The 115084-nt window shown below is 44.1% G+C and overlaps 1 protein-coding gene across 1 annotated transcript; it reads right to left on the reverse strand.

The window, feature by feature from the left end:
• Positions 1 to 35753: 35753 nt before the first annotated feature.
• BRD1 (bromodomain containing 1) lies at positions 35754 to 93614 on the reverse strand. The gene is given in 13 exon segments (XM_003770771.4): positions 35754 to 37631; positions 38039 to 38193; positions 38886 to 38995; positions 44014 to 44135; positions 44569 to 44704; positions 53835 to 54326; positions 60478 to 60738; positions 64607 to 64919; positions 65563 to 65691; positions 65936 to 66067; positions 77311 to 77467; positions 90726 to 91209; positions 91212 to 93614. Coding segments are annotated over 13 exon segments (3510 nt in total). The 5' UTR covers positions 92047 to 93614; the 3' UTR covers positions 35754 to 37447.
• Positions 93615 to 115084: the final 21470 nt, after the last annotated feature.

Genomic DNA, 115084 nt, shown 5'->3' on the forward strand with positions numbered 1-115084 from the left:
TTTGAGCTGGAAATTAAGTAGAGAAGGTGGGATTTATAATCATTTGCATGAAAGTGATAACTGAACCCATGAGAGCTGATGAAGTCACCAAGAAGGAAAAGGGGTTCAAACATTGTCTCACATTGACACCTTTTGCCTCAGTGCATTCAAGAGCTTCTTCCATGCCCCAATAGTTTCTCTTCTCCTTAACTCCACATGATGAACTTCTCTTCCTTCAAGGCCCAAGTCAAGTGCTTCTTCTTCCATGAAAACTTCCAGTCTTTTCACATCTCCTGGGCCTCTTTGGCTGCATTTCTCCTTTACCTCTACCACTCCCTAACTTGTCTTGTGTTTTTTTTAATCTACCCTCTATAGGTATAGGCAAAGACTTTGATTTTTTTCTTTGTAACTCCAATGCCAACCATGCTATCCACATATACATAGTAGATACATAATAGATGTTTGCTTAATTGAATAGCCATCTTCAAGGGGAAGCTAGATGACCACTTGTGGAAGATAGCATAGAGAATTTTGTTGTTCCTAGATGACTGGAACTTAATGTTAATAGATATATCATCTTAAAAAGAATATTGGATTGAAATCGGAAGATTTGGGTTCAAATTCTGACTTTTCTGCATATTTTCTAGGTGACTTTGCGCTCCTCCTCTCTTCCTAAAATCTGTTGTCCTGAGGTTTCTCATGTCTAAAAATAAAGGGGGTTGGACTAAGTGATATCAAAGGCCTCTCCCAGCTCCGGGATATAGAGAATTGAATTGAAACAAACTGAACTCCTCAGTGATTTGAGGATGACTAAGAACACCAATAGCCTGGAGAATGGTGTGATTATAGCTTGGAACTTGAGATTCTGAATTCTTACCCACAGAGGGAGAGGCTCTCCCTGGGGCCCAGAGGCAAATGAAATATGTACTTCATTAGCATGAGTAAGAAGACTGTAATGAAGTAAAGTAATATGGCTACATTAAAGTAATATGAGAAAATTAAAAACAAAAAAATCAGACTCTGTGACTTGATGAAGCATCTCCCACACCAAGAAAGCAGGAGTTCTAAGACTGCTTATTTTGTTGGTTTACTTATTAAATGGGTCACGTTCACATTGTCAGCAGCCTCAGGCTCCCTATGCAGATAAATCCTGGGGTAGAAGGCGATCGATACATGGAAATTAAGTCTTCTGAGGAAGAGCTGAGAGAAATGAAGAGGTTTTCTCTGGAGAAGATCAGAACAAGGAAGGACACAGACCTTGTACTATTAGAATGGTAAAAAGAACTTGCAGGCATGGGTGGAGAACCACAGTAGATAATCTTTGAGAAATAATGGAGGAAAAAAGTACCCGGAGATTGGAGATGAACAAATTTCCTCCTGACTTTGAAAACATGGAAGAAATCAAATTCTAGAATCTTCAGACAAGTAAATCTGGTGTCTCTGGCAAAAGTTCCAAATGGATTAGCAAGTATATGGTTTGTGAGCTCTTAAAAGAAGAAGGGGTGATTACTTTGAATCAAAATAGATTCACCAAGAGCTTGTGATGACAGACCAAGTCCATTTCTTTGAATTATAGGGTTGATAAACCAATCGTGAAGATGCTAGACACAGTATATTCATTCATTTAATAAACACATTTTAAAGTGCTTATTATGTTCAAATACTTTCCTAGAAACTAAGGTATAAGATATAAAGTTTAGAAAAGACATGGTCATTGCCCTCAGGACTTTATAATCTTATAGGAAGATGAGACAGAAAATGGATACCATAATGTTCCATACTGTAAAGTTGCCCTTCTTACCAAGGTCAACTTCTCTAAATGCACACCAGATATTATCCCCTCCCATCTTCTTTAGCAGATTGCACTCTCCATCATCTTCAGTCTTTCTGAACTTCAATCCCTTCCTATCTATTGACTCTTTTGCTTACATGTCTCTTGCTATCCATATCTCTCTTACTTTCAAAAGGTTTCTACGTGATCTAACCAGAAGCACCAGTATCATTTTACACCCCTCTTCCCTTTCATAACTAAACTCTTTGGAAAAGCCATCTACACTCAATGTCGGCACTTCTCTCTCACTTTTAAACCCTTTGCAGTCTGGCTCACCATTCAACTGAAACTACCTTCTCCAAAGTTATCAAAGATCTCTCAATTAACAAATATGATGGCCTTTTCTCAAGCCTTATGCTTTTTTAACCTCTCTGCATCATCTAACCCTGTTGACTTTCTATTTTTCCCCTTCCCCTCTCCTGAACTTCACTATTGTCAAGGGTCCCACCATCGTCCCAGCGTCCCAGATTTACAATCTCAATGTTAACACCTTACTGTCATTCAAACTCCAGTCTTTGGTGAAATTAAGCTATTTATACTTTCACAAAACCTCTGCTACCCATCCCTTCTGTCCACTCACCCAGCTACCAGTTTAGTTCAAACTTTCACTTTCTCCCTCCCAGGCTTTTGTGTTAGCATTCTATTTGGTTTCCTTGTATCAAATCTCTCCTTACTTCAAACAGTCTTTTATGAAAGTACAGATCTTCCCACATCCCCACTACCCTTGCTAGAAAAAAAGCTTCCATGGCTCCCTACTGCCTCCAGGATCAAATAAAAATTCCTCTATTTGAGATTTACAGCTCCTCCTCCTACCTTTCCATAATCACACTTTACTCCCTTTAAACAACTCATGGTCCAGCTACTTTGCTTCTCACACAGAACAAACCATCTTCTAACTCCATGCCTTTGCACTGGTTGTTCCTCATGCTTGGAATCCTGTCCCTCCCCATCTTTGCCTCCTGACATCCCTAACTTCTTCCCTTTCTGCTGGAGGTTTTCCCAGCCCTCCCCAACCACCAGAACCTTCACCTAGAAGACTGTTGTCCTTTTATTCTATATGTGATATGTGCATAGCTATTTATAGACATCTTCATCTTCCCCATCCCATGGAAACTCCTGGAGATCAAGGAACAGCAAGATTTTGCTGTTCCTTTTCATCCTCAGGCCCTATCAGCGTCTGGCAACCAGTAAGAACTTAATAAATGCTTGAGGATGAATGGGTTAATTAGAGTGAGTACATTAGAGAGGTGAAAACATGGTGTTATGGGCAGTATGAGTGAAAGAGTAAGGGAATAACTTTTTATCAAGTGCTACTATGTGCCAGAAAAGGCTTTACAAATTTAATTTACATTTTGACTTTCACAGTGACTCTAAAGGGACAGGTCTCTTTACCTATAAAGGGAGGAAGAGGTCAGAGAAGGCTTTTGGGAGCATATGGCAGCAGAATTGAGCTTTAGAATATGGAGGTGTTTTGGATACCACAAAGAAGGGGATAAAACACAGAAAAAAAAAGTTTCGTAAAAGGCACAGAACCAAGAAAATGAGAGGAATACACAGGAGTCAAAAAGTGGACCGTTAGCTGAAAACAGCACATGAAGACAGGAGTAACTAGAGATGAGACTGGGAAAACAGGGACAACTGCCTGCTCCCTGAAGGGCAGGCAAAGGAGTGGGAAGATACATTGTGTGGGCAGGATGCACTGGATTGGGGGCTTGCCTACATGGCTTGTAGCAAAAGTTACCCAAGGACGCAGAAAAACTCAGTATGAAAGTCACCTTAGAGTCTAGCTCTTCCAGTCCTTTCATCATACAGGCAGGGAAACTGAGGCCCAAAGAGAAGTGGTTTACTTAAGGTCATAGGACTAGAAGTATCAGTGCAAGATCCTGTCAGTTTGCTGGAAGAAAATTTTAAATAGGAGGAGTGGGAGAGGGGCAGGACAAAAAGCAGGGGGTACTAAGGCAGGAGAAAAAGGCATGGGGAGAACTTGTGGATTAAAGAAACAAAAAGCAAAAAAAAAAAAAAAAAAAAAAGATTCTTCTCCCAAACCACAAGAGTTGTACACAAATGGTAAGACTATTAGTCACAGATTTCATTTTTTCGACTTTTATAATTTCTGCCAAGAAATCATTAAATCACCAAAACAGAATTTATCAACACTGGCCATTTATTTAAGTCAAACAACAGAGCAAAGCTCAGTGGTCCTGTTGTCTCTCCTTCCCAAAATAATTAGTCTACTAAAATCGGAATTCTACTATAATGTGTTTCACTAGCATGATAGGCAGACAAACAGGTAAACAGGGCCATTATATTTGTCTCCAAAGGTTCTGTGACTGGTTGGACAGAGGGTTCCAAACAGGGCAGACCTCTAAGATCAGGATGAACAAAGTTCTCAGGGTCAGCATTTCTTCCTCCTCTTCCAGAGTTTCCAACTTTCATTACAAATGAGTAACATGACAAATGGAAAACCCATTCATTTTCCATCCTTTTCCTCCCTGCTCTCACCCTTCCAAGTGTGCTTTGCCTGACACAGCATACTTTTCAACTGATCTATCTCAGCACAGGGGAATAGGCTGCCCTTTTGGGGTGTTTATTTGATCATTCATTTTATATGTCTTGTTTCTGGGGGGAAAAAGAACGCAAGGGACTGCAATAAGGCGGGGAGTGCAGTATTTAATAAAGCCAGCCCGATGGGGGAGGAATCTTGCCTAATCATTAATTGATGGAGTCAGACAAGACAGTGGTGCTACCACAGAAGGTCGGTGGTTATTAATTATCCCCTCAGACTGTAAAACAATAGTCAGGACTCTCTCCTGATGCTGGAAGTGGAGCAGCAGGTACCAGTAGGAAACTAAGTCCCGGACCTCTGTAGAGGATAGAGCGTGTTGATAGTATTTTGGGTCAGTCCCAGAAGGGGAAAGAGCCAAGGGGAAAGGGAGGTCCCTGGATGGGGAGGGTTAAGGATGCTCAAAGTCAAAAAACCCACAGGGATAATTGACCTTCATCCCTGCTGGTAGCTAGGGAAATCGAGCTGATGCTGAGTCTGTCTCAGAAGTTGAAGAAGTTCCATGTCTGCAATTAGATCCCGGTCTGACTCCTGGAACTCTGTTCTGTTTCTGTATCACTTAATCAATTCTCATCAATAGACTAGAGCATCCCAAAGCAGACTAAATGGTTCTTAACCAAGATTCTTAGGGAAACAAATAAAAAGTCATGTCTCTCCAAGAGGCTACCTCCTCCTTGCAGATGCTTAGAGCCAGGTGATCCAGCAGGATGTGGGCTGAGAGAGCCTTTTCTCAACACTGGCACCCAGTTGCCATGAAAGTCCCTTCCCCTCTCTGGACCTCAATCTCCCTATCTGTAAAATGAGATCACTGAACTCATGAAATCATTGAACTCCAAGGGTATTATGAAATTATGTGATTGTCAAAGCCTGATCTGTGGGCTTTGTGGCTAGGGACCCAGGGACTCAAGACCATCAGGACTAAACCAGAAGGAATGGTTTCCCCAATGTCACAAGGTGGGATTTAAACCCAAATTATCTGACTCCTATAAATCCAGTACTTCCATCCATACAACTCAGTTCTGAAGGAATGATTCTAAAACCAGGAAATCCCATAAAGGAGAAGCCTTAGACCAGAAGACACTTAGACCAGTGTCCAAGTGGTCAGGGAGAGAAGACTGTGCCAAAATGGGCTGCGCCACCTCAGAGCCCCTTCCTGAAGGTCTCAGGAAGAGGCTGGAAGGCTCCTTGAAGGGAGACCTTTGAATGGATTCTTGGTCTACAAAATCTCTGAAAAGAAATCTTGGCCCCAGAAACCATTCCCTCCACAAAGTTAACTAAAATCCCAACTTCTTAGAATTTTCAGCAGCCCCCAACCTAATCTGAGCAAATTAAGACTTACCTAAGGAAGGCAGATGGCAGACCAGTTTCTTTATGATTAGATTAAGTGGCTGTTTCACCAGCTTCCTTGGCCAGTCTGCATAGAATGAAATTTGTATTCCTAAGTTAAATGCTGTATATATGTGGGTTCTTTGGGGGAAAGGAGAGCATTTAAGAAAGAATTAAGCCATATGTTGGAGAGAGTTTATCCCAGCTGTTGGCAGCCTCCCTTCCGAAGCTCCAGGGGTTTCAGGCTGAGTTTTCAGTTGATGAAGTCTCCACTGCACTGAGAAGAAAACATCTGAAACTTTTGTCCTCTTTGAAGCTCTCCCTTATCTACCCCCAAGAAGAAAGGTACCCCTTGCTCTCATCTCATAAACTAGAACTTCCCTGGGATACTTGCTAGAGAAAGGACCCATCCCCAAGGCTCCTGCTCTCAAGGGAGCCATAGTTTAGTTCTGGTTCCGGTGGATTGGAAAGACTATTCTATAAAGTAGGAATTAGCCATGCCCAAAGGGCATGACCATGAGGAGTAGGAAGAAAGCCACAGTAAAGTGGACTTGGGCTTGAGGACAGAAGAAACATCCTATAAGAATAGCCTTAAAGTGAAATGGGCTGCTTTAGAAAGCAGTGAGCTCTCCATCCCTGAAGAACTTCAAGCATAAACTGTATGATCATTAATCCAGGATTTTGGGAGGGGATTCCAATCAAACACTGGCCATAAAAATAGCATTTCTTCCTTCAGCACTTTCTAAACATTTCTAATTGCTTTCCTCAAAGCAGACCACTAAATCATATGGGTCATACTTCATTATTTCCATGTGACAGGCAAGGAAACTGAGTCTCAGAAAGAAGAGGGGGTTTTCCCAAATGAAATGCCTTTGAGGGACCACCTGCCTCTGAGTGCCTGTGAGTCGGTGACTCTGCAATTCAAACAACCAAACATGCAAGTTCTGTCTTTTTGCTTTGGGCAAATCACACTGGAAAAAAAATTGTTGAGTGCTCAACTTGGTTCCAGTTTCAAAGTCACTATTATCTCCACCCTCTAATTTATTCTTTATTAAAAGAGTATTTTCAAATATGCTGTTTTTGCAATAATGATACTTGGATCAGTACTAATTGCCTTAATTGAGTTGTTTATACCTCATCTTAGCCATTATTGGATGTGCACTTCGATCTCCTAATTGCCAAGTAATTACAAGGTTTTTATTCAGCTCTCCTATTGTTGAACTCAACTAATGTCCAATGGGCAACGTTCCCTTGCATCATCTTTGTGCTACTCAAAGTCATGTCTCAAGCCAAAGGTGTCCATCTTCCAGTTGCCTTTTTCATTAGAACTCAACTCTCCCATGGCAAGTGGAAGATCTTCTAAAAGATCTGAGACCCCACAAAATGCCCTCTCTTTCATAAGCACTCACCCCTGTGCCAAGAATGTTACTCTAATTCCTCCCCTCTTCTCATTTATGTCTCCTGAATTCCTGATCATTCTTTAAAGACCACTTCAAATGGCACCTCTTCCAAGAAGCTTTCCTAACTTCCTCTTGCCACAAATTATGCTGTATTCCTCCTATTTCCCATAACACCTTGCACCTTCCTTATTGCATGGATCTTATTCTGCTTTCCATTCAAGTTACTTGGATATCACAAAAAAATCGGAATCACGGAATCCCAGCACCAGTGCCTGGGGATATATTCTCTCCTCATACCACCTTTGTCCTTAGGGAAAGTGAACTCCAATTGAAAGCAGTTTCTACTCACTCCCGTCACTCCCCCAAGACACATCTGAATGTGGAAAAGCTGGAAGACTGGATGGACCCGAGTCTCTGGTACCTTCATGCTCCCTCCCATCCATGTTCCTTGAGACCATTATTGTTCACCTGGCTTCCAGGAAAAAACACACCCAGATTCCAGCTGCAGGACTTTTAGTGGCGCTCTCCTAGACTTTCAGCATGATCCAGGTCATAGCCATCTTCTCCTAAAAGCATGGAAGGAGAGATGTAACAGAGACCCCAAGGAAAAGGTCATGCTCATGTAGTTCAGGTGGAGAAATAAAGGACTAAGTTTTCAATCCCCACCAAGAGGTCTACAGCTTTCTTTACCTGCACAATCTAATACATCCAGACAGGAAAGAAAAAGAAGTCTCACTCTGGCCAATGAGTGATGTGCCTTTTGAGTGCACCCCAGTTCTGAGAAGCTCAGCAGCCAATCAGCAAACCAGAACCAATTACAGAATGACTACCCAATCTTTGAGGAAATCTCTTCCTTTGCATATTATCGATTTTCCCAGGCTCCTCCACATAGGGATGGCTTTCACAGATACATTGTGCATGTTGCCCAGCCCCCATTATATGTAACGGACAGTGACTGTGCTATAAGGAAGCAGACATGGAGGCAGGGGAAGAATTGTATGAACTGATGCAAAGTGAAGTGCCCAGACCCAGGGAAATAACATGAACAATGATTACAAGACAGGAGAAAAGACAAAAATGAAACTGAATCTTATAAAATTGTAATGAGTCCAACGGGAGATATAAGGAGGTACTTTTCTCCCTGATTCTCTGTAGGGAATGGAACGTCACAAAGAACATCTGACTTTTCAATATGTTGCCCATTTCTTGCCAAAAATTTCCCCCTTTTTTTTAGTCTTTATTATAAGGGTTGGCTCTCTGGGAGAAAGGATGTGGAGGGAGATGCTTTAGGAAATGTAGCTATATTTAAACAAAGATATTAATAAAGAAATTTAGAAGAGGAACCTAAAAAAGATAAGCCAAGGTAAGGAGTTTAAACCCATACTTCAATGCCCAGTCATAGGGCCAATAAAAAGCAATGGGTAAGCAGTAGGGAATCCCTTGACTTTCTCATCAAGGAAGGGGGGAGGAAGGGGTGAGGAAGGGGTGAGGAAGGGGAGAGGAAGAGGAGAGGAAGCAGGGAGGAGGGAATACCTGAGCAGGAATCCCTTTGAGAATTTTTGGCAAGGTGATTATCCAGCCTCTCCTTGAAGATTTCCACTAGTGGATAATTCCCATACCTCACAATATCTTGCTTGCATCCATTCTACTTTTGGATAGCTCTGATTTAAGATTTTTCTTTACTTTAAAATCAAACATTGGCTGCTTCCTTCCCACTCCTCCTAGTTTTGTCCTGTGGGGCCAAGGAGAACCAGCCTAATCCCCTTTCTAGATAAGAGCCTTTTCCAATATTGGAAAAGAACAGCCCTATCTTCTCTTCTCCAGGCTAAGCCTTCCCAGTTCCTCCCACTGATCCTTGTGGGCTTCTCTCTGGTTCTCATGTCCTCCTCAGTGTCTCAGGAGTGTCATGCCACTCCTAAATTGCCAAGTGTTCAGGTTTCTTGATTTCCAGGCCAGTACTCCCTCTACAATAGAACCCAGAGAGCCTTGGACATGGGATGGAATGGGTCTCACCCAAGAAGAAGGACAGTAGAGTAGGGCAGACAAGCTGATCATCCCCATCAGAGAGTTCTGATTGCAGACACTGGGACAGGTTCCCCTCCTTTCCTCAGAAGCCTTGCCAGCAAAGATAAAAACAGGTCTCTAGGTAGGAAACCATAAAAGGCACGTAGTGGACAAAACAAGGGCCCCAGCTTCTGAGACAAAGCTCTGAGGCCAGTTTAACCTTTGTTTACCAAATCAGGACAATAGTAATCTGGCCAGACCACAAGTCTGTCAGTTGTGTGCACCTTGATTTCAAGACAATGGTACATTGGAGAGTTCCCAGAGGGGGAAACCAGGATAGGGAAGGGTCTGGAGTCCATGTCATACAGAACTTCCAAAGGAACTCATAATGTTTTACTTGGAAAAAAGTCAGTTGAAGGCAGGAAGGCACATGAGAGCTGTGATAGCTATATTCAAGTTCTTGAAAGGTATCATGGGGAAGATAGACTGGATTTGTTCTGCTTGGCCCCAGGGGGCAGAACTAGGAGAATTGAGTGGGAAGAGCAGACACTGACTAAATATAAGGGGAAAACATGTTCCCTCTGTGCAAAATCTCTCCCTCCTTCACAGAGCAGTCAGGGACAAAACATGTGGGCAAAGCAAAATGTTCTTGTGCAGCCTTAGAAAGAAAAGCCCAAGTTCTGGGGGAAGAGATGAGGTCTCTACAAGAATTCTTCAAGGCTAGTCCTTCCTCTCCCCCCCCCCCCGCTCCAGTTTCACTAGCAGAGGTTCATGTCTGCAGTCTCTCTGTGGCCCCAAGAACACTTGCCTCTCCAGGGCTCCAGGAAGAAGGGGCAGAGGTGTCTGAAGGGCACATTTTACCTCCTCCCCAGTTTGTGCTACTAATGCATTCTGCCATTCATCAGGAACCAAACTTGAGATGGGACCGCTTATAGGTAGAATACAAAATTAGGGGTAAGTCCAGGGATGGGCGGGGGGGGAAATAAGGCATAAATATAGTAATAGATCCACAAATGGACTCAGAAATTACTTCAATCTCATGTCACCTCCTTCAAGATGCCTTCCCTGATCTCTCCAGCCCATGGGAACTTCTCAAATCTGAGAACCTCACTCCTTAAAATCACTCCCTAAATGTCAGTTTTAGTAATTTGTAAACCTTGTAACATAGTAACCCTTGGTTAATAATCCTTTTATGTATGTGAATCCTGCCTCCTGGACTTAGAAAATCATTCAATTTTGAGCTAAAAGGAACTGGAGAGATCCTTTAGGTCAGAAGTTATCCCCCTTTTTTGTGCCATGGCCCCCCTCTGACAGCTTAGTGCAGCCTATGGCCCCCTTCTCAGAACTATGTTTTTAAGTGCATAAAATAAAATGCAAAGGAATACTAAAGAAAGCAATTGTATTGAAATAGTTATCACAATATTTTTTTCTTCTTCAAGTTCAGGGACCAGCTGAGATCTTTACACAGAGCTCTTTGGGGAGACCTGTGAACCTCAGATGAAACTCAAAGTCGTGACTACTAACTCAGGAGTTCTTAGCTTTATAGTGTCCTGGACCCTCTGACAGTCTATGATTTAGTCTATGAACCTCTTCTCAGAAATACATTTTTCATTGCATAAAATCAAAGAGCATTGAAAGAGAAACCAAAAGTTAATTAAAATAAATGTCATTTTTCCTCTCCAAATTCACAGAGCCCCCTAAATCTATTTGGGAATCCCAAGGTAAGAACTTCTATTTTATAGTCCGATCCCTTCCTTCCTCCTAAATCCATTTGGGGATCCCAAGGTAAGAACCTCTGCTTTATAGTCCAACCCCTTCCTTCCTCATCGTTTTGGAGATCAAGGCTGTGAGATGAGAAGGAACTTGTCTAAGATCACACATCTATGAAGATTCAAGCCAAGCCTCCTCATTTAAGTCAAGAGCACTACTGGGCTGCTCTGGAGACATCATGGGGATGTCTTCAATCCTATGTTCCAGGATCCCTCCTATTTTGTAGCTACACCCTCAAACTAGGACAGGTGAACAGGCTGGGAGTCTCTGATGGACATTTTTACAGCACAGCTATCACACACACACACACACACACACACACAGTCCCTCCCCATGCACTCCTACCTTGGGAAGGTGAGGAGCAACCTGTTCTTAAAAGATAAAGGCATGGGAGGAAGGAGGAGGCAGGTCTGACAGGTATCCCTCCCCTGGTCCCCAGACCCCTCTCCTTTAAATTAAGCCTCCATCCCCAACCGCATCCCTAACCATGGAAACCGCCTGTATCTTGGCTGCAGGTGAGCAAACGGGCTGGACCGTGCCTGGTCCTGTCGCGCCTCCACGTGGCCAAGGCGGGAAGTGCCGTCAGCCTTTTATCGAGCTGGTCTTTCCCAATACTCGCAGAATCAGAGCTTGGGTGTCTATTGGTGTCAGGGACTGGGAAGAATGGGGAGGGGGACAAGGAAGGAGATAGCCGGACCTGGAAAGAGACCAGGTGGGCTTTGGACGGGAAGCGGGGTCTCTATCATCCTGTCATACATTCAACCTTTCACTCATTCCTTTATTCAACAAACATTTCTTAAATGCCTCCTGTGTGTAAAGCCTTGAGTTGACCTTGGAAGAGAGGAGGGGGAGAAGACTTAAAGGGGTGCCCCCTCTGCTGGAGTTCTCATCCCATTAGACCCAAAAGACACTCTGAGCTCTCCGATACTGTGGTAATTACAGGAAGATGTATTCCCTCAGGGAAGACTCCCTGGGAAAGACAGTGAGGAAGCTGGACTTGAAAGGGGAAGAAGGTTTTCCACCAGCTGAAGAAAATGAGAATACACAACGCAGGAACAGACATCAGTGAGCAGAGACATGAAGGATGGGAAACATTAGGGACATTGGAAAGGCAATAGAGAGCCACCAAAGATGTTTGAGGAGGGGAGTGGCAAAGCCAAAAATATCATTCTGTCTTTTCTGAGGGATGGAATAGGGAGAGAGAGAGAGAAACAGATTGAAGGCAATCAACTCAGTCAGTACTTATGAGGGTCCAGCCCAGGGTGATGATGAAGAAAAAAACAATGGGCAGGTAACAATGTAACCTTATGTCAGGATACATACACAAACCTCACCCCAACCCCTCAAAAAACCTGTTCTCTACCTGTTGGGTAGCTCTGAAATCTGATCTTTTTAAATTAAATTTAAAATTTAAAAATTAATTAATTTAATTTAATTCTGCTTAGATCCTTTTATTTCTTTTTCATCTCTTCCTCTCCCCCATCCTTATTTGAAATTAAGACTTTCCTTACCAGACAAATGATGGGCAATCACAAAGATTGCAGCCAGTCTGGACTCAGTCTCCCCACCCTAGAACCAGACCTGAAATGGAAGAAGTTATTGTGGATGGCCCCCTCCCCTTTCCAAACTTATTACACATATTCCCCTTCATTTACTCTCTGTTCCAGCCAATATACGAAATACACGGGAGCCACCGGACAGTGACTGCTGGAGATCCAACCCAGAATGGATCTCCTATTGTAAGAGGATGATACTAGGAGACTGATAGGCTGTTGCTGTTCCCTGACCTCTCTCCTCTTCCCTCTGCCTCCAGTGCGGCTCATTCCCAGTCTGCAACACCTGTGTCAGCAAAGGCTGCCCTGCAACTCCTTCAGATGCTGTGATCCACAGCTGTGGAGGCTCTCAGAGAACTGACCTGTCCCTTGACACTTATGCCTCTTACTGAGAGCTGAACATCCCATCAATCCCATCATGCCAAGGAGGTTCTCCCTCACCTCCGTCCTTCGGATCCTTAGCTTCTTTCAAGCCTCATGTTAGGGATCACTTCCTCCCTGAAGCCTTTCCTGATTCCCTCCACCTCCAAAGGTTAATCTTGTTTCCCTTCTGAAAATGACTTTGTATTGCATTTACTTCCCCAGGTACATGTTGCATCTCTCCAACATCACTGTTACAGATCCCCAGGACCTTGAGCACAAATTCAAAGTTTAATAAATAATTTGGGGGCCAAATTAAGTTAAATTCTGTATTATAAGACTTTAAGAGTAGGGCTCTTCTCAACCCACCTTCACTCCTTGTTCAAAAAGGACACCTGATGATATTTCATCATTCCTCCCTAATTCAGGGTCCTCATCGTAAGTCAGTTCTACTGACTATTTGACCAGCCACGGAGTAGACCAAGCCTTAGATCTGGAGTTAAAGAGCTTGGGTTCAAATTCAGATCTCCTATGTATCACCCATTTGACCATAGGAAAATCCCTTCCCCTTTTGGGACTTCTGTTCTTCATCTATAAATAAATTGAGGTAATTGAGTGACCTCAGTGGTTTCCAATCTCCGTAAACTGTGGACCTCAGAAGACTTTAGAGTTATTGCAAACAAGTTAATCAGCAATTCGGGAAGCACACCTTCTATAGGCTGAATAAATACAATACCTCTTACATCAACATATTGCTGTTTTTCAAATTTATGCAGCTGTGGGTGTTGTGAATCAAAGGTTCAATGAAAAGTGATGTTGAATACATAATGGGTTTTTGTTATCATGTATTTCTTTAATCAAGGGATGCTGATGGCACAATTGCTTTCTTCTGAGATCTGTGTAATTTCTAAATTTTTAAAAGGAGTTCTGTCACTTGAAAAGGTTAGGGACCAATAGTTGGAATGATCTTCAAGGTACTTTCGAATCAAATATTCTACTAAAGCTATATGATTAAATAGTACCCTCAGGGGCTACTGGAGCTCGGGGGCTGAGCGCCAATGCTTTCTCTGTTCTTGTGTCTGTTTTTTACAGTTTTTCTATCTTCTCCCCAAATTTCAGACTGCCAGCTATCACTCCTGACTGAAGTCATTGTCTCTGCCTCCGGCAGGACCCTTCTCCCCATCCTAATTTGCTGCTTTTCTGCTCTGGCTGTAGTAAGTCAAGACTTTATGAACTCATCTAGAAAACAAAAAAATCTGGAAAAAAAGAACCTCAAGAGATATATTAAAGCAGGGAATATAGGTGCAGAGAATGTAGGAAGGAAAGAAGTATCCATCTTACTGTGCCTCATAGTATCAGATCTCAAACTACACTACAAAGCTATAATCATCACAATGATTTGATACTAATTAAAAAATCAAGAGATCCATCAGTAGATCGGATTAGGTACACAATATACAAAAGCAAATAAACTCAGTAGCTTATTTGATAAAACCAAAGACTCTAGAGGTTGGAATAAAGACTCATTATTTGACAAAAACTATTAGGAAAACTGGACAGCAGTGTGGCAGAAATTGGGTTTAGACCAGCACCTCATACCATATACCAACATAAGCTACCAATGGATTATTTTCTTGTTCAGTCATGTTTGACTCTTCCTGACCTCATAGACTATGGCACACCAGGACCTTCTCTCTTTTTCCACTGTCTCTCAAACTCTGTTCAAGCTCATGCCCATTGCCTCAATGACACTATCTATTCATTTCATCATCTGCCATTCACTTCTCCTTTTGTCTTCAATCTTTTCCAGTGTCAGAGTCTTTTCTAACATGTTCCGTTTTCTCATTATGTAGCCACAGTAGTTAAATATATGGTACATAACAAATTGGAAAAGTCACAGCATAAATTAATCAGTGCAATAAAAAAAGTTAATAATAATTAAAAGAGGGAAGGCATTGGACTTAAGCGGAGTTGAGGAAGACTTCATATAGAGGTAATCTATATTTCAACATTTCCAAGACCTACAATTTCATAAATGTAAGAACTCTGCATCAATGCAAATTTAAAGTGGAGAAGTAAGTTCCCCAATTCTGGGAATGGATCATTTTTCAGAGATATTTATAGGAAGGATTGCTACTTCAGAGTGTTTGAACTAGATCAATATTTCCCAAACTCCATACCTTAATAAACAATTTTCATGAGCTTTTGTGCCTCCCCCAAAAAGGAAAATCTGCCATTTGCTATCTGTGTGATCTCATCACTCTCTCTCAGTCACAGTTTGCTCATCTGTAAAATGAGGTAGGTGGACTCACTGGCCTTAGAATGCCTCCCACAACTCCTTCCAGCTATAAATCTCTGCACCTTTGGTGGAAGGCACCTTAGTAGGGCCTTCCAGAATTTTCATTTGGGCAGGAGAGGTCAGTCACACTTTTGACATGTTCTTTTCCCTCTGAGATGTGAATGAGAAACTTCTGTAAATTTTCTGAAAGTGGACAAGCAATAACAGGAATGGTGCTGGTGCTTTGAGGTGCTGGACACAGACAAAAGAGGCCCAGTACCAACTCTAACTGGACCATTTTATCAGGGACCAGTCAGAGAACAATCTGAGCTTCTCTCCCAGGGCATGTCCTGGAACCAGTGCAGTAAGTGAAGCTGACTCTGAATGTCTCCTCGCCCCCTCTCTGCCCCCTCCCATGTGGGGGAACTGCCACTAATCACTAATAAGGACCCATCAGCCATGTTAAGCCCCTCTTCTACCGATCAATAGCCAAGAATGGAGAAGATTAAACGTGATCAATGAACTGCACTTCAGAATTAAATTCAGAGTCAAGTTGCTCGAAAACTTTCCAGGTGACATTTCTGCACTGCTCCTCCTTCATAATCACAGGGGAGAGTCTCCTTCACCCAGAAAGGAAAGAAGAGTCTCCTTCTCCCAGAGACAGATGAGGCTTCTTATAAATAGGGTACCAGGACAGGAATATACCTTTGATGCCCACTGTCTCCTGGACTCCCACCCAAGTGCAGGCAGGGAAGTTCTAGCCTGGCAGAGGGCAGTGATGGGGGGGCAATCCCAATGCTGTTACTGATTCACTTTGTAACATTTTGCTCTAATCTATAAAATGAGGAGGTTGGATGATAAAATTCTGTCATTCTTAAATCCAATATACTTGTCAATCAAGCTGATTGAAACGTTTGTCTCAAGGAAAGCTCTGCCAGAAAATGATTGTTTTATTGTCTTTCTCCATTCCAACTTTATTAGTTATAAGAAGTGCCTAATTCAGAGTTCAAGAAACTGAGTCTATTCCTCCTCTTGGCAGCCCTGTGCCTCAGTTTCCCCTTCTAAGAAATGAAGGAGTTAGACTAAAGATCCCTGAGCCCCTCCTGGCTCTGGATTTTATCATTCAACATCCAAATCCCTCTCATTTATGATTAATTGAGCACCTGTGCTTTTTGCAGAAAAGGAATTCAATAAATATTGGTTGATTTGATGAGGCACAACAGTTAGGTCACTGGCCTGGGAGTCTCTAGACATTAGGACATAAAAGCAACTATGCAGTGAGGGAGGTTTGATGCCATCCATCACATGGAAGAAAGCTAGTCTGGCTCTGTTTGGGTCCCAGAAAACAGAGCCAAGAATGATACGAGCACATGGCAGAGGGCAGATTTGGTCTGCCTATGAAGGAAAAGCTTATTCATGACTAGAGTTGTCCAAAAGTGAAATGAGCCACTTCACCTTGGAATGGAAGTGGCTTCCCCATCCACAGAGTTCTTTGGAGGAGCTGTAGTTTATTTTATGCATTTAAAATCATGCTTCTTAAAATGACTTCACCTTAGTGCGTGCCCAATGCCCAAGTGAATGTCACTCAGGGTATCTCCCCCAAAAGTTAAGAACTTCTGGCCTCTCAAGACTTCTAGGAGAAAAGTGTTTTATGGGAATGATTATTCTCATTTTTTCACATCTCAATGATCAACATCAAAGATAGCACTTTATCAAATACTTCAATGTTTGATAAAGTGCTTCACTAATATTATCTCATTTAATCCTCATCACAACCTTTAAAGGTAAGTGCTTTCTTATCTCCATTTTATAGATTACAAGACTGAGATGTTAAACCCTACATCACACAACTAGGTAGTGTCAGAGCGTCAGAGAAAAACTTGGGTTTTTCCAATTCCCAAGTCCAGTCCTTTCTCACAAATGGACAGAGAAAAAAATACAAGGATACTCTCAAGATCTCTATTAAGAACTTTAGAATTGATCGTATGACATGGGAGACACTGGCATAAGGCCACCCAGAATAGTATACTTTCATCAGAAAAGATGCTATGCTCAATAAGCAAAACAGAATTCAATTAGCTCAGAAAAATCTCAAAATGCACAAAATTAGAGAAATCATCCCAAAAGTTTGTAAAGATTATTTATATCCAACCCATGGCAGACCATTTCAAGCTCCTAGCATCATAAGCCGCAGTTAGATACACTAACTTCACTCTAACATAATGATGCCATTTTGGTCCTCTTCAAGAATGAAGGACAGCAACCAGTGCTTCTCATTATCTTCCAATACCTCATTTCAGTGGAAGTGACTCTGGGCTCTTGAAGGCTGTGCTTTAACCTCCACTACCCTAAACTCTGGCAGGTGGAAAAGCTTCAATGTGCCCCACAGTGATAGTCACCTGAGGACCAGCTTGCCTAACTATGGCAAAGCTCATTGCTAGAAGCTGACACAGCAGCAGACAAGTGTCTTTGGCCATGATCTATCTCAGAACTTGACCATCACAGAAAAAGGTTCCAGCTGCATTAACAAGAGGCAGAGACATATGGCTGCAGTCACAAATCCATAAAGCCTAGAAGTGGAGATTTCATCATCACCAATATCACCACCACCATCATCATCACCATCAACATCATCACCAGCACCATCAGCATCATCACCAGCACCACCATCAGCAGCAGCATCACCACCACCACCATCACCACCATCAACATCATCACCACCATCATCATCATCATCATCATCACCATCATCACCAGCACCAGCATCATCATCACCACCACCATCATCATCATCACTACCATTTTTATGGGCATTATGGAACTAGTAATAACTAAAAATTCACATGACAGTTATTGGCATTTCAATTGGTAGTTTGCATGTGTGTTGGGGTAATTTCCCCCGCATCTACATGAGAGATCACTAAGTCACCCTCTTTTGCAACAGGAACACTTTTCATGACAGAGTCCACAAGTCAAGTCTAAAGTTAGGTCATTACATTATAGAATTTAACTTCGCAGGTACATTATGACCAAGGCCCAAAGATCCTGGGATCATGGCCCTAGAGGCCTTGGGAAAACAGCAGACAAAATAAAAACTGGGGCAGCTGGGGACTCCCCACTTCTAACAACCCAGTGAATGTGTGCCCTTTAGAGAAATAGCTGAGCCTGGGTCCCCCATTGTGTGCAATTCAAACATATTTGCAGATATTTGAACTCTTTATTTACAGAGGTATAGTAAAGACACTAATGAAGACCAAACATGTATGAAATCATCAGCCATGGATGTAAGAGGGCAGATCAAGCTTTCTTTTATGAAGCAGTCAGGTCATCTTTCTTGCCACCACCTTCAGCCTATGTCTTATCTTCATGCAAGATACATTGAATAAAAATATGATCTAATTAACCTCCATTTTCCTAGATAAATATACAATGAAGTTAGAGGAGATGAAGAATGAGTAGGGATTCTGAGATGCAGAGAATAGAACACTGAGCCTGAAGGCAGAAAGACTTGAGTTCAAATGCAATCTCATATACTTCCTAATATCAAGTCAGTTCATGCTATTTGCCTCAGTTTCCTCCTTTGTAAAATGAGCTGGAAAGGGAAATAGCCAACCACTCCAAGTTTCACCCACTAACTGTGGGGGTTTCCAGGACTCTTTCCAGGCCCTTCTCTTTTCTCCCTTTATATTGCTTCACTTGCTGATTAAATGATCATTTCTATGCTGTAGATTCTCAAATCTACTCATCCACGCATCCCTCTCTGGTGACCTCCAGTTTCACATCTTCAATTGCCTTTTAGACAGCTTGAACCAAAAAACATATTAAATTGAACATGTCCAAAACTAAATTCATTCTTTTTCCCAAAAAACCTTCTTCTCTTCGGAATTTCCCATTACTGCCAAGGGGACCACCAGCCTCCCAGACATCAACCTGACCCCCTCCTACCTTTCCTTTCTTCTTTCACCTTCCTCATTCCACTCTCCCTACCCTCCAAGTAACAACAATCCAGAAGCCCACACTTCTTTGCTGACTCTTTCACATGCCGCTCATTTTCTAACCCTGTGTAGTTCCATTAGTTTTCCTCCATTCCTGGGATTCTTTTCATCCTCATCGCATCTCTGAGCTTCCCTCATGTCCCAGTTAAAATCCCATTTTGTATAAAAAGTCATTCTTGGTCCCCCTTAATTCCAGTGCCTTCCCTCTGTTGATTATACCATATTTATTCTGCCTATAACTTACTTTTATATAGTCGTTTGAGTGTGGGCTTTCTCATCAGACTGTGAGCTCCTTGAGAGCAGGCACCTTATTTGGCCTTACTTTATATTCTCAGTGTTTGGTACAGAACTTGGCACATAATAAGTTCTTAATAAATGCTTATAGACTGACACACAAATCAAATTCTAGACTCTCAGAGCTGTAAAGAAACTTAGAGACCCTACAGTCCAACCCCCACGATGTAAGAAGAATAAACAAAGGATCTAGAATTGGGAAGGGAACCTACTAGACCAAGGTCACACAGTAAATTAATGGCAGAACCCAGATTCAACTCTTAAGTCTGTTGATCCCAGATTTCCTAACATTTAGAGCAATCCAAAACTGGAATGGGCCACAGAGGACAATGGGTTTTTCCTTGCTGGAGATCTTCAGAGATTGAGAGGCTACTTAATAAGATAACATAAGCGGGGTTTCTCTGAAAGAGTCCCTAAGGTTCTTTCCAGCATGAAGATTCTGCAAGTCCATGATTGTGGATTTCTCATTCAGTGCTCTGAGCATCAAGATGGACTGCACATGAAAATTATGTGCATGAGACTAAGATTTTACTGAATGGGTGTATATTAGCTTAACATGGGGAATAGCCAACACCACATCACCAGGTTATCATTCCCTTAGGGGATAAATCTTCAATGGAGAGTCATACTTATACTTACTTTAACAAGTATTTCTTACTCCCCTTTCTTAACCCCTATACCCCCAAAAAAATTCACAAAAGTTGGAACTGATTAAAAATTTAGAATTATAATGGCATAATCCATCAGCTCCCAGTCATTTCCTTTAACAAGGGAGAACAGGAGAAGGCCTCTGGAAAGGAAAGGGATGCATTGATTATTCAACCTCAGAACTATTAATGCCGAAAGCAATGAATGAAGAAATTGACTTTAAGCCATTCTACCAATAAATGATGTTGTTTTCAAGCAAAGAAAAAATAATTAGGTTCTATTAAAAGAGGCATATGATTTCATTATTCTCAGAAATAGTTTGTCAGAGTCAAAGGAGGAGGAAAGGAAGAAATGAGTGAGTGAGTGAAGGCTGGAGTCTGACAGAAAGTGGGAGGAAGTAACCTAAGATGTCATGGACGCAAAATAGGCAATCAAAGAAATGCTCCTAAATGTACAGTGGCAAAATATATTCCCCACACCCATTCTGGATCCTCTGGTACATGAACTAGTTTCACTCAGTTTTCACTCAAACATTAGTAAATGTTTTCTAGGTATGTTAATAAAAGATGAGTGGATGGATGAATGGGTAGACGAATGATTACTGAACAAATTAGATGACTGGATGGATGCGCCAATGAATGACTGAGAGAATGAACAATGAAAGTCAACAAATGAACAAGTGATTAGATGAATAAATGGGTGGTGGATGTACAGATGGATGAGTAAGTGAATGAATTAACAAATAAATGAGTGAATAGAAAGATGGATGAAAAAATGAATGGTTGGGTGCATAAATGAATGGTTGAGTGAGCAAATGAAAGACAATGAACTAATTATCTAAATGACTAAGTAAGCAAATTGATAGATAAATAGAAGGATGGCTAGATGAACTCACAAAGAAAGAAAGGGAGGGGAAAGAAAGAAGAAGCGAAGATAGCAGCAAAGTGTTTGCTTGGGGTGGGAGAAGATGCAGAGCAGCACTATGAGAATCTCAGTCAGAGTTGATGCTCTTCTGAGCTAATCTGGTTAGATAAACAGGTTTGTTTAATTGAGGAAAATCATATCTTAGGAACCCTAAGTTTTCAACTTAGTGATGTGTCAAGATGTAAATCAAAGTGTTTCTCCTTCTTATGGGGATTATTCTTCTTCTGATGACTATCCCCATACTTGTGAGTCCCCAGACCTTCCTTAAGTGCTTTAGTCAGCCCAGACTCAATTACCCAACCCCCCAGGGCCCTGCTCTTTGGCATCTGGTTTGCTTAGCATAGCCTCCACTATATCTCAGAACAAGTCTAATTATAGGACTTTCCAAAGAGTGGCTCCCAAGGCATCCCAAAAGGCTCAAACTTTACTAAGGTTCAGCCGAGAGCCGTTCCCATGCATCTATTGGTCACACACCATAAAGAGCAAGCTGGAACTCACATGCCAGGACATACAGGTAATAATAATTCAGATATTCACATCTGGCACTGTCCAGCAAGGCTAGAGTGGAGCAGAACAAAGCCAGAGCAGATTTGTGATTGCTGTAGGATCTGAGCCTGGGAGGGATGCTCTCTAACTGCTAATCTCGGGCAAAAGTAATTTCCACTTTGGGAGCCTGTTTTTTGGTTTTTTTTATGTGAAAAACAGTGATAATAATACTTGTACCACCTGGACTATAGGGAGGAAAGAATTTTGTAAATCTTAAATTGCTTCAGAAATTTGAGTCATTAATCAATCAACAAGCACTAAATACAAGCACTGTGCTGGCGTGGAAGATAAATATACAAAGAAGGAAGGAGTCTCTGTAGCCACTGAAAAATCAGGTTCTCTTCCTGCCAAGTATCCCTTTATTGAAGAAGCCCTCTCAGGCTGGCCCCCATGCCTAGAATACTTCCTCCCTTCATCTCCCCCTGGCCTAGTGCTCTTCAAATTCCAGTTCAGATCCACCATCTGCAGGAAGACATTTTCCCCCCCTCTCCACTCCTCCCTCCCCAGTTCTAGTGCCTTTCTTTCAGTGATTAGCTACCATTTATCCTGATTCTATCTTGCCTGAATATAGTTTTTACATGGCTTCTCTCCCACTGGACTGTGAGCTCCTTGGGAACCTTTCTTTGTATCTCCAGGTGCTATCTTTTAGCACCACGCCTGGTATTCAGTAGGTGCTTAATAAATGCTTGTTGTCTGACTGACTGACCAAATGACTAGGTATTGTATTTATTTGAGTAACATGTCCCTAGCATTTGAATCCAGGTTAATGAGGGCTTCATTACAATCACAAAAATTGAGAGCTGGAAGCTAGGATTGTAGGGAAGAGCCAGTCTGCCCAACACTTGGGCAGAAGTGTAGTTTAGGATGTCTTCTGCATGTCATCAACTAGCCTCCATTTGACCAAGGGGAAACCACAGTCCTTAGGACAGCCCATTGCACTGCTGGACAGCTCCCATCAGGAGGGAGCTTTTCTTTCCATCAAGCCTCAATCCACCTCTGTACCACAGAATACCTCCCACAATGCCCCCAGTTCTGACTTTCAGATTCTTGAAAAAGGTCATCGACCGCTCATCTCTTCTCCATGTCCTTCAACCAATCCTCGGAGGACATGGTGGTCAGCCCTCTCACCAAGTCGCCCTCCCTTAGCTACACCTAGTTTGTCATTTCTCCATTGTTTTTATTTATTTTGCTAACCATTCCCAAATCCATCTGAATCTGGATGGAGATTACAGCCACAGGTCTGACCCCTCAAGCATAGCAAGACCTTCATAGCAGGTGGGAGCAGGCCTGGTTAGAATTGGAGTCATGGCTGGGCCATGTTCAAGAACCAGGCTTCCTCCTGCTGAATCTGATCTGCCCCACCCCCATCCCATCCCTCCCCTGTGAGTGAGCCGATGCTGTATTATAAAAACCAAGCTAACACAGTGATCAAATTCTGCTCAAGGTTAGACTTTCCCATTTAAATAAAATTTATTTTCCACTAAAATGTATAGTCACACCCGAGTATGATGTAAAATAAAAACAAAGCTATGAATAATGGCCGGCACTGGCCAGCTAACACTTCCTAAATCAGCTCTGGAGTTAAGGTGTCCCTTAGTGTCCGCTCCTGCCCGCCAAGTCCCTATCACATCCTCCATCTGTATTCCAGGCAGCCTCAGATTTCAGGCTCAGGTCATCCACACGGGGCCTCCTCGACAGCAGCCACCCCTTTGGGCTCCTTTCCAGTCCCTCCATTCACACCCACCAGTATTACCACATAGAGAGCCTTGGAGATGCTCTCACAAGGAAGCTGCATTTGAAATCTGGTCTTCCTGATTCCAAGCCCAGAACTCCATCCACTCCACATCTACTCTCCCTCGCTACCAACCTCAGAGTACTAATGTGACACTCCTGCAAGGTAACTGTACAAAAAGTCTTTGTAAAGATCGGCTCATCCCAGAGGTGGAAACCAAAGTCCAGGAGAGGGAAGAGAGATTTGCCTAGAGTCACATAGCAAGTGATTGTACTAGGACTAGGATTAGAACTTGGATTTCCTGACTCTTAGTCCTGTGATGCTTCTATCATGCTAAGCTACTTCTCCCCTGGAATGGACAATTTAGAATGGAGGAAGGTAAGACAAGGATTCACACTCATTCACACACACACACACACACACGTATACAGTAGATAGGGCATTGCATTTGAAATCAGGAAGATCCAAGTTCAAATCTTACCAATGTCACCATTGTTGTGACATGTGACAGCTGATCTGGTTGCTGGTGCCTCCATCAAAGAAAAGTTGACCCCATCCCAAACACATGTTTGAAAACAAGTAGGATCCAGATTCCTAGATTTGCATACATTTAATATTGAATCAGAAAACAAATTTTACTCTATACCTCGGTTTCCCCATATAAAATACAAATATAATCAGGCAAAATATTTTTTTTGAAAATTCAACTTAAACATGTTAAATAGGAATTCATTATTATCCTGATACCCAGGTAATTTTATAATTTCTGTGGGCTCAACAATATGAGTCCACAGGTATTTTATAGTCTCCTTAAAAACCTAATAAAAAATAAAATAATATGCATAGCTCTTATAAATACATTAGGGCACAGAAATGACATCCAGTTTATAGACAACATTATAACAGTATTTTCCTGTCCTGGTTTTATAAAACCAAATAGATATATCATTTTCTGTACTTGCTTATTTCTGAAATTGTCATCATAATGGATAAAAATGATCTTGTGTCATAAATATATATTTCATTGAGAGATAATGAGATCCAATGAGGCATTAATCCTGAGGTCAGGAAGACCTGGTGGGAGTCCCATCTCTGAAGTACACAAGATGTGTGACTCCGGCTAAATCACTGAATGTCTCAGTTCCCAGGCAGGTTTAAGACTCTAAGATCTAGGTAAAGGAGGAGAAAGAAGAAGAGGAAGAAGAGGAGGAGGAAGAGAAAGAGAAAAAATAAATATAGAGTAAATATTTATGTATCTACTTCTCAACAAGTCACTTATTCCCAATTACCTCCAAAAAAGAAAAGAAAAAGAAAGAAAAAAATTATCAAAAAAAAAAAAAACTGCCCTGATATTCTAGAACTAGAGCATAAAATGGAAATTGAACCAATCCACCAATCATGTACTTAAAGAGATCCAAAATGAAAACTCCTAGCAATATTATAGTCAAATTGCAGTTAAATATTTGTATATAATATATAAAGGCATATAGATGTCTATATCATATTACTTAGCTATTTATGTGTTATCTCCCCCATTGAACTGTAAGCACTTGAGAATGAAGATTACTTTTGCCTTTTTTGTATTTTTCCTGTATTGCCACACAATAATCATTCAAAAGCATCCTTAATGAATGAGAAGAAAATCAGCACCTAAATAGTTAAATAAGTGAAATAATTTGAAAAGGGAAAGAAGTCCAATACTAGCCCCCACACAGGTTTCAGCTCAAGCTCTGCAGATCATCTCCTAGGCTAGCCTTCTTATTATATGTAGAAGCCAGGACAGCGGGAGATCAAGCTAAAGACCTTCCACTCCAGGCTTCCTTCCTGGCACCTCAGACTTCCTCTGCCATACCACCAAAGGCCCCCACTCTGCAAGTTCTCTTCAGCCCTGGACTCCTCCCATAGTCCCTTCCTTTGATAGACTGCTTCCTCCCAGGATTTTCATTTTAAGGAGAGTGCCCAGTTCAGCCATATCTTTATTCCCATCCAAACTCCACTCCAGACCTTTCTCCCCCATGCCTCTGCATGGGTAACCTCTCCCTCCCCCCTACTCCCTCTTTTCCCCTTTCATCCTCCCTCCTTCCCCTTCCCCCTCACCACCTACCACTTTTCTTAGTTTTCTTTTCTATTCTATCTTCCCCAATTAGAATGTAAGCTCCTTGAGGACAAGTACCATCTTTCTACTTGTACTGGTAATCCAGCACTTAGACCCAAGAAACTATAGAATAAATGCTTGCTGACTTAATTTGAATTATTACAATATTCAGGTAGCTTCAAAGTGCTCACAACCTGGTGAGAAGATAAGTCTAGGATGCACAAGTATCCTCCTGAGGCTCTTTGAATATTCTCATTTCCACTATAAAGTACTCTGAGATGCAATAATACTCCATCACGGTCACTTATTTCTAATATACTGAAGTATTCTTGGATTGTAAAAATGATGAATATGAAAAACAAGATGACTTGTATAAACTCATACAGAGGGAAGGAAGCAGAACAAGAAAAACCATATTCAGAATGACTATAGCAATGTCAAGAAAAAGAACAAAAACTGGATATTGCATAATTATAATGACCTATATATATATATATAAATATATATATAAATAGAATGACTATGGGCAAGAAATGGTGCATACATTGACAGAATCTAAATGTTGGTTAGGTTTATTGAAATATTTTTTTCTCTTTCTTTTAAATATGGATTTTCCAAGCTAGCTTACTGGGAAAGGAAAAGGAATATATTAAAATAGAAATATATATGTTAACAAACATGCTATAAAAACAAGAGATATTAATAAAATTAAATTTTTTTCCTAAGCCTCTGCAGGACTTACACTAAGGAAGAGCTAATTTCTGCCCAGGAAAACCAAGGAAAGTGTCCTAGAAGTACCATCTAGAACAGGCCGATGCTGATCTGATCTAGATAGAATTGCAAGAGAGGGGGCTATCCTTATCTGTGTTTAATCATCCACTTGGTTTTCTTTATTTCTGCTCAGGAGAAGTGGCCATTGACCAGAGGCTGTTCTTACCACTGTCCACATACTCTGGGCTTACTCCCAAAAGCAAGTAGCATGATGAGCAGTGTTCCCATCTTTCTTACAGGTAAGACACCAAATTTGGGGGGAGGGGATGCATGGCAAGCAATGTAATAAAAGAATTTTAGTACTCTCAGGATTTACTTGAGACAAGTCATATCACTGTTGAGAGCCTGAAAATCAGGTAATTAATTGGTTCCTGAAAGAAGAATGTCTGGCTCAGTTTGATCACCCCTATTTACTGAGCCATCAAGAACATGGTGCTGGTGCTATCTGGTTAGTTCCTGCCCTGTTTATAAAATTCCAGCTTGAGACAGCAGCTTTAGATCATCTTTTCTGATCAGTTTGCTATTTTACCTAATGTAGATCTTCCCTCTTTTATTATCGATTCTTTGATATATCAATCTTTCCCTTTCCCCTCTGCAAAATTCCAGCAGTATCTATCCATCCTGCTGATGTAACTAAAGGCTATATAAATTGCTGAAACTGTAATTCAGAGACCATTGGTTTTTGTAGATGTGCTTCAAGAATATAATAAGCCAATTATGAAAATGTCCATGTGTTGATAACTATGATTGGCAATAGTACCTATCATTGAATCCTAGGACAATTTTTTATGTCAGCAGGAATGCTCTTTCTAGCTATTTAGAAGACTAAGAAGAGATAAATAGAAATTTTCACAAATGGAGTACGAATCCTTTTAAAAGGAAAATTTTAAATGAAGATTAACGATCTGTGAGTACAGACAAAATTTACTTGGGAAAAACCTTCTCTCTGAATATTTATATTCCTTCTCTAAAAGGGCTTCACTTGGGAGTCCAAATTCAGAAATAATGAAAATCTATGGATCCTTTCAAGGACAATGGATTGGGATAGCTGGAAACTGGAAAGGAGGAAACGAGGATTTTCAAAGAAGCTCTTTAGAAAGAGAAGCTCAGACTAACTCTAGTGCCAGGAAGAGACTGAGCCTAGACTTTGGACACAGGCTAGAATTAAGTAAAAATACATTAGAAAAGTTTGCATATATAGTATTTAATTTTTCATAACCCTCATTAAATAGTTATCCCAACTCACAAAGTAGTCTGGAGGGAGAGAGAAAAAAGGCACAGGCTGTCTCAAGGTTTCTTCATCTCCATAACAATATCATTTCCATTATATTGCCAAAGTTGACAAAAAAAGAAAATGACAAATACTAGAGAAGCTATGGGAAAATAGATACATTAAAATGTTGGTGGAGTTGTGAACTGATGCAACCATTCTGGAGAAAAATTAAAAGTTACTAAACTCTGTCCCATTGCTACTACCATGAGGCCTATAATGCCCAAAAATCAAAGAAAAAAGAAAAGGACTCATATATAAAAAGGTTGAGTGCATCTCTTTTGGCAGGAACTAGAAATCCAAGGGTGCCCATCAGCTGAGGAATGACTCAACAAGTTGTGGTGTATGAATGGAATGAATGCTATTGTGTTGAAAGAAGTGATTAAAGGGATGATTTCAAAGAAACCTGGGAAGATTTGTACAAAATGATGCAAAAGGAAGTGAACAAAACCAAAAAGATAATTTATATAATTAACAATAACATTGTAAAAAGAAATAACCCAATGAGATTTGAGAACTCTGATCAATGCTGTGACCAGCCACATTTTCAAAGGATTAATGTTGATGAGACGTGCAATCTAGACTTCAAATGATTATTGTGTGGCAATGCAGAAAAAATACAAAAAAAGGCCAAAGTAATCTTCATTCTCAAGTGCTTACAATGCAATGGGGGAAATACTGTTTTGGGATATGGATAATGTGAGAATTTGTTTTGTTTGATCATTCATTTTGGTTATAAGGGCTTTGTTTCTCTCCAAGTGGTAAAGAGAGAAAAATTAAATTTTGTTCAATGAAAATTCCAATTCAATGAAAATATTATTAATTTAGTATCAAAGTTTATACCTGATAGAATTGAATATTTTATAGTTTATACCTAACAGAGAATGGTGTCCCTTGACCTATCCCTTGCCCATCCCCCCAACTCCCAAAGATCATAAGGTCATGGGCTAATGGGGCAACTCCCTCTCTTAAGCCCGGATTCTCTTGGTTTTGAAATGTGGTCCTCAATGAGTCAAGAGGGATAGATTGAGGGAAGTGGTTTTTTTATGCTTGAAAATGGCCAGACCCTCTCTGATCCTAAATAGCACATTTTTAGAAATGTTGGTGATAGGAAATTGCATCACCCTTGGAGTTGAGCTGAAGAACAGCTGGAAAGAGGGGTGTTGAACTCAGGGGGGAATATCTCCAGAGAGAAAACCAGCCACTTACAATTTAGGATAAAAGTCAATAAAAAGCCTTATTCTAACCACAGTTATACACCAGGGCATGGAGAAGCATTGGCCAACCCAAAGAGGGGCTCATACAGAAATTTCCATGTTCATGTAGATGACCAATAGGTGGCTCCTGGCCAGTCTTTTGCATTTGGGGGAAAGATAGAGACTTCCTAGCTACTATTCTATCACTGACTTCAGGGTCAGAATGGAAGCAGACTTTGCAAAAGAACAGGGGGGAAAGCCACAAGAATATAGAAATCACTGCCCATTTAGAAAAGTAAGCTTATCTTAGCATTGCTCAATGCCCAGTGGCAGAGAGAGTTAAATCAAAGAAGAGAAAAGGCTTCTCTTCCTATGAGCTGACCCTAACCTTTATTGGCATCTCCCTAACAGAGTGTCTGATCCACAGTGAGAAATTAATGAATGCTTATTGACTGACTGAGAAAAGGAATGATCAAAAGCAATTCCCTCTCTCACTCTTTCTCTCTGTCTCTCCTTCTCTCTCCCCTGGAGCTGGGAAGTCCCAGTGGTTCCCCTTGTGCCTTAGACAGGCATTTACTACCTAGATATCTTCCATGTTTAGAGCAGATAAAGAATGTTATTTTCATCCCATGATACACAATCTTGGTGCTCACCAAAAAGCTTCATCTCCCCAATAGTCCATATGCTCAAACTTTCCTGCCCTGGTATCTTTCCCAGCAAATTGGGAAATTTCCCCCATCGTCCATGGGCTGAGAGCTCCCTTAAATTCCTCCCATTCTAGGGCAAAATTGTGTCTTGACTCTGGACTTCAGTATTACTGGCTATTGTCTCCAGTGCCTAGAAGCGTCTGAGGTGTTTTGTCCCCCAGCAGATTTGGCTAAAAATCCAATATTTCTTCTCCTCCAATGGGCATGCTCATTTAGACCTGCTCAGGGGGTGAGGGCAGGAGAAGATTCACAAAGGATAAATTAACTAAGTGGAGATAAGGGTCTGTCTGCAGGAGTTAAAAGAAGAGAGCCTTGGCTCTGGAGACAGAGGATTCAAGTGGGAATTCCAGCCCCATCTTAGAATCCACCTTGAGTTTTATCTCATCTAAGGGAAAAGACAGAAAAAGATAATGATAAACGTTGGAGGGGATGTGGAAAAATTGGGACACTAATACATTGTTGGTAGAGTTGTGAACTGATCCAACCAACCTGAAGATCAATATGGAACTATGTCCAAAGGGCTAAAAAATTGTGCATAGCCTTTGATTCGGCAGTGTCTCTACTAGACCTGTATCCCAAAGAGATCATTAAAAAGGGAAAAGGACTCACATGTGCAAAAATGTTCATAGCAGCTCTTTTTGTAGAGGCAAGGAACTGGACACTGAGTGGATGCTCATCAGCTGGGGAATGACTGAATAAGTTATGGTGTGTGAATGTTGTGGAATATGATTGTTCTATAAGAAACGACCAGCAGGATGATTTCAAAGAGGTCTGGGGAGACTTACAGGAACTGATGCTGAGTGAAATGAGTGGAACCAAGAGAATATTGTACATAGCAATGGTAGGATTATACAATGATCAATTCTGATGGATGTGGCTCTTTTCAACATCGAAGTGATTCAGGCCAGTTCCAATGGTCTTGTAATGGAAAGAGCCATCTGCAGCCAGAAAAAGGGCTGTTGTGACTGAGTATGGATCACAATGTGGTATTTTCACCTTTTTTGTTGTTTTTTTGTTTTCTTTCTCATTTTTTTCCCTTTTTGATCTGGTTTTTCTTGTGCAGCATGATAAGTGTATAGAAGAATTGCACATATTTAATATGTATTGGATTACTTACCATGTCTAAGTAAGTAAGGGAGTGGATAGAGGGAAGGGAAGGAGAAAAAATTTGGAACACAAGGTTTTGCAAGGGTGAAAGTTGAGAACTATGTCTGCAAATATTTTGAAAATTAACAGCTTTAATTAAAGAAAAAAAGAAAAATAGAGAAAGACTTGGACTTATAAAGGAAGATGTTATCCACCTTAAGAGAAACAGGGTAAAGACAAGCATAGTATAATCTTACATAGATGCTTATGAATGTATATGTGTGCATATATGTATAATTATAGAAATCTTTGTGTATATATGTATGTATATATGTTTGTCTTTGGATGTAGCTTGGGGAAATGTAGATGGGATGTAGAGGAGAAAGTGAATAAAGTAAAAAGTGCAGAGCAAAGAACAAAACAAAATCTACTAGGAAGCAAAGAAAAGATGAAAAGCTTTGAATACAATGTGTAATATTTGTTATATGGACTTTCTCGAAATGAAAATTTATTGGTTTATATTTTGAATCATCTCTTGCATTCTGCTGTGTACATGGCAATTTTTTTTCCTATTTTGTATTTAAATTTGAAAGAAAGAAAGAAAAAAGAAAAAAGCCCTTGGCAGGAAAACTGATTTTTATAGCTAAGGAAACTGAGGTCATTCCTCTCTGGGTCTCATCTTCCTCACCTGTAAAACAACCCCTTCCAGATCCAAAGTTGATAATCAATAAACATTTACTAAGCACCTACTAAGTCCCAAGAACCATGTTAAGTTTTGGAAACAAAAATACAAAAACACAAAAAAGACAGTACTTGTTCTCAAGAAGTTTCTAACCAAATGGGGGGAAGACATTATAGAAGTTGAAAATAGAGAGAAAGCAAGTGGAGGTCACAGCAGATAGAACCAGGTGAGAAATGAACATATGGCTGGCCTGACTTCACACACACACACACACACACACACACACACACACACACACACACACACCTTAAATGGCGTTCTGACTGATGCCCGAAAGAAAATAGCATCCAGGACTGTGAACTCCCATTCAGGGCACTGCCTACTGCACCATATAGTCTCCCCTGCCTGGCTTCCATTAGTTCCACTGACTGAGATGATGTTTGGGAAACAACTCACTTCTCAATAAGGGAAAAAACTTGATTGATCTTCAGGAATATTTTTAAATGAGCCTCAATGTATTTAACCTATATTGTATTACTTGCTATCTAGGGGAGGGAGATAGGAAAATTTGGAGCATGAGGTTTTGCAAGGGTGAATGCTGAAAACTATTTTGAAAATAAAAAGGTATTAAAATGAGTTTCAATATAAAGATCAGGTGGGATGAGTTCAATAGGGTAGAGAGATCCACTCACTCTTGATTAACCACTGGTGGAACCACCGTGCCCCTTTCTGAGATGCATGGGAAACTAGTAGGACGCTGTAGAAATTATCCAGAAAGGTCAGAGAGAAGGAGAGCAGCATCTACCCACCTCTGTCTGAAGTCCCAAGCACTGAAGGCTGCCTGGAAGGATGACATCCTTGTATGTGCCGTGCTTGAGTGATCGGTGACTGCAGTCAGCACCCCAGAACCTCTGAGGTGGAAGGAACCTCCGGAACAGCCCTGACAAATGGCCATCCAGCATCTACCTGAGCAGCTTTGGCGATGGGGACCTCACTCCTCATTGAAGCAACCCAATCCACCACTGAAGGATCTGCTGGTTGAAAAGTCCCAAAGTTGCCTTCCTGCAACCCCCCTGGTCTGAGGTCGAGCAAACAAGGCTCCTCCTCTCAATGGTTGAAGGCTGTGGTGCCTTTTAAAATACATCTCAATTCAGAAAACCTGCAAGCGGGAGTCAGGAAGTGGCAAGTTTGATTCCCCCTGGGGGAAAGACAGGAAATTAAACCAGTACAAAAGGAGCTTTTCTGTGGTTAAGACAAACCTGGGTCGAGTTTTGAAACCAGTGTCAGAAAAGGACTGAAATCAGGCTACTGAGGATTAGGCCGATTAGCTGGTCTTTTCCTCAGAGGAAGCACTCATCATCAACTTTAAGGGTCGGGACCATTAGCCCACAGTTGGCGATAGCCACACCATGCCCCTAAAACATCGGGTGCCAAGGTCCGATGTCAGCCGGATTGCCACGTTCCCTGATGCTCATGATGATGCTCTGGCGGGTGGACATCGAAGGACAAAAGAAAAAGCAACATGATGTGAATGGGGGCCAGGTGCTTGGAAACTCTCCCCCCGGGGAGCTGAGGATTCTAACCCACAAACCTAAGGTGTATGTGGGCACCCAGGTCTTCCAAATGCCCAACTCCTCCCCTTCCCCATAATCTCCCCCAGTCTGGCTTTGTCCCTTGTTTTTTTCCTTAGCTGCCATCTACCCACCCACCAAAGAACCCTCTCACTTTGCCTTTTGCTGATCCACTCGTCCTTCAAAGCCCAGTTCCTTTCATCTCCTGGATCCACCTCCAGCCTCCATGACTGATCTAACCTACCCTGATCTATATAAGTGTATATACCTGATCTCTCTGATCTGACCCTGATCACACCTGTCTTTGTTCTTGTTCTGTCCTTTTATAATTCTTAGCTTAATTTCCCCTAAGAACACTCTCCTGAGGGCAGCTCCGAGACCCGCCTCCATTCTCCTCAGGGCTGGAAGACAACTCTTAGTGGAGGGACCAGTCCATTGTTCCTTTGGTTCATCTGTTGGATGTCATTTCCACTGATCAATCAATGGGCAGAGTTAGAGGAAGCGAATCAGCATTTACTAAAGATCTACTCTCGTTATATCTCATTTGACCCTCACAACCACCCTAGGAAATAGGCGCTATTATTATCCCCATTTTACAGTTGAGGAAACTGAGGCAGGGGCTTGTGCAGGGCAACGTAGTTAGGAAATATTAGGCTGGATTTGAACTCGGACCTTTCTGACTCCCAGCCCACAGACAGTGGTGGTATGGCCAAATCACCATCTGTGCCCCAGACCAGAGGTAGCCAACACTACAGTCCAAGCCGGGGCAAGATGTCAATGGAAAACATTTAACAAAATCAATAAAAATACAATGAAAAATCATAGATGTTTGGTCCCACCCCCTTTTGCCCCATCTGAGGTGTTCCACAGCCAGACCCCAATCTGCAGCAAACAAGGCTGAAACTTGAGGAACGCACCCCAATCAATGGGACTTGGTTGTCTGGGTCCCGGCCACCACCTCCGTCCGCTTAGCAGGTGCCTGGCACGTAGTAGGCACTTAATGAATGCCCATGCTTGGGGGAGAAATCTGAGCGAGGGAGGGCAGGAAATGCGCGTCAGCACTGGACAGCTCCCGAAAGGGATTTATCCCTGAGACTGGAGATTCCACCCTCCCACATTTGATGGAGCAAAGGGAGTCAGGGGACCAGAGGGCCCTCTTGCTTGAGTCAAGGAGGGACTCAATGGACGCCCCCGGGATGGTCTGAGAGCCGAGAAACTTCAGTGACGAGAATGAGGTTCCCCCAGGCGGGATCAAGAAAAGCCAGAGCTTGGCGTTTCCTAGCCTGGTCAAGGTCTCCCTCTGGTGCCCAAACCAAGAAAATGCAAACCACGGTAAATGCTGAAAAATATACCTCAAAGTTAGCTATGAGGATGCTGTTGTTCAGATGAGAAACTGAGGCAGAGAGAGGAGGCCATAAGCCCTCCAGCCCCCAGACCCTCTGCCATCTAGCTGCCTTCTTAGGATTTTGCTAAAGACGTGAAAAAGGGGATCTTACAGTGTCCTGGGGACACGTGAATCACAAAAAAGGGAAGATGGGAGGGAGAGCCGCCAGGAAGATTCCACCCTTGAGCTTTTAAGAACAAATTAGTAATTATAATAGAAAGGGGTATCAGGAAGACCTGAATTCAAATTCAGTCTCCCTTATTTGCAAGTAACCCTGGGCAAGTCACAACTCTAAAATAATATAAATTAAATAATAAAAATATTATATGAATATTAAAATAACAATATATAAGCAAATAAAATAAAATAACTTAAAAAAACACTATTAAAGGAGCTTTGATTTCATGAGCATAGGGAACACCCAGGCAAGGAACTTCCTTTCACTAGAAGTTTCCTAGTGTATCTTTAAATCACCTTGCAAAATAAGAAAAAAATTGTCTACCACTATGGCAATGGTGCTTTTCTATGTTCACCCGGATCTTGGCAAGTAAATTGTTTGTACTTGTATTCCCAGGTCCTAGCAGGGGACCCCCCGATACCCCGACACTAGGCCCTTAATAAATGTTTGTTTGTGGGTGACCATGGGGGAAAAAACCCCCAAGAAAGATGCTTTCTTTAGGCTGCAATGTCCCAGAGGCCTAGATGCGGGGTGTACAGATCACTCATGAAATCAACCCTTTTCCAGCTCCGACACAAAGCAAATGCCTTTGTAATTCATCTCTGGTAACGAACATGAATGACACTCGTCCGAACTTCAGGACGGATTTGGGGAGCACGGAACCAGGGGGGAGAGCTGCCCCGGATGTGATGCAATGTCGCACTGGGCCGGCTGACAGCAGCCAAGGACGGGGATCGCTGGGGGACCGGGGGTGATATTCCATGGGGCTGGTAGGTGCCAGCTGCTCGGGCAGCAAAGACCCCTCCAATGGTTCCGCTGGATTGGGAGGGCAAGCAGGGCCTGTGTTCCCGCCTATCTCCCACAGTACACAATAGTAGCTTAATAAGTGCTTGTTGATTTAGAACTCCAACATTTTATAAAAAGTAACCCACATAGAGGAGACAGGGGAAGGGGCTGCTGCTCGACCACAGAGCCTCATCCCCTTCCCCTCTCAGGAACGATTTCCTCTACAAAGACCAGAGTTGGACAAAACTACTGTGAGGTACCAGAGACACCAGACTTTGTTCCCCAACCACAGCCCATGCAGGTTAAGAGCTCCAAAGCAGGTGGGCTAGGCTGGCTTGGGAGGAGCCCACCTTTGCAGGCCCATGGGATGAGGAGCTTGCTTTCTGCCGGTGGGCCCCGTGTCTCCCCTGTCCCCTGCTCCCTGACCCCATGTCCCACCAGCCTCGCTCAGACACTAGTACTCGGCACACAGTAGGTGCTTGCCCCCTTCCCCAGTCTCTCTCCACCAGGTCACCACCAAGCCCCATCCATGACTAAAGTGTGATTTTCATTCTCCTGCTCCTTCCAGGGGCTCCCCAACGCCAATGGGGCACAGCACCCAGTCACCCTGGTTCCAAACCCCGCCAGCCCACTCGGGAGCCATGGCCATCTCCTCTCCACCGGCTCAGGGGTTCCCTCCTGGGAGGGTGTCTGCAGGCAGCCACCAGGCCACTCGGGAAGGGTCCGGGCCGGCCTCCTTCCTCACCTCCCCCCCACCCCACCGGCTTTCCAGCATGGCCCTGGGAGAACACGAGCTGACCCCACACAGCAGCTGTCAAAGTGAAGACAAGGAGCAGTAAAGAATTTTTTTTATTTTCAAAGCTTCTAAGGGGGTATTACAAACAATGGAGAATTTATAAAAGAAACATCAAAGCTATTTTTTTTAAGTAACTGAATGACCCTTTAAAATAAAAATCTGAGATTAAACAATGACAAATGCTAACCGATTAAATCTTTTGAAGATGAAAAATACGAGCTTTGCCTCATGTGCTAAGCCAGTATTGGCAGCCGGGCACCCACGGTCTTTGCAGGTATCGGTGGCGGACGTGGCAGCCCACGCGCGGCACGGGCACGGAGGAATAGCCTCCGCGGAAGAGCTCGGCGGTGACGGCCGCCCCCGATCCACGATGGAGCCGTCCTCCGCCAGCAGACGACGTCGTCCTCGCCCCTGCTGCCGACTCAGCATTTCCGTGAATGTAAGAATAAAGTGGCGACAACGATCCAAATCCTGACTTTATTTTTTAATATAAAAAATGCAGTTCTGGAAACCCCCCCTCCTCTTGCCCTAACATAATGCTTTACCTCTTAAAAATAAAAATAAAGTCCTAATTCTATATACATCACATGTACCATACAAAAAGGTATCCAAAGTTTCTATTGCTACCAAAGGGTTCTAAAGTAAAACGCGTTACAGAAATCCCCTCGTTGTAAACAAAAGATTACAAGGTACAAAACCCAATTACACACAAGCCACCGGGTCCTTTTCGACAACAATTTTGATACAAGTTTCTCCCATAGCAAGTTGAACGCTCATGTGCCTGTATAAAAATGCATATCAATAGACTTTTTCAAATTTATTTTTCATTATAAAGCAAATTAATACTTTCTACAATAAATAAATCACAGGGAGGCACACCTAGGAAAAAAAAAATGAAGTCACTGGGAGATGGATGGGAGGAGGAGATTCTGAAGGGAGCTAGATGAGAAAAAGATCGGGGGAAAGAAAAAACGGGCTCAGAGCCCCAGCAAAGCAAAGCGAGGAAAACAACAAGGGGCTCCTGAGCCATTCTGGGCAGCAATGGAGTGTTTTTGGTGATTTGCAAGTGATGTACATAGCATACATTTACTCTCCACCTCTTTCCACAGAGGACCCTTCAAAATAAGGTCATTTTCTTAAAATACACTTTTTTTGTCATTGGAAATTTACATCAGTCTTATTAAATAAGTGGTACTCTGTGCAAAGAGGATGATTTACAAAAATTATTAAAACATTCAAAAGTCTTTAAAAAAAAGCCACAGACCCAGGAAAGGAAGAGGAGCAGCACCGTATTGTAGGCCAGAGGGCCGGGGCCGAGGCGCCGGGAGGCCGGCGGGCCGCCCGCCCAGCGGTGCTCAGCTGCCCAGCTTCAGGTAGAAAACATGGAGTAAAACCACCCCCACCCCCCCCCAGCTGGGGACAAAGAAAGAAGGAAGGAACTCCTACTAAAAACCAGAATAAGTTAAGTTCTGAACAATATACACCTATGTACAGCGGGGCGGGGACACTATGGACAAAGACACTCGGAGCAGGGTTGTGTGGGCTCCTCCCGGCAGCAACGCAGTGATACAATCATTAATCAACGGGGCGGTGGCGAGCAGAGCGGGCGCTCGGCCACCGCATCCATCAATGATTACGGAGCTAGATCTTCAGGACATTCCTTTGGAAGAGAGAGTCCGAGCCCCCCGGAGGCCTGCTCGGGGTCGCGGCCGTGCCGGGCGCCTAGTCGATGTCGCTGAAGTCGCTGACCGGGTCGCCGTGCACGCGGCTCAGGTGGTTGGTGGCACGTTCAAAGGCGATCCGCACGGCTTTGCGAATGCTGGAGTTCCGGCCTTCCATCATTTTCAGCTTGTCTATTGTCTCGTCGACTCCAAGAGGGACCATTTTGGACTTGGGAAGCCACTGCCTTTAAAAAACAAGGAGGAGAGGACAGTCTGTGGGGCTGTGCCATGGGGCACTACGCCAAGGTCGCATGGGCTGAGGAGCAGCTCCTGTCCAGGGGATCCCTTGGCTTCTACTTTCCCACAACCCACAAAATTCAACCATTCCTGTAACTTCTGACTAAGGAGCTCAATTCCGCCCCCCCTCCCACCCCTTCTCCTGGGATGCATCATTCTATACCATCTCCCTCCTCCCAAACATACTTCTTTTAAGAACCGCCACCTAAAAGCACTTCATCACTGCCCCCAGGGGTACCACCCTGCCCTCCAGGCCCGTGCCCAAGGGTCCCACAGAGCTCCCCCTAGGAGGTTCCAAGGGCCCCACCCACGTGCAGCCACCAGCCCCCACGCCCTGCTCAAAGGGCAGACTCACCAACTCCTTTTATTGTCAAAAAACAACACCAAGAAGAGCTTCTCGTCGGCCTTGGTCTGCATCTGCTCTCCAACCTTGAGCACATCCAGGGGAGGGGCCGGGATGGTGACGCCATTGTGATGGCCGGCCACCCGGGGCATCTGGGGGTCAATTATCTGGAGAAAGAACAGCAGGTCAGAAGATAAAGCTCACCCCTCTAGACAGCAGAGGCTGCGCCCCTGGTGCATGGGAGTAGGTCTAGGACCCCCAGGGGCAGATTTGGTGGGATGGGCACCAAGGGGAAGCACCAGAGACCCCAAAAGCCTTTGAAAAAGAGCAAGAAAGGTGGCAGGACACACTGAGGCCTGCAACGGAGTGAGGCTCCTGGGGCGCGCCCCCTGTCACCAAAACCACTGGGAACGCAGTGGATGCTGCCCAGCACACAGGCCCCTCAGCGCCTGGCATCCTGCTGCTCAGGCAGCCCCAGGGGCCCGCACTCCAGGCCAGGAGTCAAGACCAAAGCCTGCTTGGCCCTGAAAGCCCCAGGCGAGCCGAGCCTGCCCCAGCCACCCCACCCTGGCCTGCTGGCTGCTCCTCCGCCCCAGGACCCCCTCCTCTCAGCTTACACACGGGACCATCTTTCACAAGGGAAGCTGCACCAAGGCAGAGACTGCTACTTTTTCTCTCCCTTTCCAAAACTGGCACACAGTAGGTGCTTAATGGATGTTTGTTCTAAAAATTAAGTCCCACAATCAAGTTTTCCTTTCTGTGAGATTATGAAAGGACTGGACCATCTCAGGCCTTTGCTGTGAGCCCCCAGGGCCGAGCCTATGGCGAGCGGACTCTGCCTCTCTAGGCCCCCACTTACCAGGGCAGGGTAGGAAGGGTAGCCGCTGCATTTGGCCCACACCACTTTCAGAGGCTCCAGGACAGAGGTTGCTGCATCAGAAGAAATCCACATGCTGTTCTGGCCAACTTCTAATGGGGAAACAGAGAGAGTCCGAGGTGAGCACCAGGCCCTGACCGCCATGCCCCCAGAGGTGCCCACGTCCAGCCGTCCATGTCGGGGCTGGGCAGCAATAGGTAAAGCTTTCTGTGAAGATGTGCCCAGGAGCCACAGGAAAGAGCCCAGGGCTCTCAACACCCCAAGGCACCTCAGTGAGGGCTGACCAGGCAGTAACGGAGACCCAAAGCAAGAACAGACAAGAACCCTTTCTCTGATTTTAGTAGCATTGGGAAAAACCAATGCCAGACCCCAAATGGGGGCCAGCAGAGGAGCCCCAAGGCTGTATTGGTTCGGCAAGCTCCTCACATGGGCACACTGCGGGCCACTGAACACCACACACCAGGTCTGGCACCCCCCCACACCAGCTGACCCCTGCACCGCTGACCCAGCTGACCACACTCCCAAAGACACCCCCCACGGCGAGGGAGCCCGGCAGCCGGCTCCCAAAGGGTTCCCCTCATCCCCACCACCACCTTGGCTTCACACTGCCCTCCACCTCGGGCTCCTCAGATTTCTTCCAGGCTAGACACCAGCCATTCTGAAATGTCTATGAGATAAGGGCCAGGGACAGCCCTTTGGGGTCTTCACAGGCTCCCCAAAGGAGGTGGCAGTCATTCCAGCCCAGAGGGCAACCCGTGGGCCTCTGCCAGGACCCCTGGCACAGGGTGAGCACACTTTGAGGACAGTTGGGTAGAATGAAAGCCGAAGGAACCAAATCAAGGGTGTCACCTCATCCCACCCCTAACTTTTGGAGTGGCACCATGACAGGGACAACCTTAACCTAAGAGGGGACTCCAACCATCCAGGCGACGGGGGACGCGGGAGCGGCAACCACAAAGTACCGGTTGGGCATGAGGCCTGGGGCCGAGCCATCAAGGATCCGAGAAACCCACCAGAGGCCCAAAAAGCTAGCAGGAGGACAGAATGACGAAAGGGGCAAGACTGCATCAAGACGAGGGAAGGGTAATGCTGGAAGAGGCGTTTCAGAATCCCAGCCAGAGGCTGGACAAGGGGCATCTTTTGCCCGCTTTCTCTTCCTGGCAGGAAAAGTGGGATCAAGCCTCAGGAGGATCATGGAAGCCTTCTCCTAGGGGCCACCATGCCAGACCCCTGGGGCCAAAGGGCTGATCCTGGGTACTCTGGGCCACCTGGTTTGGTGTCTTCAGCAAGGTTTGGGGTCAGAAGACCCTATAAGGCTTTTTGTGACTTTATCTTTCAGGAAATTCTGAATAACGTGTGATGTGGAGTCAGATGAAAGCCAGAAGGAAGAAAGCCTCTGAATAGCACATTGCTCCAAGAACACCCAGCCACCAGCTGGGCAGTGTAGGGAGCTCTAAGGGCATGCTGTGTCCCCTCCATGGGAGAACCCACTCGTCCCTGGTACTGCCCAAGCCAGATACAAAGAAGGCAACCCTACTGTCCCTTCAGCAGCCCATTCATCAGTGAGGGCACTCAAGTCTACAACAGGGGCACAGGCCTGGTGACAGCCACCTCCTCAGAACCATTTCTAGCTTGCTGTCTATTCTGTCGGGATGGAGCCCAGTCCGGGCCAACAGCGGCCATCTACTCTCTGATCTCCACCAGCACCACTTCTAGTGTGACCCACTTCCAGGAGGAAATGCCCACTCCTGGCTGCTGGCAGGGGCCATTGCTAGCCAAGCTCTCCAGGGTCAATACCCAATCCTGGCTGGCAGCTGCCCCCCATCCCTTCTTGTCTCCATCAGTACCATTTCTAAGTGTACTAGAAGATGGTGTGAGGACCTGGGGTAGCCATTGTGCTGCCCAATAATGAAAATTGTTGGGTACAAAAATTTCTGCACATCTCTTCCTTAAATGCCATCTGGGTGACTCTTAGTCATGCCTCTCAACATGCTTTTATTCAACAATAACCACTGCATCTCCGGGGGAGAGGCGGGGGGAGGCAGAGGCGGGGAGGGGGGAAGAGAAGATGGGGGGTGTCTTGCTCCCCACAATGGTCTCTGGTCTGTAAGAATTTCTAAACAAGATTACCTTCAAAACCTTTGTCTGCCATCTCCCTTGGCAACTAAATCCATAAGCACTCTGACAGAAGTTAAAAAGCTTTCATCTTTATTTAGTTATTAAATTAAGTATTTAAATGAAATTATTGTCATCTGAATCGATGTCTCTCTCCATAACTTTTCATCAAGTCAGGTTGGGCTGCTTCAATTGCCTGTCTTATCTTTCTCCATCTTTCCTTTCAATCTTTGCTCTCAGAAGTCAGGACTCGGACAACAGAACTGTCTCCCGCATCCATAAAGTGCTTTTTGCCTCTTGAATTTTTGATATAAACATGCTTCCCTGCACAACACCCAGGACCAAGCTATCCATCAGCTTTTCTTGATGATGAAGTATGCAAGACGCAGCGGCGTTAGGCTTCCAAACTTTCCTTGGCTGCTGCTTCCTTTTTCCTGATCTACTGTGATCGATGTTTCTCACCATCTGCACTTTCTCACTGAAGAGCCTGAGAATCAGAGTCTAACTGGCTTTGAAGGACGTCACCAACATCTCCATGGACTTTCCCTCCACAGGGGCTGACTAATGCCCAAGCTGCTTTTTTTCAGGATAGGTTGTTTTTTTTTCCCCTCCCCAATATGTATTATCATGAGCAATGCAACAGGAGAAGACCAAAACAACCCATGAAACAATACTTCTTGCCACCTTTCAGAGGTGAACATCAGCTATCCTACCTGCTTGACAATCCTTCCACTAAACTCACTTAGAGCAAGACTTTCCAAACAGATGGGACCCTGGTTTCTCCCTGAATGGTCCCTACAAACCGTGGGCCTCCCCCATGATTCTTCGCCGCCCACTTGGCCGAGAGTCCCAGGATGTACGAGGTATGTGGCAAAGCCCAGCGCCTCTGTTGGAGGGCTTGCTCACCACCTCTGGTGTCCCAACTCTCCCCTGAGGCTCTGAGAGCCCATCCTGGCAGGCAGGGTGAGGAGAGGGTCTGCCCCCAGCCCAGAAGCCATCCTCAGGCAGAAGGGGAAGAGCAGAATAAGTGATCCAACAGAGGCTGAAGCCAATGCAGTGGAGCAGTGCTGCAGCCGCCCCGATCCCCTGCTGCCTCTCAGGTCCCTGATGGTTGTCCCGCTTTTGTCCCGTTCTTGGACTTTAATGACTTTTTAATGCCGTGGACGTCTTCCTCTGGGGAAGGGGATCACAACGCAAGATGGTGAACTGTGACCAAGAGCAGCCAGCACTGAATGGGCACCTACTGTCTACCGGACACTGGGCTAAGTGCTAGAGAAAGGCAACACACAAGGAACCAATATTCTAAAAGGGAGAAAGAGATCATCTCAGAGGAAAGGCAATGGCAGCGAGAGGAATGAGAAAGGCTTCTCGGAGACAGTCTGGAAGCTCAGCAGGTAGAAAGCAGCCATGGAGAATGGCATGGAGATCCCATCGGAGTATCACAGAACACGTGCAGGAGGCTCAGATAAAAGGCAGAAGAGCTCTAAAAAGCAACCAGAGCATCTTCTATTTGAACCCAGAGATAAAAGGGAACCACAAGAATTTATTCAGTGGGAGTATGACAAGATCAGGCTGCCTGTGGAAGAAGGACTGAGAGACAACCAGCAGGCTACAAGTGTCTGGGGATAGGGACCTAGATGCCAACAAAACTATAAGTCAGGGGACTCAGACGGTAATGGCTTCAACACTAATGGGATTTGCAGGGAAAAGATAGGAGTCCAAATTGGCCACACTGATTTTAGAATGACAAGGAAGTGTCAGCTTGCAACATCAAATAAAAGTTGAAGAGAGCCATTGCTACAGAAGACAGCACTTAACAGGGCTGGTGGGGAAGAGGGCCGAACAGGGACGGCACCGTACCTGTCAGGGAGGGGCTTTGTTATACTGCCAGGATGGGCTGTGCCAGGCAGCTGCGGGCTCCCAGTGAGCGCTCCTCAGGGCTCCTGGAAGACTGTGACCCAGGGTCAGAGGTACCCACAGTATAGCAACTTCCACAGATGCTGATGCCAAGAGGAGCATAGCAGTCCTTCCCTCTCTCCCAACCCCTCGGTCCTGTACCTCTCTGGCTGCTGGTCTTCAGGATACAGTTTTATTATCAGGAATTGGCCACACATAAACATCTCCCCCAAAAGCCCCGTGCCATAGGAAACCATGGGTCACCATTACTAACAGCCTGAGTTGGAGTGTTTGGGGAGGGGGTCCCCCAATTTAATATGGTCCATCTGTCCCTGCTGAGATCTCTGCCTCTGTCAGTTCTTCAGTGACTCTTTAATGCGCCCGCCTCTCAGACAGTAAATCAGATGGTTGGTCCTTGTATGGAGAAGTGGGGAGCACACCTGACCGAGAATCTGGTGCCATGTGAGATCTGTGCTCCTGGATCTGCTCATGGCTCCCTGGTCCTCCGTCATGAGACCTGTCAGGCGTCTCTGAAGCTAAGGCCCAGAGAGTTTAAGAATCAATGGTCAGGGACAAAGACTGAATCTCTGGGAGCTGGTTGGGTGATTTCGGATTCGGCTGGACAAGGTGGAGAGAAGGAAGCGCGTGACAAAGCAGTAATTTTTAAATCTCTCAAAAACCAGTCTGTGCCTCTGACCCAAAGACCCCCAAAGAGGCCCTTGCCAAAAAGGACCACTGGACACCAAAAAGATTTCCAGCAAAGCTAGCACCAAACGATTGGAAGCAAAGATGGTGCCCATCAAAGGGACAAAAGACCAAGGAGGTGGGGAACAGACCAGGACCGTGAGGGGGAGCTCGCGACCAGGAGGCCAGGGGAGCGTGGGCTAAGATGAAGGCAGCACACCGGAGGCAAGCAGAACCAAGCCCTATGCCAACATCCAGCTAGTTTTGCTCAATTACAACTATCTCTGATTGGCTGCAAGGACTCTGTCTAACCAGAAAAGCCAGGAAGGAGCTCCAGGGCTTGTGTGTGTGTGTGGGTGGATGGGTGGGGTGGGGGAAGACAGGGGGGAAGAGAAGGAAGAGCTTCTTTACTGACCCGCTGCGATCCTTGCGGCTTTTGCATAGTTCCCGTTTTCAATGCAAGAGATGAGCTCGCTCCGATCTTCCAGCGTGTGTCTTCGGATCAGAGCCGGCTTGCCCTTGCCACACTTTGGTAAGCTACAGAACAACAGAACATTGATAGAGACGGTCAGAACCAAGGCAGTGGGCAGCCCCAAGGGAGCTGAGTGAGGAACTCACCCATGTGCTCCCCCACGCTCAGGAGGACCACATGATTCCACACTGTACAGGGGGACCTGGGGGCACAGGGGAGGGTGCAGGCACTCTGCAGGGCTGCTCCCTCAGCCACTTGGGACACCCCTAACAGAGGATTGAGATGTCCAAAAAGTCTGGGCCTTCTACTCAGCCTCAAGGCAAAGCTCCATCACCCAATATAAGAGGTGATGATCAGTGGAGGAGGAAGCTCTCAAGTCTGAAGGGGCTTCCAAGGGCTCTGGGCCTTTTCCTGGCTTGGGCCCATACACCCCCGACTCCCCACGGCCCCAGAGGCTACATCCAAACCCCCATCCCCGGTTCTGGCTGCCCCGCTCACCTGGAGTTACACAGCAGGCTGTTACTTGAGGAGATGCTGGACTCGGACGCACAGCGGCGCCGGGGCTCCACTCTCCGTCCAGGGCCGTCGTCCGGCTCTGGCTCCTTGGCTTCGCCTCCAAAGCCATTGGACAGACCTGGAAGACAAAGACAGAGAGCGCCGCGCACAGCTGAGCATGGGCAGCAGTGGGGACCGAGTGTCAGGAAGCCCCCGGCCGTGCCATGGACCCCCGGCTAGACTGCCAAGCTGGGTGCCCTTTCCATGGTCCAAAGCCCAAGTGACGGCGAAGAAAACATCAGCGTTCCTAAAAGGGCCTAGGGAGGCTCTCTGGCTGCGGCAGCAACTCTGGCTTCCCAAGTTCCTAACAACAAAGACGGGCCCTGCTTCTGGAAGCCAGAGAGACTGTGTGAGCACCCCCAAGTACAGCCTCACCTCCCCATCCCCCGGCCTTAAGAACAGTCCCGGAGCTCAAGGACTGTGGGTGTGCTCACCCCGTAGCCCTGCAGTCAGGAAGGGGTCTTCTCACACAGCCTTGGCAGAGCCTGATCCCAAACTCGGTGAGCCTCATACAGACAAGCCGGCCCGAGTGCATTCTGCCCCACAGCAGCTGCTCTGCCCTCACACACCTCCAGCCCCCAACAACCGATGGTGTAGGAGCTGACAATTTCTTCCTTTGCTTCTTTTCTTCCCTTCCCATCTTCCCTATCTCCAAGGCAGCAGCAAGCCAGGTCCCAGACGTGGCACCCACAGGAGATGCTACTAATGGTGGCTGGGACGGGCCACGGCTGAGAGATCGGACTCCAGTCCACCAGACTGTGCTGCCCGTCACTTCTCCGGGGCTCCCACGTTCCCATCTTCCTGTCCCCCAGGTCAGAGACCCAGGCCCGAAAGCCCACGGAAGGTGGCTTCCCTTCACTTTCCTAGTTGCCCTTGCTGCGGAAGGCTCAGTGATGCAGACAGCCTACGGACCGGAAGACCTGGCCGGGCTCCGACCCAAACAGGGAATGCCTTCTTTCAGAGGGATTATTTCTCCAGAAATGTCTGTGTAAAGAGTGAAGTTTGAAAAACCCTTCAACCAAGTGGAGTGACCGCAAATGAGCAAGAGGGATGCTATTAAGGATGCTGGCCCTGACCAGCATGGACTGGAAAGTATGTTCTATTACTTCATTTGATCCTCACAGCACCTCAGGAAGGAAATCTCGCTGTTCCCATTTTACAGTTCAGGAAACTGAGGCAGGCAGAGGGACAGAGACCAGCCCAGGGTTACCCAATCAGTAAGCATCTTATGCTTACGTCCATCCCCTTGGCTAAGCCACTCCAGATTCATAGGAAGGTAGTAGGATCTCCTGGGAAATTTAAAATGACCCCAGGGTCCTGCCCAACACAAGAAAAGGCATAGGTCCTAAACTGACAACCTGGACCACGGAGAGAGCACAGCTCCCTGATGTCACCAAGAGGCAAGTACCTGCATGAGCTGCCCCCCAATCTCCCCAATCACCAAAAGGCTTCAGGGATCAGGGATAAATGACCCAATGGTGAGGTCATCCTTCAAGGTTTAGACACTATTTCCAAAGCCACAGGGGAAAACCATAAGCGTCTGAGCCTTTTCTATCTCAAAAAAAAAAAAAAAAAAAAAAAGGCAAACTGGCAGCATGTGATCTCTTTTACATGTATACTTTATAACTCATAGTAAGGGGAGCATTTATCAAAAGGTCGGCCTAGATGTTGAGGTTCCAGGGAATTTCTTTTTTTGCAAATGTTTTATCAGTTCTATCTGATTCTCAAGAAGACTTTTACCAGCTCTAAATAAAACAAAAAAGGAACTCAAAGCAGGATAAAGATATAAGGTTACTCTATACTCAAAATACACAACTAAGCATGTTTATAGAGAAAACAAAGTTTTCCTGATTATTCTGCCCAAAGAAAAACCATTGCTTCCCTTGGCAGAAAAGTGGGGTCTACAGGTGCTGAGCACTGATGCTCTACCATCATTCTGGCTTAACCGCTTTTCACAGTTGAAGATTTGTGAACAAATGATCCTGTCCTTTGTGCAAAGGACAAATGGTTAACACTAAGGCTTGGCTTGCTTGTTTTAATCTGCTTCTGAAAAAGGACTCTCCAAACAGAAAAACGTTCTCCCCAGTGGAAAACCAGCAGGCTTCTCCAGGCCGCTCTGCACTTCTCCCATGATATTCCCCAAGTCTTTCCTGAATTCTGGCTCCCCAAACACACCCAACAGGAAAAAGCCACAGTCAGCCCAAGGCCCTTTTCCTCCTCCCTCTTGCGGGTGCCCAGAGAGTCAAAGACCACATCCCCTTATTTGCTGAGCTGCCAACAACTACCACCAAGAGAAACTGGGAATTAATGAGACCAGAGGCTTCCTTGGGGGGAGGCTGCAGTGTCTCCAACCAAGGTCCAGTGCATGCTTTTTCAATAGTCATCCTCTAATCAGCAACGTGGCAAAATGGGGGCTACTCGTCAAATGAAGAAAAATCAATAAAGCTCTGCCAATAAAGCCAAAAGGAAAATGTGAGCAAGAGTCTCCACTCAGAGGAAGCTGCAGTCTTCGACACCGAGTAAACCACACCTTGATCCTGTGCTCCAAAGGCCCATTATTCAAGCAACCCATTATTAAGTCATAGACAATTATCATGGGGAAAAAAGGAAATTCAACAAATGTCACCCCAAATTACTCCTACAGAAATAAATCTGCGGCTCAAACATCCCCATTCAAACAGTGTAAAACTTCATCCACAAAAAAGAAAAAAATCCAATCTCTGTGGATTGCTCTGAATCTTTTGGAATACAGAGCATTAACTAGATCAGTGTGGAAGAGTCTATCCTTCCCACCCAGCCCTCAATGGCCCCCTTCACTTCTCCCTGGCTCCTAACCTGCCCTTCCCCAGCAGTCAGCAGAGTGAGCCCCTGAGGAGTGGCCGGCCGGTCTATCCTCAGCAGTCATCACGGGCCGGGCACATGAGCACATGTCCCCCCCCATCTTGCCTTAGCCTACTCTCCGACCCTTTCTATGTCATGGGGTAAATCAAGCGTCCAAGCAAAGAGCAGAAAGCACAAGCTGATGCCCATCACGCTGGAGACCATATTTCAAGGCGAGGCTCGTCTCCCAGAGTCACTTAGAGATGGGCAGCCTGGTCCAGAAGCAGCCCTTGCCACCAGCACTGCAACAACATTTGCTCTAACCAGATGACTGGGGCCCCTGGGGCTTCGGCCACAAGAAATCACTCTTGAAGCTAACTCTCTCCTCCCCTGCCTCTAGCTGAAAGCAGAAGTTATCAAGTTTTCATATTTTAGCACCTGTATCTACTGGGCTCTTCATATGCCTGGCCCTGAAACGGACACCAGGCATGGAAGGAAATGAGCAGAACAGGTATGAAGACTCATGGCAAGTTTGTGTTTTGGTTTTTTTGTTTTTTTGTGGGTTTTTTTGGCTCTTTTTTTTTTTAAGAGAAAAGGAAAAAAATCAGAGCTAAACATGGCAGAAGCTGAGCAGTAATGGAAGGAAAGGCCGACCAAAACTTCGATTGTTTGTTATTTGTTAATCATTCAATTCCGTTTCACTGAAACCTAAATGTTTTGTTTGAGACCTTGACCTTTTTTACTGATGACCAGTTTTATAATGGGAAGGGAAAATATCCAGAAATCACTAAATATGAAAACGAAATCAATAATACACACAAGTATATAATAGTTATTGTTCTTAACAACAAATTCACTGAACTAACTGTTCACTGGCTTGACTCTAGGGGAGCTCCTAGTAGAGGCTTCCCTTTGGGAGCCAGAGTGCTTTGCATCATCACATCAATATCCTTGAAAGAGGGAAGGTTCCCAGCACTATAGGGGCTCCCAGCCTGGCAGAAGCTACAGGACATATCAGTGTGAGCTGGGATCTAAGAAGCCTTCGGTGGACTCAAACATCTGTGTGAGTGTGGTGGGTGGGAGTGTGTGTGTGTGTACGTATATGATGAGGGGGAAGTTTAAAAGACAACACACAACTTATCATACCTAGATACTTCAATGCTTCTACAGCAAATCTCCAGGGTCCAAATTCTAAAAACTTCATAAAATCCAAGAAAGGTCAGACCACCCCACGTCCCATAATCGGTATTATCTTGTCAAGAGAAAAGTGCTGAAAGATTCAAGTTAGCTGGTATTAAAAGCATGAGTGAAGGAAAAACTAGTCCCTAGTCCTAGAGAAAGATTCTTCTCATTTAAGATAATTTCTTAAAAGGTTTATAATCTCAAGTTTCAACCAACTACCGCTACTGCTAATCTAGAAAGAATTTGATGCTGTGAACAAATTCATTATGAATTAATTTTCTTTCAAGAGAATAATGAAAAGAAATGAAGAGTGGGGAGAACCCCAAAAGCCAGAAAAATGGGTCACCCTAGATCTGCTCCATTGTTTGTGATTCTATTCCAGAAGTTTGCAAGTAGTGGCTCCAAAGTCTGCTGACAAAAGCCAGATGGAGAGACATTCACTAGTGATGCTGTGCCTCAGGTACTACAAAGCATTCAAAGGTGCAGGAGGACTGTGGGTCTTGTCCAGTACTCTCCTGAAGCACTCTCTTTCTAATGCTTTTGTGACTCTGAATGCACAGTGACGATGTCTGCCAGCCAATCATATTCTTTTTAAATAGAGCAGGGTTAAATTGACTATTAAATAAACAAACAATGCTATGCATATCTATACTGTTCAATGGAAGGGAAACTTTGACCAGATGAATAAAACCTTCCCAAACAGCCCTTACAAACAAAGAGCTATGAATTCTGGGAACTGGAGAGATGGAAGAGGAGAAAAAAGGGACCAATGTCACAGAGAACCGCAACATGTATGACTTTTAACTTACAGAGATGGGGGAATGGACTGAATGAAGAGTTTAGGTTCATAAATGTCAAAGATTTTCCTCCAACATGTTCATGTTTTTGATTTGTTTTAAGGATGGCCGGCGTCTCCACCGTGATCCAGCATAATTACTTGAAATGCAATGGTCTTTCTGCGTTCCAAAATGATCAGTTAATAGAATTCCAATCCAAGTTGAAGATAACAGAAAATAATTAGGATCCAAAGAGATAAATACCCCGGCATATTAGTAAATATGAGAACCTGGAAAACAGTGAAAAAGCCATTTAGTCTGACTGAAAGGAAACAAATACATCCACTGCAGTCCAAAGACACTGAGACACATCTATAAATCTTTCACATAGCTAGAACCAGCTAACAAGATTTTCACAAGAGGAAGCATCAAAATGGAAGCTTAGTTGCTGGCTTGGGTATTCATTTTTGATAAAGAAATAATTATTTATGGAAAAAAAAAAAACAAAAGAAAAGAAAAAGTTATCAAGATAATAATACAACCTTCTTCAAATGTGCCATCCATCAAGACTAGAGTATTCATATTTTTTCTAAATTGCTTCCAATGAAGGATAAAAGAATGATGCTCACTCCGGCTGAAGGGATGTCACTACTTTCTTCCACAGAAAAGCATATGGCTCTCCAAAGAGGCGACTTTCCAAATACACCCCCAAACCCCAACAAAGTTGCATGATTGAGTAAGTCTGAGTGAGCTTGAACAGGATCTGAATCCATGACCTTGGAAGGCACTGTCGAAAACTGGAAAGCATCCCTATGGCTCAGGGTGCCCTGATGAATCTTTGACAAGGATCACCAAGGCTCAGAATACTTCCAAGTCCTCAGAGAAAGAAGGCAAAATGGAGCAAGAAATCCCAGGGCTTGTGGAAGACAACCAAAGGTTCAGATGAAGACACATATGATTGACAGGAACTGACAAGTTCTCAAACTTTGCCCCCAGGTACTTTGGTCTGGATCAACAGCTCAAGAGAAGCAGAGAAACTTGGGATGAGCCCGGTGTAGTAAGAGTGTTCATTAAACAGACAGACACATCAAATGACAGGTTCCCTGGAGTTCCTGAATGATGGAATTTTGATTTAGTGGAAATGTTACTAAAGGCTCTTGGCAAAGTGTTGGGTCATGAAAACTTCGTGTTAAGCATCTTTTTCAGAAGTGCTTAGGAATTCATCATGCTTCCACTGAAATCTACTGGCATTCTGGAATAAGAAAGCAGAAAGCTCCATTTCAGTCAGAATTAAATGTGTAAAAAAAAAAGTATCTTCTTGGGGCTGGTCCCACGAGAAAGTTACTCAATCAAAATCAAGCCCAATTCCTCCTAACACAACACATCAGGGTCACCACTAGGAAGCTATAAAATAGCTGAGGATTAAGCATCAAAAGAGAAATGGAGAAAAGGACAGCTGAAGATTATTTTCTGAAAAGTGCGTGTCAAGGGAGTCCCAAGAACAAGCTATTCTAATTGCAAAAGACATGATTAGTAAGTTGTTTCAACAGAGTATGACCCATATGAGATATGAACAAATAAGTACCTCAGAGGAAAAAAAATTTCTACTCAGCTTGAGATTATTTATTAATAATTCTTTACTGGAACAGTGCTTATTAGCTACATCAAGTTTAAATGTAGCCAAAAGGTATTTAATACACACATACATGCACGCACACACACACACAAATCATGACATAATGAAGAAAGTACTAAAGAGAATAAACATTCAAATCTATAAATAAACATTTCTGTTAGAAAAACAGGGAATGGACTGAACAATTTTAATTTTAACGGTGGCTGCCATTTCTTCTCTCTCCAGTGAAGAGACAGCGTGACCATCTATAGACAAGGTACAAGATTTCAGACATGGAAATGTGATCAACTTGGGTCAACTACTCATGAAAAGTCAAGATTCCTACCCACAACTTTCCCTTAAACAATATAAGCTAATCCTGGGCACCCCAAACACTCCCATTTTTTCTTTCTGGTGATCACCAAAAGAGATAAGATCATTTTCACAATTGAATGGAACTAGGATGTACCACATTAAGCTCAACAAAATCCAGGAAAATATTGCCAGACTGATTCAGAATGGATTTTTCAATGACAAGATAACTTAGATCCAAACAATTTTAAAATCCTGTATTTTTTTCACTGAGGAAGCTTTCATTTCAAAAATTGACTTTCATTAAAGAAAATCAATCTGTAGTCCGGTATTAGAAACTAATAGACTTCAAAAAACTTTTAAATACGTATTCCACTTGCTGACACAAAATATTTTATAGACACCTAAATGGATCAGAATGCAAGTTAATTCCTCAAAAAGAAAGGGTCTCTGAATAGTTACAGAAAATGGAAATTTTCTTATGGGTATGGACAATTTCTTCAACTATCTTGTATTTGTATACATTCAACCCCAAACAGTTTTCAAAATTAATCTACATAAAATGTTGCCTATAATTTTATCTCATAAGGGAAATTCAAACAAAAATTATATCTCTAACTAAATTAAGCTATATGATAACAGAAGGATTTAAAATTTAGCAGGATGACTTGGGGTTTTCTCAAGAATGACTGAGTGCAGAAGGGAGTTCAGAATGCCTGAGAACTGACTCACTTTTACAGAGAAAGAAACTCAGGCCCAAGGAGGCTGTGTGCCATGCTGACAAAGCAAGGGGTCTATGACAGAGCAAGGGGTCTATGACAAATACCAGACCAAGCCAGGGACTCTTCCCTTAAAGGTCCCGGTGTCACAAATGAAGCAGACTGGCCAAGCCGGTCCAAACACTGGTGTCTCACCTGATAAATCTATCTTCTGCTTTTCAGTCTTTCTGGGAGCTCTGATCCCATCCTGACACCCAAGAAGGAATGACAAAAACCTCCAATATGGGGGAAGCTAAGCTCTGGCAGGCTTGACAAGAGCCTGGCATGATGCCCTACCCACTACTTCCCAAAGAAAAATAAATAAAAGAGATGTCCCTGTCGTAAATCCCAGCGTTTTGATCAGCTGTAACTGGTCAAACTGAGGCAAATCAGCCCCAGGTTTGGCCATAGGAGTAGCAGGGCTCAATGACAATCTTCCATGATAAGCCCGCTCCATCCTGGGCTTCTGGAGGTTAAGCCAGCAGGGAGTGACCTTTGACAGGTCCACAACACACAGACCAAAGCGATCTGCTGCCTATGGACCGAGGGGCGCAGACCGTGGCTCACCACCTGCAGGGTCCATCGATCGGGAGAACCCATGAGACAAAGTCATCAGTCCTGTCCATTCTGTCAAACCACAGGGCAGTGGTAAGAAAAAGGAGAGGAGCTCAGACTGGGAGATGAGCCCATCAAGGTGTTCCGCCCGCTCCAGGTACATGGACATAAATGCTTCAGGGACAGAACAACCCCACACCAGACTAACTGAGGGCCTTCCCACCTTTCCTAGTTCAACCCTTCCAAGAACAGACTGTGAGAGAGAAGCAGCACCTGAACCGGGAACAAGGATTTCTGTAAAGGAAAATGTCCTTTGGCAAAGGTCACCAAGAAAAGGAGAACATAAAACTCTATGGAGGCCAGCTTCCGAGCTGACCATCTCCCCTTCTTACCCACCCTGCTGGAAAGGCTATTCACTCAGTCCTGACAACACTTCACGTGGCCAGCCCCCATCTGGCCATGGCCGTGCAGGGCAGTTGCCAAGCATCCAGCTGCGGTAGCCCCCCCGAGTGGCTTCAGAGAGGGTCCATGACCCTGGTGGCTGCAGGCTACAGGCCTATGGACATGTGTCCTTCCTCTTTTCACCACCCCACCATGAGCAGCAGGGCAGACACCCCAACTCGGTGTGTGCAGAACAAAACCAAAAGGGGCCTAGAGGAAAGGCAGCAATCACATTGTTCTCAAACCAGTCTGAGCTCGTGTTGGGGACTAAGCACTAGAGGAGGGAGCTCTCTGGCTTCTGGACAATGTAACCGTGGCTTGCTCCTCTCTCCTGGAGACGAAAGCTACGTGGGATAAAGAGAGACAAACAAGGCAACAGTGATAGGGCCGAGGCAGGGTTAGAGGCATGGGGAATCTCGCTGGAAACCCACCTCGGCACTCACTTTTGCAGTCAGACTCCAAGGGACAACTGGGAAGACGCAGAGCACAAGCCTGACCAGATGGACACCGCAGAGCATGGTAACTAAACTGGCTGACTTGTTTTTTTAAAGAATCAAAATTGCAGCTGCCAAAAATCGTACCCATTTGTCTCTCCAGCAGCCACACGAGCGCACGCACACACAAGCACACGCACATTCACAGAGGCACTCATGGGTACAGCACCCATGTTCAGAGGGACACCCCGGCACTCACAGGCACACAGAGGCCCCAACACAGACACAGCCAGCAGCACCCCCCAGTGTCGTTTACCTGTGTCTAGGCGCTTTCCCGGGGACTCCTCATCCGCTTCGGAATCTCCGCAGGCACTCCGGGACCTTTTCCTTGGCTGCAGAAGTGTCTCCAACCTTGGAAGGACTACAGACAAAAAGGTTTTGGTCCCTAGCTGTGGAGAAGTTGGCTGGGTCTCAGTGGTCTTGGCAGGCTTGGGGGGGCTTACACTTTTCGATTTGCAGAAGAGAACAGAGGTACGTCTGTTTACATCGGTGGATGACTCAGCTACTGCAGAGACTGTCGAATCATTGAGATTACTGTCAGGTTTATGTTCTGGAGTGTGTCCATTTACCATTTCTTTCTGAATGGACGTGCTATATAATTCATTATCAAATTTTACTCTTTTGAATAGTTTACTCTGCTCTGGATTGAGTTCTACTGGTTTGAGGGTTGGTGGTTCTGAATTAGTCTCCGAGTTTGAAGGAAGAGGTAATGCATCTGATGGTTCAAGTTTAGGGGGAGATTTATCTCCTGAAAAAATTATAAATAAAGGGTGATTTTTGAAAACGGATCATTAAAAAATGTATTATAAAACTTATTATAAATGTGAAGTCCACCAAAATACTAAGTTCAGTTAAGGAAACAACGCATAATATTTTATAACATAAATGTCTAGTCACAAGCTCTCCTAGTTAGTCAAGTCTGAATTTAACCTATGATTAGAGCCTGCATGGCAGAGCTAAGCTGAGGGCCAATGCTAAAGATTCTGCCTGCCTGCCATGTTAGTTCAACAGCAGAGTTGGCCAACTCGAGCGGCTAAGGCTCAGGCTTCTGTATTTGGAAAATTACTTTTGGTCAAAAAATGAGGAGAGATCATTTCACACACGCCACTCTGAATCATCAACAAGCCTCATCTGATCACTCTAGCTTACCTGAAGGGGAATCCTTCACAAAATTTAAGGCAACTTATTGAAGTTGGTCTTTCAAGTCTCCTCATACCCTGACACAGAAAGCTTGACAAACAAAAAGGGGGCTTAGTTTAATTCGCCTGATCTAGGCAAACAGCCCGAATCTCTCTAGAACTAACTCTAAGATAAGAACTTTCCCTGGGCTGACTCTTAAAATAAAGCCTATTTAATCACAGAACAAATGGTGGGAGGCCATCACCATTTAGAACGAGCTCCTCCCCAAGCCAGCAAGACCCTCTACCAGGTCCCTGGCAGAGGAACATCCATGCACTGTGGGAGTGAACAGCACTTCCAGGGCCAGGAAGGACCATGGCTATTCACAAGACCCTGGAAAACTTCCATTACAAAAAAATCACTGTACTCCCCCATTCACTTAAAACATGCAAAAATTATTTTGGGGATTTAGAACATACTAAAAAAAAAAAAAAAAAAGGTAGCCTGGAATGTTTTCAAGAACTAAAAACGGTGGCCTTTTTCAAAGTCTTCATTACCCAACAAGCCCAGTCTTGGGTAACAGAAGGGGCTTTTTCTGGGGGGGATCAGTCTTCGATGGGCAAAGCAAGAATTAAATTCAGGGAAGCAGGGCAAAACAGGGCAAAAACTAGCCTTTTAAGAGTAGTAGAGTGGGATTGGGTTACTTTTTAATCCTAGAAGGTGTCATCATTTAGCTCTTTTCCTGAACATTAAAATTTTACAAATCTGGAGTCAGAGGCGGAATGAGATGAGGTACAAGCACTTCCTGTGCTATGGTGACAAGTATGGTTATAATTACTGACCTCATTGTGTAATCAAAGATTTTCTCATCTCCTCCTCCTCCCCAGAGTTCTAATTTGGGAAAGTAACTTCTCCAATTCTTATCACTTAATTTTTTCTAAATCATTGGGTTTAACTTAAAAGACCAACTATCCAACTTCTCAAGATGCTATTTATGTTGGGATTTATTTGGGAAGGGAGAAGAGAATTCTGATCATCATTATTTAAAAAGGAAAAGGTTTTATCTAAAACTGTGGAAATGGCAGCACAGGGAATAAGCCTTTATATGGTGCTCACATCATACAAATATTATCTCACTTGATCCTCACAACCTAGGAGAGGTAGGTGTTAGTATTCCTCACCTATTACAGACAAGGAAAAGACAATCAGATGTTACCTGACTTGTCTAGGACCACCCAACTACTAAGGGCTGGAAATAGGATTTGAACTGTTGCTCTTCCAGCCTCCCTGCTCTATACTACCTCAATGCCTCAGGCTCGGAGATTATCTGAGGTTGTGCTTCTGAATTTTAAAGATACATTCTAAAGACATCTTGTTGAGACATGTTAAAAATTTATTTAACTTTTCACGAGCTAGTTAAATCAATTTGCTTCCATTGCTAACCTTAAAAAAGAAAAGTGTTTTCAGAGCAAACACTCTAAAAGCAAAGCAGAGAGAGCTGCCTCTCACAAAAAAAAGGCCAGATGCCATCAAAGGAGCTAGTTAGAGAGGGCAACATTCTAAGACTTCATTTTTATTACTGGCTCTTTGGAGAGAATGGAGACATTTTCTACCATCCTGATGAAAAATCAGAGCTGTGTGTGGTGTTATAATGTCCCTGGGGAAAGAGGTATTAGTGCATCAACTGTCTTTATTTACAGTTATATGTTAAGTTATTCCACTTTGTTTTCAGACACTTGTTCTTCCCTTCCCCCACCCACTGAGAAGGCAAAAGAAATAAACCCCATTGGAATAAAGTTTAGACACAAAACCATTTCCCACATTAGCCAGCTTAGGGATTGGACAAATCAAAACGGCAGTATGGGTTGATACTGACTTCAGAAGGTGAAGACACCAGTATGAGCTAAAGTGAACAAGTTCAGTTTTAGCTGATGTAATCTTCCCCAAAATGCAAATCTGGTAAGACCCAGTTCCCTTAGAGTTCAATTCTTTCTTTATCTTAGGCCACAAAAATCTTGGCAATCACCAAAGTAGATGACTTTTTTAAACTGCCAAGGGACATGACCTTGCTTCCATCCAAAGACCTCCTTCCCAAAACTTAAGAAGCAAAATTTGAAAAGCCTGATAATTTTCATATGAAGTCCCAAAATTTAATGCAAATTAAATATCTAAGTATAACAGTTCACAAAGAGGCAATTCCCCTACCCCAATCTGCCCTGGATTCTTTTCCTTGCAGGAGAGCATAGGGCGAGGTGAAGGCTGCCTGCCTGAGGCTGGAGTCCCAAGCCCCCAAACCCTGTCCATGGTCCCTAAAAGCACAGGCTCTTCCACAGGAAGGGCTCCCAGCTCTTTAAGGATGCTCTAATCACTCCATCCCTGGGAGTTCCCCACTTTAGAGAACTGAAATAAAAGAAGCCATCACTCCCTGAACAATACTTTCAGAGAAAAAGTTAAGCACAAGTGTGGCCAGGAACGTGGGGACCCCAGGGCCAGCTGGGCTTCTCACTTTCCCCCTAGTATCTGGCCACTGTATTTTGCTCTTATGTGAATACTTTTGTCATTCTACACTTAATTTTGTGTATTTACAATAAGATTCTAAGCAGGGCTGGACGTCCAGGGCTGCCCCAGGCAACCGGAGATTCAGAACCCCTGAGGTGAAGGGAAAGGCATAAAGTACAGAAGAGATCCACAAAAGGAGAGAAGGAAAGGAACAAGCACCTATTAAGCACCTAGTATATGCTCAGGCAAGTGCTTTACGACTGTCACTTCATCTGATCCTCTCAACTACACTAGTATTCTCCCCATTTTACAGTTGAGGAAACTGAGGCAGAAAGAACTTGCCCAAGTTTCATATTTAAAGATTCTGAGGCCTGATTTGAATTTGGATCTTAGGACACTAGGCCCAATTCTGCCCAGCCCAGCAGCTTCAAGGGGAGGAACTAATCCACAGGCCTCGCAGGGGTTATAGGGAAAGGCTGGGAAAATGATACCCCTTCAGGGACAGAGCACTGACTGCCCTGGGCAGCCTTAAAGTTCCCTGCCAGCGCCAGGATTCTGACCGCTCTCTCCAACAAAACACTGACTTCTTCCTCTCTAAGCTGTTCCTTTCAGAAAATCATAAAAGTAAGCCCCAAAAGCCGAGGCCCACCTCTTGCACTCAATTCCCACAAAGTTTTCTCCAAGAAAGCATCACCCTACCATGGGCCATTCCTCTCCTTTCCTATCCACTAGGAGGGAAGAGTGTGTCTCTGGCAATCCCAGCATGACACTAGAGACCTCCCGCATCCTACAATGCTAAACCAAAGTAGGGGGCCCGGCACTCGTCCCCCTGCCGAGCCCCCCAAGTGGTCGTAGGCGGGCCCAGGAGGAGGCGCCCTTGGGAAGAGAGGACTCAGACAGTGACAAACACAGGGCGGGCCTGGCACATGACAGATCCCTACTAAGGTTGGCTCTTGGGTAGGAGGTGAGCAGAGTTGGGAAAAATACTTTCTAAAGGGAGAATCTGTTTTCTCAGACTGACAATAATAAACTGAAGAAGTTCCACTTTTCAACAAACAAGCCACAAAGGAGCTACACACCGAGAAAGGCCCCTCTCTGGGCTGAAGGCTCATCCAGGGAAATTCACGCCACCCTGACAACAGCACAGGAACCCCTGTGGGATTCCCTGAGGTTTTGGAGGGGATCAGAGCACCTATTAACTCTCCCCCTAGCACCCTTTTCCTCTTGCTCAGAAAAACTCCTCCCAAGAGAGGCAGAGAAAGTTTCCCCAGGCTTGGTGACCCCCTCCTCCAAGATCGTGGCAAATACGCCAACAGCCATGGAGGCTGAGTGGTGTGGGCCTCCAAGGACCCAGATCCGCCCTTGGTGCAGAAGTCAGGGTCAGGAGAGATCCTGCGTCTGGGTGTTCATTTGTATGGCTGTGTTTTTCTTTTCTAAACTGGGTTTTCTGGTTACCTCAATGAGGGAAAGAGGGGGGAGGGAGAAAGAGTATGAGCCTGGGAAAAAAAGTAAAAATGAATTCTTAAAATCTCTTTGTTATAAGGTCAGGATCTCTGGGGAGGGAGACACCTGTGGGGGCCATAAGAGACCTCCATGAAAATCAAGTTCTAAACAAAAAGGCCCATAGAACAAAAGAACTCTAGGCTTGTACGCTGAGAAACGCCACCTTTTACATCAGCTTACTTCCCATCCCCAGATGTTCTTTTATACCGAAAAGGCGATTAGTCAAGGGCTGCCCTTCCAATCGGAAAAACAAAGGCAAAGGATGAACTCAACAAAAGCTCAGTGAGAGGAGCCCGAGACAAGCAGCCCAGCTGCATCTTCTCAGGAAGGAAAAGGCAACCAGGAGCCATGAAAGGAGAAAGGTCAGGCACTGGGCCCCACAATGCCATGTTCAAGGACCCTCAGAATGACCTGGAGCTAGGCTCAGCCAGAAGCCTTCTCAGCATTCTGGCAGCGACTCTGGAGCCGTCCTCGGTCAAGGTTTTCTTCAGGGAATAAATCTACCTACCCCATGGAAATGCTAATGCCTGAACTGCTCCAGAACAAGGAACTGGGGAGCCAGGGAATGAGCATAAAACAATAGGGCATGTGCTCTCTAAGGCACAGAACTGCAAATGTCTGGTTTGGGTCCCTTTCACTGGGTTTTATAATTCTTTGAATAACTTTTTCCCTCCACTCATATATGCACATGTATACTGTGTATATGCACATATATGTAGACACACAAGCATTATATGCTTATACACATACTGTGTCTATGTACACATACAGGCACATGTAGCTAGCCATCTGTGTGCAGTGTGTGTCTGTGAAAGTTCTGCTATATGCTATACACACATGTACGTGTATGTGCGTGCATTTCTTATGTGTGTGCCTCTGTACAGATGTGTTGCACATATGCAGACTACGCAGCTGCATAGCTGTGGCATGCATTTATGCACAAGTGTGCTCACATGGCCAGACTTATGTGTGTACGTACACGCCCAGGCAAAGATGTGTGTACAGATCCATAGCTGCACAGCTGCCCAGTGTCCACGTGCCTGGGATCAGCAACTCAAAGCAAACTGATCTGCTGCTGCTCTGGCTCGGGCGGCTTGGGGACAAGCAGTTGGGTGACACTACTTAGTTAACATCCCCATGTGAAGTGGACCCCGGGGTAACTAGTTTTACCAAAGTCAACACCACAGTCCCAGCTGAAGCTCTAAGAGAATAGGACCTACGCAACCTTGCTTTGCTGTCTACGTTTTTCTTCCATCTCTAGACTAAGATGAAAAATTTTTAAAAAGTAAGTCATTCAGACACACTGAAACTGACATAAAAAACAAGAAAGGAGAAAAAGGAAAAGTGAAGGGGGAAGCAGAGAAAGCCAGGCCTGAATGGGGCAAGGAAGAAAAAGCATCTTCTCAGCATCTTCATTGAGTCCTCTGCATCTACCTCATTAAGTGTTCATGTAGAGTCTACCCCAGGTTTTTGTATTTCTCTTGCTCATCTCTGTAGATGACTGTAACCAATTTTTTTTGGTTTGTATGTATATTTTGTGAACACAATTTTTGAGAGAGACCAAATACAGTATATGTACAAATTAAATCAATAAAAGCAAAGATGTCTTGCAAGGAGAGCCCTTTGATCAGTATTCTAGTTGTGAGACAATTGTCTACCAAAATGTCTCAGTAATTAATCCTCAAAATATGGGGCCCCCCATTCTAGTCTCATACACACAGTGGAACAAGCCCCTCAACCAGCCAACAGAAAATCCAGGCCACAGGTGCCCTCCTTACCTTCCTCATCTGCTTCCTGTTCTAATGGCGCCCCTTCCTCTTCAAAGCTCCCAATACCTGACTCCAGTGGAGGGGGTTGGCTGTTTGGCTGACTTAGCTTGTTTCGAATAACAGCAATTTCTTTTTTTAATAACTTTGCTCGTTTACTTCTCGACCCACTGGATTTCATTGAACACGTCAGATCCAGTTTGTCCAGTAATTCTTTTAGCTGTTCTTCCAAGGACATGTGCGCTCGGTTAGCTGGATTTAGTAACCGATCCACTAAAGTCACCAAAAACAAAGAAAAGAAGAAAAAGAGTTGGAAGGTATTTTATTAATAATTTGTTTGCTTAACTGTTATAAGTCAACATATTACACACACACATATATATATAAATAAAATAAGCACAAGAAATAACTGCCCCAAAATGTTTTCCTAAACCTGTTTTCATAACCAAGTAATTCTAATACTCAACAATAGTTTAAAAGTCTCCTAACTTGCTAATCTGATGAGCAAATTTCTTTTATAGCCTAAAAGATGAGAAAAATTGTGTTTCTAAAGTTGTTGGAATCAATTACACAGGCACATATATCAAAACAAAGATAGACTGTGTATACAAGGGTACACACACTCGCACAGACTGAACAAAGTTCATCCTCTAAGAATAGTAGTCACGATGTCAAATGGTATCTGGCACACAAAGCAACGCAGAAAAAAATACAACCAATTTTAAAACTCATCTCGATTTTTTTCATTCTATGACTTGGGAAGATCATCCGATAAAAATCTAGAACACATTACAGGCTTTGGGCAAAGACTCGAGTGGAATGTAGAAATATCTACACATAAAACAAACCCAAAAATTAGGTTTGGGTCCCTTATTTATGGATCAGGATTTATAGATTTATAAATTTATAGATCTATAGATCTATATTTATTTATCTATAGATCTATATCTATATAATTATAGATCTATAAATCAAATATGAAAAATCATGAAGATCACAGAACAGCCAGCTGCCTCCTACATGCACCTTGGGACACAAACAGGAAAAGTGTACAGTCTTATCATATATTTTAAAACCACATTTCTTAAAAAAAATAATAAAAATCACTGCTCGTTTCATATGTGGAAATGTAAACTGAGATTGTCATTGCAATTGGATAATTTGAAATAAAGTTTGGGGTAGAGCTGAGAGAAAAACAAGTCCCTACCGAGAAATCAATAAATTGACTAAAAGTTTTGTCACCATAGAAAACAAAACCCCAAGCCAACCTCAAATCAAGAAAAGGTCATTGGCCTTTCTTCCCTTTGGGCACTAACACGGAATAAGCCGCAGCACCACAGCGGCTGCACGGTTGCCTACAGACTCGGGCCACGGAACTGGATCAACCCCACAGTCTTTTCAATAAGGCACAGTCAATTTCAATGATCTTGTGATGGAGAGAGCCATCTCCACTCAGGGAGAAGAGTGTGGAAACCAAGTGTGGATCACAACATAGCATTTTCACTCTTTTTTGTTGTTGTTTGCATGCATTTTTTTCCTCATTTCCCCCCCTTTTTTAATCTGATTTTTCTTGTGCAGTAAGATAATTTTATAAAATTGTATGTATATCTTGCTTTTAACATTTTTTACCATGTTAACAAATATCGGATTGCTTGCCATCTAGAGGAGGGGGTGGGGGAAAGGAGGAAAAAATTGGAACACAAGGTTTTGCAAGGGTTAAAGTTGAAAAATTATCCATACATGTTGGGGAGCCTAGGGAGGCTTTAATAAATAAATAAATTAGGCACAGGCCATTGACAACTGTGACACCAGAAAAGGTTTGGCAGCTCAAGATGGAAACAGAAGCCCCTCTGGACTGTCCCTAAGGTGTCATCCCCTGCCCTCCAAGGGAAGCCCTGGCTACACTGGCAGGGGGAGAGAACACTTCATTCAAAGAGAATGGGACAAGATAGCAGAGACTCATTTCCAGCCCTTCAGTCACATACTGCTTTTCTGACTTAAAGGGAACACAATCTTGCATCACTTCAAATATTCTCTAGTCCTTTTTGAGAAATTTTTTTTTGTTAATTCTTTTCAGCCTATTTTATCCTTCTGCTGAAAACCTTCCTGAAAGTCTGGCCATCTGTGCTCTTCCCTGCCCACCTCGGTTTCTTTATGTTTGAAATGCAATGTTCCCTCACCAGGATGGGGTAAGGATCCCATGAGATCCTGTCCAGTCCTTAGGCCCAAGCACACAGGAAGTGCTCAATCAAGCTATTGTTACTGCTATTATTCCCAACTCCATTTCTGCCATTTCAGTGCTGCCTTTGGCAGAGAAGAGCAGCCCTCATGGAGGGAGCCCCGTGTGTCCATCATGCCAACAAATTGGCCTTGCTCTCATTCTGAGCTAACTCCTCCCCAACCCCCCAGCAGCCCCCATTGGGCTAAGCTCCCACCTGCTCCCTCGCAAGATTGCCTCCCTACTTTGGGACCTTGCTCTGGAAGGGACCTCCCCTCCCCAAGCTCCGAGCCCTTCTGTTCCTCGGAAATGTGCTCTCCCCAAAGCTGGGGAGCCCCAGGCAGCTGCCTACCTACTGCCTCCCCCTGTCACAGTTCTGTCCCCCCCACCAATTCCCCTGCACTATTTCTAAACTGGGGGGGGGGGGGGGGGATGGGGGGAGGTTGCCTAGAATCAAATGCAGAAGGTCCCAGATTCAAATCCTCTCCTACCACCAACTACCAGGGTGACCTGGGCACTGGGTTTCCTTAGGTGTCAGAGGCCGGGAACAAATCGATGGTCCCATGGAACAGTCAGTGCTCTCTATGTCCCTTCTCCCAGAGAGCTGCCCGATGTCCATGCTGCACATGACCTCTAAGTCACCTCCTTCCAGATTCACTTTCTGTCAGAGTGCTCCATGGTCCATGCTAATGGCCACCCCATTCTCTCATAAGTCAGCTGTCTCTTTCCTTCCTACCTCGCACTTCCCATTCCTACATTTCTTGTTGGGCACATTATCTACCTTTGGGTTATGGTCTACTGCTGCAGATTCAGCCCCATCCCAGGCAGTCCCCGTTACCAAGGAGGGCCTACTGGCCACTGTGTGATAGCCCAGAACTCCTGGTCTTTGTTATTTCCAGCCTGAGGAACATCTAAGGACATGTGCCATCTTGCTGGTTCTTTTCCTGGATTTTTTGTTACTATATAATCGAAGGCTTTCTACAACTGTTCTTGCAAAATACACATAGTGCAATACTATTCTCCAACCCATTCCTTTTCACTGGAATGTCTCCAAGCTGACAGCACCATATGACAAAAGACTGGTTGGGACTAAGACAACCTCGCCGGTGTCTTCCCTCACCTAAATCAAAGCCCTTCCATCTCCTCAGAAATTCTGAACTCTGATCTGTGTTTGTTGAAGTAACATGAAGAACTTAGAAATCTGTCATAACCCAGACACAAACCACAGAATCACACATGCCAGATGGCCGAAATAATCTATCATTTTAAATGGACTACAGCTTAAAATTTTAAAGAAAAAACCCATAGAGCAAAAAGTATGTCACAGGTAGAAAATAAATTGATTTGAATCCCTCTGGGGACATAGGGATCACGGTCCAAGCCACATTTGAGAATGCCCAGGTGGTTGCTCCTCTGGCTTCCAGACCTCCAACTACCAAAAACTATAGTTTCACAAGGCAGCCTATTACACGAGGGACAAAATGAACTCAAACACGGCCTCTCTGAAACATCCCCTTGCAGCTTTCTCTGGCAGAGTCCACCAAATCCTACCCGGGTCGCCAGGATAGCCTTTGAAACACCCACCAACCACTTACTCATTTCCTCTTGTGCTTTTCACCCATCCTCAAATGGCAAGTCTTCCACTCAACCAAACATCCCAAGGCATCCTCTACTGAACACACTTGTCTAGAGTAGAGTGCCTCAAACCACCTACAACACTCCAGGTGTGACCTGACCTACATAGCCTGATCCCCGCATTGTTCAGGACCCAAGGCACAGATTATTAAGACCTTTCAAGAGTAGCTAAAAGCACCCACTGCAGTCACCAAAGTGGCAGGTCCTTTCCATTCATGTCTAACGATTCTATCCAGTTCACAACCTTGGAAAACCAATTTCACCGCTGACACATTTCACATTTCTTACCATCTTCCCAAGAAAAGGGCCGAGGAGGCTCCAACTGTGGCCGTTCAGGTAAGTGCATTCCAGTTTCATGATTGAAACCAACCCCTTCGGCATCCCGCCGTGTCTGCCTCAGGACAAGCCCGCCCTGGTCTCTCAGCCGTACGGCTGCTCTATAAAATATGGTATCCTTGGCATTGTATTTCATACAGTTATCTATAATGAGATGAAAATCTTCTTCAAATTCATTGAGGTCTCTGTAACCTTGGGCATCTAACCGTTTCCTCATTGTAGCAAAGTCCATGGGATGTTTAATATGATCCAAATAATCTGGAACCTGAGATTTGAGATTAAAAAAAAAAAAAAAAAAAGAAAGAAAGAAAGAAAAAAAAGAAAATTATCTAAAACAAAAAACAAGCAAACAAGGTAGTTTTTCTACTTAACAAATACACATTTAAACCTCACACCTGCCAGGAAATCAAGCAAAAGAAAATAAAATTTAAAACTGTTATTTAAAGTGCATTGTTGTCAAAAAGCTAAAATAAAATTTAAATCTATTATTTAAAGTGCATTTTTGTCCGAGACAAATCAAAAACAAGGATTTTTTTTTAAAGATGTACATTAACTAAGGAACAAATTATTCTCAAATAAAGCTTGAATAAATATAAATAAATATAAATTTAAAAATAAGCAATTCAGAGAACTAAAGGGTGGAAACATCTTGCAAAGAAAATAAAAATACAAGCATACTATCTCCCCAGAAAGAAAACACACACACACACACACACCCCATGTCCCCTTAATTAGAAATCAAGCAGGAAAATAACAATTTGTGCTTTTGAACATTCCGCCAGAAAGGACATTCAAATGAAATTTGAAATAAAGTCTGAAACTACATAAGCTGTTATGCATTGAAATATAGATTGGTTAAACTAACGGCAGGCAGGTGGCCGTGATCAGGCTGGCAGCCAAGCACACACCTCTTTCAGATTCACAGGCTGGGCAAAGATGCGCGCAGGGTCTTTCTCTTGCAACTGGTCCAGGACTGACCGTAGGAGAACCGTGAATGGCGTCAACTGTAACTCCAAGGCAACTTGCTCCACCTTTACCTACACAGAGCAGGAGGGTTAAGAGTTGGAACAGGAGGCCCAACATGTAACCAGCAAGCAACAAGCTTCCCCTCCATTTGTATCCAATGACCAAAGAGCCTGGGCAGACAGTCATGTGGACGAGGGACAAGGGCTCGCCCACCCCCTTCCTGGATGCTGTGCCATCAATGGAGGACACAAACCCCCCCCCCCAAGCCAGAATTCTGGCAGCAACTCTCAGAGTTTCTGGGACAACTTCCCTCACCTGTTCTCGCTTCAATTTTTCCCGTTTCCGGATAAGCTCTACTAGTAGTCGTGCTCTCTCCAGGTCGTGCCGCAGTCTTTGCCAATACTTCAACTTCTCCTTCAAAGCTTGGATTTCTTCATCATCTTCTCTCTAGAGAAGCAAATAAAAAAATTTTTGAACAATAACAAAAAAAAAAAAAAAAAAACCACCAAAGTGGTCTTTTCCGCAACTGCTGCTGAAGTCTTCCACTGCACTGCCACAGGTGGTTGCTGACATGAAGACAACATGATGTCTTCTTGTGCCACTGCTCAGCATCTCTCCCAAGAGCCTTCCTAACTTGTGCATGGTCTTTAACTGCCACTGGGGTGAACCCCTAAGACCAGGCCGAGCCACCCCTGCCCTGATCCAGCCAGGGGAGCAGGTACACACTATGGAAGCTCCCATCTGGGAGCTCTGCCAAAGTCTCTACAGGGTCTGGGTCCTTCCTACCTCAGCTCCCCTTTGCCTTCTGGCTGCCTGGCCCAACTTGATACTCCATGGGAGATGGGTAGGCAACGTTACTTTAGAAGCTACCACTGTGGATCATCAATAGTTTCTGTCCCTGTTCCTCCTCTTTTCTCCCTGGGGGGGCCCATAAAAATGTCTATTTTGGAGGTTGCATGGTCTGGCCAAATCTATCTCATAAAGGGACTTTATGTCCCTGCATTTTTGCTTACTTCCCTGATAACTCACTGATGCTCATTTCTTCTTCTGCTCCCCCTCTTCCTGCCAAAGTTGATCCCATCCCATCTCCCAACACCTGTTCATCAAAAGCCAGGCCAAGTGAATACAGCTGGCCACGATGGGCCAAAGTGGTCCCTGGCAGCAGATCTAGAAGAGCAAACATGACACTGGCTCCAAACACCAGCAGTGACATTCACCTGCTGTGTGATCCTTGTGGAGACAGCCTTTTGGATGCCCCACAGAAAGAAAAAAGAAATGCCATCTTCTCCCAATGACCAAAAAAGTCTACTGAGGACCTCATTCTAAAAAAGTATGGCGCTCATAAGGAAATGGGCAAGAGGGGCAGGAATTGGTGATGCAAGTGAAATAATACAGCAAGTCCCATGCACATACTACAGAGGGATTATTTAAAGAGAAAACCCATTTTTAATCAGATGCAAAACTTCAGTTTACAATTACAAAAAAAGATAGACAACTTTTGCTACAACTGAAAAACTTCTGCCCAGACAACATTAATGCACCTGGTTAAGAAGGGAAGTGATAGAAAGGGAAGACAAAGGTTTGGCATCCAAGATATATTATCAATTCATTTTATACATATATAATATATGTACAAAATGAATTGATATATAATGAAATGATATCTATACACACATATATGTATGTCTATGTATATGTGTTTATATGTATGTGTGTGTATATATGTGTGTACCTACCTATATGCATAACCTGTACATGTAAAACAGTCATTTCCTAATAGGTAAGTGGTCAAAGAATATGAACAAACATTTCTCAAAAGAATTGCAAAGAATTCACAACCCCACAAAAGGCTCCAAAATCCTAAAAATAAGAGAAATATACATCAAAACCCCTCCTGAAATTTCATTTTTCTGGAAATGATAAGACCATTTTTGAAAGCAAATTGAAATTATGCAATTAAAACTGAGTAAAATGCCCATACCCTTTGACCCTGCGGCTCCATTACTGGGTTTACATCCAAAGGAAGCCATCTATAAGAAAGTTTCCACATATTCCAAAATATTTATAGTAGCACTTTTTTGTAATAGCAAAGAAGTGGAAACAAACTGGCTGCCTCTCAATTGAGGAATGGCTAAACAAATCAAAATCCGCAACTATCATGGAACACCAGTGCACTATGAAAAAGGACGTATGTCTTTTTACAGACACAGAGGAGCCTGGACATTTCTACATGAACCGATGCAGAGGGAGAGGAGCAGAGCTAAGAGACAACAACCACATCAATGGCAACGACATAGACACCGACAGATCAGAAGGGTATCTAACAAAATTATCAAGGCCCAGCAGAATGAAGCTGAGAAGAGAAGAGATTCCCAGCCAACCTTTTGGAGAGAGGAAAACTCACGCAGATTACACAGAACCCAGTTTTCTGGACTTTCATAACAAACTGATCACTGGCACTGATTTATTTTTCCTCTGCAAAATATAATGGCTCTTTGGAAGGAGAGAAGGCAATATAAGAAACACAAGATATCAATAAAAAAAAAAAAAAACATTTAAAAATAGGAAAAATCCGAGTCAAAGAATCTGAACTTCAGAAGAGGACACAAAATAAACCTAGCTCCTTTCATTGCTGAATTAGTTAACAGCACAAATAAAACCAGTTCTTACTGACTCTGAGACGTGAACATCCCAGGGAAGTGGAACTACAGGAAGAAACTTGAAGCTGACAGGAACCTGCAGGCAGTTGGGAGCCAGGGCCTATGGGACACGAGACCCACCAACTTCCCCGGGGGCTGCTGTCAAGTCCTAATATAGCTTTCAGTCTTTCTACCCATCTCTCCCAGATATTCTGAAGCTTCATACTCCATCTGAAATAAGGAAGTTTCTCTCCGGGGTGTGGAAATTTCAGTTTTGTTGAAATGAATTCTAGCTATGGACTAACACAAGCTAAACCACTTTTCAAAACCTTATTTAAATTTCTTTTCAAATTTTTCTATTCTGCATAAGGATGATGGGATACAGAGGACAGCAAAGTTATAGAGAGGATCATGAGCTGGAGTATGGAGTAAAGTGGTTGCTAAGAGAAACAGTCATCCTTCCTGGGGGTGTTCAAATAGATTACAGGGCAGCTGATGGGGAGAGGCCAGGAACCAGGTTTCCAAGAGAGAGCTTTAGCTCAACAAACTAGCCACCACGAGCCCAACACCAGTCATAGGGCACACCTGATACCCAAGGAAGCCAAATGGAGCCCCAAGAGAAAGTCAAGAACAATCAACAGAGGAAAAGCTCCAGATCACTGAAAGAAGCAAAGTATGTATTCCATCAGGTTCAATGATTACAATAATGAGATTTTTGAGCACCCTTCCTTACCCCCCCCAAAAAAAGCAGTAGAAATTCTCAGCTAAATGAAATGGACTGAGTGCAAGCCCCACCAGGCACCCCAAACACAGCATAGGTTCAGCTCAGGCAGTATTGTTTGGGCTCAAAGGGCATGAAACAGCAACAGAGCCAACTTTAATAGAAAGAGCAGTTCTGTGTGAATTAGATCCATTTCACTCTGAAAGCTGATCCTAAAAACCTCCATACAAAGAAACAGTAAAGATCTTCGATCCTCCTCTAATCTTGGGAGGTCACAGAATATTCATTTTATCTACTGAAGCAGTAGCAGCGGCTCCCAGACCCTCATTTGCCACAACCAATTTTTGATGCTCTGATGCAGAGGTCAGTTCTGAGTGCTCACACTGACTAGGGTTTGAGGCTTGGTCAGATGGACGAATTTGAAAAGGAAAACCACCAAGAAGTCTGTCTCAAGGTCAAGATGATTCCACAGCAAGGGCCCCAAAATCACTACAGGGACTATTTGATGGGCCTGGTACTACCAGGCCTTCCTTCCTCCCAGTCAGTCAGCAAAAGCACAATATGGACCTGGAACCAAAAACCCAACTGAGCATGGAGAGAGATGGAGACAGCTAACCAGGGGTGGGTGAGCTCTAGTGAATATTGTCCGTAAGTATGAGCACCAGGGACAATATATTTTCAGCAGGTTTAACACGTCTCTACTATTGCCTAAGAAAAAGTGAACCGTGCAGTATCCAGGGCAAGACAGGACTGACCAATCTGCACTCCTGGAGGACAGGGCAGAAGTGGCCAAACCATCCCTCCAAGTCAAGAGTGCAATGTTGAACATGTCTCCCGAGTCAACTATAACTAACATATATATTAGAGAAACAGCTTCTGTTTCTTTGCTGAGCAGAGCAGTGTCCCTCCTGGGTTGTGAGATCCATGAAGAAGGCTTCTTCTGACCTTCAGGCTGAAGAAATGCACTAACCTGAGAACTCAAAGCATTGATGGGTAATAACTCTCATAATTCTGCTATAAGCTACCTATTAGGTTAGGAGAAGGTAGATATTAACCAAATGAAAATAAAAAGATCCAAGTATACTATGAACTTGGTCTAAGGTCTAAGCAGTGACACCAATCCGGGGCCCCGATTTCTGTGGCAGTTCACATTCTGACCTTTTAACATGGCTTCCTTTGGGGCAAAGGAGGGTTAGGATTGAGATTACATCAATGATTGCCACAGACGATCAATTGCGATGCACTTGGCTTCTCTCAAGAACATGATTGATTCAAGACAATTCTCAGACTTGGGATGGAGAATGTCATCCACATTCAGAGAGAGAATTACGGAGACTGAATTTGGATCGAAGCACTTATTGTTGGTCTGTCTGTCTTTTTCTTTCTTATATGGAAACATTTAAAAGAATTGCACTATATCAGATTGTTTGCTGTAGGGAGGGTGAGGGAGGGATGAAGAAAAATTTGGAGTACGAAATCTTATAAAAAATGAATGTTGTTGTATTTGACTACCTGCTATCTAGGGGACGGGGTGGAGGGAAGGAGGAGAAAAGTTGGATCAGAAGATTTTGCAAGGGTCAATGATGAAAAATTATCCATGCATATGTTTTATAAATAAAAAGCTATTATTAAAAATTGTAAGTTAATGTTGAAAACTATCTTTACATGTATTTGGAAAAATAAAATACAAACTGAGAGGAAAAAAAATGATTCCCACAGGTCAACACTAGCCCAGAAGAAACAAAGGAGGTATCTGCACTTGGTTAGCGTGACGCTTTTTAAGAAGCCAAAAATAACAAGGTGAGCTCTGCAATAAAAGGGAATGCTGTCTTGCCAGTTGAACCTCCATGTTCCCACATAATTAAGCCCATTCTCCTCCTCAGAGGTTAATGGGCACAACAACTAGAAAGGTAGGCAGCAGGTAAAGCACTCCCATCTAAGTCCCTCCGTCTCTGCGACACTAGGTCAGTCCAAGCATCCTGAACAGAGGGGAGGGGGAGATGGGCACTCCTCTGTATGACAGATGGATTAAGCTAAATCCCGCGTAAAAGTGGATGTGACCTGGCCAAGAACTGCACAAATTCATTCATTAGGAATTGCTTATCCTTTCATAGCCAAGACTAATAAGCTGTTTCCTTCACTCCTCCAAACACATCCTCTGCCTCACGGGAGGCGGAGGCCACAAGAATGAAGTAAAACGAGGCCCTGCCTGTCTAGCAGAACTACCCAAAGCAAACAGCCCTGAATGCCGACAAAGGGCACAAACGTCACAGGACTCCAAAAGCAGAACGCAGCATTAAAGGCTTCGGGGACGCTGCCCAAAGCTGGGAAGCCACAGCAGACTGAGGAGGCAAACAACTTCGAGAAGGGCTAGATTGGGGCCTCCACAGCGCCGAGTCCAGAGTCTCCCTCCTCTGCCCAAGGACCAACAATGACCCAGCCAAGGGACGACGGCTGGCTCACGGTCAGGGGGAGGCTCTGGGCTGGGGCCTTTCGGGGGGGAAGAAGGCCAGGGAGTGAGTGAGGATGGTCAGCATAATGGCCTGAGCAGAAGGGGCTGGAGATGAGGGGAAAGCCTCAGTGGCAGATGTGGCTTCAAGGCTGCCTTCAGTCCTAAGGTGACATGAGCAGAGGAGAAAGATGGATCAAGGGCGCCCCGGCCAAGGATGGCCCGAGGGAGCTCAGGATTCCAGGCTCCACACTCTCGCCTTGGCCGTCCTCCCCCAAACTGCCGTTTCTATGTCCAGAACTCCGACCCACAGATGGAGGGAGTCCCAACAATCTCAGACACAGCCGCTGCCAGTCAATACCAGCCTGGCCTCCTCCACAACTCTCATACCTGTACCACGCTCCCTCACTCACCCCCCAAAGCCCAAGCTCAGACTCTCGGCCCAGAGACCTCCGGCTCGGCCTGGCGCTGCAGTCTGAGGCCGCCTCTCACCCCGGTGCAGGATCTGCACCATCAGGTTCCCACTCAGCCTCAGGTCCTGGCTTCCGAGATCCCTCCCTCCCTCACCCATCCAATTAAATCTCAATAAGTCATTCTGGTCAAAACTAAGCATACCAAGGAGCCCACCAAGCTACTCCACAGTCCGGTGCCACTCTCTTCTTCGTGCCCTCATGCACAGCACCAGCGTCCTGGCTCCACACCCACTTCCTTGAACAGATAAATTACTTCCCCAACCCCTAATCTCTTCATTCCTCATTTATCTTCTTCCTTGTCAGAATCACTGCTTTCTTTCAAGACTTATCCAACATCACATCTTCTAGGCTGTCTGCCTTGAATCCTTCCTTCCCCTAACTTAATACCACTACCTCATCAGAATACAGCGAGTTTTGCCGAATTGAATTAAGTGGGTTTTTGATCATGAAAGAGTAGAGTTCTGTCCTGGGGACTCATAATCACTCCAGATTGGCACCTCCAAAGAGTGATGAAAATCAGAGCTTTCACATCAGAAAGTAAGACCTGGACATTACTATCAAAGACTGTTGTTTCTTGATTCCTAACCCTCCTCCTGACTAATTTTTTTCCTCCAGAAAAACCATATAAAGATTAACCATGATGCTCCCCTGCACAGACAGGACTTCAAGGCAAATTTTTTAAATGATTAAGTTGTTAAATTCAACAACTAAACATTTCATATCAAAAGAGAATATCTGAATCTAATTATGTTCTTTGTAAAGTGGGAAAAAAACTCAATCAAATATAAAAAGGCTTTGTATTCCAGAACACACACACCCCACCAGCACCACCACTTTCTTCCATCCTAGTCACAAAACAGAATAGGGCCCGAGGTCCAGGGCCACAGAGCTGGACCCAGCGGAGGCTAGGTCACCCTCTTGATTTTCAGATGAAGACACTGACACAAACAACTCCACTGACTCCCTTTCTAACCTCCAGACCTCAACATAAAATCGGTGTTTGGCTCCTAGAGCCTCCCAAGCTGGCCCCTTCCGACCCCCAGCCTCCTTTCTCCTTCCTTCTCAGATCGCCTCTGTGAATACAGAGACAAGGGCTCATTGGCTGATGTCTGGAATGCTCTGTCTCACCTCTTTTGAGTCTCAGCTCCCATCCAACCTCCTCCAGGAAGCTGCTTCCATTCCCACAGCCCTTGGGAATGACCTCGGCACTGTCTATGAATTGTCTGTCCAGAGCTGTCTGCATCAGGACAGGAGTTGTCTGAGGACAGGGGCTGGTTTTGCCCTTCTTTACATGTCCAGCATTTAGCACAGCCCTTGGTACAGAACAAGTGCTTAAAGTCGGTTGATTGAATGAAGCAACTTGGCCCAGGTTATGCAGCGGAACTGGGGTTCAAATCCTCTGCCTTGCCTAAGTGAGTTAATCATTCATGGCTTCATCCCACTCCCAGAAGCTCTTACCTGGTCAGTACCACTGCCATTCTAAGGCAACAGTGCACAGTCCACTTGCCTTTGCCCTTAAAGCCCTCCCAGTGTGGTCCTGTCTGCACTTTCTGCCCTTGCCTCTTATTACCAATCTCGGGCCTCCTGCTGCCAGCCTTCCATTTTTTCAAATGGCCCTGCCCTGCCACCTTCCCCAGGAAGCCAGCCCAAAGCCCCAAGATAGCTTTAAGACATTACAGAGCACTCAGTACTGGTGCTTATCACTAAGATCTGTGGTTTTCTGTCACACCAAACCGTAACCTTCTAATGGGCAGAAAACTACGCCTCGTAAAACCAGTCTTCCTCAGCTCACACTGCTAATGTTGTATGGAAAACCTTTCTACAGACAAACCTACGCAAAAATGAAGTAGGAAGGCTGCCATCACTGCCAACCCTCAAGCAGAGGAGGATGGTAACCTCAGACCAGTCAGGAGACGAGCGTCTCCACTCTTACTCATGCGTTTCCCCATCATCCTCTTATGGCTGAAGGCCTTTCCAACTCGGGAGGCCTCCACTTGGCCACCTGCAGCCCAGACAAGATGCCCAAGCCAGTCTGGACCTAGCTGCCTGAATCTGTGGCCGTGGACGAGCTCCTACAAGTGACTTTGCAGGAAAAGGCAGGCAGGCCCCAGGCTTCTGGGTCATCCAGCCACCCTGCCCCGGCTCTTGCCCTTTAGCGAAGGCAGGAGTTGCTCACATCAACTCACCAAGTCATTGCCTGAGCCTCCTGGCAAACAGGGGCCACCTAACAAAAGGCCACACTGTGGCCGACGTCTTCACAGTCAACCACCTGACGTGATGCAGTTTAAGGCATATTTTTATATTCTCGGGACTAATTTCCAACTACAGTAGAAAGGAATGTCTTTGCGAGTTTATTCTTAAAGAACAAAGCAAATCCTCCTGAAGCGAGTGGTCAGCTTTGTCTCCATTTTCCATGGACTCTCTGGGGTAGGGATGTTGCTTCCAGGTTTCCCATTCTGATATTCCTTTATTATCCAAAGGTAATGGAAATGCCAGCTATTAAAATCCTCCCTTGCAAAGGGTAAAGGCTGACTTTTTCCCCTCTATTATGTCACTCAAAAGATCATAAAAGAACATAAGAAGAGAAACCATTACAGTCTCTTATTTCATAAATGAGGAAACTGAGCAAAGAAAAAGCCACCAAAATAGTCTAGCTTGGCTTAGTTCTCCTCTCCACAGTGGCCTCATGGGGTCCCAAATGACAGATCTTTCCCCCACTTCTAGCCCCCTTTCCCTCCTTGCTTTTATCTTCACACTCTTCCTCCTCCTTTGGCTCAGGTCCATACCATCTCAATGAAATTCTGACATGCTAGCAGCTACTCACAAATTCCCAAAGTGACAAGAATAATTTTAAATGCTTTCTAATCCAGTTTCAGTCCCTGTTCCTGGGGAACCCCGACTGACTTCAAAGATTTTGAAATGAAGTTGTTTTTTTTTTTAATAATTATCAGTTCCATTTCTAAAGGAAACAAAACAAACCTACTGGATCTACCCCCTGCAGGAGATGAGGAAGACTCGGGGTCAGCCCAAGCTTGTGCTCTGTCATGGTCCAGAGGCATCTACCTGCCAGGGCTGCTGATGAGAAAATGCACAGAAAGCCCTTTGGGAACTTTCAGGTGTTCTGAAAATAACCGGCATCATGATCGCGGTCAAAGCCTTAACATAACATGGAAAAAGTATCATCCAATTTTTTAAATCTAGTTTTAATTTGTAATTATTTCTTTAATATCAAAAAAAAAAAAAAAAAAAAAAAAAAAAAATCAGCCACACTGTAAAGTGGGCAAAGTGAGAAGCACGTATTTAAATGTAAGAACTAGATATACACGAGTGGTCAGAGCAGAGGCAAGACCCCATGCAATGAGCCGTTCTTTATTAGTGCTCCAAAATAGGACTGGAGGAGAAAGACAATTTTTTTTAAAAGGCAACAAATAATTAAAATGCAAGCCCAACAAGAACTTGAAGCTTTCACTTTTAATGTCTGAAGCATTTTTAAAATTAGCTAGCATTTATAAAGTGCTTTAGGTTTACAAAGCACTTCCATGTGTTGTATTTAATCAAAATTCACCTGAATGACATGCTGGCAAAAAAAAAAAAAAAAAAAAAAAAAATGCCCGCATACATCCAGAAATTCAAACTGACATCTAGATCGTAAAAAACACTTAAAATGCATTGCCCCTGGAGCTTGCAAACAGACTGGGATCCAAGAAGACTGTTGAGACCTGAATATACACGCTACCCCCATCTCTACTTTCTAAATCTAGAAAGAACCACCGTTTACAAAGTCCCTTCCTCACAATAAAGGATGCTAAAAGGTAATAAACAGACTCAGGAAAAATCGGGTTCAAATCCCCACTCTGACACTTCTTAAGGTCGAGATGGTAGGTCATTTCACTTCTCTATGCTAGTTCCCACTAGGGAACTAGCCTCTACTGGAGCTTACAGTCTTCACAATAATTCCATGGCAGACATGGCACAAGAATTACTGTCCATTTTCTAAATAAGGAAAAGGGACTCAGGGAACTGAAGTGACTGATTGGCTCCCAGAGCCACAGCTTGGACAGGCTGCTTTCCCAAGACCCCACAGCCTCAGTTACTGTGCTGACAGATCTGCAGTCTGACTGAAATCATTCTCTGATAGGCATATTGGGCATGCCAGGGGCACATATCAGTTAAAATAACGAGAATATCCCACCAAAGAGGTTTCCAGGATACAGGAAAGAAAGTACCAGTAGAACCTTCCAAACGGGTCTCGGGCTCCCTAACACCAGGAAAGTCACTAAGAGGGATAGGTCGGGGCATCAGAGCCAGGCAGGGAAAGGGAGCGGAAAGCACAGGGGCACAAAAGAGAGCTCTCATGTCCAGGAGGGGTGACTAGTTGAGACCATCATGACCTTTCAGTTCATTTAGAACTAATCCCCTCTTGGCCCTCAATGCCATACCCATACAAAGCTAGGGGTATGTGTAAATAGCAAGCTAGCAGGGACCCATTAAGATGGATGATGAGGGCAGGACCAAGCCTGACACCATCCCAGAGTCTCGAGGGCAAAGTCCGAGTGCAGGTGTCGGCCCAGCAGAATTCTGACCACTCTCCTGAAAACTCTCACCAACAGATCTGCCGTAGCCGGCCCACCTAACAGCTTCAACTAAAAACTGGTCCCGATCTCCTGGTGCGCTGGCTGGCTGCTTTTGAGGAAGGGGCAAAGAAACAGACTTGGGCCCTCTATCTTCAGGATAACCAAGCCCTACACTCTGAGCAGGTGCAGGAGGGGCTTGAGGGCTTGGGTCCTTCTTGGCCAGCCCAGAGAAGCAGGGCAGAGAGGCTACCAATCCATAAATCCAAAGATTATCCCCCTTTCTTTATTTCTCCCCCATCTCTGAGATCTTGGCAAGAAAAACTGCCTAATGAAGAAGCTGGCAGAAATGGGGCAAAGAGGCAATTTAATCTAGGAATCCATTGAATAGGGAGAAACAGCAAGCCAGTTACCAGGTCCTATCTGGCTGGTGTACCAAAATGACCAAAACATTTCTTGATTTTTCACAAAGGCAGGTGTTAGCACAGAGAAAATTGTTCCATGCTAGTTTAAAGATCAAGGCTGCAAGGCTGGCTGGCAGACAGATTATCATAGTAATTAACCATCCAAGGCTTCCACCAAGATTCCTTTGTAACTGAATTTTATAAAAATGCAGAAATGAGGGAGAAATTCAACTCCCAATTTCTCACATTTTAAGAAGCCAACCCAAGGCCACTCCTACCTTGAACATTCAGTTTACCCCTAAGATTCTGTTTGAGTTGGCTTTTTTTTTTTTTTTTTTTTGGAAGAGAGTGGTGATGGGATAGAAAAGACATTTATAAACTGATGGACTTGAATTTTCATTTTCTTTTAATTGAAAAAATAAGTGCCACATACCTGTTGTGTGTTTCTTTGGGACTGTGAACTGGACTGCAGCCTCCGCAACAAGGGCACGCCGTTCCTAGACAGTCTTTTTAGTAACCAGTAACTGTGAGCTCTCTCAACAAACTGCTTCTTCCGCTGAACGGCCACCTGAGTCATAATCTTATTTAATCTAAAATATGGAAAAACTCAAAGTTTAATTTTTGAAGAAACACATTAAAGAGAGGCTTTTGATTATGGAAATTAGGAAAAAATCTTGTGATTAATTGTGTTAATCCTCCATTTTTATTTCAAAACTACTTAAAACCAAGCAGGCAATGATATATTTTCCCCATCATAATTACCACCACATGTGTAAGTATGCTGCTTGAACTATTCATGAATTTAAATCATGAATTGAATATTTATTCATTTAACCTAAAAAAAATCTGTCCAATTAACCACCTAAAATTTTTAAATGATTTTAAGCAATGTTAAAATCTAAGCAAGCCCTCTCCATCTTTTCATCTTTTTTACTCTTCTTCAAACAAGATGAACTTAAATCAAATATAAAATAATGAATGACTTTTGTACTAAAGAATTAAAGTTCTCTATACTCACATTAATAAAAGAAACCATCTAAGTTCCTGAAAAATGCAGCTTTTGAAAAAGTACTGTTATGTCTGTCAAGTATTTTGAAATGAGTAAACTTTCTTCATCCAAAGAAAACAAATACATTTATAGAACTCATGAAATGAGTCTTAAAAAAAATAAAAACTGATTTGCAAGAAAAGTGAAAGCCTTGAAATAGAATATAAACAAAGTTTTCCTCTTCCACTTGTGGGGATCCTAGATGTGAAGAAGAGGTTATTTTATCTGGTTCATATAAGCATGGTGGAGAACTAAGTAAATACTCTGTAAGTATGCAACAACGATGCAAGAGTTTTCATTTTTCCTTTCTTACTCACAGAAAATGCAATCTTTTTGAGGTGGAGCTGGAGAATTCCAGGTCCTAAACAGCATATTTGTGTACTCAATTATACACATAACCTTCAACTTTGACAAAGTCATGCAAAGAATCAAAAGAGCAACTCGAGTCCACCTTCATGTGCTCCACAAAACACTGCTGTGCCACACCACTATTTGTTTCTCCAACCAGACATGTTTATTTACAAATTACTTTCCAAGGAGCCCTTTTCTTCCTCAAACATTACTCAATCCAAGACTCCCCAGCAGGTAGGGCAGTGCAGAGGGGCCCTAAAGTCAAACTTGGGTTTAAACTCCACATCCTGGCCATGAACAAGACCTGTGATCTATAAGCACTCTTAAGACAACTCTCTAGGACTCAGGTATGCTGCAGACAAGATGGGCATGCTGCAGAGAAGATGCAAAGCTGCAGAGGAGGGACTTTGCTCTACCTGGGAATTCCTCCTAAAGTTCTCTTCTTAAACAGGTGGGTCAAGAATTATTTTTGATACAATTCCTCCCCAAAGAAAACCTCCACAAGCCAGCTAAGTCAGATTCCCTGAAAAAGGCCTGCCTAACCTGATCCCAAAGGCCTCCTTGGGGAGGCACGGTGCCCAGTACTTTCCTGCCATCCCACTGTGCTTAGGGAAGTGCCAAGAACGTAAATAGCGGTTTCCTCAAAAGCAGGGGATACTTCAATGTGATCAGTTGTTGACTTCCTTATAAAAAGTGAAGTCTTTTTAAAACTTAGTGATCACTGATCTTTCTAAGAGCAGCAAGATAACTATAAAAATGTAAACATGTATTTAACATGTATTGGACTACCTGCCATCTAGGGAAAGGGGTGGGGTGAAGGGAGAAGTTGTTACAGAAGGTTTTGCAAGGGTCAATGTTGAAAAACTACCCATGCATATATTCTGCAAATAAAAAACTATAATTTAAAAAATTAAATTAAAAAAAAACACCTGAGTGATCACAAGCTTTTCCTAATGAAAACCCAAGTTTCCTAGATAACCCCCTACTACTGATTAAATACTCAAATATTGTATTTCAGTGAGCGAGAGGGAAGACCTGGGCAAAAGCAGAAGTGAGAATTATAAATATTTCAGTTCAGAAACTTAAAGCAGCTTCTAAATTATTCACGGGAAACAAAAGACAATCGGAACAAATAAAGCAAATAAAAATGATTGTCACTAAAGCCTTCTGAAAGTGCACAGCTCTATAAAAACCCAAGCCCCATTCAGGGAGGGTGCAGGCCCAGGTCTCTCTTTGTTCCTTCTTCATAGGCCTACTGCACAAGATATGGAAAGTGAGGTGACAGAGCTTTTGGCTCAAAATCCATAGTCCTGATGGTTCTGTGCTTCCTGGTGGATTGACCATGGAGGCAAGTCAACTTCACTTTGGAACCGTGATATTCTCATTCGCAAAATGGAGCTAAGTTTTTCAGAGGCTTCTGGAAGCGTGAGCACTTTCTAAATATTAAGGCTTCTATAAAAGTGGTTGTGAAGTTAATTATTATGCTCTAATTGCATGTTAACTCATACATTAGTCAACAATATTAGGTGGACTTGGATCTCCCCTATAGAAGGCCAGGGAAATGCAAACACATGTGGCAATTCAAACACTCTCCCTTCAGTAACTAAAATTCTAAGAATGAACTTTGACAATACAGATATGCTCTTTTGCCAACATTTATCAAAGTCTTTATTAGGTATTAAACACAAATTCATTTATATGCATACTATATCTCCTCCTTCCCACATAAAATGTTAGAGTGGATTTCTGTCCAAGCTCCATTTCATAAATCTTGCTCGACACCTGAAAATCTGACACTGCTCTCCTCTCCCCCAACACAGATGATCCTCAGACTAAGACACAAGTCTCTGCAAGAGACACTCCTGGTTTCCTAAGTGAGCCTACTGGACAGACTGCTGGCAGATCAAAGGAGGCCCAAACAACGAATGCAGCACAAGTCATTCACCACAACAGAACGCCATCTACACCATCAATTTAATAAGTTAAGAAATTGAGAGAATGGAAATACTTGTACTTAGCAAATTATACTATCTGGAACTTTATAAGACATTCACTTGATTTAAATTTCTTTCATGTCTATTACATAATTATGATTTCTGATTTCCCTAAAAGCATTTATCACAACCTCCCCACTGGACAGAGATGAAAAATAAGGCTCAGACCTCAAGATGCTACTACCTAGAGTCCTTGCCTAATACATATTCCATCTGTGTGTATCTTATAAAGCAAGGCCTTCTAGAAGAAGATACCAAGCTCTGTGGCTATTTCCAGATTCTGCAGTCCCAGGACTCCCATAATCCTCTCTGACCTTGTATCTTCACCATTTTGCTAGTTTCCCAATCCTTATTGCCACAGCAATCTTCCAGGAGAACAGAAGACTACCTCACCCCCTCATTGAGCTATTCAGTGATTCCCCAAGCACCAAGGAAATAATATACCAACTCTTTAGCCTTTGAGCAGTCTTTCTCCAAGGTGGTCTTGGAGGCCCACCACAATCTGGCCAAACTTAATCACCTCTTCCAGACAACCAGAATTATTAACAGGTGCTCCCTAGGTCTTCTTCAGCTCTTCTACCTTCATGCAGGGCCGAGCCTTCCCTCCCACCCAAAAGGTATACCTGCCATACCTTTCCCAGTATTAAACACTAGCCTGCTTCCAAGGTGAAGTTCAGGTTTCATCTCTTCCCTGAAATCCTCCCTGATCCCTTCAGCTCAAAGCGACCTCTCCTCATTTTTCCTAGAATATACAAACAAGTAGGCAACTTTGATACAGCTTGCTAAACTTAATATATACATTTAATAGACTTTCCAAGTTTCATATACAATCCTCTTGAATATTTGAATGTTCCTATTTGTTGATGTTTAAGGTCATAAGACTTTAAAAAAAAAAAAAAAAACTTGCCAAAAGAGATTGCCAGAGGCCTTTGAAAGGAGATTTCTCTCCAAAAGCTTACTTGGACACTCACTTCCTCATCTGTGAGAGGTGGGTATAAGGACTGCCTCTAGATTTCTCTCCCACAGGAGACTGGGAGGCTCAAAAGTGCTTGCAAAATGTGACATGTAAATGTCAGCCAGTATGCTCTAAAAAGGCTAATTCCGGCATTCAAACCCAGTTTCCCTAGAGTACATGGGCATGGCTCCACCACCAAGGCCCACCCACCAGCTTTCGCGGTAAAGCCCTGATCCCTGCTGGGGAGCAGGCACTCCACAAGGAACTGCTAAATCTCCTTATAAATCAGGATATCCAAAACATTCAGTTCAAGCAGCAATAAGAACCTGCCTTACTCGGGGAGCATCGGCTCTTGCATGCATCTCACAAATCCCATGTAGAACCAAGAGAAAGTGACCTGAAAGCAAGGAACAGAATAGAGGAAGTCAAGTCCTCCCAGGGAAGCCCAGAAAGAACCAACTCCCCAACCAGCCCAACCGCTTTCGAAACCAAAGACAACCGCCTGTTTCTCGACAGCGAAGTGAAGAGCGGACTATTCATCATACACTAAACCACCTGGTGCTGGCCGCTCACTCCATTTGTCCAAGCTGCACACCAAACACTCCTAGTATCTCAGGCCTATCACACCTTAGGAGCTTACTGAGGGCAGGACCTGGGCTTCCCTTGGCTTTTCCACCCTGGGCCAGCCTTAGACACCTTCACAGCCTTTCTGCAAAGAGTTAACTGCAGAGCCTCCTTACCCCACAGAGCTACTTTATGAACCTCAAAAGGCCATCTACACAAATTTCACCATCTGCATCACCATTACTCACTGCAGTAATATCTATAATAACAAAACACTACCAAATGCCCCAAGGGTTTTGCCTGGCACCACCTGTTTTATGAAGTGGCTGTCCCTGATCCTGGCAGGGGGGGCGAAACGGCCTGGGCTGCTCCCGGCCCATCACTGCCAGGCTGAGCTGGAACCACCACCGTCTCCTCCCCCAGAATGTTCCCTCCCCCAGGATGTCCTCCAAAGTAGGTATCTGGGCTCCCCCCTTAGACAGGGCGCTCCCAGAGGCCTTTCTTTATATCCTCAGCACTTAACCAGATGCCTATCGCATGGTAGGTGTTTAACAAGTGCTTGTTGACTAAACTTGAAAGTAATGACACACATGAAAAAACATGGAAAGAAACTAGGTATATAAAGTGATTCAAAGACCAAAAAAAGGTTATATTCACAATTATGTAAATGAAAATGGAAACAAATCTAGAAAAATGTTTGTCTCAATCAGTGTGGATGAGGCCCCAGCAGTAGCCATGCACTCTAATTCCCAGTTATAAATCAAACTTATAATCACATTAAACATGGTAATAATGAGCTGCAGCCCAAATGAAATAATGGCGTTTGAATTCAAATAAGAGACCACTCCGGGGTTTCAAGGAGGACATTTCATGATGAGCTTATTGAAGCTAAGGGACTTCAAACGGAAGACTAACTGTGGAGGGCTCCATGTACCTTTATTTTGTTTGGCTCACAGTTGTGGCCACACATTTTTGGTCATTCTGTTTATACTAGAGCGAAGACAGGTCCTAAACTGCTTTTATTCTTGTACAACAGAGCAACCCCTTCACGAGTTCAGAAGCCTGGCTCTATGACTGTGTCCAGTCTCAGCTGCTCGGCCATCAATAGCCCTACTGGGCGGCCTCCTCTCTGTGCGACTCTTGGACAAGAGCGATTCTCCTCTGGGCTTTGACTATCCAGCTCTAAGGTACCTTTTAAGACTGAACCCTAAACCAGAAAACTGAAGATCACTTGGGGTCCATTCAGGTGATAGAATAGGACTGAGCCATAAAGAAACAACAGCTATGAAGAGCAGAGAGGAACTTGGGAAGCCTTTTATGAATGAAGTGAAGTGAAGTGAGCAGAACAAGGTAAACAACATAAACCACTTACTTAAACAAAAATCACACTCAAACTTTTATTTGCTTTTTATTTAGATTAAATGCACTCACCAATCATGGCTCCATCAAGAGATGGAGGATCACTCCAAGAACTGCTGGGTACACTATCACACCTGGCCATCGGGTGTGTTCATCCCCTTTGCCTAATTCTTTACCACAAGGGATAGAGCATTAAAAAAATCATTGGCGTAAGCACACACCAAAAAAGAAAGGGATTTTTAAAATTAACCACATGAACCATGAATATCTGTTAAGTCTGTTTTATAGTAACCAAATCGTTCTGAACATAACTTGATCAACTAACAAGATTCACTCAAAGTTCTATTAAATCCCTATTTCTAAAAAGTTTTCTCCCATGGAACAGACACAATTCTATATAAAGTGCATCACATCTCACTCTTCAAAACTGGAGGTCTTTTTAGGGAGATGGATCCCACTCTGCACCACTTGCAGGATAGGGTCTCCATCAAAAGATCCTAACATCTAATCTTGGTCAACTCTCTTCCTCTGTCACCACAGCTAAAGTGCTCACCATCTCCTAGGGGTCAGGCTCTGGAGGCAACTCCCTGGACTTAGCTCAGTTGCCAGAGTCCATCCTGGGGCCCCCCAGTCCCAGTCCTCTGCTTGCTGCACTGGCAGAGTTTTCAGGGAAGGCTGGGAGCCACGTGAAGAAAGGGTAGTTGTGCACACACATGCACACCATACCAAAACTCCGGGCCTGTAATTGGGAAATAAAGTGATAAAATTTCAAAGTCTTCCTGGTTCCTGAACTCTCTCAACCTCCTAACTCTACTTTAGAATGGAAATTGTAAAAAGCCTCCTGACCTACAGAAAAACCTTTAGCTAATGGGCCGAGGCCATTCCCATCTGGTGCCCAGCACTATTTTTATTTCTTCGAATTCTCTACCCAAACAAATCTGCTCACCAGATGTTCTTTATTCAACCCCAACAGGAGGAAATTCCTGGATGAAGACAACCACTCTTCCAAGATGTGGATTCCAGCCCCTTCTGGTGAAATTTCTCAGCTGCAGCCAACATTCAGGGGCTTTCTCCACCTCCAGCAATCACCTCCAAGCCCCTAGACCTTTTTGCCCTGACCAGATGCTAACAAGTGGAACTCCCGGCCCTGCAGTAAGGCAGCAATTCTGTCCATTTCCTACCTAGGACATCAGGTACTTTCACCACTTGAATGACAACCGCAGACTGGCCCAGATTTAGCATCTGACAGGCTCTACTCCATCCACACAAATGACATGCAATCCCTCCCCATATGCTGCTTTAAAAAAAAATTCCCCTTTTTTAAAGAACTGTGGCTTAGTAAAGGGGGAAAAGAAGCTAGGAAAGAAAAACTACTAAGCCCAAGAGAAGACATCAAGTAGGGTAATTTTGCCCAAAATATCCCCTAAGGTGCCTGAATTTCTACTTCATTGCCTGAAACAAGAGATGCTTTGAGTTAACAAGCATCCTTTTTTTCAAAATACCTCTCTGGGGGCAAAGAAGCCACTGGGTCATACACAGTGCAACATCAACTCAAGCAGATTGCTTTTTATCTAATATTCAACCTAAGACCTGCTGTACCAACAAATCAAGAGCTGTGATATGAAAAGAAAGGAGAGCAAAAATTTGGGACCATGAAGAAGGGGGTGAGAAGGATCCGTGGAGAGTTGGCTGCACTAAGACACTGGTCATCTGGAGAGGAGGAGGACCAAGAGTCAGCCCTGGTGCCCAAAGGAGAGCAGTTCCACTTTTATCCTCCTCTCTTCCAGCCCCTTTGTAGGACCACCCACTCACCATCTCTTGGCTACACTAAGGAAGCAATCTGGAGGCTCTGATGGGCTGCCGTATGAATCTAGCCACGAGTTACTGATTAAGCACTTACCACGTGCAGGACACTATGCTACCCACAGGCAAGCTAAAGGTAGCAAGGATACTGTCTACCTAAAAGGAACTCACACTCCCATGGAAGCAGATTCTCACAAGAAATTCTCACACTCCGCACACAAGAAAGAGACAGAAAAAATATATAATCACCATTTATAACAATGTCTCCATGGGGAAAATGGTTTCCAAGTTTGAAAAAGAATTGCAAGGCAACTTTGGAACCTCACCTGTCTGAAAAATCAAGCTCTCTCCCTGTAGATATTACACTACACATCCCAGAATTTTATCTTGATCAAATTCATCAAGAAGCATCATTGACCCGGTGCATTTTATCCATAAAGCAGGATGGTCATTTTTGTTTCCGAGTAAAAATGTCAATGTTTTTGCATCAATTGTCGTGACCGATTGTGGTGTTAAAAAGCCAACAGTTCCTTATTTGTAAAGCCCTATCTGAAGGACCAATGGGATAAGAAAACAGCTCCTTCGTATCTGCAGTCATCATTTCAGAAAATCACCCTCTGCTGCTCGCTGCTCTGACACCAAGCAGAAGGCAGTGTGAGCAGTAGGCCCCACTGGGCAGCACTTCCCGTGGCGCTAAGGACACCTTCCCTTTACACGGCTGTCATCTGACACCCAGAGTCGTGGAGGGCCCTGGCTCCCCATCTCATTTGCTACATGAAAAGGCAGATGCTCCGGTAATCTTGACAAAGGACGTCTGCGCCTGATACCCAGAGCACATGACGTCAGGCCTGGAACAAACAGTCTTTCCCTCTGTCTCCCCTGGGAAGGCCCCGGTTCTCAGCTCATGCTCCCCCCTTTTCATTCACCCCCACAGCTCATTCCTCCTGCCCATCCCACAACGCTTTCCATGTCCCCTTCAGAAGCAGCATGGAGGGGTAGGGGCTGAAGGAAGGCAGCGGCAGGGAGGATCAAAGGCTGGGAACGGATGGGGGTCAATTAGAGGCGAACACGCCTGCTGCCTGCAGAGCCCAGAGAAGGCTGGGCTAAGGCAATCACTCCCCGGGCCCGGCTTTGGGTCTTCCTTCCCCATTCTCCCCAAATGCACCAACCCTGGTGGAACTTGTCTCTCCTGACAAGCAGCAGGTGATGCCCATCCCTTCCAATCCCAGAAAAACCACCACATCTGATAGTATGTCCTGAGAGAGATGGACGATGACAGAGGTGACTCTCGGTCATCGGGGCCTGGGCGGCACTCGGGGCCAGGGACAGCCAGGCAATCTCCAGGGCCTGAGCCCCACCTCAGAGCATGCCCCAAATCCATCCCAAAGCAGAGTCCCCCTAACTACCTCCAAAGCAAAAATCCCACAACACAAGGGCCAGATGCCTGGCCCCATGCAGGCTACTGAGCCTCAGCACCTCCTGGAGGCCCGTGCTGGGGCCTGTTGGGGCCCGGAACCTGGGCCTACAACCAGCCACACCAACAAGGGAAACCTTAGCTTGGGGCAATAAACCACCTGTTCCTCCCAATCAAAAAAAGACAAAGACAAAGCACCTAGAGATCGAAACACTCACAGAACCTCAGGGTCATCATCCCATATTCTGTCTCTCGGCCTGTCCATCAGCAGCAGCTCGGAAAAGGCTTTCTATTAATGGTCAAGGACGGAACATCTCCCGGACCAAGGGCCGTGAGAAATGTCCATGTGGACCCGCGTTGGTGATGGCGGCTCACAGCCCAGGGACGGGGCTTTCCTCAGAGAAGCCCCTGGAACAAGCATGCCCACTTCCGCAGAGACCCCACACCTTCTCCTCGGATCCTCAACCTCAGACCTCCTCCTCCTCCTCCAATTCCAGGCCCTGAAAGCGCTGCCACCCAGCGAGGGCCAAGATCCCACCTTCTGTAGGAAGCCTTTCCCTGATCCCCTTAATGGCAGTACCTGCGGATTGCTTTCCTATTTCTTCTGTGGTCTTCATCATAGAATAGTGAATTCCTCAAGCAAAGTCTTTTGCCTTTCTTTCCATCCTCAGCGCTTAGCACATTATCATGCACACAATAGGTGCTTAAAAAAGGTTTCCTGACAGTTGACTAATTAAAACAAGGTTAACTCAGAAGCTGTCCCTGAATGCAGAACCCTGCCTACAACATCCTTGACAGCTTGTCAGGAAAGCAGTCCTTCCACTACCTCCAAAATCAGCCCATATTCATGGATAGCTCCCTTACCAACCTTAGTCCAAGGAGAGGAAACAAAATCCTCCCAATCCCCTTCCACCTAAGGGTCCTCCAGACTTCTGACTACAGCGACCACATCCCCATTAAGTCTTTCTTAGTTCAGACTAAACAACATTCCTGCCTCCTTGGCAAGGCCCAAAGGCTGCTGGGATTAGACAGAAGATCTTTAGCATCTTAAGGGCTGCCAGAGATCTCAAGTACCTCAGTCTCCAAAGCTCTCTGGCTTAATCTGGCCCTGGCAAGTCAGTCCCATTTTCGGTCTCGGTTTCCACCCTTCTCCTCGTTCATCCGCCAGGTGGGTCCTGCCCCAAGATCTTCATTACCAGGCTGCCTCTGGCCAGCGTCCCTTCCATCTGCCGCCCCCAGGGCCTTGTCCAGGACATCCAAGATGCCTCTAGCCTCTCCTACCTGCCTAACCTGCAGCCTCCATCAGCACTTTCCTCCTCTCTGACCAAGACCCAGCCTAGACCATCTCCTTATAAACCCCATATTGCAGGAGGTCACAGACAAATCTCAGCCGCTGTTCTGGACTAGGTTTTCCTTCAGGTCTCAGCCCAGCACACCCTCTCTCCATGTTCATCTGTCTGCTTGTCCAGCCACCCTCTGTGACTTCTGGATAGCTCTAGCTATCATCCCCTCTCTTTGGGCAGGGGAAGGTCTGAGACATAAATAAGATGGGCCTTTGGGCCTGGAATCAGCAATTCAAATGCAATCACAGAAATGTCCCAGATGGATGATCCTGGACAAGTCCTTTCCCTTCAGGCTGCCTCAATCTCTTTGTCAATTAAATGCAGAGGCTCAAAAGAAATGTAAATCACAAGGCAAAACCTAAAGTGTAGTCCAACAGCTATTAGGATAACCAATTCTTCCCCCCTCCACAGCTAAAGGGAAGAAAACCATCAACTACAAGTACCCCCACTAACACTTCTTTTCCTTCTAAAAATCCTCAGTCATCAAGCTTTCATGGGAAGAAACAGTTCTTCCAGAGGGATGGGGATCTCCTAAGGGCTCTCAAGCACCCCCTTCAGGACCTTGGGGGAAGTCCTCAGGGGCCCATCACAGCCCTCTCTATTCAATTCTAAGTTTTCTTAGACAATGCTCGCTCCCACCCTTCCAAAATCTAAACCTCCTTCCCTCCAGGCCCTCACCCTCCTAAGCTTAAGAATCCCCAAGGCCAATCACCAGGTGATCTCTTCAGGTTCCTCAGTACCTCGGAACTAAAATCACGCAAATGTCTCCTGTACATCTCAAGCTGAATGGCCCTTCAGCTTCTAAAACATATCCAACAGTTGCCATCATCTTTCCCAGAAACTCGCCTCCCAGTCGAAGTCCAGGCCGGTCATCAGCTTCCTCTAAATCCACAAATTCTGTAACTTAAACTCCTAGTAACTCACCTCCCCCCAGCCAAGCCACTACAGGACCCCTCTCCCACTCAGGTCCTTCTCTCCTCCCAAGCGGCGCCCACCCTTCACCTCCAACCTGGGCTACAGCAATAAAGTTCTAAGTGCTTTCTCTGGAACCCAGTTTACACTCAGCAGCCAAGGTCAGACCCTGTGTCTGCCCTATAGAAGCACCTCCTCTTGGTCACTCCAAGCTTTTCACAGCCTGGTTCCTTCAGCCCATTCCAGCCTTCTAATAATGCCCAGTTCCAAGGATGCAGCTAGCTCCAGTCTCCCCAGCTCTGGGATGCTTTCCCTCACCACCTCTGGCTCCTGGGTTCCCTCCTCCAACACTCAGGTCAGTCACACAGATTCCTTCCCTTTCAGATTACTTCCTAAAAAGTGTGTGAGTGGGTGAGGGGAACCTGGATGTCTTTTGTGGTCTCCCCCAGGTTTTTTGGCCATTCTTTTCCTCATTTCAAATGTTTCCATTGTCTCCTTGTTTTAATCTTAAAATTCTTTATTGCTAAAAGTAACCTAAACAATCAAAAAGAAGATTTACTATGTTTAGCATGTATAATCTAAGAAGTTTAAATAGCTAATGTTTAATTTAAAATTTCTGGTACTTCTGCAATAGTGCTCCTGCAAACCACTTTACAAACTTCACATGAAACAAATCACCACTTTACAGATGAGGAAACTGAGGCAAATCAGATTCTCACAAGAAATGAACCGAGTCCCAACACCTTCCCTTCTTCTCCACACTAACTTAATCCAACTTGATGCCAGTAATATCAAAAAGCTGGCTGGGAAGAAGCCCAAGCCTCCAACCCTGCATGCAAAGGCAATTTCAGCTTTTCAGATCATTTCAATATAACATTTCCCATGAAGCAATCCCTAGAATTTTAATTAAACCAAGTTATTTTTTCAAACAGCACCTCCAGTTTGCTTAAAAAGCCCATCAACCTGCACTTGTCAATCCCCTTTGGAACCTTTTCCAGTCACTTCCCCCCCTCATTCTTAATAGGAAGTAAGCAGTCCAGCTTTTTTGCTAAAACTTAAAGGGCTATTTCACCTCCGTACCCAGGTAGCCCCATCTCAACAAACACCTGAAAGTTTCAACTCGTTTGTTCAGAGCTAAATTCGGAATACATTTCAGTACATTTGAGAACACAAATAGCAATGAATTTAAGAAACCACTATCAAGCGATCTTTTGCAAATACTGACAATTTCTTAAAAGAAAAAAAAAAAAAAAAAAAAAAAAAAAATCAATGAATTTTCAAAGTTATTCTCCAATTCATCAATTTCCCTCACGCCCCAAAAGGCCATTCACGTTTTTTATTGGGGTAACATGAAGAGCCAGTGACAGAAAGTGATAAAGACTCCCATTCCACTATCCTTTATTGCTTAATTATTGTCAAGTCCTGGGAACCGGTGCAGGTTCAGAGTCAGCACAGTGCTGGATAAGCCCTCCTTTCCAATGACATGCCATTAGAAAGGCTATTAGTGTCATGTCACTTACCGTATGAGAAAGGGCATGACTGGAGACAAAGGACAAGGCAGGCAGGAGCCTCGGTCCCATCAAGAAAACAACAGGGGGAGGGGGGCTAATTAATGTCAGTCACCTTAATTAAATGGGCACAAATGTAATTAGTACATAAAATGGGCTGCGTATGTGGAAGATCAGCCAACACTCTCTGAACCAGGGCCCTGCATGTGGGTCTGCAGCGGTTCCAACTGTGACAATGACACCAGTCATCAGAACAACTGGAAGCCTGATTCCGCCAATCACTAGTTGTGCACTTGGAACAAGTCCCCGGACCTGAGACCCCCATTTCTGCTGCTCCAGCTTAAATCCTCCAAGCTCCCTTCCAGGTCCAAGTCTGGACTCTATACATGACTTGGCACTAACAGAACTTGGTGGCATGAAATACTACCAGGAAAAAAGGGGGATTTTGCTTTGAACTACTGGAATCAACATGGGAAAGCTTTTTCCGCTGGCTCCTTCCCCCAACCCCCAAACCACCCGCTCCCTTCCCATTCCAAGGACCCCACTGCCCCAGATGCCTCTGGGGTGGCTCCTGCTGGAGGCCTCGGGCCGGCTTACCTCTGAGGGGGAATATAAGGAGCGGACACCGTGGGCATAACTGTACAGGGCTCAGCCAGGGTTTTCTTGGCCTTTTTTGTTTTCTTCCTGACTTTGGAGGTCGACCTAACAGTTTTGACGGCTCCCTCCTTCCGGCAAACCCCATTTTTCATCTCGACATCCCCATAAATATTGAGGGGCCTGCGGATGCAACCTGGGGGTGTGTGCGCATCACAGTAGGCAGTCTTTTTGACAGAGAAGGTGGTGCCGCTGCCCGTCACCTCCTTCACAGGCTCCATTTTCATGTAGAGGCCGGCCTTCTGGGCACAGGTCACGTGGAATGCTGTGTAGCAGTTGGCTTTGTGGCACTGGATACAGGCACCAACCCCCTTCTGTTTGCAGAGGTAGCATGTGAGCTTCCACCGGGCTGGGGGGATGTTTCGCACCCCGTCGATGGGCTCAATGAAAACCGTGTTGGCGAACCCCACCTCGGGAATCCACAGGGAACCCGGCCCCAGCGTCATCCCCGTTTTTTAAGGCACCCCTTGTTGGGGCACACCGCAGTCGACGCCGGGGGCCCTGCAAGGTCCGCAGAACCCCCCTCGGGATGTGGGCACCCCTAACACCCTGGGAACGCTAAATTGCAAGGTCCGAAGAGAAGAGTTGCTATTTTGGCATCCCCATCCGCGATGCCAAAACGCATCCCGTCGATCAGAGACTGAGGGTCGCCCTGCTTCTGATTCTCACAGTAGGACTCCTTCTCAAAACGGTCCATCAGGAACTCAAACATGTTCTGGGACACCACGGACACGCCATCGGCCTTCCGCCTTTCGTTCATGATTTCTAGCCAGGCGTAGTCTTCCTCATCCATGTCATACTCCACCTCGTGATCCAGCTCCTCGGCTGACTTCTCAATGAACTTGTAGTAGACCGGAGGCCGCCTGGGCGCCGAGGGCGGACTGTACTCGACAATCCGCACCCGGGGCTCAGGAAGGGGGCTGGCAGCGGCAGGGGCACCGTGGGCACCGGGAAGGGCATCATTCTTCTTCTTCACCTTGTTGTTCTTGTGCCGCTTCGTTCGCAGACAGACCGGAGGTCTCTCGCTGTTCTCTTTATTGCTGTTACATTCGCTCAGCTCTTGAGCTGTGAGGTCATCTTCTAGGATGATCTCCAAGGGGTCAAAAATACTGATCCTGTGCAAGCGGCCTTCGATCTCTATCTCAACCATTCTCTGAGCTTGGGCATACGTCAGGGTCTCTCGAGTAGGGGAGTGCTTAATACTGCACGGGGAAGAAGAGGGCCTGGTTGTAGATACTCGATGGCATCGTCCTTTCCTCCTCATTTGGCAATGATTACCTAAAATGACAAGCAAAGGTTGAGTCAATACTTTCGTACCTCAAAAAAAATCGGGCAGAGGCAGCCCAGCCAAGTCCAAACCAGACAGATGCTGAAAGGGCCTTGAGCATTCTAAGATAGCTTAGGGCTGAGACAGTCAGCAGCTGAAATGCAAAGTCAGGACTGTGTGAGTTCAAATACTGCCCAAGACGCTTACTGTCTGTGTGGGCAAATCATAGAACCGGCTTGCCAGAGTCCCTCACCTGGAAAATGGGAATACCAGCAATAACAGCAGCAACCTCTGTGCCAACTGATTGTTTGCTTAGCATATGGTAGGCACTATACAAAGGCTTATTCCTGACCCCGCCTGAGAAACAGAGGTTTTGCAAATTCATTCATCTCAGATCAAGTCTCAAATTACCCCCCAGGACCCAGTGTCCTCTCCTCCTCCAGAGATGGGATTTGGGCGTTGCTGAGGGCAACAAGCAAAGAGGCAAAAGCAGAAGACTTTAGGGAGGAAGGTATGTAATCAAATATAAAGGGCTTTAATAAACAATGGTAAGAAAGTTAGTCACAGAAGTGTGAGAGAGAGAAGTTCAAGTAGAAGGAAGTTCTTTAGGGCCACAAACAATAATGGCAGTTGGCTCTACAAGTTAAACTCGCTGGTTTTTAAACCTATACAAACATTAATGGTTTCAAATGCTCTTCTACATAGGGAAATGTTTTCATCCACCAACAAGAACACGATAAATATCTTTCCCATTTTCTGAAAGATGGTGCCAAAAGCTTTATCCATATCACCCAAGCCTTATAAAGGACATCTGACCCGATTTGAATTAGTTTTAAAGGACAGACAGCCCACAGGAGATAAAGTAGGGGGTGGGTCCCCTCTTAAGCTGATTCCATGGGACCGATAGTATTGAATCCTGGGACAGGGGGTGGGGGGAAAAGACAGACCGAGCAACTGAACTTGGGAGGGGGCTTTAGTTCCTGCTGCCACATTATCATTCTAATCACAATTAATGACTGTCTCAGGGCAAGTGCTTTTCCGGTTCTATTAACAAGGAAGCAACTAGGAGGACCTGCCCAGCTCAGTCAGGTGGGAGGCCAAGGCAAATGAACTTAACTAGAGCAAGCGTCTCCCTGCCGCGTCCATGCTCCCCTCTTAGCCCACCCCGGCGATCTCGGACCAAGAGTCTACCAGAGGTCCCAGGGAGGAGCCCACCGCTGGCCAGCAGGTGAAGCGTCCGAATGCGCAGCGCTAAATCGGCGCGGGAGGCCCGGGAGAAAAGGGCCTGACGAAGTCCTTGCCCTCCTTTCTGAAAGGCTCCGAAGCAGCCCCTCCAGGGCCGGCCTCAGGCCCCCCAGCCCGCCCCAAGGCTGTCAGACGCCGAAAGGAAGCCTCCCCCGGCTTGGGCTGGCCAAGACTGTCCCGGCGCCTCGCCCCTTCCTCCTGCAGACAGCCCCCCTCCGCTGGCCGCCTCTGTTCGGTTTTGGGGGCTTCCTGACTACTTCCCAAACACAACCGGGCCGTAAGAACCCCGGGGCCTCGCGGACCCGCCAGGCAGGAGGGGGGGGTGGGGGCCCCGGGCCGGCCCGGCCGAAAACCCACCCCCGGGGAGGGAGACGGCTCGGGGACCTGACACCCCGGGGAGGGGACCCCAACTCCGGCCAGCCCCCGAAACCCCGGCCCGGACAGGCCGGCCCCACATCGCGGCGCTGTCCATCCTCCCTCCGGGCGGCACACCCGGCCCCGCCCCTCCCCCCACCCCCCCACCTGGCCGCACCGGGCGGGCGGGGGCCCAGGCCCCCCCCCCATCAACCACGGGCCGCCACTCGGACGGCCCCCGGCCCCCCCCCACCAACGCCCCTGCTCTCGGGGCCGCCGGGCCGGACAGCCCGGGCCGGGCCGGACAAACCCCCGGGCCCGCCCCCCCCCCCCGCCCGCCCTCCCACCTCCCCGGGACTCACCCACCTCCCGGGCTCCGGGAACCCGGGGCGGCCTGGGCCCAACCCGGACCCGGGGACCGCGGGCCCGGCGGGCCCCGGGCCCCGGGCCACCCCCCCGGGCCTCCCCCACGGCCGGCGGGGCCTCCTCACCACCCCCTCGTGGGGCCCCCCCGGCCCCTCCCCCCTCCCACCGAAACCGGGCCCGGCCGGGCCCGGCCCTCCTCCTCCCCTCCCCTCCCCGCTCCCCCGGCTGCCCCTCCCCCCCCTCGCCTTCACCCCTGCCTCCTCCCCCCCGGAAACAAACAATGGCGGCCCCCCCCGGCCCGCTCGGACCCCCCGCCCGGACACCCCCACGCGCCCGCCCCCCCTCCCCGCCCCCCCACTGCCCCGTCCTTCCGCCCCCCGCCCCCACCGCCTCCCCGCGCGCGGGGGCTGCCGGGACCCCGAAAGGAAGCCCGGAGGCCGGAATCCCCCGCGCTCCCGGCCCGGCGGCTCCGCCCCCGGCCCGGCAGACCCTCCCCACCCCCCCCGCCAGTGTGCCTAGTCCGCGCGTGCGCAAAGCTCAGAAGGGTCTGCCATGCTGCCCCTGACCCTTAGACTCGAAACCCCCGGAGGTGCCGCCCGCAGTCCTCCCGTGGCTGCGGGCACCCGCCCACCCAAAAACGCCACCCGCCCTCGAGGAGCTTAGCGTCTAATCTGGGGGCAGGGGGCGCCAGAGAGCGAGCGGTTCCCGGAGGCGGGGGTTCCTAAAACCTGGGGGGAGGGGAGGGAAGTGGGCAGCGGGCGCCCCCCGGATGCGGGGGGGCGTCACGGAGCGAGGGGCTCCTGGTAACGCGGGGCGGGCGGCTGGTGGAGGAGGCCCGAAAATCTGAAAAGTCAGGAAGTAAAGAGAGGAGAGAGACCCTCCCCGCACTGGCCCCGAGCCGACCCAGGGGTGGGGGAGGGGAGGCCTCAAGAGTCTAGGAGGAGAGCGTTCCACTGAGCCCAGGCCGAGGCTGCGGGGCCCAGGCCGGGGCTGGACCCCCCGAACACCCTGGGGCCATCCCGAACCCGGGGAGGGGATGGGGACCAGGGGAAAGTACCCGGAGAAAGGGGTCCCGGGTGAGGCCGGCCCCGGAAAGAAGTCTGGCCCAGCGGAGGAAGCCGCCAAAAGCAGGACAGCTGTGCAGGGACGGTGGGCAGAGAGGATGGGAGCAAAGGAGGAGATGTGGACGCGACTGGGCGCAGCAGAGAGGGAGAGCATGCAGTCTGCTGGAGAAGGCTGGGCGGAATCAGATCCAGGACCTCTTTCTGTGCCATAGCCAAGGGGAAATAAAGTGTGAGGGAGTGCTTCTGGGAAGTTAGGGAAAGGAAAGGCAGGAGCCTGGGGAGGGGGCAAGGGCACCCAGCCTGGGGAGCGGGCACTGACTGGTGGCCCAGCCCTCCGCTCAAAGGGCTGTCATCCGAGAGGAGAGACCTGGGCTTGTATTGTGATGGCGGAGACCACATCCTGCCTCCCCATAGGGTACACAGTACTCCCCTAGTGACCCTAAATTGAGGAATATAATAGCCCTGCCTTTGGGGAGTGTCAGTGTGAGAGGAGAGACTTAACCCTTGCCCTTGAGAGTCATAATCTGATGAGTAAAACTTGACTTCTCTCTTTAGGGGATGCCTCTAAGACAGATGGGAAAGACATGGTCCCCTAGGGAACTCCCAATCTGATGGGGTAAACAAAATCAAAGAATATATAATATATAAATACATAAGCATGCCTATATTAGGATTATTTTTAATTTAGGGAAGACATAAGTAACACAGATATACATATCAACTGTCAATTCTGCTCCTCCCTCCATCTCTCCCCAAAAAAATCTTCACTAAATACCCAATGTGTCCAAATCTCTAAATCACTTGCTCTGCTGGTTTTTCTCCAGAGCCAAAAAAAGTTCATTGTAAATATATGGAATTGCACAAAGAGTAGAAAATTCTGTGCTTTGACTTCTATTTTTGTGGCTAAGAAGAAAGACCTGTGGCCTGGAAATAAAAATGGCCAAGAGAGAATTCATCAGCAAAAGCAGAGAGAGATAGGGAGCACCAAGCTGTCTTTGGCAAGTTCAAGTCTCAATGTCACGGGACCCAAATTAGCTAGGGGACATGGTATTGAAAGAACTGATCTTTAGCAGAGTATTAAGTTGGTGAGAATTCACCAAATGGGATCCAGACCCAGAACCACCTCACTGTCCTCCAGCCTTCATTCAGTGTCAGTAATTACCCTGCTTCAATGTCTTCTGCCCACTTTTCTTCTCTAACTCTGGCATCCAATCAACACAAATATTCCTAAGAAGTATCAGCCAGTTGCTTCTTGGCTGTATTCAATATTAGATTCCCCAGACCTGAAAAGTTTTCCCTGGCTACTAATCTTCAGCTCAGTGCTGTCTAGGAGAATGTAAACTTCTTGAGGGCAGGGACTTGATTTTTGCCATTTGAATCTCCATCATTTCACTCAGGGTTTAATATAGTAAGGGTTTAACTAATGAATTTTTGGTCTGGTGCTTGCTGAGCTACTTGTTAATGATCTTAGAATAACCTTGGAGAGGATGCCAGAGTATGAAATATTGCATATGATATCAGATTTTTTTTAAATATCCAGATCCATTTTGCTGATTATTTTTTCTCCCTCTTAAAAAAAATCAGTTATAGGAGATAGCTTTTTGGGATGGGAAAGGTTAAAGGGAGAAATTCAAACTAAAAATATCAATACAAATTTGTTGTAAATCACTTTTAGTCACTTTTTTAAAAGCTGTATTGGAGAATGGGAGAAGTACAGTAAAAGTGGCAAAGCAAAAGCTTTATTGCCAAGAGAGAGAATAATCTGCAACTATCATCTGTCAAGCATTTATTAATATTGTTTCCATTATGTGTCAGGTACAGTGTTAAGTGGTGAGGATACAACAAGACACAGGGCCGTCTGCCCTCAAAGAGCTCACAATCTAATTCACGGAGACACCATGGTAACAACAATAATATACAAACAAACTTTAGACAAGATAACTAGAAATAACGGGGAAAGCTCTTAGAGCAGTGAGCTTGACATTACAAAAGTCTAGAACATTATTAAAGAAAACTAGAAAAGACATTGATGATCACAAAAAAAAGCTAGGATGGCACTATCAAGAACACATTCTGTTAGAGATCTGTTTTTGTTTGGGTCTTTTTAGAATTTAGTAAACCATCTCATAAAATCTGCCACACTTTTTGTAGAAAAGATGAAATGTGGGCCATATGTTTGGGGTTAACACAAAATAGATTTTGAACTGGCTGAATAGCCAAAGTCAAAAAGGAGTCATTAATAATTGCTGGTTGACTAAAAGGAATTAGGGAGTCCCAAGAAGCTTTGTTCCAACTTGTGCTACTTACTATTTCTATCAGTGACTTGGACCAAAGAATTAAAAGACACTTATCAGATTTGAAAATGACAAAAACAAATCAAATATTCATAAATTAAGGAATGGATGAATAAAAGTAAAGCAGGTTAATGTAGGAAATGATTTAAGAGAAGGATATGAAGAAATCCAGAAAGACTTGAATAAATTGACTCAAGGTGAAATAGGCAGGATGAGAGCCATTTATATAGAGACCACAACTTTACAAAGGAAAATCAAAAGAGCTGAAGAATTTGAATCATTGCCATGACCAAGACTCCAGAAGACAGAGAATATGAAGCATCTCTCCCTCTTCTAGATAGAAAGGTGATGGATTCACTACAGATGCAGAAAGAGATACATTTCCAGATGATCCCATGACATTACAAATTTTTTTTTGGATTCTACTTTTGGTACAAGGGATGGGTTTGTGTTGTTTGTTTTGGGGGGAGGTTGTTTTTTTTTTAATGACTTCAACAGGCTAGAACACTGGCTCAGATCTAGTCTGAGGAGTAAATCTAAAATGGTTGAAAAAAGTCTACAAGTACAAGATGGGGAGATAAGTCTAGAAAAAAGTTCTAGTTCAGAAAAAAAAATTTTTTTTTTTTTCTTAGTGGACTTAATATAAGCCAACAGCCAAGAAACCTGATGACCTCTGACTAGATTGAGGAAAGTTCAGCATCCAGAAATAGGGAGTTAGCCAAACCTGAAGAATTGTACTCAGTCCTTGATGCCACATTTTTTGAATGATAAAAAGAGCTCACATTTATTTATATAGTTATTAAGGTTTGCAAACCACTTGACTTGCATCATTTCATCAGATAGTGTATGCAGAGGCATTGAAAAGGAGGATAATGTCCAAAGGACAACCAGGACTGCCTAGCCAAGAGACATGTTTATGGGAGGAATTGAAGACATTGAACCTGCAGAAGTGGGATTACCTGAGTGGGAACTGGAGGGCAATGAAAAACAGATCGGCCTTCCCCAGAGGGCAGAATGGGGAGCAATAGGGCAAAGTTGCAAAACATCAAACTTAAAACTTAATATAAGAAACAACTTCCCCAAAAAAATCAAAACACGGGAATCCTCTGCCTCAGGAGGTATTGTACTCTTTCTCTCTTGAAGTCTTCAAGCAAAGGCTAGAGGATTATGGGTCAGGTACGTTATAGGAAAATATGTTTTCAAGTACAAGTTATTCTAGATGGCTGTTCAGGTCCATTTCAACTCAGAAGCTCTGAATCTTTGGACCCATACAGTGATAAATCTGAAATGGGGTGTCAGAAGACCCTTGGCACATTCTACTCTAGGGATCTGCCACTGGTTGATAATTAGTAGTTGGGTAAAGCTCCTCCCCTTTCTAGGTTACAAGTTCCTCACCTATTCTATGAAATAGAACTCACCAATACTATGAAAGTGTTGGATTTCATTGCTAAAACACCCTCTCATATGTTTTGTTCATATTGTTGTTCAGCTGCCTCCAACTCTGTGACTCCATTTAGAGTTTTTTTGGTAAAGATACTGGAGTAGTTTGCCATTTCCTTCTCAAACTCATTTTACAGATAAGGAAACTGAGGCAAACAAGATTAAGTGATTTCCCAGAATTACACAATAGGTGTTTAATGTCAAATTTGAACTCTGGTCTTTGTGACTTCAGGCCTATTGCTCCACCTACTGCACCATCTACCTGCCCTATTAGACATTCTTTAAAAGCAAAGACTACATCATAATTCACCTCTGCACCTCCATATCCTAACATTGGGCCTTGCAGATGGTATGCACTTAATGTTTCTTATTGAATTTGGTCCTGAAGGGACTTTTAACTAAGGGAAATGCCTAAAGGAAGCTCATGAAATTTATTTAACAATCAAATGCTAACACAGTTTTTTAAATTCACTTATTTTTCTCTTTGGAATGATACCAAATAACTTCTCAACCTAGGAAAATGAGATCTAGTTTCATTTTTGGACATGGTCTATGTGAAAATTTGATTTGCCTGAATGTGCATATTATGACAGTTTGGGTTTTTCTTCCTCCTATGCATCCAGTGTGTAGGGGTATGGGGAGCTAGGGGAGGGAGAGAAAATAAATGCTTATCAATTGGAAAAAAAAAAAAAAGCACAAACTAATTTTTTAAAACATTAGCTGAATCCTAAAGCAGCTTGAGGCCCCTTCAGACCAAATGCTTCTGTGAAAAAAAGAGAAAAGCTCCAAGCAAGCCTCTTTTTAGCTTTGGGCCTAACTGGAAGGTAAAGAAGATGAAAATTTCTTTCCAATGACTGCTATTGTTTGTCTTTCTCCCCTCTCCAACCTCCCACCTACCCCTCACAGATAGCAGCCACACAATCAACATTATTAGAATCACAAGATTTAGAGCTAGAAAGAACTTTAAAAATCCTAAGCAAGTGAGCAACAAGAGATCTTAGAAACAATTTAGTCGAACCTGTTCATTTCACAGAATAAGGCTTGGGGAAGGGAAGGAATTTATCCAAGGTCACACAAAGTGAGGAAGCAGCCAAGTCAGAATTTAAACTCAAACCCTCTAACTCCATAGTCCATTCACCATACCACCTTCTTTTCTTTCTTTTCCTCCTTTTTTTTTTTCTTAAATCACTATTTTGATCAGTTTTACCAAACTTTCCATATATAAGCCCAGTAAATCAAAACAAATCCATACCTTGGCCACATCTGAAAATATTATCTCCTTCTATACCCTAAGTCCATGACTTTTCTGCCTGGAGATGAGCAGTGGGCTTCATTTTTTTATCCTCTGGACCTATGGTTAGTCAATTCATTGGTTAATGTATTGATGAGAATTCTTGTTTTTCAACAATGTAGAAATTTCTACAAGGTAGAAGTTATAGTCAATTAGTCAGTCAATAAGCATTTATTAATGTGTACTAGGTACTGTGCTTGGCACTGAGACTAAAGAAAAGTCCAAACACTGACCCTGACCTGTTATGGGCCAGGACTCTGAATTTGAAACAAAGGATTCTTACAAGTCAGTGGAATTGATAGAGACAATAGTTATCTACAGGGAGATGTTTTGGGCCAGAACTTGAAACAAGGTACTAAGTGGAATTGAGGAGACAATGGTTAAATCTAGTTTAGCATCGATTTAATCCTATAACAAATAATGGTTTCCTAGTGATATAATGATTGGTGTATACTCAGTGTGGAACATATAAGCAAAAAGCTCTCAGGGCCAGAGAGGGACAAGCACACTAGAAACTCTCAAAGGCTAAGATAGATTCATTCCATCTTCCACCTTTGTTGTGGCTGGAGGCTGAAGCACAAACCCTTGGAATTTGGAGAGATTCAGAGGCCAGAGAAGGAGGCAGGAGCTCAAGCTCTCGGAAACAATACTTCAGAAGGCCTCTAAGGAAAAGAGACAAGACTTAGAAAGAAATAATAAAGGATTTGGACTTTAACCCCTGACTACTCATGCGGTGATTACTGAACTGAAACAAAAGCTGCTTCCAGAGACCCAAAAAAAAACCTCAATAGAGAACATGACATGTTAGAGAGAACATTACACTGACCTCAAGAATCTTACATCCAAAATTTGTACTGGAGACAGAGAGGAGATGGGAAGTAATGTCTGGAAGATGAGTGGAAAGGGCTCAATGGAAAGAAGACTTCTGACATAAGATGAGAATGGGGACCAAAGACACAGAGTCCTGGAATCGCCAAGGGACAGACACAGGAGATGGTGTGTCATGTCACAAGTAAGTCCACGTGGCAGAATAGAATAAAGCAAAGGGTGAGAAGATGGAAAGGTGAGAAGAAGCTAGCTTGTGAGGGGCTTTAAAGCCACACAGAGGAGTCCAGATGCAATGATATAGTAGTGAGACAAATGTGTGGTGAAGCTCCATATATGGCGAGTTTGCCTAAAGGTAGGTGGAAGAGACATCTCTAACCACTCCTTCCCCTGTACCCTTGTCCAAAGGAAAGGAAAGGAGGGTTGGGACTAAAGGCCACTCCAATCTCCAGATAAAGAGCAGCTATTGGTAGAGAAGTATATCTATCTGCTCCTTAAAATATTGTTTTTCTAGGACACATGATTGAGTTTGAGCTATCTTCTAATTGCTTTGACTTGGGGGGGGGAAGAGAACCCCAAATTCTATATCCAAGGCTTGAACCCTTTCCTACCTAATGCCAATTCCACAATAAACCCCCCAGTGATAGCAAAGAAACTGTAATCCAAATCATAATAAAGCAAATCATAGAGGTTCTATATAAATATATAAACACACCAGATGAAAAAAGGTGAAGGTGCTCCCTCCATTGGGAATGATATCAAGAGAGAGGGTCCTGGATCTTATCAAAGAAGAAACTCCTCAAAGTCCCTGCTGTAGCAAGCTGGGGAGGACATGATGGAGGCTGTCCATCGCTCTTTTCATGTCTTCCCAGAGGTTTTTCTCCCTTCAACCATCTAATGTGTGGTGGGGCTCTTCCATCTTCTCTTGAAGCTGGAAGTGACTCAACACCTGAAAAAAACTTGAAGCTTGAAGAGTCTCTAAAGGGGGACGAACGACCCTTAGAAATCTGAACAGAGCAGTGGATGAGTTTGCTCATGGAACCTGCTAGCCAAAGATTTGAAAAGTAAGCCCAGGCAACTATATACTATAAATATGGAGGAAGTATAGACATGGTTGTGGACAGTAGGGGAAAAGGCAATACACAGGAAGAGATTGAAGGTTAGAGTGAAGATGACAGTTGAGGGCAATTGGCAGAAGTTAGAAGTGAGTGGGATTAAGGGTAATGAGGAGTTTGCTTTGGCAAGGAGGATCACTTCAAAGACAGAAGCAAAAGAAGAGATAAGGAGAGAAAACTGAGTGATGTGAGATGAGGAAAATAGAAAAAGAAAAACTCAAGACTGACTAATATTTTCAGTGAAGAATGAGATGATAGTGTTTGCTGAGAAGATATGGGGAGAGGATATAATGGAAGATGAGGAGGGGTGAAAATGTTCATGACAGCTGCTACTGGGAGCAAGATAAAGAAGTGATAAGATAGGTTTTTCCATAATGATAGCCCAGTTGAGATTGCATAATATAACTTGGTAGTGGGCCCAGTCGGCAGTAATTTGTGGGGTTATCCCCCATGCTGTTCTGTAGCATATAACTAGGGGAGAAGGTGGCAGATTGTAGAAGTCAATCAAGACTGGGGTTTGGCAAGGCATGGTCACTGATAGGAGCAGGGGGCAAGGAATCAAGGAATGACGATAGTATAGGCTCTTGCTAGGACAGGGAGGAAAGTATATATAGTGCCAGAGGGGTGGACTGGGAAACAACTGAGGGCTGAAGATGACAATGAGGAAGAAGGATGGGATGAAAGTTATAAGGCAGTGGGGGAAATGGCATGATAAAGCATTTATTAAGCAATTAATATGTGCAAAATGTACAGATAAAAAAGACAGTACCCAGTCTAGCGCTCCCTTTCTTATGAGAGAAGGTACCACATGAAAGATACTGAAAAGCCAAGAGTGAAGAGCAGAAGACCTTGTGTTAAAATTCAGAGAAAGAGGCTGACTGGTCAAGGTCTTTCTTTATACTGAAGAGGCTCTCTTCAGTGAGAAAAGAGGGCCAAAGGAGTAGAGGGGAAAAGGAACAAAGTCTCCATATCTAGTCTTCAGTTTCCACCATCTCAGTTTCCAATGCTACACTATTTGATTTTGTGAAGGATTATGGTGGCCAAGAGTTGAGTTTATTTTTCCAAGTTTTCAGTGGCTGTGGCTGTAGGATCTACAGATCTCCTGGTTCTAATCATTTTACTCTGTGCCAGTAGATAAAGCTCTTCCCAAGTTTCTCTGAATCCATTCCCTTTCACCATTTCTTGTGGCACGACAATATTCCATTTCTTTTGTTTGTCATAATTTGTTCTGCTTTTCTCTCAAGAATAACCAACCTCTTCACTTCTAGGTCTTCTCTACCGCAGAGGCATTACTACAAAAATTATTGTCCCTATGTTTCCCTTTGATCTCTTTGCCTAATAGTAGTATCACTAGGCCAAAGGGTATGTGCAATTTAGTGACTTAAGGACAAAATTCCAAACTTCCTTCAGAAATTCACAGCTGCCCTGAGAGTGAACTGGTGTGTCAGTCTTGTAGCCCCTGCAGCATTTATCATTTTCCATATTTTTAATCTTTGCCATTCTAATAGGTATGAGATAGAAATTCAGAGTTGTTTTCCTTTACATTTCCCTTATCATTAGTGATTTAGAGCCTTTTCCTATGGTTGTTAATTGCTTGGATTTTTTTCCCGTTGAGACCTGCTTGTTCATATCCTTTGAAGCTTTGTTGTTATACTTGTGTCAGACTCTTCATGACCCCATCTGGGGTTTCTTAGCAAAGATACCACAGTGGTTTGCTATTTCCTTCTCTAGTTCATTTTACAGATGAAGAAACTGAGGCAAAGTGAAGTGATTTGCCCAGGGTCACACAACTAGTATGTGTCTGAGTCCAGATTTGAACTCGAGGAGGTGAGTCTTTCTGATTCCAAACACAGCAATGCACACCACCCAGCTGCCCTTTTGGCCCCTTACTTATTGGGGAATAGCTCTTATTCTCATATGTTTGAATCAATTTAAAAAGCAAGCAATTATGAAGTTCCTAGTATGGGTCAGGTACTGTGCTAATTGCTGGTGATACCAAGAGGGAAAAAAAAAAAGACTATATAGCTTAGCAATCAGGGAGGTTTATTGCAAAGATTATTCTCAGGCTCACAGAATTTTTTTTTTTTTTAGGCTCAGAATTTGAGAATTGAAAGGAACATCATGGCGGGGGGAGCTTTTAACTTTTTCCTTTCTAACATTAATTGCAGTGATTTTGTTTGTGTAGGAAACTTTATATTTTATGTAATTAGAATTATTTGGTTTATTATCTATGGTCTTTTCTACCCTTTGCTTGATTAAGAACTCTTTTACTATTCATTATTATGAAAGCATCTCCTTCCCTATTCCTCAAATTCATTTTTGATATAACTTTTTATACATAGTTCATGTTTGCATTTGGAAGTTATTGTGGCCTATTGTGTAAGATATTGGCCTATACATACTTTCTCCTAGGCTGTGTTCCAGTTTCCTAGCAGTTTTTATCAAAAGGGAGTCTTGATTCCAGTACCTGAGGTCTTTGGGTTTATCAAACGCTATGCTACTGTGTTTATTTGTTTTCATATGATATGGTACCTGATCTGTTTCACTGATCTGTTTTTCTATTTTTGACTAGTGTCAGATTGTTTTGATAATTATGACTCTGTAGTATATTTGCAGAATTGCTGATCTCACTTCCCTAACACATTTTTCCTATTATTTCCCTTGAGATTCTTGACCTTTGATTTTTTCATATGAATTTATTCCTATTTGTAGTTCTATAAAATAGCCTTTTATTTGGTAATTTAATTGGCATGACACTACCATTGTCATTATTATTATATTAGTGTAACCCCGTCCCAAAGCCTATTGATATAGAACTCTCCTTATTGATGAAAATGAATGTCCTGCCCTTTGAAACTGGACAGATGAAGTGGAGAAAAATTGGCCAGAGGAAGAGAACTCTAGCCTTCCCATTCTCTTTGAGGACTCTTTAAGGCTAAGTTGCCATTAGGATTTTTGAAGCATTTGAATGACTCTGATGTCCATCTTTGAGAAAAAAATGGAAGAATCCAAGCCCACTTTGAATGCTGAAGGGAAACATTCTAGGAACAATGAGAAGAGCTGCAGTCTCTATTATGTCCCTATCCTTAGCTTGCTACTCTAGAGACAAGGAGTTATTCCCTTAGGTGAGATCCAAGACCCTCTCTTTTCAGAGCTGAGTTATCTCTCCCAGTGAAAGAATTCCTTCTGTCTGTATTGTTTGGAATATATTCTTCTATGAATAGATTCTCTGATTTCTGTTTTGCTGTGATTTGGATAAAAGAACTTTGCGTGAATTTTTTTGTTTTGTTTTTGTTTTATTATTTTCTATGTATGTTCATTGTGGAACTGATATTAGGTAGGAAAGGAGGCAAGCCTTGGATATAGAATTTGGGAGTCATCCTTTCCCCCAGATAAATGAAAAATTGATCAGAAATAAGATTCCCCTATGAAAACAATATTTAAGGGAGCAGATAAATATCCATCTAGCCTGGTATCTCCTCTTCCTCTAGGGTGATTCCTACAAGAAGTTGGATTCCATGACTCTGCACTGGTCAAACCACATTTGGAAAACTTTGTTCCATTGTGCACATAATTGATTAAAGAAGTTGACAAAATGGAATGCATTCATAGGAGGTTGATCAGGATGAGAAAAGGACTAGAGACTATATCACATTACTGGAGGATCAAGGAAAAGAAATAGGAATGGACAGCCTGCAAAAGAAAAGACTTAAGGCTGGCTAGGTTTTGCGACAGTGGATAGAGCACAGAAAGCTCTGAATTCAAATCCAGCCCCAGAGCCTTACTACTGTAAGTCATTTAACCCTTATCTGCTTCAGTTTCCTCAACTGTAAAATGGGTCTAAGAACAGCTCCTTCCTCTCAGTGGGGCTGGGAGAATCAAGAGAGAGCGTCTCCTCCTTAGGGGCTGTGACTAATCCCTTCTTTCTCCCCTATCGCCATCTGCTGGTGCTTGGGCTGAGGTGCTCTCAGTAGGTTCTCTGCTACTGCCACTAGCAATTGAAGTGGCTATTCAGGTTATTTCCCAATGGGAAAGGTCTTCTTTTCCATCTTAATCCCCAAGACTATCTCATCTCTTGTGATTCTGACTCAAAATCAGAGTCTCTGGCTAGAGAAGCAAGTAGTTTTTAACTGCTTTTCTTCTGGTTCAGCTGCCACCCATAGAATTCTGTTTATTCTAAATTAGAATGAGAGAATACCTTTTAGCTCATTTGACCCCCCCTTCATGCTCTGTCTACACAATGCAAATCATTCTCTGTAGCTTTAAGACTGGAAGAACACGCAGGACCTGGCAACTTTTGTCTTGCCTAGCGGCTAGCACCAAACTTCCTGCCCAGTTTCAGTCTGCCCTCAGTTTTCTCCCTGAAGGTAAGACAGCATTTTTCATCATGAATCCTTGGAACTTGTCCTAGATCATTGTATTGATCAGAGTAGCTAAGTTTTTCACAGTCGATTATTATATAATATTGCTGTTACCACAGACATTTTTCTTCTGGTTTTGCTCATTTCACTTTACATCATTTCATACAAATCTTCCCAGGTTTTCCTTTTACTGTCTTCTTCATACCCCATATTCCATCACAATCATATATCCCAACTTGTCCAGGCATTCCCTAATTGAGGGACATCTCCTCAGTTTCCAGTTCTTTGCCATCACAAAAAGAGCGGCTATAAACATTTTTGGATCTATGAGTCCCTTTCCTTTTTCTTTAATCTTTCAGATACAGAATTGGTAGCAGTTGATTGGTTATTGTCCATTATAGAAGAGGACCAAAATGACATCATTATGTTAGTCAAGTTACAATGTGTCTCACTGTGGTTGATCAAACCAATATGAGCTTGGAATGTTCAGGTTGACACAAATAGTCCATGTGAACATTTGGGGTGGATTCTCTAAATTTGTGCATCTTGAGTTTCTTTTGTGCTACTTCAATTCTGCTTTGCTCATAGAACACAGCATCTTCTCTGACGAGATCACATCATGCTGGGCATGTGTCATGTGTCAGCATCTCCCATGTCATATAATCAAGTCCACAGTTTTTAAGTCTTGAGAATGTCCTTAGACACTTTCTGACTAACATGTGAACACTTATCCTGTATGAGTTCTACATAAAATAGTATTTTCGGCAAGTGTATGTTTAGCATTAAACAGCAGCTCTACTATTCAGTGTTGATGGAGCCACATTAATTAGTGATAAGGACATGATCCTGGAGAGATGTGATGAACACTTCCACAGTGTTCAACAAATTATCATCAATGCTGATGCCATTTACCATTATCTCAGATTGAAGTCAATCTCTCCCTAGCTAAAGTTCCAACTAAAGAAGAGGTTTTGCATGCTTGTGACAAAGCATTTGCTGATTCTATTCCAACTGAGATTTACAAGGTGGCAAGTCTGTTGTTCATACCAAAACTGATGCATTATATGGCAGGTATATAGTAGAGCTGCGTTGTAAATCTTTGGCCCATAAATAGCCTTCAGGGCATCATAAAAGCCCTTTGGATTGTTACTATCAGCATAAACTGGATTTCAACTCTTGTACTTACTTTTGATAGAATTAAATGCTGCCTTCTTAAAGATAGTTGAATTATCTTGTTGGTACACCCTGTCGAGTTCTTGTTAGGTAAACAATGTTGGTGATGAGAAGATCATGAGGTGCACAAGTCTTCAGTGACTTTGCTCCATTTCTCCCAAGGACTCCCTGCCATATCTGGCAGTCTAAGCTGACTCTAGCCTTTGAGTCATCCTGAATTATAAGCTTGCACTCTTTTGGCATGTTGATGATAAGGGTCTCCAGGTTTTCATAAAATTTTTCTTTGATCTCATCAGGGATTGTCACAATGGAAGCATAGGTACTATTGATGGTGGTGTGGCATTTTCCCCCCTTCTTCTCGCCCCTTCTTCACATCATGAGGTGAACAGTGCAATCCTTAAAAGGCTGCTCAGACCCCTAGGGGACTACCAAATTCCACTGAAGCTTCCAGAAAGAAGATGACCCTATGGGCTAGGCCACCTGTGGGCAGGATTGTGACTACAACTCCCAATTTAATTGCATCTGCTGTTTCATCCCTTATCTGTTGCTACAGGACTCTGAGACAGGTAAAAATGGTATAGGTGATATCTTTTAATTCATGCATAAATTGGATTTAAGTGATGTAGAGTTGCATGAAGTTGTCAGCCTCGTGCTCTTTGCCAGTCAGCACAATCCAGTGCCAGGACTGGTGGTAGCACTAGATAGAGTGAATGACCTTGGAGTCATTGATATCTAACCAAACTCTAAGCACCCCACAATGCCTGCTTCAGCTGCCTTCACGGGCATCAGAACATTGTTCTTGTCCACCCATTCTACCAAGTGAAGTCTTCACATGCTTGGGAGTAGACACCCTCCAAATTCACTAAGGAATTTGATTCTTCTTGGTTACCCTCAACCTGGTTTAGTCTTTCTGCTGAAATTTATCAAGTTATGGCTGCTGTGCATGTTATGGCTACTTAGAGGTGAGAATTAGGTGGGTTAGGTGGACATCAAAGATGGAAAGCAGCCCTCCAAAGGTACTAGTCTTTGCTGAAACACTCTGCATCCCATATTATTTCATGTAATTAAAATTAACCATTTTATTTTCCATAATCCTCTCTATCTCTTGTTTGGTCACCAACTCTTCCCTAATCCATAGATCTGATTGGTAAAATTTTCCATGATCCCATAATTTGCTTATGAATTTTGCTTTAGGTCAAAATTATGTACCCACTCTGACTTGGTATACAGTATGAGATGTTGTTTTATACCTAGTTTTTGCCAAATTGTTCTCCAATTTTCCCAACAGTTTTTGTCAAATAGTAAGTTCTTGTCCCTAAAGTTTTGAATTTATTAAGCAATAAGTTTCTGTGGTCATTTCTTTTGGTACTAATACTAGTCTATCTTATTGATAAATCATTTTATTTTTTATCCAGTACCATATTATTTTGATAATTATTACTTTATAATATAATTTGAGACCTAGTACTCCCAAACTGTTTTCCTTACCTTTTTTTTTTTTTGTTGTTGTTGATTCCCTGGATATTCTTAACCTTTTATTCTTCAGAATGAATTTTGTTATTTTTTCTAGATGTATAAAATGATTTTTCAGTGCTAAATAATTTTTGATTGCTATGGCACTGAATAAGTAAATTAATTTAGATAATGTTGTCATTTTAATTATATTGGCTCAGCCTGATGAGTATTTCTCTAGTTGTTTAGATCTAAACATATATAGAACTGTGTTTTATGATTGTGTTCATATTTCTCCTAATTGTATCTTGGTAGATAGATTCCCAAGGATTTAATTAATATTACTGTTTGCAGTGATTTTAAAATGTAATTTCTCTTTTTCTTCTTGCTGGGTTTTGTTGGTAATATATAGAAATGCTAATGATTTTGGTTGGTTTATTTTATATCCTATGACTGTGCTGTTCTTGTTGATTCTCTAGGGTTCTCTAAAGATATACCCTGATATTATCTGCAGAGTGATCATTTTATTTTCTTATTGACTAATCTTATTCAATTTTTTTCCCTTGTCTTATTGTTAGAGTTAGGATTTCTACTACAATATTAAATAAAAATGATAACAGACATCCTTACATCATTCCTGATCTTATTGGGAAGGCTTCTACTATTACATATAATGCTTTCTCAAGAACTCTGGGAGATGACTAAAAACCATTACATTGAATTCCCAATCCCTATATTTATGCCCACCTGCATCTTTGATTTCCTTCACAAGCTAATTGTACAATATTTCAGAGTCTGATTCTTTTTGTACAGCAAAATAACGTTTTGGTCATGTATACTTATTGTGTATCTAAGTTATATTTTAATATATTTAACATCTACTGGTCATCCTGCCATCTAGGGGAGGGGGTTGGGGGGTAAGAGGTGAAAAATTGGAACAAGAGGTTTGGCAATTGTCAATGCTGTAAAGTTACCCATGCATATATCCTGTAAATAAAAGGCTATTAAATTAAAAAAAAAATAAACTCCTGGATTCAAATTACAAAAAAAAAACAAAAACATATAGTGCTTTCTCTTAGTTATAGATAGATACTATTCATCTTTTCCTCTTTTGTTCTATCACTTCAGGACAATTATTTCTTGTGGTATTATGTCAATATTCTTTTTTTGGTCATAGATTTCAGGTAACTCAATTCTTATGTTTTCTCTTCTTCATCTGTTTTCTAGTTCTATTGTTTTTTTTTAATAAGATTGTCGAGCTTGGGAAAGTAACCCCAAAAGTTTGAGGTCACAGACCAGTGTTGCAAGACGTCTCAAAGGAATTTGCAGACTTGAACCTATTTTCTAGTCAAGGGGCAAAGTTTATTTGTAATTGTAATGCCATTACAAGCAAGTTAAGTTACAAAAGAAAGAGAAGGGGATAGATTTATGCAAAATCAGATCAGACTTTCATGTTACTTATTTACTAATTTTATGGCTTACAAGTAGATTTGAGGGTTGGTCTCAGGAACTTGGTCATTACTGACCAACAGATGATCTATCTGACAGTCAGTAATGTTTATAGGACTATTCTAAGGCCAGAAGACTCTGAAATCATTGAGGGACATTGTTAGAATAAGGTCAGAGGGCTTCAGGATCACTAATATATCTTCCCTAAAATCTAAGGGAAGAAATATTATTACATTTTACAATTATTGACAGACAAGAGCACTTACGTTCCTAGGCCAGAGGACTTTTACAATCATTGACAGACAAGAGCACTCTTAGGTGAAAAGAGCTTCAGAATCACTGCTGTCTCCCCTACATCAAGATATTTCAGATTCTTTTCTATTTTTTCATTCTTTATATTTTGTTTTATTATTTTTTTGGCCTCTTGTAACTTTTATTTTCTTCTTTAAGGCTCTGGATTCCTTTTCTAATTGGTTGACTTTCTTTTCATAATCTTGTTTTTCTTCAATTGTTCTTTTTTTTTTTTTTTTTTTGGCTGAGGCAATTGGGGTTAAGTGACTTGCCCAGGGCCACATAGCTAGGAAGTGTTAAGTGTCTGAAATCAGATTTGAACTCAGGTCCTCCTGATTTCAGAGCTGGTGTCTTTGATTATTCTTATTCCTTTTTTTCTTAGCTTTTCCTTAATCTCTCTTATTTGATTTTTAAAGTCTTTTTTGAGTTCTTGTATAAATTCTTTGTGAGCAGGTATCCATTTAACATTACTCTTTGGAGTAGGGAAATCTTCACTTTAGTATCCTTCTCTAAGATGAATCCAAGTCTTAACTATTACAATAATAACTATACTTGGATTCTTTCTCCTTTGCCTGCTTATTATTATTTTTTTTAAATAAGAACTTAATAATATAATCACTTCTAGTCCTGGGGTGGGGAGTATGGTGCCTCTGTCCTCAGGTTCTCTTTCAGTTCTCCCCTCTGCTCTGGAACCCAAAACCAAGAACTCCACTCTCCTGTAATTGCCCACAGCCAGCAGCTACCCTACCTTATTGCTTCTGCACTCACCAGTGTTCTGGTGCCTTCTTGCCCAGGGTGGAGTCTCAGCAGTTGGGTTCCTTATCAGCATAAGTTCCCTCAATCTTCTGATCCAGACCCAAGACCACCCTCGCATGATGTTCTGGAGGTGAAAATTACTGTGGTTAAGGCTAAGGACTACCTCTGAATCTTACTAGCCCTAGAGCTCCCCCCCTTGCTGTTTCTACAGAGCTAGCCTGGAGATGTCTTTCTTGAGGGGTTTTTTTTTTATTGTTCTAGGAGGACCCCTATTGTACCCTAAGTCTTATTTGTTTTTCACTGGTCTACATTTGCCCTGAGGCAAAAAAAAAATTTTTTTTTTTCCTTGGGAGATTATTCTGAAGTTTGGAATTTTCTGACCTACTCCACTATCTTCCTATAGTTGTCCCTGTCACTTTAAAATTTACAAAATGCATCCTTCAAAAAGGCTGAAAGTAAAAGTATTATCCCCATTTTGAAGAACGCTAATGACTTGTTCTGGTCCAGTTATTTTCAATCCTTTCCAACTCTTTGTGACTCCATTAGCAGTCTTCATGGCAGAGATGCTGGAGGGGTTTGCCGTTGTCTTCTCCAGCTCATTTTACAGATGAGGCAACTGAGGCAAGCAGGGTTTAGCGACTTTCCCAGAGTCACAACTAGGAAGTGTCTGAGGGCAGATTTGAACTCAGGGAGAGGAGCCTTCCCGACTCCAGACCCAGAGCTCTAACCACGTGAAGTCCGGTGCTCCATCCAGTCACATGTTGTTAATCATTAATGACCCTGTCTTCAGGACCCTGTGGACTATAGCAGGCCAGTCAGAGCTTTCTGTCCTCAACTCCTGAAGTCTGTCTGAGTTTGTGCCCATTGCATCTATGGCACCATCCCTCTCATCTTCCGTTATCCCCTTCTCTTTGTGCCTTCTGTCTTCCCCAACATTGGAAATATTCCCAATTGGAAAAGGTCCTTTCCAATGAGTCTTGTCTCCTTGTGGTGAGATTTAAGCTTCAGCTTCAGTATTTGACCTTCCAAAGAATAGCCTGAATTAATTTCTTTAAATATTGACTGACTGTCAATCTCCTTGCTGTCCAAGGGACTTTCAAAAGTCTTCTCCAGGACCACAATTGGAAAATTTTGCAGCCTTCAGCTTTCCTTATAGTTCAGCTCTCCCAACTGTATATTACTACTTGGAAAAAACAGAGTTTTGACTATACAAACCTTTGCTGGTAAAGTGATATATATCTCTGTTTTTTAGTCTACTGTCCAAATTGGCCAGAGCTTTCCTTCCAAAAAGTAAACATCTTTTAATTTCAGGCTGTAATCTCCATGGCTGTGGTGATCTCTGAACCCAAAAATTTAAAATCTGCCACTGCTTCTATTTCTTCTTCCAATTGCTAAGAACTGATGGGGTCTGTTGCCATCATCTTAGATTTTATTTTTTTGATGATAAGTCTCAAACCAACTTTTACACTTTTTCCTTTCATCCTCATCAAGAAGCTTCTTAATTCCTCGTCACTTTCTGCAATTACAGTGGTATTTCTGCACATCTGAAATTTTTGATATTTCTCCTGGCAATTTTCATTCCAGCTTTTGATTCATCTAGCCTGGCATTTCACTGGCTTATGCAGATGTACCCTGTTTATAAAATTAAATTAATTGATTTCCAATCTTAAACAAATTAGTTGTTCCATGTTTGGTTTTAACTTGTTGATTGCTCAGAAGACAAGATGACCTGGCCCTTCCATCTTTCTAAGGAGTTGCCACATTTTGATGTGAACCACGCAACAAGAGCCAATGAAGCAGAAGTAGATATTTTTCTGGCACTCCCTTGCTTTCCCTACATTCCAGTGAATGTTGGCAATTAAAACCAGTCTGTTCTTCTGGTAAATCTCTGTTCACATATTGCTGAAGTCTAGCATACAGAAAATTAAGCAGAACCTGGCTGGTGTGTGAAATGAAGATTCAGTAACTTGAACATATCTTAGCATTGGCTTTCTTCAGGAATGAGACATAAACTGATTTCTCCAACTCAGTGGCCAATGTTGAGTTTTCTAAATTGTTGGCACATTAAGAACAATACTTTAATAGCATAGTTTTTTTAGGGTGTTAAATAGCTCAGTTGGAATTGTCATCTTTACTAATCTCACTGTTAACAACACTTTCTAAGACCCACCTGTGACTTCATTCCCCAGGATGATCTGGCTTTAGATCAGTAACCACACCATCGTGGTTATTGGTGGTGGTAGGATCTTTCTTGTACAGTTCTGTGTATTCTTGCCACCTCTTCTTAATCTCTTCTGCTTCTGCTAAGTCCCTACCATTTTTTTCTGTTATCATGCCTCGTGGTCATGAAACATATTCAAGCAAATATCATTCTATCATTTTTGAGAATGGTTCTAAACATATTATAAGCACTTCATAAGTGCACATGCTTTCCCAATAAAAAATAGGTATGCACTAATTAAGTTCAATTTAACAAATATTTATTAAGCATTTATTATGTGCTAATTGGGAGGAATAGAATAGTTTAAAATCAAAGGTCCTAACCCTCAAGAAGCTTACAGTTCACTGGTAAAAATATAACATATACAAATACATCCCTTAGGAGATAGAATTCTTTAGTTATTGTTATCCCAGCTTCCCCGTACCCTTTCCCAAATCCTTCCCTCCTTGGACAGCTTTCTGCTGAAGGATAATTCTGTTCTTCTCAAGGCTGATTTTCAAATAATGGATACTTTATCTGTCATTGAACCCATCTTCAAGCCTTTTCCATTAGGTTGGCTCTATCAGCTCTTGTTTTGTTTTACTGATATTCAATCCATATCAGGGGGAGACATCAGAGGCGAACCTTAGTGGAGGACTGGCCTTCTGACCAATGAAATATCCTGCCAGGGTCTTTCTTTTTTGAGATCCAAACCCATATCCACTAGCCACCTAGCTGCTTCTGTTAGGAGAAGGAAAGAAGAACAAAGAGGAAAGAGACCAAAGGAGGGGGATTAGGAGGCAGTGAAGGGCAATAGTGGGTGGTCTTGGTCCTCTGAGCTCAGGACCCTCTGTTATGGAAGGTGACTGATGAGGAGTGAAAGGCATTGGCTCCCAGTTGGCCCATTGTCTCCTTCCTTATTAAAATCACTGCCAATATCCTGAAGCTTTGGTGCAAACCTAGATCATCTGAGGTGGAAGCATCCTTGTGGGACATGCTGGGGACCTGCTTCAGAATAGTCACAGTTATACTCTCATGACTACAGATCCATCACGAATCATTTGGGATCTAAGAAGGGAAACTTAAATAAGGGCACTGGAAGCTCCCAGAGTGGGGAGCCAGGGACATAAGGAGTCATTATCAAAAAAGGACATGTGTGATGGGGAAGGGAAGTGAGCTGGTCATTGGGAGAAAGTGAGGAAGAACTGGTGAGCAGTTTAGCAGTTTTGGGGTCATGCTAGTGTCCACAAGCTATTACGAGAAAGAAAGACCGTAACATGGAGCTAGGTTCTCTGGGGATTTGCAACCTCGCCCCATGGAGCCTTTTCTCATTACAAGAAGCAGAGTTGCAAAGCCAAT

The sequence above is a fragment of the Sarcophilus harrisii genome, chromosome 5 (genome assembly GCF_902635505.1).
Source record: "Sarcophilus harrisii chromosome 5, mSarHar1.11, whole genome shotgun sequence".
NCBI lineage: Eukaryota > Metazoa > Chordata > Mammalia > Dasyuromorphia > Dasyuridae > Sarcophilus > Sarcophilus harrisii.